The 144179-nt window shown below is 39.3% G+C and overlaps 5 protein-coding genes across 5 annotated transcripts; 1 reads left to right on the forward strand and 4 right to left on the reverse strand.

Annotated features, from left to right (window-relative positions):
- Window positions 1–3817: 3817 nt before the first annotated feature.
- tex36 (testis expressed 36) lies at window positions 3818–4797 on the reverse strand. Its single transcript, XM_053332601.1, has 4 exons — window positions 4743–4797; window positions 4524–4675; window positions 4249–4323; window positions 3818–4153 (listed from the first exon to the last, which is right to left on the reverse strand). Exons 1-4 carry the CDS (start codon window positions 4795–4797, stop codon window positions 3818–3820), a joined length of 618 nt encoding a protein of 205 aa, XP_053188576.1.
- A 1216-nt stretch (window positions 4798–6013) lies between these two features.
- si:ch1073-143l10.2 (uncharacterized protein LOC565165 homolog) lies at window positions 6014–8366 on the reverse strand. The gene is made up of 7 exons (XM_053333340.1): window positions 8107–8366; window positions 7961–8024; window positions 7785–7869; window positions 7513–7586; window positions 6979–7230; window positions 6757–6878; window positions 6014–6094 (listed from the first exon to the last, which is right to left on the reverse strand). The coding sequence occupies exons 1-7, from the start codon at window positions 8192–8194 to the stop codon at window positions 6021–6023; spliced, it is 759 nt and encodes a 252-aa protein (XP_053189315.1). The 5' UTR covers window positions 8195–8366; the 3' UTR covers window positions 6014–6020.
- Window positions 8367–9731: 1365 nt separating this feature from the next.
- edrf1 (erythroid differentiation regulatory factor 1) lies at window positions 9732–21606 on the forward strand. Its single transcript, XM_053333286.1, has 26 exons — window positions 9732–9908; window positions 10031–10189; window positions 11956–12164; window positions 13198–13264; window positions 13348–13473; window positions 13589–13713; window positions 13817–13964; window positions 14138–14239; window positions 14347–14468; window positions 14845–14956; window positions 15077–15224; window positions 15337–15448; window positions 15920–16031; window positions 16456–16743; window positions 16866–16937; window positions 17044–17191; window positions 17340–17531; window positions 17890–18090; window positions 18316–18534; window positions 18783–19009; window positions 19137–19295; window positions 19572–19721; window positions 19955–20108; window positions 20225–20340; window positions 20473–20645; window positions 20732–21606. Exons 2-26 carry the CDS (start codon window positions 10091–10093, stop codon window positions 20892–20894), a joined length of 3744 nt encoding a protein of 1247 aa, XP_053189261.1. The 5' UTR covers window positions 9732–9908; window positions 10031–10090; the 3' UTR covers window positions 20895–21606.
- A 1565-nt stretch (window positions 21607–23171) lies between these two features.
- Window positions 23172–31352, reverse strand: dhx32b (DEAH (Asp-Glu-Ala-His) box polypeptide 32b). The gene is given in 12 exon segments (XM_053333072.1): window positions 23172–23343; window positions 23872–24062; window positions 25156–25346; window positions 26396–26536; window positions 26819–27010; window positions 27859–28008; window positions 28116–28209; window positions 29393–29629; window positions 29744–30119; window positions 30679–30872; window positions 31033–31317; window positions 31320–31352. Coding segments are annotated over 12 exon segments (2256 nt in total).
- Window positions 31353–37559: 6207 nt separating this feature from the next.
- adam12b (ADAM metallopeptidase domain 12b) lies at window positions 37560–121074 on the reverse strand. Its single transcript, XM_053332847.1, has 23 exons — window positions 120963–121074; window positions 105298–105419; window positions 103547–103620; window positions 82102–82180; window positions 79655–79731; window positions 78673–78862; window positions 77536–77601; window positions 76613–76684; window positions 75983–76152; window positions 75333–75417; window positions 73018–73166; window positions 58632–58809; window positions 56409–56498; window positions 54725–54920; window positions 54511–54619; window positions 53812–54010; window positions 50852–50929; window positions 48906–49014; window positions 48348–48534; window positions 47639–47747; window positions 44397–44648; window positions 37732–37895; window positions 37560–37611 (listed from the first exon to the last, which is right to left on the reverse strand). Exons 1-23 carry the CDS (start codon window positions 121072–121074, stop codon window positions 37560–37562), a joined length of 2919 nt encoding a protein of 972 aa, XP_053188822.1.
- Between the last annotated feature and the right edge of the window lie 23105 nt (window positions 121075–144179).

A 144179-nucleotide genomic window follows, 5' to 3' on the forward strand; every position in this document is an offset into this window, starting at 1 on the left:
GCACAGTTTGTTACTTGACAGCTTCAACTGCTTCTGTTACAAACTGGCGGTCTGGGATTTTCTTTCCACAAACTATGCATGATAAATTCATCCATCCTTGTATAAACTCTCGGGTGGGATACTTGAACAGACTGCAGCTTGTAGGTCTTTGTTTACAACAAGCCTAATGTAATTATACTCACCACCTACACACAAATTAGCATGCAAACTGTGTCGGAGGTTTGAAAAATACATGGAGCGATGTAATTTAGTGCAAGGATAGGTCTGATCTTCTGAGGCAGTGTTTCTGCAGCGCCGCTCAATGCCACAACGCCAGGCGGACCTCACAGCTGTAACATGGGAAGCAGGCCTGGGCAGGACTGCAGCTAACAAGCCCCCAATTACTCCATACGTACAGTGCAATGACACACAAATACACACCCACAGAGCTTGGAAGCTGAGGTTTAGCAGGGGAGCTCTTATCTCCACTGAACAAACTCCTCGAGTGATGGGAATGTTCTCAGGATGTTATCTTGTCCTCTGTGGAAACGAGATAGCCAGCCACCTTTATCACCACCCTCAGACTCTGGAGGGCCCCAGACCATTACTGGAACAAGGACCACTAGCCTGCCGCAGGGGACACTAACCAACTGGCTGCCCGAATAAAGAGACTGTCAGGGAATTGGAAGTATTGCAACTGGACTGTGAGTAGATGGGAAGTAGCCTCGCAGTCAGGTAGTTCAGCCAAGCCTAAAGGGAGTCAACTCTTCCCCTTAAAGGCTGTTATGGACTTTGTAGTGACGTTGTTATTTGGACAGGAGGCTGAATATTTGAACAAGATGAAATGCTAGACATAAGGAGAAGTCCTACTGTGAGCCTTGAGAAGAGAAGGGGGGAAAAATCAAAAGAAATCGGGGCAGCTAGACATTAGTTATGCTATAATTGGCAAAAGAATAAACAGAAATAAAAATCTTTGAGATATGTGACTTAACTGCAGCATCGCCATGGCAACTCTCTTTTCAAGTCACATCTTTAATGAATAGGTAATGGACAAAATGCAAAATGCACAACTTCATAACATCAGAACAGATGCCAAAACTGACACGAAAAGAAAAAAAAAAGGTAGATTTTGTTTGACAAAAAGTGATTTTGCTGTACAGTCAATAGAAAATGTCAAAACAGCACAGCAGCCTTTTTTGAAAAGAAGACTCACACACACACACACACACACACACACACACACACACACACAATGTACCATAGCAACACAAATCTTCCTTCTTGCTGTTATTTTGACTGTCTGGCAAATCCACCTCTTGTTTTCAAAGCTTTTTTTCCCTCTAACAGGTGCAAAACCTCTCAGCTTGACACATCAAAGAGACACATGCACCTGCGAATAAATCACAGCAAATGGTAAGAATCCAGACTAGGGCCTCCTAACACCAAAGAGGTAGGATTCAAAGTGTCTGATTTAATATTCATGAAGTGCACAGCTTTGGCGGTTGAATGCTTGTTTACTGAGATGTGTCTTTTGTCCTTGGGAGAAGGTTTGATATTCCAGCAAGCAACTGTATTATATACTTTGACATGATATAAATAACACACATATACAGTATACACACACATACTCATACCACTGTAATGATTGACACTCTGTTTCAGTGCACTCTCCTAAGAGTGCTCACTCCCATGTGAAGTATTAAAAGCCTCACCAGCAATCTGACACAGCTAATGAGTGTTTCTGATTATGAAGTTTTAGTGGCTTCTGTGCGGAGGAGTTGTTCAAGTTGTGGCAAGTCCAACGGAAAGTGCAGTCTGTAAACTGCACCCACAGGGACAGAAGTGGCAGACAACCAGTCGAGACCAGACAGAACCAACTGTCACACACAAGCACAGGTGTTTTTCCATTAATAAACTACAACACCACTGCACCTCTTTGAAAAAAAAGTGTTTTAGATTAATTAAGACATCTGGACATTTTTGTCTCAGAGAAAAGGCAAAGATAGGGTTAAAATGGACCTAATGTTTTCATCTGTGCACCAGTTATCTTTCTATTTTATCAAAGGCATGGGGATAACAAATCCCTTGCCCTGCAGCTTGGTGTCAGTTGTGCACCTGCATCCAGGGATCCGTTTTTTTTTTGGCAGCAATGTGTGAGATAATCTCAAAGTGAAATCACAAAGGGTTGTACGTCCAGATGGATGTCTTGCAGCTTTCCTTCTTGCTATATAAAAACTGTGAGATATCTACTTCACCTTTTAAAAGTGAAACAAACTCCTGCAAGGTTGGCGCTGTACAGGGACCAGCTAATTACTACAGCTGAAAGAAAGCTTGTGAAAAAACCCCATCTCCCCAGTGGGTACTTAAAAGAAAGAAAGCAGCTGGTCACTCTGGAGAAAACATCAGCTATTGGAGAGAGTGGTTGGGGATACTCTTCACTTAAGTGCTTTTCTCTGAGCAGTGTTCCTCGTCATTCGCTCCCACGCTTCCCCCTCTGTTGTATGGGCGGCACACACATATCCATCCCTTTCATCCCCAGGGGTGAAACAAACCCATGCATTATGACTCAAATCAAGCTTAATTTATTTCACATGCTCTAATTTAATGACTTCCTGTTGATATGCACAGAATAAAAATAGCTGGATTCTTTTTCTAATTATTGCCATCCAGATTGTCTCTCACAGAGGATGCACATTACACAGGGGTTTTGGTTATTACATTTCTCATACAACTTTGCTGATGGAGCTTCAGGCCAACTGACAACTCATGTAGAGCTGCTGCCCTCTGCTGTCACACCTGTGAACTACCCGCAGGCTCCACAGTGATTGTACAGTGGCTCCTTGTGTAAATAAAAAGTATTTTTCATGACTATCCATAATGGTGTTAAGATGCTTCAATTACCATCTAGATGTATTATACCATATCTGACCTTTGAAACGTTTTATGCAAATGAACCTTTGCAAAAGATATGAAAGTATACTTAATTATACTTTATGTTACTTCCATATGTACACATGATTAGCTACAGAGGCTAAGAATGGCCATGCTTACATTTTTTCAAATGCCATTTTCCTGAGGTCGCAAGTTAATTATTTTGTTATTTTGAGAAAAACAGCTTTGTTATCTCAAGATATTGAGATAATCAATCCGTTATCAAGAGAAAACTAAAGGTCTAATCTTTCTGCTGTTTGATTCAAAAGAGAATGGCCATGCTTGCAACTGTGATCACAAATTTATTTATCTCAGGTGGAGCTCATTCCAATTTTTTCCTTCTCCTCTCCATAGCTCCATTACATGGAGTGCTCAACTGTTTAGATAGCTTTTAAGGATATTGGTTCAAATCTGTCAAATGTTGGATTTGTTCCCTCTCTCCATCCCCTCTCTAGCTTTCCACTTTTTTTGTCAGTCTAATAAAATGAAATGGTAGAAAGATATAATTTGGTACTTCTCTTACATGAAACATCCCATCATGTTATGACCAGGAGTTAATGGAGATAATGAAATAATTAATTCATGATCTTGAAATATAACAGCATTTTAAAAAATGCAATCATGACTTTTAGACTTCTGTAGTTTGGACTAACAGGCTGAGAACTCATATTTTCTTGGAGCCTAAATGTAGTCAAGTGTATGGCCCATCACATTAAGTGGACTGTTAACAGTTGTAAGGTTCCCTGATTTCCATGTCTGTAATACAGCACTTAAAATACTTCACAGAGTTCCCAAAACAAGAGAAAATACTAGGGATATTTCTAATAAAGTTCTTTATTTGACAGCTGGACCCTCAAAAAAGTTAATCTGACCCTTTCTCTAAAATATGTTCTCTCAATGATGCCCCCTAGTGCTTTAACGTAGGAGTCCTGGAAGATGCTGGGCAGTTGGTAGCTGCCAACACTTGCAGGGTCTCAGTGAAGTCAGAGTCGTGTCGTCCAAACCACATGAACTGCTCCCCTGCCTGTGCCAAAGCTGCCTCTTCAGACTTTTTCTTGTGGTTGCGTGGGAACCGTCTGTTGATGGTTGGAACGTTAACAGCTTGTTCCACCATTAAGTCAGTCCGATAGGCCATGAGGTCCGTACTGGTGTCTTCAGTTCTGCTGTAAGCACCATCATGGCAGAGGCAGAAGTGGGAGTTGTGCTGTCTGTTGTCATCAAGAACCTTTCTACGTCCCACATCCTAAGATGTACCAACATAAGGAGATACTGTTTCAAGGAGTAATGCGGAACATATAAACTTTTTTATTGTGCTCTCAGACTTCTCTTCATACTCACTTCAGCGAACACAATGACATTGTCTTTAAAGGCACGCTTGTTGTCATGGTCTGAAAATGGATACTCTCTGGATTTCTGCAAAGAAACCCATGAAGAAAATGGCAGTGGCAGTTATTGAATACAATGTAACTGTATGAAATGAGAAGGTAGTTTCATGCTTTGCTGTGCTTTGATAGGAAGCGCAATGAAATATTTTAAAGGGTTTCAAAGCCCTTGGCAACAACTACGTGAAAAACACGGACATCCAAAGCATTACAATATCTACACACACACACCTGCTGAGTTTTCCATTTCGGATATCGCTCAAAGTTCAAAGCCTGAGGCAGTGATGATTTAACCTGAGTCAGCATGAGCCCAGTGCTTGTATAAGTCTCTCGATTCCTTGTCTCATTTTTTGGCACATCTGGATGGGCAAACTGAAAAGAGAAATCAAAGATAGCTAAGTCAGGTTTAAATAAGGATTTTTATTTGTATTTGATTAAATGAAGATTCTCTTACCCATTTGCCATCGTTGCTCTTTGAAAAATAACGCTTACCACCTTTTATCATTTTGAGACAGTTGAAAATTTTGGTCCAGTGAGTTCACTGAATGGTTTCACCACACACACACACAGGCCAACTTAACAACTAATGCAAACACTGGTGACTATGGAAACGTGCTGCAAACAAACAACCTGAAATGTGATCTCAATTTGCCATGGAGATGTGGAACTGGAATTCTGACACTAAAAGAAGAAAATCTTTAAAATGTGTGTCACTTACACTGCTAATAAAACTAACAATAAATCACTAAAAACCCCATAATTGTTTAATATTAAATTGTAATCAATAAATTACTTAAATGTACAATTGTCCTTTTTTGGTTGTTCATGTGGAGACTTGTTCACCAAAAATACATAAGACAGTTTGTTCAAATCTGAAGCCAAAGTGGTGTTAAATTGATGAGGTTCCCCAGTGTTGTCACGCATTTCAAAATTACAATGTTCACAGATTTGTTTTCAGTCAGGAAAGGTGAACTCTGATGGATGACACAGTGACAAAAAGGCTATTTACATAAAAATAAACCACAACAGAATAAATTCCACAGGGAGCACAAAATTAGCATATTAGTGACTTTATTTTAAACAAAACTTGATATAGAAAAATAACACAATAACATATAATCTTCATCTGGAACAAAGTACATGCAGGTTTTTCAATTTTCATAAGAAATGTTGACAATTCAAAAGGTTATTTTAAAAACATGTTTAAAAGTAATCTTTAAAGGTTCCAGATTAGTATGTTTTCAATTTCCTTCACAATACACTATAGTTTAGGAATGAAAATACTTCATGATTTTTTCTGTGCAAAGCAACATAGTTAAAAGTTAGAATTAACACATACATTTCATTAATATTGAGCCCTGACTGTTTATATGAAATGTACTTTAAATTCTTTAGTGAGGGGTGTCAACAACAATGTCCAGATGTGGTAAATGAACTGAAGTGTAATTTGACATTTCTTGGGAAAAGGATGACTTTAGTTAAAGCAGTAGATATAAAATTAGGCACTGTAGCAACATCTAAAAAACAATATATTTGAAGAATATGGTGAATCTTATTGACAGTTTTTAGGTAAATTTAAAAAAAACAAAGACACAAGAGACCATTTGTTCTAAGATTCACTCCTTGATCATTGTTTTGGTGTCACATGTGGGCAGTTACCATGAGTGAGGGGAAATGGACAGAGAGGGTTTCATAGTAAGAACTGTCATCTCCGAGCCCGTGGGATTACTAGATTTCTGCCACTGCTGGTACATGATTGTATTCTGCATGTCCCTGGTGGATATCTGTTGTATTATTGATCTCTGTGCAGAAGAAAAACAAGACAACAATGTTAAACTAAATGTTCTAAGTTACATCTAACATATCTACATCTTAAGTACCATCTGTTCCATTTATGAAATATTACTTTGAGGTACCCAACAATCAGGTTGGAGCAGGAATAAATGGCTGCCTCCTTACTTGATGAAGTGTGTCCAGTCAGTGTATATGGTTTTAGCTCACTGACTGGTGAGCACTTTAAAATTTTGTTGTACTTACTGTATGACAATGACAATAACAATAAAGATCTATTCTATTCTGATATTAAGTTATAATGACTGGACTGAGGGGTTGAACCTGAGGGCTGAACCTACCTATGTGGTGCACTTGATTGTCACTTTGGCAATTGGATTTGAGGTGTCTTCTTGTATTATTCTCTACATGCTGAGGCTAAAATGGGCCTCGTTGATCATGTTATCTCACCATTACCTCAAGAAGACAAAAATGTCTTCTTGAGGTAATCATCTCATCAATTACAGCAACTTAATTAAAAGGCCACGAGGATAGTCTTGATGAAGACCCTCGGTGTCTTGTTTGACCTTACTGTTGAGCCTATGAGGATCAGTGTGTGCAGCACTGAGGTTCATTAATGGTATCAAAATATTCTACTCCATTATGCTTTAATATTTAGAAGATTGATTCTTACTCTGAATGACTGATGGGGACAATTCTGTTGCTCCACTCCAAGCACTGGTCTCTATGGGATCATAACCTTTTACCATCTCTCTGTGGAGGTGCTTCTTCAGCTGTTTAGCCAAACGCTGCCACCTGGAAAAAAAGCGGTTATAAATGACAGGGAGGGTGGGGTGATTAAAGCAAGTACATTTTTATATAGGTTGTCCAAAGATCACATGTTCACTGCTGTTACCTTTCCTGTATGTCATTATACTTGTTCAACCTGTCTGCCTCCACCCTCTTCTCCTCCATCCATCGCTGCAAGAGTTCTTCTTTCGCTTTCTGAGCCTCTGCCAATGCTTCTTTTAGTCCTCTCTGCTCCACATGCAGTGCTGCCAGCTCTTTGGATTGACACTCTATGGTGAACTCATATTCGTAAAGGCTCACCTTCAGGGTTTTACTCCTTTTAGCCAGAGTAAGTGCCTCTTGGCGGTGATGGCTCACGCTGAAATAGATGAAAAATGAAATGATTTATTGTCATTTTGATCATCTTGTGCTGTTACTTGACACTAGAGTAGGCCAACATTCATCCACTGAACTAGTTGGAAGAGTTTAGATTTTAGGTCATGAGCCTTTCCTCCATGATACGCTCAAAGTAACTGTATTAACAATCTTTCAATCACACACACCCTACCACATAATGTTTATTTGTGATTAAGGATTATACTCTGTTTTGAAGAAAGCAGGGAGTATACTTTGATGGTTAGAGCTCAAAACTTGAAATTACCGTGAATGCCAGTGCTGCAGTTCAGCCTCTTTCAAATACAGGACAGTGGTCAAGTCGGAGACAGTCTGAGACAGCTGGAGAGATAAACAGTGAAAGATGGATTGATTGAGGATTGCACAAGATCAAAGGTCACTCTTGCACATATACACACCACTATGTCATAATTTCCACAGCAAGAGTAATTAAACAAGAGATGGTGTTGTTTAAAGTTGAACAGTTGCCTAGTGGGAGGCTGATTTCAGTTATTTTGTGTCAATCAATTAATTTCTCACCTTTTCTGCCAGGTGTTCACTTTCTCTTAGCTGCAAATGAAGGAGGCTTGTGTTTTTCCCAGCTTCAATTCCACCTCGTTCTACACTGTGAATAAAAGTCAGTGCGCAGTTTTATGATGAGAAAGTCAAGCTTTGAACATAACTTTAAATATGAAGTGAAATTCTGCATTTCTAACCTCTTAGACTGGGTCTCCTCTAAAATTTGTTTGCGAATTTCAAACCGTTCCTCCAACTGAGACACTGAAAGAACACAAACAGATTCAACAGATGTCCTCAGGAAAGAGATGCATTATCGCTGCAAAACAGAAAACATGAATCTTACAGCTGTTAAAGACTCCAGCGAACGGGACTTTCTCAGTTTGGTCTCTGTGTTGCAGTTGAGCGCGCACGTGATTCTTCCAGCTTCCCATTTTGATGCGCACAAATTGGTCCCAGGTCTACGATTCCCAAAAGACTAATCCTACGTTTTCCACTAACTGTCTAGATTATTTATTTTAGTACTTTTGACCTGGTTGAAGATGAGGGTTGAGTGTTAGAAGATAGCAGGAATTGACTGACCGCAGCCAAGTTTCACAGCTCCTCCCTGTTAAGTCAGTCAGCTGCCTGCAGAAACCCTCCCCTCATATACATAATATAATATAATTTAACACAATAAAATACACTATACTTGATAGAGAGTACAAATATACTTGAAATTAGTCAATTAATGCACAGTTGGATACTTTTAGTACACTTTTTAGAATTCACTTTTCCACAAAATGGATTGGACTGATTACAATTTCACATACATCTCTTAAAGTAGCCTGTTATTAATTATTGTAGATTAAACTACTCAAACCATATCCCACATATAGCTGAAAATAAGTTTAACTTAATTAGCTTAACTAGCTGTTACAACATTAAAATGCTGCCCACATAGTAATGTATAAGTGATCCATTCCAATAATACATCCAGTATTAATATAAAACACACTGATGGTGAACATTTTACCATCTAATGAGTATTTTCATTTGGATTAGCCTGTTTAAGCACTTTTGCTGCTGATTATTGTACATCTGTACTTTAAAGATAAAATGATGAATTAAGTTACAACTTGGAAGTAGGCTATTGCTTAAAAAAAGAAGAAAATATCCAAATTCTTCTTTCATCAGTTAATAATATAATATGATATAATATAATATAATATAATATAATATAATGTATAAATGAAACAGCTAGGTTTAACAAAGCATAAACAAACATATATTCACTGGAATTAGTCACTCAAAGAAAATGTTTTACCAAGGCCCAGAGCATAAATGGCAAAAACATTAGTATTTTGATTCCATTATGTTTTAAAACACATTAATAGGTAACATATGCTGAACTTTTTAAACTCTAGTTGACACACAACAGCTGATGCAAACATTTCAGAATAAAATACACCAGAATAGCAGAATATGCTCAATTCTTCTAGAAAAATGGTGGATGGTAACCCTAAATTTGCGAAACTCTCGCGTGATTTGTACGCGTTGTTACCATACAGTCTATGGTTGTTCCTTCATTGTCGACATTGTTTGTGATTATACAAAATAATAAGGTTTATGGTGCGCTTACACTGTGGTTAAGGTCTGGTTAGGGTTAGGCACAAAAAGGGTTGAGTAAAAGATTGTGGTTTGTGTTGATGTATACTCTCGCGAGATCGTCCCCACATTTAGGGTTACCGTCTAGACACAAACAAGAAAGAGTTGTCAGCTGTAAAAGTACTTCCGGTTCATATTGAGGTTTCTTTTCGTAGTAAGTCGCTTTAATTGAAGTATTTTCTGTAACATTTGCTAATACTCTATAATATAAAATATATATTTTAAGGCCTATCGTATATGTTTTTTCTTCTTAAATGTTCGGTCATTTCGAGTGTCTAAAAAAAGAAAGAAAACGAGCTTTGGATGTTTTGTTTTAACGTGACAAGAGGAAGTTGTTGTAGGCTTACTGCTCGCACTAACGTGTGCTGTGACAACAACACACAGACTGGCAGCTGATGAGTCTTATTTAATCAAACATGTGAGGACAACACATTATTAAGGTCAACAGAGCAACGACAGCCGCTCATATGAGAGTCGTTCAACTTTAACCGATGACCGCTGGTATGTAAAAACACTTTTTGTGTGGAGGAGCTAGCCATGCTAAGCTAGCCAAAAAGAGACACATAACTTTATCGACACAAATTGACCTCTCTGGCTCGCTAACTGATTTTGTGTGTTGTCAGGTTGTCTAGTTGTTTAGATATCACCCATGTCTGCCGGACTATAACAGTCGTGTGTCCAGTATGAGCGCATCAGCTGCCGACAGAGAGCCTGGGACCCCCTTGGATAATGCAATGGAAGAAATCAGTGATCCCATCTGCACAGGCGAGAGCAGCAAACATGTAAGTAGACAGAGAATAGACTAATGAATGGATGGATGGACTTTGACCCCAAATTGGAAAATGTTTGTGTGTAGATATGCACATCAACACTAGAAGAGAGAAATATCTGTAGGAACAGAAACACAACAGATAACAAAACTGGTTATGATTACTCAATAGAAGAATACAAGAAACAACCTTAGCACAGACCATAATAAAATATATGAGGTAATAACACATGATAACATACTATATACTTGGGACAAGTAGGCAAAGTTCAAGTTTTAAAAGTGCAATGAGGTGGAGAAGGAGTATAAAAATGAGCAAATTCACTATAAGCAAAGTTATTGTAGGAGCAGAACAAAGTGGAGTTGAAACGAGACAGAAACTATAAAGCAGTGAGTTCTCTTTTAGACAGAGGTGAGGTGTTGTCTTGAATTATTGCTTTGGGCAGGAAAGACGTATCAGTCTGTCTGACATTGAAGCGGAACCAGTCTGTTAGACAAAGTGCTCTGCCGTCTGTCCAGCCAATGGTGGAGAGCATGGTCAAGATTATCTGTAATGGATAACAGTTTGTTCAGTGTCCTCCTCCCCACCACAACTTCATCGCTGTCTAGTTTGCGGACAATCATTCTTAATTAGTTTATTAAGTCTGTTGGTGTCACTGGCTCCAGTGCTGTTCCTACAAGAGACTACAGTAAGATACAGTGCACTGTCCACAATAGAATGGTTGAAGATTTCCAACATCTCACTGCACTAGGTGAAGGATCTCTGCATCCTCAGGAAATAGAGTCTGGTCAGCCCCTTCTCATATACAGCTCCTGTGTTAGTCTTCCAGTTCAGTCTGATGTAGATGTGGATGCCCATGCATGTCAACATCCTCTCCAAGAATACAGAGGGGTGTTGTAGCTATCATCTTCCTTCTGAAGTCGATCACTGTCTTCCTTCTTCTTGCCCATGTTCAGAGCTGGATGATTTCTTTCAGACCATTTGACTACCTGTCCTATAATAAGAGGACTTCTGCAACTGACAGGGCTTGGAGTTGTACTGAAAGTCTGAGGTGTACAGGGTGTAAAGGAAGGGAGACAGCAACTGGTCTAAAAATATGGTTATTTATGATATTTACTTAACTTATGTGCATTTGTTTCATTTGTGGTTGTGCTAGTTTTCGCTTTCACTAGCCGCTACCTGTGGTAGGCCTAGGTGTGCATCACTCAGAAAATGGTCAGCCAATCAGAAGAGAGTGGCATTGAGCAGACACAAAACAGCCCATTTCAGGCTGAGTAAGACAGATGGTCAGCAGCCATGGCTATACAACTGTAACTAGATGTTTTTTATATTTATTATAAATTTATTATAAGACGTATTATAAAAATATGCGTGTTTGGAGCGCATGCCACGTATGCATATACGCAGCCAACGGAGGTCCTTTGCTGCATGTCACCCCTCTCTCTCTCTCTCTCTCTCTCTCTCTCTCTCTCTCTCTCTCTCTCTCTCCTGCGTTTCTTGTCTGTCTATTGCTAAATAAAGGCTTCTATGCCAGAAAAAACGTTAAAAAAATATGTATGTTTGTAAATAGACCATGAAAATGAAAATGTTAACCTGGGAAAAGGGCATAATATGACCTCTTTAAATGTTCCTGTTTTCAGTGTTCCTTTTAATGGCATCTGGCTGTTGTTTTAAGACAAACTTGAAAAATTGGGAAGCCATCCTTTTTAAATTTGGCTTTCAATCAACACTTCCTGGTTCTACTCACTAATTAGGACACTTTGTTTTTTATTTTGCAGGACTCTACCTTATGTTCAGGGAACAGTGAAATAAAGAGCCGTGCTGTGGTCAAGTACTCGGCTGCCCCACCTCCGACCAGCTATGCCCTGCTGCAGGAGAAGACAGACCTGAAGCTGCCTCCTGCCAACTGGCTGAGAGAAAGCCCCCAGTTGGGCAGTGCTGGCACCACAGTGTTAGGGTCCAGCAGCAAAAGCAAGCCCTTTTCCAGGTACGGCAAAGTTTGTGAATTGATAGATATGGCTCATACATGAAACTGTCAGCAAACTATGTTGATCTCTGTTGGCAAGTTCAGGTTTTTGGATTCTTAAATGTATTTTCCTGACTCGTGGTGGTGGGCCCAAATTAAAAACCTTGGCAACTATTACAATATCTATTGCCACAATATAATTTGCAAAACCATATTTACCAGTGATACTAACCAGTGATTGCAATTGAAAGAAGCCTTGAGAATCGTCAAGATATGAAATTACATGAGCTTTGCAGTTGCCAATCTACAGACGTATTGACCCAAGTTTGATTTTTTTTAATTTTTTTTATGCAGTCATGTTCCAATGTATGTAGTTGGGTTGCCACCTCTTGTCTACACTCTAAAATGCTTTGATATTCAGGATGCTTCATCGTATATATACTCAAATTTGCCATTTCATTAGCTTAGGTACATGGTGAAACTGATATTAGAGCTGCAATTGTTAATACATTGATTAGTTGTCAACTATTAAATTAATCGGCAAGTATTTTGATAATTCGAGAGAGGTGTTGTACTGCTTTAGTTTGAAAGACTAATAATTAAAATATTTGCTCCACCTCATCTTTATCAGTGCAGGTTGACTAGGTATAACATAACTGTTGATGCAAACCTGCTGAGTCATTTTTAAAATTATTTGAAACTGAAGGCCTCATGGTCTGAGCTCTGCTTAATTGCTGGAAATCTGCCAGGTAGATGGCATCTGTTGTTGGTTTAAAGGGAAGTAATAGAAACTGATTAGTACCTAACTTGTTTTATTGATATTACTGAACTAAATGTGTTACAGTGCTACAGTACATAGCTGAAAGAGTATTTATATAGCATGTGCTCAATCAAATGCATTTACATTGGGGTTTTTAAGCAGGTAGACACAGATACTGATTCATCAGCAGAGGTCGTTTCTTTGCCAGTGAATATTGATAAACTAGTTTGGACCTAATCCATTTCACAAAATCAAATACTCTTAAGTGGCTAAGTGCCTTTTCTTGCTTTTTAGTTTTGGGATGGCCTATGACTTCATTGATTGCATCGGGGACGATGTTGACGTGGTATCAGACTCAGAGGTTTGTGCAGCTGTTACAAAGCGAAAATTTCTATCTGTTTCTGTAACATACACAATATTAACACTGTTTTCTGTCCCATTCAGAACATCAAGAAGCTTCTGAAAATCCCTTACAGCAAGTCCCATGTCAGTATGGCTGTTCACCGTGTAGGTCGGACCCTGCTTTTGGATGAATTGGACATTCAGGAGCTCTTCATGAGGTCCTCTCAGGTACAACAGGATTTATTCAAAACCTTTTTAAACCAAGGACAGTCCTAGATATCCCCTTATGATTCAAGTATGAGGTATAATTGGGTATATGCTTTCCACTTCATGTGTGTTGTAGACGGGAGATTGGACATGGCTAAAAGAGTTTTACCAGCGGCTCATAGATCAAAAATGGCAGAGGAAAAAGAAGAGTAAAGAGCACTGGTATCAAAAAGCAATTCTGTCCAAGTTCCTCTACTACAGGTGAGTTCATGGTAGCACTCAAATGATCAAAAACGTTGCACACTTCATTTTAAGGGGCATGTTTTTCAGTCTTATTTCATCACAACTTCTGTGTTTCCTGCAGTATAAATGGTGATGGGGCTGCAGAGCCTGTATCAGACAACCTAAACGAAGAAGAGAAGGAGAATGAAGCAGAGGAGTTCAGCTCTTCATGGCCCACTGCCTTCACCAGCTCACCCCCTGACACAGAAGAGTCAGATGCTCCTAAACAGGTAGCTTAGCTATTAGACAGGGCAGACACAACTGAGAAGGAATTAAGAGAGAATTGTCACTTTTGTCTTGGCTAGGAATGAATCATTTGTGTCAAATTCACAGCTTTCTGTATGAAGTGAAATGTACTATAGATAATGTACTAAGTAAAACACTGATGTTGTCAAATATGCAGGAAAGTGTTCCTGTGGACAGCCAGTTTGCTTTGGGCCAGGTGACATCTGTACCCAAAGAGCAAAACCTCCCAACTCTCTTCAATGAAGGGGAGAACAGTCAGGTAACATAAACCTTTTACCTGGCCTAAACAGACTGCAGATGGTAGCTTGTGTTAACGTTTATTTAAATACACTAGTTTGTATACTTTGATGTCACTTTTGTTGACAGGGTTTAAGAAACGACTTTGTGCGGAACATCATGTGGACATTTGAGGATATCCACATGTTGGTTGGGTCCAACATGCCTATATTTGGAGGTGGTCGCTACCCTGCCGTCAGTTTGAGACTCAGGTTTGAATTTTAAAGCATTTTCTCCCATCTATAGGCTCTAATATTAAGACCCTCTAAGTGGAAAACAATGCTGTTGCTTTCTGTTGGAATGAACCATTAGATATATGTGCCAGTAAGATAGTGCAGATTCATTTATACACACATAATGGCTTGGGCAGTGGTTGGGAGACATACAATATTTGTATAAAATGTATTAAATGAGTATTATAGGTGGTAAAAATGTTCTTTGCAGATGAGTTTTTTATTTAGTTTCTCTGACCTCAGGAGGTGAAAGTTAATTTAGAATTACAAAGCACACATTGATTCCACTACATTATTCTTGCTTGATCTAACAGAGAGTTCCCTGATTTTCTTTCTCTCTCTTTGTGTTTTTCAGGGACAACAATAAACCAATCAACATCCTGACAGGAATCGACTACTGGCTTGACAATCTGATGTGCAATGTTCCAGAACTTGTCATGTGCTTTCACGTCAATGGCATTGTTCAGGTAAATTACTGTTGGCGTTAGGCTAGTATTGCATTAATAATTATACTCTGTTTGCCCATAATTCATATTGATACATTTGGATCCTCATTGAATAGAACATGTGGTAATCCTTCATTGCAGAAATATGAGATGATAAAAACAGAAGACATCCCACATCTGGAGAATTCAACTTTCTCCACTAGGGTGGTGAAAGATATAGCACAAAATATCCTCTCCTTCCTCAAGTCCAACTGCACCAAAGAGGGTCACACCTACTGGCTTTTTAAAGGTGAGAGATGAGTGAGCATGAATTCTTAATGTCTCAGCCTTGTAAACTTCTACCAGCCCCATGCTCGCCTTCAAGTCTTCTCATATTTGTTCTTTTGTTCTTGAATCCTCAGCTAGTGGGAGTGACTTTGTGAAGCTTTATGATCTTACCACGCTGTGTGAAGAAGCAGAAGAAGAGAAATGTCAGAATCCTTTCACTCTTCCTGTGGCTGTGTTACTTTACAAGTAGGTATCTGGGTAAACTGTGGAAAAGCCATACATTTTATTCCAAGGCTGAAATAGATTTTGAAAAGTGTCCTCCTATCCACAAATCTTGGGTCATGTCATGGAAAGTTTATTTAATATTTAACCTATAACATGCTTTTTTATTTCCTTAAAATATTTGGTTAGAGTGGCCAGATCTATGAATGCAAAGCTGGACCACGACTTCAGTCTAAGACCCTTAAAAGATTAATAAAAGTTAGTAAATAATGGTAGAGGGTTATAAGAGTTAAATTAACTATTAAAACAAAATTATGTTTCTAATATTTTAAAATAAAATAATTAAATGGTAAAGGATTCAGTTGACCATTTTCAACTCTACCTTTTTGTGTAAAATTGATTTTGTAAGTGAGTAATGCTCAAATCAGACATAATTAGCAAGGAAAGGGTGCAAAGTGTACTAACTTCCTTTCCATTTTGTGTTTTGTGGTGCAGAGTGGCCAGCAACTTGATGCTGAAGGCCAGGCAGAACAGAAAGCACTACGGCACAATCAGAACTCTGCTGTTAAACTGTGTCAAACTTCTGGATCAGGAGCGGCATCCTCAGGTAAGCAGAAACTGCAAATTTCACCTCATTTCAAAAGTCACACATTTAGGTGGAGGTGGGAAAGACTTGGGATGAGAGGTGATGTGCAACCAATGTTCTTAACTGGATTCAAACCCAAATGCACCCTGAAATTTAAAGGATGACCTGCCAGAATTCCTCATTGTAGTCACTGCATGATTCAGCAAGGACCAAATTAGTCATCATGGGTCTTGATAATCTTATTCTTTAATGTTCACATCGTGCTCAGGCTAAATGGTTTCAGATATTTCTATAAATACGTTTCCCCTTTAAAAATAGCAGTAAACATTCAGAATTAATTAGAATCAATTAAGTTCTACATTCAGACAGCAGGGGAAAATGCCATAGTTTAGATTTGATTGAAGCCGACTCCAGTCCAGATCTCTTCCATCTCCTGTCTGTTCAGATCATCGCCTCAGCCGCATACATGCTGTCAGAGCTGTTCCAGCTCGATGAGCCTCCCGAAGAAGATGGAGGGGAGTCGCTCCGGGCCGGTGGCTCAGAGGACAGCTACAGCGACGAAGACAGGGAAGAAGAAGAAGAAGAGGAGGAGGAGCTGACGGAGGACAGCGATGAAAACAGCTCCTACAGTAACTGCTCCACCCCACAGGATGACAGTAAAGCTGTGGCTGTGATCCGCTCTGTAGGGGAGCTGTCTGTCCCAGAGAAGTACAAATCCACTCACCTGATCAGAGTGAGTGACTCTTAATGTTTTTCCTGCATTCTCATTTATACAGACCTAAAGGGAAAGAGTGGAATATACAGATAAATATTTTGTATGTAAAAAGAAAAACTTTCCTTTTTACAACCCTGCAGCCAAATGGTGCATTCCCCATTTCTCAAGACAAGGAGGAGAGATGCAGGCATGTACTGAACTACGTACTAAAGGCGAGTCTCTGCATGATATTTATGTTTAGTGTACATTTTATGTTAACAATGTCATGTCTTCCAAGTTATATAAAGTATTAATAAATGGCTGTAATAAACTGCACAGGGACTGAAGGCAGTGGATGGCAGCATCAAGAAGGAGAGTGATCTCCCAGCTGCAGACCCTAACACACCCATTCCTCTTAAATATGAGGACAGAAATGCAGTCAGAGGCTGCACTGCTGAGAAAGGCATCTCTCTTCTCCTTGAAAGAGGTCAGACCTTCTTTCATACTGGAGGATGTTTGATTGACTGTTATGTTGCACAGTAAAACACAGTGAAGTCATCCAGGTGCCAATTTTTTGTGTATTTGAAAAAACACTATCAGGTCATTCCTACTCACAAACTTTCTATCTTTCTCAGTTGGGCCCTTGCAGGTGGATCAGAAACACCCGACACGCTCAGGGATGATCCCCTGCTCGTGGCAGCACCGTATGAAGTTGCAGCTCTTCCTCAAAGCCTCCAAAGCTTACTTCGTCCTGTCTGATGCAGCCACCAACTTGCTGAAGTACGGCCGAGCCTTGCGCTACATCAAGTTATCTCTGCAGTGCTACGGTAAGGTTCTTTACCTCTGCAATGCACCAGAAATATTTGGAAATGTAGTTACAGTTGTATTCATGACATTTTGCTTTATTGTTGTGGGAATTTTTACTTGTACATTTCTACAAGCCTAAACGTTCATAGTGTTTTATCAGATTGTGTTTATTAGCCAAGTATACAATTATACAAAATGGTAAAAAAACATCAAATTAAACTGTTTCAAACATCCCTTAAATACCCACTTTTGGACACTTAAATATTATTTTGATATTAGTGCATAATCAAAAAAATCCTAATCACACTGCTACTAAACTGTTACATCAAAATCAGTAGAGCAATATAATAACTGAACATTTCTTTCTTTTTTTCTCAGATGCCTATTGTTCAGTGAGCTGCACACTACACCCGCAGGTGCTACAATTTCACAGCCAGTGCCTGTCTCTGTGTGGGGACATCCAGCTGATGTTGGCCCAGAATGCCAACAACAGAGCAGCTTACCTGGAAGAATACAGCTACCAGACCAAAGAGGACCAGGAGATCCTGCATAGTCTGCACAGAGAGAGCAGCTGCCAGGGTCAGTCAGTGAGGAGAGACAGTGCAGTCAGAGACAGTGCAGATAAATCTTTGACTGGCTGACTTGCTTGCCTAATGTACTGAAGTTGGGGGGTTGGTTAACACTTAAATGCCTCATTCATACTTGGTGTACAGTGCTGTTTTATCCATTTTAGTTTCTCCTATAATTTAAAGTTGTTATGTTAAATTGTTGAGCACCTCTCTTATTTTAATCTCCATCTACTAGCCTTCAGCATGGCAACAGACCTGTCCATGGACCCGGAGTACCAGCTCTTTATTAGCTCGAAGTGCTATGAGGCGGTGTATGAACTGCTAGTCACTGAGGCTTTGAAAGATGACTCTTCAGATCAGCTGGCTCAGGTGCTCAAAAGGCTCGGAAACATCCGCAATGAGATGGGAGTCTTTTATATGAACCAAGCTGCAGCTATGCAGACTGAGAAAGAAGGTATTTTGAATAAACTAAATTCTAAAATTCTTTAACATTTTTCTTCAACTAGATGCAGCCATCTGAATATGTGGAATCATTTTATGCACTTAATGCAGTTTTCTTCCTGTGCACCTGGATCAGAAAAAAATAGTGTTAAAATGAGTCGTAATAAAATTGTATTTCTCCATTTTGGCTATCGAATTGTTTCACCTACCTTTCTGTCTGTGTCACTGTATCCAACTGGCCTTATCCTTCTATCTCTCTAGTGAAGAAATCGGTGTCTGTAGCGGAGCAGGAGCTGTGGAAGAAGAGTTTTGCCTTCTTTGAGAAAGGCATGAAGGACTTTGAAGCCATCAGGGACCACACCAACACAGCATTGCTGCTGTGTAACACTGGCAGGCTGATGAGAATCTGTGCTCAGGCCCACTGTGCTGTCTCTGCCGACCAGAGCAGAGGGGAGTTCTCACCTGAAGAGGCACTCTACTATAACAAGGTGCCACTTCATACTGGATCAATGCCAAATTGTTTTTCTTTTGCAATCTTAATGGTCTCTTATCTTTTTTATCATAAACTCAGACCCCTTTCTACCATGCTCTTAATTAATACATTTTTTACTCCAGGCCATAGACTATTACCTGCGGGCTATGAAGTCACTTGCAAGCAGAGAAAACCACCCAGCAGTGTGGGACAGTGTAAACTGGGAGTTGTCCACTACCTATTTCACCCTGGCTACACTTCTGCAGGATTATGCTCCGCTGTCCAGGAAGGCCCAGGAGCAGGTGGGTTTTAACACTTTCATTGCATATAAAACTGAACAAGATTCTAAATGAATTTAGATAATCTTGAATTTATTTCTCACTGACTGGAATATTTTCATGTGGTGTCACAAACCTTTATATCCTGAAAGACTCCACATATTGAGAAAATCCCAGGATCACTGATGATGTATATTTTACCCAAAATGCAATCATGGTGAATGCGCATGGGTGCACTATTAGTAATGGCAGACATGTGATCAACTTTTAAATCATCCATCCACCTGTGTGCTTTCCCAGATTGAACGGGAGGTGACTGAGGCCATGATGAAATCCCTGAAGTACTGTGACCTGCAGACGGAGTCAGCTCGCCAGCCACTCTACCAGTACAGAGCCGCCACCATCCACCACCGCCTGGCCTCTATGTACCACAGCTGCTTTCGCAATCAGGTGGGAGACCATAAAACTATACAATGGTTAAAAACACAATATCTTTATTCTGAATATCTGTTTTTGTTAATATATCAGATATGTCTTAGCTCATCCTTTAGATATTGACTTCTTTATTTTCTGTGAAGAAAAAGAAAAGAAAGGACGATGAGATGAGATTTCAGTTTTTTCTGCTTCAGTGCTATAATATACACTGAAGGATGTCTGTGTTTCTGACTCTAATTGTGTGACAGGTCGGGGATGAACACTTGAGGAAGCAGCATCGGAGCCTGGCAGAGCTTCACTACAGCAAGGCTGTTTGTTTATTTCTCAGCCTCAAGGATGCACCCTGCGAGCTGCTCCGCACTCTGCTGGAGAGAGTGGCCTTTGCTGAATTCACAATGGCAGGTGAGGAGCTATTCAACGTGACGAATGATATCAGTAAATTTTGGCTTTGTTAGAGGAGAGGGATTGAACATTTCGTTCCATAGCCTCTAGAAATGTTTCATTCTGTGTTTCCACAGGTCAGAGCAGCAGCGCTGCTAAGCTGAAGAGCCTGACAGGAGCTCTAGAGGTCATGACAGAGACTCGCTATGCTTTCCAGCTCATTCATAAAGAGCTGCTGGAGGATCAGACAGAGGTATATCTCAGAGTAGCAGTCAGAACATGTTCTCCCATGCTTATTCAGCTTTGTAAAGCTTTATTTAGTTACCTTTTCTTGATCACACACTGTAACCTCCACATTCTTTTCCTGTTGCTTCATTTTCTCTAGCTGAGTGAAGCAGACCCCGCTCAATCTGCAGGGTCTTCTGATGTGGCCATTGGTCCCACCTCAGGACTGAACCTCCAGGAGGTGGTAAAGTTAATTGGCGTGTTTGAGCCAAGTTTCTCCTTCCTTTTACTGCAGCTGATCAAACTGATGACGACCATGAAACGTAAACCAAGGTGAACGCAACTTTCAAACTCTTTTATATGTATCTAAAATCCTTTTAAACTGTCACAACTCATCAGCTCATCTGTTTTATTTACAGCAATAAGGATGAGGAGCAGCTGAAAACCTATAAGAATGTGTACTCCAAGCTGCTGCGTGCTGAGAAAAACGCCCTTCTCCTCAGCCGTGTCGAACTCTACATGGAGCTTTTGCAGCAGCTGACACCGCAAGCTGGAGGTGACAACACGGTTGCACCATCATGACATTGACATAAACCGTACCCTCCAGACTTTGACTCTGCTCTCTCCACCTCCAAAACCATTCTGAGGAAGACTTGGAACACTGTCTTCTCACAAATACTCCAACAGGAAACAAATATTTATAGACGCCATCATTAACAAACACATGCTCAGGCAACACAGGTCCAACTCTGAATGACAGTTACAAAGCTAATTTCACCTACTGCGCCTTTAACAATGAATTCATCTTTTTCTAACATTTGCATCACATGTTTTGAATTGTACATTTTTGTGAAAAGACTTGTAAATTCAGAAGATATTCTTTAATTTTCTTATTGCTTGAGCAGTGCTTGGTCATGTATAGAGCTCCTACATGTAGGATTTGTTGATGGCTGTATGAAACATTACCTGGACTTTCTCATTCCTTACAAACAAAAAACCTATGCCATGAGAAAACATTCAGATGCTATAATCACATATAACTTCTACAAATAGGACTTCAAAAAGAGAGAAATCATTTAGCACATGTCTAGATGATCTAATTTTAATATAATTGGTGTTTTTGAGTAATACCAATAATGCTGTGAATAAAATGGATTGAAGTGTGATGGAAGGCTGGCAAGTTAAAATAAGCTCACACATTTTCTGCTTTTCAACAACTGTGTGCAATAGTTTGGCAACATTCAATGCAAACTCGGAGGCTAATTTGTGCACATTTCTGTGTGTAACTGTGGGTTTGTATCAGCATGGTTTGCTGTGACATGAAAATAAAGGTTTTTTTTAATTTTACGTACTGTATGCATTTCTATAGCTGTTCTAGCTGTTTGTTTTAATGTGCTGTGACTGTCTTTTCTTTTATAAAGGTGATTTTGGCTCAGATAGCTACTTGGCAAAAAGCAGCAGGTGAGTACAATTCGAGACCACTAACCGGACATTTTTATCGTCAGGTCAGGCATTTTACTGCCGTTAAAGCGGACATTTTTACTGTTATTTTGGGACATTTTAATGTCGTTAAACCAGATATTTTTACCATGACATCACATTTTCCGATAATATTTATGTACTTTTACTTTAGGAAACTCTTGGATACACAGCTGTTTACTTGTGATTGAGCATTTTTACATCTGATTGGTATTTTCTCCACCACAGGTTTCTCTTTAAGCTTCACAAAATAAAGGAAAAAGACAGATTTAATTAACAATGCTGTTAGTTCCACACAACAACAAATGATCATTTAAAAGTGATGTTTTCTGATCTCTTTTATTTGAAGTTGATGTATTTAAATAAGAGCTTTGTATTAGTATCAAATCAGTTTATTTATCCTGGCATTCAAACATCTACTGAATATATTGTGAACTGTTGCTTTTTCTAATATACCTATGCATTTGGGCAGCTGTGGCTCACGAGGTAGAGCAGGTTGTCCACCAATCAGAAGGTTGGTGGTTCAATATCCCACTGCTCCAGTCCACCGGTGTCCTTGGGCAAGATACTGAACCGCAAATTGCTCTTGATGGTTGCATCATTACCCAGCATGATTGCTTGCTACCATTGGTGTGTGAATGAGTGGATGAGCAGCAGAAACATTGTAAGGCACTTTGGACAAATTTACTACATAAGCAGCCATTTACCATTTTAAAAGACTATTCAAGGCGAAGGGAAAATATTTTAAGTGGATTTGGCAACACAGTAACCTGTGGGTTCTGGCAGTGGTCCTCCAATCAGCCAGGTTCACTGAAAAGGGGACACAGTGTTTGGTAATGCAGTGTCAGTGAACTGGGTCACCCCACTGTTCCTGAACTATACACACACCAGATGGAGCTGCAGGTGGGCCTAAACTGTCCCTGCACCTCATTAATCAGGCTGGACCCTCAGTGCTGCGGGTGACTGACTGCTGGACAGTGACTGAAGGTAACGCGTGAAAAATGAAGAGGAGAATGTGGAGCCAGAAAAGAATTAAAAACTTTATCAGAGGAAGAGGAATATCTGATTGCAAACCTCACAGGGATGGAAAACTAAATGATTTTCGGCTATTTCAAATGTGTTGAATAGGATGACTCGGTACAAATATAATAAGACACAGAAACTGTAGTGTTTCATCCATATATTAGTGTACTTTGTATATATCTATTCAAAGACATATAAAACATGATATAGTGACAAAAAACAAGATGAGAGGCACAGATGAAAGGAAATAACTACTGAAAAAAAATCAGTTAAGTGATAAATTATACAGCTATCCAGATGTGTTTCTGTACAATGTAGTGCAGTAACTCCTAATTTCATCACCACCATTTGGAGCAGTCACTGTATGACACAACGATCATAAGTCTGATCTTGGGGTTCCTCTCCGGAAGTCGGAGGTTTCTTCTCTTGACAGTGCTGTGCTGCACCGTTCAAAATGTTCTGGAGGATGTCTTTGCTCTCACTAGATGGTAGATTGTAGAAGAAATACTGTGGTGCCATCTGAATGAACCTAATAAGGGAAGGGGAGAATGTGGTTGTTAAAAAACTTCTATTAAGCACGCTCAACATATTCCAAGTTTAGGCTCTTTTGTTGGAGAGAAGACTTACAGTTCATCTGCTCCTCATGTTATTTGAAGTGCAATCACTCAGATTCATACATTTCAGCATGTGGAACGACAAAGGCTGCAGAGCTTTCTTTTCCTCCTTTAAAGTGGCAGCTCCACATTCCCAGGCATCTGTGCAATCCATAATCCCCCCTCTAACCAGCTGATACTAGAGAAAAGGATTATGATACCTCCCTGCAATACCAACATGACTAGTCTCTGCTGAACTGGGGCTTTACATCTGGTCCAAGAGGGAAAGGGAATGTGTCTGATTACTTTTAAGCCTCTTCAAATATAAAGATACAAGGGTGGTGCTTTAAAAGTCATAAGAGACTGCAGTCTGGTTAACAAGACTGTATATGGTCAGTTATGTGAATGCAAAACAGTCAAACCACTGAAAGGTATACAAAGAACAAAATGTTAACAAGACTCACTCTTCTGGTGTTATGTGGGTGACAGTGCGGAGGCAGTTATCCTCAGAGAAGGAGTGCTCATGGAACAGCACCCACTCTGGCAGTCGCAGTTTGGGGCTCTTGGCGCCGTAACCAGACAGAGGATGGATCTGTGCCACATGCTTGTGGGTCAAAATGAAGTAGTTCCCTGATCCGTCCACATCCCGTGCCACCTAAGGGAAACAGCAGCCAGACACAGTCAGATGGATTTTCTCAAAGGAATTTGAGTCACTACCTAAGAATACTTTTAAAATAAGACCAAATAGGAAAAGCATCTGTAAAATTGTGCTTTTGATTTTGGCTTGAATGATGTACAAATTGAATTTTAAAATGGGAGTTGAAAAACAAATACTGAAAGAAATTGAAGCAGCTGAAAGGAAAGATGTGAAGGTGATAAATTGACCTAGACGTTTCAGGTTTCAGTTCAAGTCCTTAGTGCCAGTTTACATGTATAAACCAAAAGATGTCTAGTGAGGTTTACAGCACTGAAATGGGTTGGTTTAAATTGTATAAGAACAGAGCTCATAGATTATACCTGTACATATACAGTATACGTTTATATATGTTGCTTTTTCATTTGGGAAGAATAAGAGAGAAAAGCTGCTGAAATGCCAGTTGGAGAGTAAGAGATGAAAGCAGTTGGAATGTCAAGTTTGATATGAGAGTAGTTGAAGTTTCAGTCGAAAGTGGAGAGCTGAAAACAGTTCAAGTGTGTGTACTGCAATCAGTTTAAATGTGAGTTAATTATCGAAGCACTGATAATTGTAAAAAGGTAGATGAAAATGAAGTGTACGATCTGACCATAGTTCAACTGTCAGTTCATGAGTAAAAACCAGTTCATTTCATTGTAGTGCATTGCTAATAATCATTATAATCAAGACAAAGCAGCAGGGCTGAACAATTATGGCTAAATAATAATTCTGGTTATTTTGCTGAGAGTGGTTGTGTTGGGTTTTTAGTCATAAAAAAGCAACATTATTGTTTCTACATATGTCTAATCACCTTCTTTCTAAATGAGCAGAAATATATTAATATTTCATTAAGCCCATATTCTTTGATCATTAATTGTGGAAACTAAAATCACACTATAATTAAAAAAGATTAGAGTGCACTCAACCTAGCTGCATTAGTTCCAGCTGGGCTTTTTTTTCTTTAGGATTCTTTTTTAGAGTAGTGTTGGTGTTTCAAGCTGATTTTTTGCATGTGGTTGATGTTGTGAATTATATTGTCTTTGATGAGTTGTATAATAAAGTTTTGTTTTCTGACCTGCATGAAGAAACCTGCCAGCAGGGCTCTCTTAATGTTGACGGTGTTGGTTCGGGAACCAAAGGCAGGCACTGACACGGGCAGCTCGATTCTCTTCAGAGTGTCGATGAATTCAGTATGAAGAGCGTCGGCCATCAGCAGAGCAGTGTGGTTCAGACAGAAGTCCTGACACCACTTCTCCACATCACAGTCTAAAGAGACCATTACAGATCAGGATCAGTGATGAAGACATGGGGTTATAATTTTATGTGTACAAAAATACAAATGCTACATTATTGCTTTAGCTTTTTTACTGTCATTATTCAGTGTGCAACACTAACTATTAAATAGTTAGAGGAATGAATTCCTCCCTTTGATTGCTCTGCTGATGAAGAGCGGCTCGAAATATTTCAACACTTTTCTACTGTGATTAATTACAACATTTTAAGGGAGTAGTTAATCAGTTCTTGAGAGGCATAAATCATGATTACTGTCGTTATTGAAATAACTAACAAGATCCCAACACCATGTCATCCTGTCCCTCTATTATCTGCTATCTTCGAAAGACATAGCTCTTACAAACAATAAAAAAACATGCCTTTATGCCCTTAGATCAGGGGTGTCAAACATGTGGCCCGTGGGCCAGAACCGGCCCGCCAAGAGGTCCAATCCGGCCTAGTTTCCTTCTTTCTCTTTTCCTTCCTTCCGTCTGTCCTTCCTACCTTTCTTCCTTCCTTCCTTCCTTCCTCTCTGTCTTCTTTCCCTTCCTTCCTTCCTTCCTTCCTTCCTTCCTTCCTTCCTTCCTTCCTTCCTTCCTTCCTTCCTTCCGTCTTTCCTTCCTTCCTTCCTTCCTTCTGGTCTTCTTTTCCGTCCTTCCTTCCTTCCTTCCTTCCTTCCTCCCTTCCTTCCTTCCTTCTGGTCTTCTTTTCCTTCCTTTCTTTCCTTTCTCAGATGATGTTATTTTGAGTGTGGATAATAATAACATGACATGGCCCCTTTAAAACTTAAAAACACATTTTGAGGAATAGTTTTGAGGTTTTCATTAAAGTGATTATTAAGTATATTTCTCTCTTTCTTTCTTTTTTTTTAAATATATCATATTATTATTATTATTATACATAGTATAATACTATTCTGATGATGGTGTTTTGTGGCATTGTTTAGAATAAAATCATTTTGCCAATGGTTTGGATGATTTCCTCTATTCAATGATCTCCATAGCATCTGTGTATATGTATGTGTGTGTGCTCTTTAAACTCACATGGATCCTGCTGGCACTGTTTAAACGCCTTGTAGATATTAATAAGAGTGAAGTGGTCTCCCTCTGGGTGCTGGAACTTCATCTGGAATGGGACAGCCTCTGGCTTCAAGTCCACTGAGGGAAGCATGAAGCAAGTTCGAGCTATGGGGGAAAAAATCCACAAAATAAATGTTTAGAACTTCGTCTCTATCTTAAATGGTATATTACATTTTCAGTGATCGTCAAGCTTGTGTAAGGCAGACTTTAATTGTTCATCATATAATACAGAGTAACAGTCATTACAATAAACGAGGCTGATGTTGACCTGCTTCAAAGGACCAGGTCTCTGCATTCATTATAATTAGATGTGCAACATTATGTTTTAGTGACAGTATGGGTGAGTGATTCAATAAATAACTTTAAACATGAATCTGCCTACTTTACCTGTTAGCATGGCAGCAATGATGACCACCTCGCTGACACAGTCAAACTCGCACGATGCCAGCAGTGTTTTGGCCATTTGGGGCTCCAGGGGGAATTCAGACATGATGATGCCCATCTCAGACAGGTTGCCGTCATTATCCAGAGCTGCCAGGTAGTCCAGTTCCTCCAGAGCCTGCATCAGGCCTTCAGGATCTAGGTTGGAAAGGTTTTTATTTTGTATGCTTTGTTTTTTCTAAAATTAAACCTTGGTAGAAAAAAAAACTGTGAAAACTGGAAATCAAATCAGCAGTGAAACGTGGATCTAGTGGCTGATTTTTAACTGTCTGGTACTTAATCTGCCAATGTGATTCATTTCATATAAATACACTTTGACTAAAACTGTTAAGGATTACTTTTCTGTTTTGTATGGTGTCTAAACTGTAATTCAACTGACCCACAGAGACAATCCCCCTATAGTATACTGGCACCCTGCTGGGCTCCCTTGGAGTAAAAAGGCATCAACAGATTAGGATTTTATAATCCTCACCAACATCTGCCATCCATCACTATGCAAGATGAAAAATCTTTCATGGTACAAATGAGATTTCCTATTCTGGTTTTGCCACAAACATGTTTTTGATGAACATCACAGTGAAACAAAGAGACATGGACACAAAACCTTAGAGGCTCTATTATCATCCACACTCCCACACACTAACACTAGTATGCTCTAATCAACTAATGGGAGGCTCTGTATGTGTGTTGTGTGTGTTTGTGTTAGTGGGGGTGAATAAATCCGGGGGGAACAAAAGCACACGGAAGCAGGTCAGCTCTAAAAAGGATGCTTGCAGAACAGGAGCTGTCAGTTCAGCTGAAGCACGGTTGAGTACCCTCCAATAAAACAAGTTCCTGTCTGTTGGAACAAAACAGGAACAGACTGACTGAACCCAAAATTCATGTAATTATCACTACGGATATGAGGGGCGCAGTAGGCTCCCTCTCAACCAACACACATACTGCCATGAAAATATTCTCTTTATGTCACTTTATGTAAATCTCACCTGGTCTGTCGATGAAGTCACAATGGCCCAGTCCTGCAATCTCCATCCTCTTCAAAAAGAGTACAGTGGAAGTGATGTCAGACTCTGCAATGTGCGGGCATATCTCCTCAGGAAGCTGTCTGTCCTCGGGGTACAGACAAAAACACTTGCCTGCAGGAAAGAAAGACCTTTTTAGATAGGACAGCAGTGAGGAATAAACAGCAGGAGATTTCTATCAAAGGCTTTATTTATTTTTGTTAGCTCATTTAATTTCTAACCTGTTGGACATGCCAGCTGTTTGCGACTCTTGGCTTGACCTGCGCTGATTGGCTGAATCGTGACTGAATTTGTCCTGATCCTGGGGTTGTAAACCTGCAACATCACAATGTATTGATCTGGATTATTTATAATGACATTTAATAAAACATTCACTCAAATTTAAACATTGGTGACCAGATTCAAGACATTTTCAAAACCACAAAAATGTTTTAATTATAGCCTACTGTTACATAAAACTTTTATAAAAGTATATGGGATTGCACAATTAAACATTGCAGATTCTGCCGGTTTTAAGTGTTTCTTGACAGATTATATTGTATAATCCCAAGTAACCAGTGCTTTTCATTATAACAAAATCAACCGGATGCAACATAAAACATAAATATAATCTCAGCTCAACAGCAGATTTTCAGTTCTGCCTCTACTGTATAATACAACTTGATCCTTGAACAATACAATGCATTACAAAATAATATGACCTTTTAATTAGCACCAGGATCACCTTTAGTTCCCTTGTTAGCAACCACTTGATTTATAAATCTGTGGTATGGTACAATATGTGGAAAGTCTTCATGTAATTATTTTAATTCTTTCTTTTAAAAAAAGGTATGGTCCTGATTTCCCAAGTCTAAAACAACAGTCAGGTTCCCAAATGATACATGTTTTTCTTGCTGTAATCATACATCCTGTTACTGACCATTAGAAGATTCCCTCATAATGCACTAACACTAACTAATGAAGCGTAGCCAAAGTTCAGTCAGGAAGACTCTCTTTTCATAACAGGTCTAGTTGGTGCTAACTCCTCCATGTATTAATCTCTCTCATGCATGCTCACTTATTTCCTGGTTGTCAATGTTCAGGAGGCGTAGTTTGAGTTTCAGTTGTCACCTGTCTGTCACACTATCCAATAGCACAATCCCAAACTTTCGTCGTTAGCCTATCATCTAGTAGTCTGACATACAGCTGTTATGTGCGCCCCACCACCTCCCTATCTCCACCCAGTCTCTGCAGGATCAACAGTCCCATCTTTTCATAGGCCATTATCTCATCCAACTCATCATCAGCATCACCACCAACAGTGTCTGGATTTCATGGGGGGGCTATCTCGTGGCTGTTCTGGGATGACATCCTAATGGTCTTTGTCTATCTCATTGTACTTATATAATAAACATCATTCTTTTCTCATTCACTTGTCTCCTGATTGAACTGTCTATTTGAAATATTGAGAAATTGCCCTTTAAACCCATTTTTATACAAGTATGAAAGATGAACTTACATATCTTTTCTCCAGCCCTGCATCGACGACAAAGCTTATTGAGTTAACGGCCCAGAAGAAGTCTTCGTTTGGGCTGGATGTGAGGAATACTCTCCGGGTCCGGCATGTCTCCATCTCCCCGAGGACTGGTAGAGTCCCAGGCTGGCTGGGGTGTACGGCGATGGGCAGGAGCTCTCCCAGATCAGGGGGTAAGCTGTGGCCCTCATTACACAGAATGTCAAGGGCCAGATCTATCTCCTGGTAGGAAGTAAACAGAGAGTCAAAGGAAGACATATTGTCTCATTATGATAAAAAAAAGACAACAAATGACATATTGACTGCTGAATCCATCCTGTTCTGGTTTTTGTTTACCTGTGTAGTCACTAGAAACACCACCACATCCCCTCTCTCTTCAGATCGGTGTATCTCCAGCACCAGACGGAGTGAGGCACAGAAGTAGCTGTCACCTCTGCTGCTGTATACCACCTCCCCTGCGCCCGAACTCTCCAGGCGAATGAGAGGCACTGTGGACCCAGTGAAGTGGGCCATCTGTTTGGGGCTAGGATCAACTGCAGTGAGGAGGACCACACGAAGCTCTGGCCTCTGAAGGGTGATGTCCTTCAGCAGACCCTGGAGTACGTCAGTGGCCACGGTCCTCTGGTGGGCCTGGTCCACCACCACCACACTGTAGCGCTCGAGCAAAGGGTCTGCCATCATCTCTCTCAGGAGCATGTCATCTGTACAATACCTGTGGTGGGTGATAAAATTACATTAAGAGAGAGCACACTTTGTCTTACTAAACTCATAATAAGCTGAAATAAATCAGGTGTCTTTGATTGTAAGCCTCTAGGCTCAAAGAGTGAGACAGGAAATCCATTTAGTGTACTTCAGAATGGCGCCTTAATGAAAGGCACTTTGTCTACACTTCTGTTTTGCCCCTATTAGTGTAATTTACTCTGATAATTAGTCTAGGGAGTGGATCCTTTCCTACTTGCCAGCTGCCTGTTTATCTTATCTCCCTCTCCTCAATGTGCCGAGTTCCTTTGTTACCCAGCTGACTTATGAGGGACCCACATGAGGGAGTGTGACATATGGGCAGACAGGGAGCCGGGCAGCTGTGGGGGAGACCTTGAAAAGGGGCCCCTCAAGCCTTTTGTTCACCTCTCTCTTGAGTATAAAAGAAGGCGGGCTGATTTAGCTGTGCGTTGTGAACATGTTTTATCATTTCTCAGCAAGGAGAGAGAAATAATCAGAGATACACTGGATATGTTTGTTTTTGTTGGTATAAAAGTACATTTTTTCCAGACCTGAGGACTGTGTCGTGAGCGCAGCACGTTTCCAGAGGGATGCTGTACCCAACTTCATGGCCAATATTGACATCCATCTCATCAGCCACTCTCAAAGCGAGATCTACAGCCTGCTGCGCATGAATCTGGGTACAAACCACTGTGCCATGCTGGAACTGGACTGACAGGCAGAATTCAGCGCACCACTCAGGAATCTGTTTCAAAAGAAGTGTGAGAGAAGTTGTTTAAATCATACGTGTCCCTCGGATTATTATTTTTAAGATGGTTTGTCTCCCTGTGACAAAGATGAATCTGCTGTTGCAATATTTTCCATGGCAGTGCAATCACAAGTGTCAAATACCCGCCAGTACTCACTTGAGAACTCCTTCCAGTTTTGGCAGAGCCACTGACAATAACAAACTGTCCTTTGGCCAAAGTGTCCATGAATTCACTCTTTGCTGTCCACACTGGCAGCTCTTTCCTTTCTTTCAGGAGTTTGTAAAATCTGGAGGAATAAGGCAGCCCGTCAAACTGATTAAGCTCCAAAATGTCATCATATTCTTTGTCTCCTTGACTCAACGCGTCTGTGTCTGAACAACAGGGTGATTTCCCCTCAAAGAAGTCCTCTCCATATAAACTGGTATTATCCTGCGCCATCACAAGTGAACTTCCAGTCTGTCTGGTATAAACTTCATTTACAGATCCACAGGAATGAAGTCCGGAAATCTCCGGCTCCCAGTAAACTGCTGGACAGCACACGAGACCGCCTGAGCAAGTGAAACCAAATGAAAGGCTCACCAGGCGGTCAGCCCAGTGCTGTCATGTGGCCACTAATCCCATAGAAGTGCAGTCATCAACAGATGACACACACACACACACACACACACACACACACACACACACACACACACACTGGTGTGAGAACAGAGATAGATGGGCAGAGACACAGAGGGGTCTGGTGCTTATGATGAGAACTGGCTCGCATGCAAAGGCCACAAGCTGTAAATGTATTTATTTATTAACTTTTGTTTAATCTTGTTATTTATAAACTAATTACCTCAGTGGCTGACAAAATGAGATACTTTTTTTTCTACATGTAAGAACCAAGCATTCCAGGAAACAGACCTGTTTTTCCTCACATTTCAGCCTCACAGTATTACTCCAGGTACAACAGTCAAAACAACAAAAAAAGAAAACATGTAGCTTTCTTTTTGATATTTAAAAGCAGAGCCCTGTGAATAATGGAACATGTAACTTATAGTTTTATTCTTCTTCCTCCATTTTCACACCTGAAAACCTGTTTGCAAATAAAGTGGGACCTTTGTGTTTCATAAATGGCGGTTACAGAAACTGTAAATGTCATAAAATGATACGAGTGTGTCTGTGTCTGTGTCTGTGTCTGTGTCTGTGTGTGTGTGTGTGTGTGTGTGTGTGTGTGTGTGTGTGTGTAGGGCTTTTGTGTGATGTCTGAAAGCAAAGTTTGGTTTAGACCTAAGTTTGTTTTTGACATGGAAGTTTGAAGTTTGTGAAGATGAGTGTGCAGTTGTACATTTGTGTTTAGACTTTTGGAGAAATTGAGCATAATTCCAAGAAATGTGTCTTAGCAATAAAAAAAACCCCTAATATTTGTAACTTGCTCATTTGGGCCATCTGTTGACAACACGCTCCTCAGCAGTTGCTCAGTTCACTTCCATGCCACTGACTGATCTGTTAACATGCTAAGTTAGCCTAATGTCACCCACTACCAGAGGCTCACTGTGACACTGAGCCAACTCATTTTACATGTTCTGTTTCATTTATTTATTTTTACATTAAGTGCATTTATTCACTAAGTATAACAATTGTTAATAGGATGGCATACTTAACTGCTTCACCTTCCACTATTATAAAAGAAATAGCTGACTCCAGTTTTGTTTATGGTTGCTTTAAACCACCTACAGCATCTAAACTACCTGTGTCACTACAGTATTGAGCTGACTTTGGAGATGAAAGCATGGCTAGAGTTCATTCATGTCAAACTGTTGCAGGTTTTAGATTATTATTCACATTATTAGGGACTGTATTATTTTCTTTTGGGTTGTGCTCTTTATGTTTTACTTTTAAAAAAAAAGTGTTTGTAAGGAAGGGAGGTTGATCCTTGATCAGGACTCAAGGGCAACTTTACCATGATGTCTGAGCGAGCACATTAAGGTAAAATAAGATTAAACTGGAGAGTGGGGAGCACCTCTGTGTTTGTAATAACCAGTATTATCCAGCAGGTGGCAGTGCTGAACAAGTCTGATAATCTGAGCAGCTGTGCACACTTACCAGTGAGACTGAAATAATAAGATTGATGTGCCAATCTCATACTTGAAAAAACAAAGAGACATATTTCTACTGAGCTGGTTGTTTGTTTTCTTGTAGACTGAATCAATTAAAATGGTTAACACACATCTGGAGAAGGGCTGGAGCTGCTGTTTTCACACTGAATCAATGTTCACTACTCATCACTTGAAAGGTGATATTGCTGTTTTTAACTCATTTTTTCATCATGAGTGTCACATGTTCTGAACATTTGATATTTATTACATGTTTCTGAATTAACATATACCAACCAGATTTGATATAATTCCTATGGAGACTGACTTGAAAGTTGTCCTTACTGGACTATCATACAGGTTTGCAGTTTTAAATAATATTTGCAGTGTTATAAGTCCTTGTTTGTCATGGGGACATTTTGGCTGCTCTGTTATGGGGTGGGGTGTGTCTTTTAGGTTCAGGCTGGAAGCTTCCATCATAACTAACAAAGTTTTTGGTGGAGTTTGATTTTAACATTCATTTGTGGTTTTAGATGTTATTTTTTAAGTCATTGGGTGGAGGTTTCTGGCACAACTTCACCTACTTCCAAGGTGCATGGAGTTCTTCAGATTTTTTAATTCATTCAAAATGAGAATGAAATCAAAACCACTTGTAAACAGTCATCAAGGAACTTTTATTTGGCTGTGTGATTTCATCAATAAAATCTCTTCTCAAAAAAACCTCAAACATTTGTCTCTGGCTTACGAGTTATAGGTGAAATGATTCTGTCACCCCGCAGTGTAAATGGGGCCTCAAAGCAGTTCTTATGTTACTGTGCTCGTAAAAAAAGAACAAAAAAAAAGAAGAAATGTGATTACTGACATACAATATTTACACTTTACAATGGCTTTTGAACATGTTACATTTATGCAAATAAACACAGTACATTTAGGATTTACAAATGGCAGAAACATTTAACGACTAATCGACACAGCACTAACAAATATTTTCCAGCGGAGAGCAGTTACTCTGACTGTCGAACACATCTGGACACTTTCAAAACAAGAAAAAACATTACTTTCACACTTATGTGCACAAATGCAACACAGAAATGCTGATCAATACTGATTCCAATCATTCTGCAGATGTGAGAAGACATGCATTGCATTTGGATGTGCTGCAAAAACAAAATGCATTATCCAAATCTTGATTATGAACACTGACACAGTCCATGAAAGGAACAAAAATAAACACTGTAAAATTTGAACAGTTGAATCCCTCCTTGTATAAAAAGTCAACAACATATAACATCAAGGAAAGTGCCTAACTCAAAGTGCAACAGCAAGCTCTGAATCTCATGAATGATTCTGTGAATGCATGAATAATCTCAGAGTTCAAGAATAACTAACCCATACAAAATCCAAATGGAATGTTGTGAAGGCAAAAAAAAAAAGACTGGACGGATCCGGTAAAACATCTCATTGGACATGGTTGAGGAGGAGCTTGGAAAGCTGACAGCACTGAAATCATCTTGCTTGGCTCACACACTCGAGGACTAAGCGAGCGTTAATGTAAAACATACAAACACCACAGTTAATGTTGAATTATTTGGTGTTGGTGTAATTCTCTGGAACACACTCAGTCTGTCAGATCTGGTCAGTTTCTGCAGCGTCTGTCAAAATCAGGAGAACATGTTGAGCGTCCAAATGCCCCCGAGCAGTGTTCAACGTGTGAAAAGTATTAATAGTGTTTGCACTTTACTGCAAAGGTGAACTTATAAGGGAATGAAGTGTGAGTGTGGCTGTAAGACTGCACAATGAGCTGATAGGATTGATCTGGCAATAAAAAATGTAGTCCATAGTTCAGTTGTATATCCACAACATGTTTTCAGAAAATATTTAATTTATATCTACTCTGTAGCACTGTGAAGGCCTGGATAGAGAGACATATCTGTACATACAAAGGTGATGGGATTAGGGGCAGAGGATGATGAATGTTGGAGTATTTCATCACTTTGGTCATTTTATGTGTATGTGTGAGTGTGTGTGAGTGGGGGTGGGGGGTATGTGTGCATATTTTATTATGTTTTTTTTGTCTTCTTTTCTTTCCCTTACTTCCTCTTATACTACATGATGCTATTAAAACGATATAATGCACAGGCCCGAAATACTTAAAAATCTCTCTATGGAAAATTAGATAGTGAACGTGGTTATGTGGATCATAAGTGTTTGTCACGGAGATGTCTGGCATATTTAAAAGGAAAAATGTGGATATATAGTCTTTGTACAAGAAACCCATTTGACAGAATTAGAAATAATGAAGTGGAAAAGAGACTGGGTAGGAAACATGGTGCATGGTTCTTATTCAAGCAAAAGAAATGGTTATCTTCATACATTGAATTATATTATTTCTAACATGGTAGAAGGTTATATTATCTTGGCAGGTGATTTTAATCAAGTGCTGGATAGTTGCATGGGTAAGACAACATTTACAAGAGTTATACCAAAATATAGACTAGCTATCTCTAAGTTAATGATCTGGGGTTAATTGATATATGGAGTTTACTTAATCCCAGAGTATTTATTTTCTTTCTCGTCACCATGTCACTCAGTCTAGAACTGATTACTACTTAATTTCAAATCAATTTAGTGAAAGCGTAATGAATAGCAACACTAAGGCTATTTCATTAACAGACCATGCAATGGTGGATTTGTAATTGGAGATTCAAAAAGAGAAAGTTTTTGTTGTCTTAATTGGCTTATCTTAATTTATTATTATTATAGAATGAACAAGTTGAAAATGTAATTGCAGAGGACCTCTGTTTTTTTGTTTGTTTAAAATAAATCTAAAAAAATGAAGGTTTTACAGAATAAATTGCAACGATATGGGAGACCTCTGAAGACTTTAAAAGAAATTGGGGGAGGCGGGCTAGGACTCCTAAATATGGAGCTGTATAAAATGGCATTTGAACTGTCAAAATTGTCAGTAAGGAGATAAGCAAAATAGGTGCAACTAGAAATTAATATGACAGCACCATTTAAATCATTGCAGGCCATATCTCAAAAAATAGACAGAAATTTAGGTGTGCAGGACAATCAATCTTATTTTTACCACTCCAGGGAGGTATGGCATATGGCACACATAATGATGAAGGAATCTCCCTATATGTATGCATCTGTATGGAATAATCCTGAGATTTTTGTGGAAAATGGGCAAAAGAGAGAATGCAGCACTTTGGGAGATCTTCACAAGGATGAATTATATCTTTCATTTAATGAGAGTATGCCCAGTATAATCTGAATTGCAAGGATGTTTGGATATACAAACACAGTGAAAGTGTACGCCGTTGAGATGCTTAAAGGAACAAAAGCATATGAGAAGCTTTATAACATACTGTAGCAAGCAGTTACAGTATGTTATAAAGTACTATGTGAAGTGAATAGTGTTATTTGTGATGAGTTAGAGAATTGTGAGGCAAAATTATTTAAAATGTCAAATTAACATAAGGAAACATGGTTGTATATTGTATCAAATAATGGGAGGAATATTGAACAGAGTTGACTACACATCCATTAAATAACATGGATGGAGCTGAGCCAGCATAAGAAGGGCTGGAGGTAAGGAGGAGCACAAAGATATGAAGATATAATCAATAGGTGGGACAGTTTCATTTAACAACTAAATGTATACATCTTTTTCTTATATTGGCCATTATGTGCATTTCTTACAATGTGCATTGTACATATAAAGTATACAAGTATATTTCATTGTATGTATGAGTGCATGTACAGTATGTTTGTTTGTTTGTTTAAGTGTATGTAAATGTCAATATATGGGTATGCATATGATATGTACATATAAGTTGTCTTCTTTTTTCCTGTGCTATTTTTTCTGATATTTATATATTTTCTGGATATTGTATCATCCAAGCATATATTGATTGTTATTGTCATGGTTATTAAGTTTAATTGTTGATGTGTGCATTTTTACTCATTTTCTTCACTTTCAGTTTGTGTAATCCCCGCCCCCCCTTGTGTGTGTTATTATGTTTTGTTTGCCACTGTGTATTATGTTGTTGGTTGTTTGAAAAAAATATTTTAAGAAATGTAAAATGAATGTCAGTGCTCTGCGGGCCACAAACTGACTCTGTCGACTTGCTGAGTTGTGCTCCATTTCCCTTTATCATTGAAACAAACTTTTTTGCGCGTCAATTATTCAAGCAACTTCACAGGTTATAAAAAACATCATATATTTCAGCATTTCATTTGAGAAAAAAGTATAAAAGTCACCAAAGAAAATATGCAAAAGAAATATCCTAAACAACACCTTGATCCTTTTATTTCCTCTTCATCAGGGAAAATCACTCATTCTCAGAGTGCTCTGTGCACAATACCGAAGTTAAATACTGTAGTTAAATAGATAAATAGTTCATTGGTACCTGAGAAAGGACAACAAAGCACCTTTTTAGAGGCGTAGCACTGAGATGTGATGTTAGTCCCCTTTTGCTAGAAATTCTGCGACACTTCCAACTGTCCAAAAGGTCATACAGGGTCTCAGTAATTAGTGCAAATCAAGAAAGTCTCCGCCTGTTGGTAGCAGATCTACTCGTCCATGACGATGAGAGCTCAGCAGTCCTTATGAGTTTTTGGTGGTCTGTAGGGCAACACCGGCGCAGGTCTGAAATGTAAAAAGAGGCACACATACATAATGCTATTAAGACAGCAAAGATGGAATATTGATCTACTATATGTCTGAATGACTTTAGGTAGATGAAGCATGCTATTCCTGTCACTTTACCTGCTGGGTAGAGGGATGGTGGGTGGAGTGGGGATAGGTATGGGCAGGGGTCCATTTCCGGGCATGTGGATCCCTGATAGTGTTGTACTGTGACCCAGTCGAGAGCTCCTCCCTAGGGGGTCGGCAGGAAGAGGTTTCTGTGGTGGACTGGGCTTCTCAAAATCCTGAAGAAGAGAAGAGATGCATGAAAATAGCTTTAGTTCATCAGGTCTTTACGTATAAGTGCTAATAAAACACATTTAATCCAAGGTTTAGTATCTTGAAGAATTACAGCATTTTTTTCAAATTAATCTATTTACAAATGCAGATTTGCTCCACCGAAAGCTTTAAAATTGTTATTGGTCTTGAAGGGACGGTGAAATATTTCATTTGTTTGGGATTAATTTGAAAAACACCAGAAAGCACATTATCTTGAAATCTATGAAACCTGAATAATATGTTGCATGCGACCTTCTAACTCCCTTTAAATATGGATTATCTGTAGAGCGACTATCTGCAGACAAAAGCAGACACGTTTCACTAGAGGGCACTGTGTTATCAGCAGCTCCTCTGAATTCCCACAGCTAACATGACATGAATCCCAAATCTCCTCCTCGTCCACCACCACCACCTCTGTGGCAGTGCTGTTTGAGTGTGGAAGGTTATCGGAATGAGGTGCCATCATGTGTTACTAATCTACAGCGAGGAGGTGAGGCAGTGATAAACATCTGCTACCAGCAGCCCGACTACCGTCACACACACACACACACACACACACACACACACACACACACACACACAAACAGCACCTCCCCCTATCCACCCACACCACAACACACACACTCAGAGGAATACACAGTGACGGGACAAACGTAAAGTAATATGCACACAGGAGAAAAAGGAAATCTACATCATGCATGGGAAGGTTTAGAAAATTCATGAATGCAGCCAAGATGTGACTGAGTTTGTCTCATCAGCATACAGAGTTATAAACCAGTGAGTGTTCATTGCTGTGTGACCCAGAGGACTCCAATGCAGCCGTTTTAATGTCACACAGACTCTGCGTGTGCATGATTTTGACCTAACTAAGAGTGATTATTACTATATTACAGTATGTTCCCTGTCCACATACTTTGGTGTAGTTTTGGTCTGGTGGTGTTTTTCATGGTTTGGACTTTAGGCCCATTAGTTTGAATTCCCAAGTGGAAACTACCACAGCTTGAGGCTGAAGCCTGTTCTTCTAAGTAGTGTTTGTTTCAGTCCGAGGTAGTGTGGCGTGTTTTTCACAGCGTGAAATAAAACACCCTGCAGTTCTTATTTGGAAGGTCCTGGCTACAAACGAGAAAAATGCAGTAAGTCTGGGCTTCAAACCAGCTTTAATGCAAACCGATAAGTGACATCATCTGTTGTGCATCTTTAGACACAGTCTATGCTTCAATGAAATCTTAATGTTGCGGCAAAGAGGATATTTTAGATGAGCCTTCAACTTTGTGGCAACAGTTTGGGGAATGCCGCTGCGCACAAAGCCAGGTCCACAGAGAAATGACTTTCCCAGTTTGATGTGGAAGAACTTGACTGTCCTGCACAGAGGCTCTAACCTTAACTCCATCTAACATCTTTGAGATAACTTGGAGCCTGGCCTTATCTAACCTCACTGGTGCTCTTGTGGTGCAATGGCAGCAAATCCCTGCAACTAGATAGAAGAAGTACCTGCACACTGAATCAGAGCTCCCTTTCACCCACAAAGCACAAGAAAGACATTTTACCAGTTAATTTAACCACTTAACACACTCTGTACCAAAATGCCGAGTGCGTAATGATATATGGTTCAACTCTTTTATGCACCGGGCGCACGCCGGTTACGCTTGGAGTTTGTTTATGGACAGCCAAACTAATAGCTTAGTGTCATACACCTTGGAAACCTCTGACTATTGGCTAAAAGGTTATCAACGTCATTTCACCGAATATTTCCATAGGCTAGAACAGCAGTCAATCAAAGTCATGTCGTCATTGTTGTCGGTCACATGTCCTCATTGGCTAAACATCTAGTCACGTGTACTCTGAGATGGACGTGCAGGTCAGGAAATGACGTAAACGGACCGTTTTGTTATTTGTGTTATTACGTTACGTGTTGGACTAAATACATGGACATATTGAGGAATGTATTTCGGTTTTATGGAAACGGATTTCATATTTCACAAGAATGGATACTTGGCGAGCTGTACAGAAAGTCCTGAGTCATAAGATGATCGTTGTGGATAAAGGGAAGACTTTGAAGGTATGTAGGCATTATAGCTTTTCTTACTTAGCTCAGGGGCTAGCCGAGCTAATCGCTAATACTATTACGGCTGTGAGCAACCATATAAGTCGTGAGTGGTCTTGAATGAATCAGGACAATCTAAGCTTTCCAACGATGTACGGCATGAATATATATATGTTTAAGGGTTGGTGTTTAAAACATTCAGAAGAACTTGTGGCTACCTCCTAACATCCGTCCTGTCCCGTGAACGGAACAGCGTGCGTTAAGTGGTTAATGTTCCAATCAAACAATCCAAAAAGACTAATGCCCATATTTCAGCTCTGAAACAAAGAAAGCAGAGGTGATTATCTAAGTTCAACTTGTTAATTACTTATGAACATATAAATACTGTTTCGATAAATATCTTTCTTCTAATGTTTCTTCTAATAACTAATCTAACTGTCTGCTTATAAAAAACTCAACTTCTAGATGACTTAGAAGTGGATCAGGATCAGAGTTGATTTATTTTACTTTCTTTATAAAGAAGATCTCTCATTAAGACTTTGCTTTTTAAAATCTGAACCAACTAAAGCAGCATAATACAGGTGTTTCAGATTCAGAGGCTTGAGGCTGAGATGCAGGGTTGAGTGGAGGTGTGTGGGGAAGTTTATTTGTGCTGTTGAACGTAACTGCTGTGAAACAACCAGAAAATAATGCTTTATTGATCTGATTCACCAGCTTCCTTACTGTCACTGCTCTCTCACTTTATTCACTCTCTACCTCGCTCGACCACATCTGCTAATAACAGCATCCTGTAGCTGCTTACTGACTGAGCAACTCTGTCCCCCATTCAGTGTCCGGAGTGTTTTATACAGAAGAGCGAGGCGGAATAAAATAGTAGTATTCCCGCATTGAACAGACTCTCAGAGAGCAGAGGAGAGCAACGTGACGAGAAGTGACAGCAAACAGCAGGAGAGGCTAACGTTAGCTGCTCAGGGCTCCTGTTACAGCGGGGCAGAGCTGAGCCTCCATGCAGCTGAGTCCGAGACAGTGGGAAACTTCATTCAGTAATTCAACAATATAATCTGCACCAAAGAGATAAAGTTTCATGCTATATCTTGTTTGAAGTCTTAAAAACTCAATATGCTGCTCAGTAACGTTTTAGAGAGTCTACAGACGTGTTCAGCTCACTGTGAGACTGTGGCGGCACAAATTAGACTATGGTGGGCCGCCACAGTCTATATAATTAATGGGAAACAGTGCCTTTACTTTTATTTGGAAGGATTTCACCAACTACTCTCTGTAGCCAGGCTCCAAACTTTTGTGGAAAAAGAGAAAATAAAATGTTCATATGGGAATCACATATGAAGACAATGTTTGGATGTCCAGATACTTTTGGCCATGTGGTGTATAGAGACAAGATACAGCTTGAAAAGGAAAAAAAGCAGTATCAGTGATGTCAAAAATGAAGCAATAACTTGGGATATGATGATATATTGACCATATTTGAAGAGAACATGATTTCCAAAGTATCACAAGTCACACTTGTATAGTGTGCTACCTATACCACACACTGAATTGCGACTAATAAATAAAAAATGAACTGAAACAACATTAGCAACAACTCATGCAAACAAAAGATGCCATATAATATTCATTAGCTGAGGTGCACAGTAGTAGCCTCTTAACTGAGAACAAAATGTTTTGAAAAACTTAAAATTTGCTAAAATATCTGCATGTAACAGCCCAGAGCTCCTCAGATGGAGTTAAAAACAAGAGATGCCCCACCGAGGTTGAAATGTTATGATGCTTTAATCAGACTGAACACTGTTAGAAGCACAGCAGGTCGGATTCTACTTCAAAGTCCCATGTGGATATTGTTCTTACTTGTGGAGAATATGGGGGTAATAAAACATATACAGTGGGACATTCTTGTGATCCCATTAGAGGAATCTGTGTGTATATTAACTCAAACTAAATATATTTCACTGACTTCCACACGCAGTGCACCACCCACTGTGATCTTAAAGTATGGGAAGTTTAGTTTAAGAATAACTCTTTCCCCAGAAATACAGAAAATCAGGCTCATTTCTAAGTGTGTACAGGACAAAACAAAGATGTAAACGAGTAGATGCATGCACTCAAATGCAAGAATAATCCAGGACCCATGTGCATTCTAATGCCGCTCTTGGCAGAAAACCTCACACTGTAACTAGAGTCTTGCTGGTGTTCACGTCTTAATTCAAAATGAAGGATTGCACTGTCCTCTGTGGCTTGAGAAAGATCTATGAGCCTTGGGCTTGCAAGCACCTTTCAAAACCCACCAGAGGAACTGAAAAATGCTTGGTCGTCTGGCCAAAAACAAAGCTATTTTTCTAAGTTCCTGAAAAGATGACATTTTGGGAGAGGCATGGTTTTCCCTCAACAGTGTGATGATACTGCAGTATGCTTTTGCAGTGAACCTGCCACAGGGTTAGAGCTTATTTGCTTCACATTTATTCCACTCTACAGGTATCTGATATATATTTTTCCCTTCAGCCGGCCAAGATAATAACAAGCAGGTTTGTTTGTGAAAATTCTCAGCTTGTTTTCTTTTCACATATTCCTTCATCGCAATAAATGCAGAATTGGCTTTATTCCCCTGGTAACACCTCGACATTAATAGTGTGTGCAGTCCACACAAAGGCACAGATAGCCTGTGAAAAAGTCATAAAAGAAGACAAATTGGCATAGACAGCAGGGGAGGTTGTGCAAAGTATTACAATACGCTTGTAATACACTTTCTATTTAAGGATGGATTGATGCCCTGTATGTCCTTGCTGGCCTGTTATTAAATCTCAACAGAACCCTCTATCCTGTCTCTGACCTACATGTGCCATCTTTACTTGCTCCATCTGTTTCATTACAGCGAAATGAGCTAGTAGATATTAGCAGGTAGCAGGGTTTCATTGTTTTGGCTGGCCTGTGAGCAGCCTATTCATAAAGCAAACACTGGCCTTTCAGCTAAAGTGCTTCTTTTGTTGGCACACATTCATAGCTGTAGTGGTGATATGCTACCATGCTTGATATGGACACAACAAAACCATCCATGGCTGCTTGTGTTGCTAGTTGTTGATGCTGCTCACCTCAATGATTAACCTTGGGAGGCAGAAGAATTGGATCTCCACACGCTTTTCTCTAAATCCTTCACTCTCTGGCTTCACATCTGGGATTATGTTATGCTCTTTATCCAGCAGAGAGAAAGTGTCATATCACAAACCTAATGTCTTCCTCTTTTTTTAAAGCAGCATACATCTGCCAATTTCTCCATTGCACCCTGCTGTGGCTCACAGAGACAACACTCCTCACTGCGCTGGTACACAAACGAATCAGGATTTGGATCAAATGCGAGAGCAGACAGATGGATTTACTATCTCAACTGCATCCAATAGTGCTGGCGCAGCAGAATTCAGTGCCTTAATCAGGAGTTGGGTCACAGGGAAGAAGACGGATTGAAATCTGCAGTCAATATATGAGAAAGGAGGCTGACCGCAGTGCAGAAACACAACAAGTTCCTGAATCAACACTTTGGTACAACCTTTAAATAGACTATACAGATAGCTGTATAAGTTTTAGACCATTAGGTACAGTTTGCATAAATTGTACACTTACATAGTCCATTTTAAACACTGCCTACATTTTTGATTGATATGCTACCTTTCACCCCATGCTATTGGTTTTGGTTAAATTAATTACAGTATGGAATTCATAAGACTAGACATAGGTTATATATCACAGTGAGCATTTCCCCTGCTTTTTTATCATTTAAGTTACATTACTACCAAGAGGTAATGCAGGGTGAGCAGTAAATTACTTGAAAACTCTTTCATTGGTGTGTTCAACAATAGTGGGATGAAATGGATAAAAGCAAATTATTTTCAAATGTTTGTGTTTGTTCTCTGTCTCAGACTTTGAGTTTGAATTCTTGACAACATTTGAATTCTTGACACAGTTCATGAATGCAATGTGTTTAGCAGCTCACTCATATTGCAGGTGTCCTTAGATGCACTATCAAGAAAGAGTTTTCCAAATAGTTACTCCCAGCTTCATAAATATGCAATGAGAAACCAACCAAAGAAACAAAATGGTAACTTTAGTTTGCAAGTTTCAAGTCTTGGCAGGTTTATTTTCACACTTTTTTCAAATGAAATGAAATTGATGGTTGCACTGAATATAGAAGATCAATGTAGAAACCTAAGGTATGGTGTAAAAAATGGTCAGGAGTAATGTACTGTACGGTGAAGTGTGCATAACTTGAATTTAATGGCCTACGCTACAACACGCGACAACTGCAAGAATGGTCCATTAAAGCTGCGATCTACAATATATGACACAGTAAAAGCTACAAACTTGAGTCAAAACAAGTCATATTACAACAGAATGTGTAGTAAAAAAAAAGCAAACAAACCTGGTCTATTCTGTACGACGACTGCTGGCGTGGCAGACTGAGAAAATGTGGCACTCTTGGTGGTGAGAGGGAGGTGTGGGCAGGCAGGAGCCTTTGATGGGCTGGAAGAGGGGGCAGGGTGGGCTGGCCAACACTCAGGGACACTGGCATGGGCTGACTGATGTGCAGGGGCTGGTAGAGGGGCAGTCTGCGCAGGCTGTGAGAGTGGAAGTTGTGGGGGGGTAGAAGAGGCTCGGCGCTCAGGAGAGACGGCTGAAAAAAGGAGAGAAAGTTGTTTTCAGTCATTTCAGTTATGTGTTATGCCACTATTACTCAGGCCTTTTTAAAAACAGGTGCTATTATTAACATTAACGATGGCTCTGTTCGAAGCAGCTGTCCCAGTAAGTCAAGAAAGTGTGACAGTGAGCCAGCATGAACAATATCAGGTCCCCGAAACAAAACACCTAAATGGAATTTAGCCGTCATTAATTTTAATCATTTACATTTTTTCCTACTTACTTTTCCTTCTGTGACATGTAAAAATGTGTTACATGATGGGAAACTATTTTAATGATGTGATGATGATTTGTTTGAGATATTTATTAAGCAAAAATGCCAAATACTCTGGTTCCAGCTTGTCAAGCGTAAAGAATTTCCGACTTTTCTTTGTTTTGTATGATCGTTAATAGAGTCGTTTTTGGTTCTAGACTTCACATAGTCAGATGAAGCAAGTTGAAGTGGAGGTTTTCATAAGTCCAGTAGCGACCAGAGCGAGGACTCCATCAGAGTGAACATTATTGCACTGTTGTGGATTTCGGCTTTGTGTTTCAATAGTTATAATGCCTGAGTGAACTGTCTGTTAGTTCTGATCATGCACTGCTTCATAATCATCACAGGCAGGAAAACATTTAGCTTGTTGTAGGTGAACTGTAAAGTGCAGAAAAAGTATGGCTGCTCTTTTCTATTGACAACTGCCGCTCAGTAATTCAGTGTTGGTCTTCTTTGTTTGGGTCTCTTTGGACTGATCGCATTTTTTGAAGCATCTTCTTCTTACTTACAAAGTGGGTTCAGGTAGATTGTACACTGGACCATTTTGGACCTGTGAAGACCTCTAATTTAAAGGGGTGAAACAACCACATTATGACATCTTATGATGTGGTTGTGGACCGCCAAGCTTCTGTAGGTTTCTATTATTACTCTTGTTGTTATGCTTCTCTGTGTGTCTCTCCTTTCTCCCCCTCCTTCTTTCTCTCTCAACCTGACTAGTCAAGGCACATGGCTGCACACCTGGAGCCTGGTACTGTTCAAGGTTTTTTCCTCTTAAAGGGGAGTGTTTCCTGGCCACTTTCATCAATTGCTGCTCATGGGGGAAATGGTAGGTCTCTGTAAATTAAAGAGGACAATCTAGACCTGGGGGGTATTCCAGGTAGGAGGTTCAACAAACCCTGAATCTAACCCTGACCTCTGAGTTGACTTACTCTGAGATGGGAAACTCTGAGTATCCGGTTCCAGCTGATCTGAATTAGTTCAATCAACTCTGAGTATGTTCACCTTGAGTTTGGCGCGTGCACAACCACTATAAAAAGCCATCATCAATGGAGCCCCGATACCTTGATTCACCATGGCAACTACTGAGAAATCAAGCTTGAGTTACGTCACCTCACTGTAACTGGAGCTCCCCCTGCAGGCCTGTGTCGAATATGATCATATATTTCACAAAAAGTAACACAGCTGCAGACGCTAAGGTACGGAGACCGTAAAGGGACATGGGGAAATAAAAATAATTAAATGTTTCTGGTGCACACAACATACTTTCTCGTGAGCACAAGGAACTTTTCTCGTGAGCACGAGAAAGTATCTGGTTAGCACATAAAAAACCTAATTCAGAAAAGTAAGGCACATTTTGCTGGGCTATGATTGTACCTCGCTTTGATTTTATTCATAGTTGACGTAGGCTATTAAACAAAGTAAATATTAATTCAGTGGTTATTTCAACATGCAGTAATTTAAACCCCCAACAGAAGGCTGTTTAACACATATGTCCTCTCATCTAATATCCTGCTTAGTAGATTAACAGTCATTGATTTTAAGACTAAAATGTGACAATGTGTACCACAAAATACTTCCTAAAAATAAGATCAACAAGAAGGCAGATATGGCCAGAGAATGTTAAGAAATGATTGAGTGTAATGAAAAGTGATACCGTTCTAACAGATATTCATCTCGAAATGAAAGCACCTCCAATTGAGCCCTGAATACATCTCCCGACATAAGGCACTGCAAATTAATTCTGCCTCGATATCTATCAGATTGCGAAGAAACGGACCATCCATGTCTGGCGGCTTACTTCAGGTCGGAGGAGACAGGTAGAAACTCAGAGTTTCTTAAATAAAACCTGCCAGTGAGCAGGTTATGTTCACAGAGTCAGTTACCATGGTGACTGACTCAGAGTTTCAGTTACCTCTCTTTCTGGAACGGATAACACAGAGTTTCCCTCATCTCAGGGTTAACTTACTCTGAGTATTCCATATAACCTGCTTTCTGGAATACCCCCCTGCTCTATGTGGAAAGTGCCCTGATGCAACTTCTGTTGTGATTTGGTGCTATATAAATAAAACAGACTAGACTGAACAATGACTAGATTAATTGGAAAACAATCACCAGATTGATTAATAATGAAAATAATCATAAGTTGCAATTGTAGAGATCATTTTTGGACATTTGGAGTTGTGTAGGCATAAAAAAACCAAAAACCTCTACTTCAGCCATGAAGCTCTCATTAGTGTAAAATAGTTGATGTCAGAGTCAGTTGTAACACTGGAAAACAACATTATTAGATATGATAATCTAATCCCCAGCCTGAATCAATCTACTCAAAAATCTTTTTTTAACAGGGCTCAAATAACAACATCCTGAGTCTCATTTAAATGGTGCAATCTCTCAATTAAAGTTTCTCTCTCTCAACAATAGCAACTTAATTAATATTTCTCTGAGGGAGATATAGTGAGGCTGAATCAATTACCCGGCTTGCCGTCATCTTGTTTTGTTAACAAGCCTGCAGGCATGACAAATCTAAAGTGAGGCTCAGTTGCAGGTTAGCGAATGGATCTAATAGAGTATGATTACAAAAGAAATCTAATCTGATTGGCCGTGACCGAGAGAAGAACACAAACACGTGTGCAGCTAACATATGGTTCTATATGAACTAATGGGAACAGTATACACACGCTGTTTAATAGATGTAGTAACAGCAAGTGACTCACCTTATAAAGGTTGGCTCCAGAGGGTTTGGGTGGAGGCTTGCGCTGTGGTGTGGGTCTGTACATGGACTGAATCCTGATGGGGCTGATTGGCCTGCTGGCCTCCACAGATCTATACACACAACAGAATTGTTTGAAAAAAAAACAACAAAAAAAACATTTCAGTTGTATTTAGACTAATTTTTAAACTTATTTTTGTTTATTACTGGAAACTTAATTTTCCACGTTGAATTGTATGCTTGCCTGTATTTGTATTTTTTATATGTAGAGCACTGAACATGGATTGACTGACTGACTGACTGACTGACTGACTGATTGGTCCTTAGGTAACTTTTTTATTTACGTGTGGATCATGAATTTTACATAAGCATTACATTTGGCTGTTAAGAAATCATTGCAGTCTGGTTATTTCTGAATCTATCAACTCATTAACAGTGGAACAAAAACATTTTTCTACACAACAGGGATTATTTTAGCTGCCAAATGTTATTTAGACTCATTTATACCCACGAGCACCCAAGCTAAACATTGATTAAATTAAACATCGAACAAAGATAGTAGAGCCAAACTATGAGGTATTACTTGAAAACGTTTCACATGAAAGGTTTATACAAGAATTAAAATAATATAACAATGTTATTTTCACAAAATTCCCCAGGGTGTTTTTCTGAAGACTAAGCAGCCTGTCTTGTTTTATGGTAAAACACGTCACCTGAGTTTCTCCAGGGTGCTCTTCTTATTGGTGAAGAGGAGGCGCAGCAGAGTCTTCCTCTTCAGAAAGATGATTGCAGTGGCTACCAGAAGGCTGACCAGGGTAACCAGGATCGCCACAGTAATGACCACACTGTCAGCTGATGCCATATATGACAACACGCACATTAATACACACACACGCACATCTACAGCACAAAACAATGACAGGACATATACGCAAAGACCGTTACAGCTAGGCCACGGTCAGCAACACTGTTTGACATTCACATTGCACTGCTAATTTCTGCTCTTCACACTGAGGACTAAAAATCATTTTCTTCCCCTTTCACAACCAGAGACAGTGCAGTATAATGTATTGCCATGTGGTAGGGGAGTTGTGCTGTTTGAGGAAAGTTTTACTTGAGTCCAAACTACACATCAATCCAATACTGGCTCTGCAAGAAAGAGATGTACAAGGTGCAGCTGGTGCAGCTTCGTGTTGCTGGTTATTTGTGATTTAGTGCTGTTGTCTGTCTGTCTAGATGAGTGAGGAGGGAAATTAAATCGTCCACACTACCTGCCAGTCTCATTGGCCCGCTGTCAATACTTCCTCCAAAGCCTGCTTTCTCACATAATGGAGGCGCCCAGTGTGCTTCACAATGGCAGTTCTTCTTGTTGTTGCACACCTGCAAACAAGCAAGCAAGTTTTGCTGTAAATTACATCGAATATCATTGATTCTACACTTGCTCTTTTCTTTTCTCCTTCATCTAATAGTATCAAAAAAATAAAAATAAACCACTCTCATTGAATTCTCTTAATGCTCACTCTCAAGTGTTTTCAATATGAAAGGCTGTGTATGTGTGTATATGTGTGCTCTAACAGTCATAATAGATTAAACATGTGTATGGGAGAGTCCATCCCGCAAAGCGTCGGGTTTCCAGTGCAGGAGTTTGATCCAGGAGGATTCCCTGGCGAGGTAACGCAGTCCAGCTGTCAGTTGGAGGGAGGAGAGAGGTTCAGGGGGAGTCTTGCAGCTGTGGGGGATTTACATTTAGCACAGACGTACAGTCAAGTGCCTTCCCTGCCTCCAGGCTGTGGACAATCCTTTGTGTCGAGTGATGGGGTTAAGAGGCACTTGGGGGTCTCAGTGGGAGGTATGATATGGGGTAGCTTTATGTGTTTGTGAAGGGAAATGTTACTCTAACACAATATGGGCAATACAATCATAATGCATCTATCTCTCATGTCAAATTAACACAAAATAGAATAAACATCATAATAATGTGAAATGTGAGTATTCACCTATTTCTTTAAAATCCTGTTGAGCTGAAGATGCAAATTAAAAAAACAAGTATGCAGAGATAGGTTACACTCAGTGTATGCTCATTTGTAAATGCAACAAATAATATCAATATGTCTGATAATACGTAATATCAAGCACACCCTGATCAGGCTGCATCATCAATTTGTCATATTCCTAAATTTGTCAAAAACACGTCACCACACATTTTTTGATACATTAAGTATAGAAAAGCTAAAATGTGCTTTTCACCTGTTTAATAAGCAACACATATAGATGCAAATGTTACATGCCTTGTATGATAAAGTGAGTTGACTTGTAGGCAAACAATATTCTTGACTCTCACAGTAAGTGTGTTTCTACTTTTCTAGTACTGTGCAGCGTTTGAGAAAACAGCAGACAAATTGATTGGCTGGATATTTCTGCAGGATGCAAGATGCAGTACAAATCCACACTTTACAGGAAGTCAATTTTCTATATTTCCAATTCTGTAGCAAACAATTTTAAAGGGGATTTATTGCTGTTTTATTGTATTTAGGCATGTTTTTATTTGCTGTTGAGCATAACATTGTTTTATTGATATCTTAAATTTGGTTCAGGTTTGTTTAAATGGTCACAAGATATAAGAAAAAGCTGAAGGAATATACAATTTTAGGACCAAAGCTTTTTTTTGTCATTCATTGTATATAATCTCCATACAATGAAGATCAGAGTAAGCTAATCTATCCCCTGGTGGAGTGTTTGATTCACGGAAAAGAACAATGAAGTAAATAAAACATAAAACCTTCCTTTTCACCCACCACCCACATTTCTTGGCAGGAAGTATTGCTTTTATACTATAATGGGACAACAGCTGGGGTCTCCCCCTGTAGTGCTGCACTGTATCTTCACTCCCTGTACAGTCAAAAGATGATGGACAACATATTAAGTGGACCATAAATGATGCTTTTAAATGGGATTGATTTAACCTCAGTGGGATGATGAAGATTGATTGTACAGAAAAGGAGCAGCTGTCATTACTCACAGGCTGCACTGTAAATACGCTGTTGCTCTGCTATTGTGTCCAATTATAGGGCAGTGAGACCGTATTCATACTGTTCAGCTGGTCAAAAAGTCACTAAATAGATGAATACGGAGTCCTCACAGGGTGGTTATGCTGCTACACAGGTTATAGTCCATAATTTAACACAAAATATTGAGCTAATAGGCACTTTGCACTCACCCCACGTCCATTGCACTTTCCAGAGCACTCATGCACACCAAACACACTGACGTTCTGGCACTGTCGATTCAGGCAAACCTATAAAGAGAAAAGCATTACTGAGCATTTTTAAGAGGCAATTGGAGAGCCAATGAGGATGAACATAAGAATTACTACTAAAAGAAAAAGCTGTGAACAGATTGCAGCTCTACAGCACATTTGGGTCGCATCTTGTCTTTCCTCCCATAAAGTAACAGGTGCATGACTGATGCCTGCTGTATATTGCCATACTATTTTAGCAGAGTGCAGTTCTGTTTACATCTGTTACCACTAATTTTAATAATGAATTTAATAAAAATACCAATAGTAATTCTTAAGAAGTTGAAAAGTTTTATTAAGAACCAAAGTGGTGTTTGGTGGATATATACACAAAGTTTAACAGTTTCTGCACTCCAGTAGCACCACAGATATTATACTGTATATTTAGGGACACACCCATTATTGCATTTCAGGGGGGGGGGACACACAGGCCATGATTTTCTGTGTGTCCTCCAGGGCAAACAAAATCCTCTGCCTGGAAAAAGCCAGCTGCTGCTTTCATGTAAAATCATGCCTGCTTTAGACAAAAGCAGTTTTGAGCTCTTATCCTCAGATGAGAGCGAAGTGAGTCATATGCTGCCAGCTTAATTACCTGATTGGCATATACAATAAAAACCCCTTTTTTCTTGTGACAAAGAATCACCTTGAGGCCAACCAAATTTTCAGATACGGTATAGAGCTTGCATATGTTTGAGACTAAAATCATGATGTCCAAAGAGTTCAAATGGGTACAAAGGCCTTTTAGCACCAAGGTCAAGTCAGGTCCTTGAATCCAAAAGGACTCATGAGGACTTTTACTACTGTGAGACCCTGTAGCTTGGTTCCCCATTCTGACACAGTGAGCCAAGTTTTTAAGTTAAATCCTCAGCTGCAGTTTCTTTTTCAAAGATGAGATGAGATGAGATGAGAAAACACTGTATCTTGAACAATGTCAAATAGCATCACTATTACAGGAACTGGTGTGAACTGGTGTGAAAGCATATATGAGACTGGATGCATTGTCTAATGCATCCAGCTCAAGAGTAGTTATTTTATTCCAACAAGGGTTAGTGTGTGAAAACATCTTGCTTGATAGTAAAAAGAGAGAATACAGAGGCCTGAGGACACGGCAAATAAGAGCAATGCTACTGAGGTTTATTGCAGACAAATTGACACCCAAGGTTTGTACAGATGCTGCAGAGCTGCTTTAAAAATAACCTTACCTATTTATTTATTGATATGAAGCAGCAGAGAAAGTTAGTGACACTTCCCATATGAGATCCATATCATATTCATTTGGATTCCATTAATGTAGGACTGAGGACAGGCTTTAAAATCTCATCTGAAGTGACTTGTAAGGAGGCTGCAGCTCATACTATGTTAAGTGGCGTCTTGCTTGGCATGAAAAAGGCCCTGACATCACTAGTATGGTTGAAACTTGGTGTGGTGCATAGTGGTAGAAAAATTGAGACGCACACCTAATAAAATGACTGGTTGCCACAGGGCTCTTGTCCAATAGCAAGCATGATGTGCACATATGGATCGCTGGAGCTCCTGAACCCTTGAACCATGCATAATATTATGGGAGTTGGTCCAGGAAGTGGGAATGGGAGTCAACCATTACTGCCTCTCCTTTTGAGCCTTCCTCACAGACTAGCTGCTCTCATTGGTTAGAGTATCCTTGTTTGAGCAATGACAGTCGGTGCTGTTTCTCCTACAGGCTAAAGATCAAATCTGAAATCTGACAAAACACAGAGGCAACAATATCCTCTCAGGCACTCAAGAGTTAACCTTTTCTTTAGGAAGTGCAACCTCCATCTCAGCCTCAGCTTCGTACTGCTATAAATATTTCATACTGAACTACAGTATTTGCTCAAAGCCCACCAGCTCTACGATTACAGTCCCAGAACAACACACTGTCACGGCTGTCAGCCTTTTGGGGCGTATGGGGGACAAATAATACAGCATCCTGTGGTTCAAAAATGGTATATGAAGAAAATGTTGATGACTATTGACCTCGGGCTTGTATGGCAGCATATGAGGAAAAAAAATTGTTCAGCTTCTTGTTATAATGAGAAATTTTTCTCATTTGTCTGGTAGACAACACAGCACAAACAGGTACTGAGCCCTGTAACTGAGAAACACAGATTGATCAACTCATAATTATGTATAGGTGCATGGAACAACAGGAGAGCAGCCACATTAAAACATCCTGCCACATAGATCACCCACGTTATATGATTTATCAATCATGATATATGATTGCTGTAGGTCAAAGGTTCTGAAAGCGGTGTCCGTGGAGGTCACCAGCAAAAAGGAGATTATTTTACTTTCACTATGATTTCATCAATAAGTAACACAATGACAGAATGTATGGCTATTTTCATCATGGGTTTCTTACACTTTCTATGATAAAACCTAAAAGCAAAAATCTTATTAGATGGGGGACCTTGGGACAAAATATTATCAAATGGGGGTCCATGGTCTAGTTTTTGTCAGTTTAGGGGTGAACATGTTTAAGAATCGATGCTCTAAGCTACAGTGTGAAATAAGCATGAAATGAAAGTTATTAAAAACATAAAAAACAACAGTTCTCTAGCCAATGTAGGCTAAAATATTGTCTGTTGTGACTGGATCTTTTTCTTGTTATAACAACTTATGAACTTATCATGAGAAAAGTTTGTTTTAATGAGATAATTGTATCATATAATGTAATAATCTAAAGTGATATGTTGTTACAAGCAAAGTATTGTTAAAACAGAATTATTTAGCATCTTAAAACACCAAAAAAGGATAATCTTAAAATCAGAAAAGTTGACTGTTGTACTTATCACATGTGATTTGTTTATGAACACCAGACCTACAGTGCATTCAGTGTTTTTACAATTAAATAATATACTCACCATGCTGTCTCCACACTTTGTACCAGCCAGAACCAGTCCAGGGTCAGGCATGTCATCACCCAGGTAAACATGTGTTCCCCGACACAGAATACGCCCTCCTTCTTGAAGTGGGATGTTGGTCTCAATGGAAACAGCATTTGTTCCGATCACTGGTCGGTTAGCTCCTCCCTGGCACTGAATTTTACCACACTTTGCATCCCTGCACACAACATACACACACAAACAGAAACAAAGATATAGACATGCATAAGAAAACACAAAGTAAGACACTTAATTAACAAAGTCTTAAACATAAAGGCCTGTCAATCTCAAGTAAGACAAAAAAAAGATAAGTAACCATAGAGACAGATGAAAGACTGCGAAGTGAGAGCTGCAGTGCTTCAGTCCTCCGGTCATTAAAGCAATTACATCAATTAACAAAGAGCTTGATTACCGAATTCACCCAAAGGGAGAAGATCTTTAGAACAATTAGCTGACAAGAATAGCATGAAATGATCCATGAATACTTTCGTAGACCGTAATTAGCTGCTATCTATTCAAATTACATTCATCACACATGTAAACTTTTGTTTGAAGATCACATGTCAGATTCCATGACGTAATGATGATTGCTAATGACACCACTTAAGCTAATCAGTTCTGTTTTGCACAGTAATTTCTCTGTACCTCTAACGCACCAGTACAGCTGCAGAGTCTTACCTCGAATCACATTTGGCAAAGGAGCCTTTGGAATCCTTCCCACAATTCCCGTACGGATCCCCTGCAGAGTTGACTCGCTGAAAGCAGATCCCAGGGGCAGGCTTGGCTCCTACACACAAAGACAAACAAGAAAAATACAAAAATCAAACATTACCGAAATGAAGAGTGGGATTCCCTTATTGATTCATAGTCTAAATAGCAGCCACTGAAATACCTGGCCCCCACAGGGTGATGCATTGCTGCTCATGAGTCTGACAGATGCCGTTGTAGCAGTAGCCGTCCACGTTGTGGCATGCGTGTCCATCATGCAGATAAACGTTGGCCGGGCAGTGAGGGTTGGCACCAGTACAGAACTCAGGCAGGTCGCAGGAGTTACCGGACTCTCGACACAGGGTGCCAGCTGGTTTGAGCTGTTAAAGAAAGCACATGAGCCCTTTTCAGACATGGAATCTACAACATTTCTTTATGGCTTTTGGGGGTTTATAAATGCTCCGTTATGACTCTATTCAAACATGATAGGGCTGTTACAAACAGAGCTGCAAAGCTTAAACCATGTTTGCCAACTGGTGTAAAGTTGATTTTTCAGGTGAAATCTCAATTAATGACCCCTGCTTCACACTAATTGGTCCCATACTAATATTTTTCATCCTTCTGCTGTATTAATATAGTCCAGCAGAGCCCATACAGTGATTTTTGAGACTTGAGGTACGTTTTTAGGTTGATTCTACTATAATTGTAATATAATAAATAAAATAATATTAATATAATAATAATAATTATCTCATGATATGTGCAATGAAAGGCTTTTACTGAGTATTCATATCAGAAGCACTGGGAATGGATGAAAGTTAATTATAAATCAATTCAAATGTGGTTTTCTGTTATTTTTACTCTTTTGCTCTCCTCTGTGATGGTAAAACAAGAAGAAAAACAATCTGTGAGAACAGATTTTTATAGACTGATGTGACGTGAGAAGAATCTTTCATATAATTTTGTGGTAATTTTTTCTCCTTGTGAAAAAATTAAATGACAAAGTGAATCATCATCTCTTAAGATAATGATTCAAAACTACTACAGTATTTCTTGCATATTTAACCTCACTGTGCTGTGGCCTTTGAATTAATGTGACAGCAATCATTTTAGATGTCCACTGTGTTAAGGTAACACCACAAGGTGGTTACAATGTGAACGGGGGGCTTATTCAAATATGAGACCGACATGTAGAATTACCAGCTCATTTGCGTGTCCGAAAGGGGCAACACACACACACACACACACACACACACACACACACACACACACACACACACACACACACACACACACACACAAAGGAAAGGACTCATTTGCCTTAAACCTGGGGTCTGTGCAGATACATGTTTAAAGGACACAATGAGTGAACTCAGAGCTTTTAATCATCTTCAACAAATGTTCCTTTTCAAAGAAAAGGGCACACATCTGAGATAGGAAAAACATTCCCCTGTCAAAGCAAAAACCATTAATAACTCAGTGGAAGCACATTTTATACAATTCGACTTATCTAAGAACTTACCCTCAATCCAAACCGACATGTCTATTCTTTAAACATACAAAGTCTGAATGAACTGACCTGAGATATTAAATGATATACAAGGACAAACTATTATGAGTCACTCTATAACTACCATAAATAATTAATTATAGGTGTCAGAAAGTTTTTGGGCTTTACACTTGAGTTTGGAAATGAAAAGCTTCAATTTCAGCAGGGTAAAGTTTTGTAATGTTCCTCCGAGGAGCAGAGAAAAATACAATTTCCAACCTTTTTCAGCTATGACAATGACAGAAGGTTGTTTAAATTGAGGAAGGATGTCTAAGAGTGTGTGAAGAGAGAAGATGTCAGCCTACATCTTAAGTCTTACCCTGCAGTCTTCACAGCACTGTCCGTGGGCGCACACAGCATCTCCCTTGAGAGTACATGTGGTGGCGTTACAGCATGGATTCATACATTCCTAGGAGAAGTGAAAAGAAAACAAGATAGTTAACAACATGTGGACCTGATCTCCGCTCTGGAGACCCTCTCTCAGCTGGCCCTGTCAGATCAAGACCTCCAGTTCAGGAGAGCACACTTCCTGTCCGGGGATTCCCGCCCCGGCTCAACCTGACCTAGAGATCCTTGGAACCACATTCACACAGGCTCATATGTTCTGGATTTGGGGAAATCTTGTGTATAGAGCAGTGTGTTTAGGTCAACAAAGTGAGGCAAGAGAGCAAAAAACATGACTCGGGTCCAACAGTTGGGAGGGTGTGTGTAAAGATCTTCAACGTGATTAGATGTGGACATGTGGCTCGTCCGACTATTAGGGTATTGTGGGCAGTGAGATTTGAAAGTCCTTGAGACTGCAAAGATTGCAGCATTTCACCATGATTATACGATCAGTTGGCTGCTGGCAGCTGCGAATAAGTTGATATGGGAGTTATGCTAAAAGACTTTAGGGAGGTGTTGAGATGATCTTTTATTGGATGCTAAACCCCATCAGTTTTGTTTTCCAAGTAGAGTCACACATTGCACTATTGCACAGAAAACAACTCCATATATTATTCATCTTCTCTCTATGTGGCTATTTCGCTGGTGGTGCTGCAAGGTAATGACAAGATGTGTTGAAGGTTGAGAACTGAAGGCAGCTGGATTGTTGGACGTCTAATTTCCAGTTGATGTGTGGTTTTATGAGTCTGGCTGTTTACCTCTTGGACCTGACAGGCCTATTGTTTAGAGGGGAGAGAAAAAGTTGCTTTAATCTTTCTGTCTAAGTGGGCTCACAGATCAAACAAGCAGGCACTCTGTGGTGACATCATGGAGGTTATGGGAGGGCAAGCTGGCAGAAATGGAGCTGGCAAATGTAAAATACACAGATGGTTTGTTGGTGGTCATACACAATGGCTCCACAAAAATACTATGTACAGTTGCCTCTAAATGATTGACTACATCGTTATAACATGAGTTCAGTAAATAATCAAACCCATTAGTAAGTCAATCAGGTTTAAATAGTTAGTTATAAAAGCTCTAGAAGAACTACAGAAGGGACCTCATTGTAGAGGTTAACTCGGATCCAACCAAAACTAATTCTCCGGGTCCGTTAGGGTTCGGGTCTCTCATTTTGTACCCGAGTTAACCTCTACCTCATTGTGTGGGGTTATCTCAAATGGATATATTTGTTGTTTTTTTAACTTTGCATTTAAAAAAACATAATAAAAACATTGAAAGATTCTTTAGATATGATTAAACTTCATGAAGATAAAAACTAACTTCACTTCCTAAGGTGCCCTGCAGTGTGCGTGAGTGATAAACACAGTGTATAGTATGGGGGTGGATACATGCATCAGAGTGTGGCCAGTTGTTTGGGTGGCAGAGCCAAAGAAAGTATGTTTTTGCCTCAGCCACATCACCCTCTTGTTTGTTTCCTTTGTCACACCACTGGACAGTGCTTTGATTAATGGGCCTTCAACAAGGAAATGACATCACTGTGGCAGACTGTCAGAGCACTGTTCAGCACACATGGGAGACTGAGGGGAGGTGTGATGTAAATAAAACACTTATACCAGAGGTCTCAGGTGGTTTTCTGTGCTTTTAGGCTCTTTTTTCACAGTGCTTTTAAGTTACAATAACAACATCAATGTCATGAGAAAGTTTAACTTGAAGTTTGTTGTGGTTTGTTAGGGGAGTCTGTTGCGAGCTGCTGAGTCTCTCAGTGGTTTTGGATGATTGCTTACAGGACAGTTACCATTGTTTTCTTTCGGCATTGGGCTTTGTGAAGGGAGTATCAAAATACAAAAGTACATGATACATGAAAATATTTTGGCTGTTTGACCTTTTTTCATGATTCATGGTCCAGTCACATAGCCTGGGAGAGGGAAGTTTACTCTAAGTGAAAATGAGATAAGCTTCTTAATCATTCTGGCTAAAGGGCCACCCACTGAGTTTGCCTGAATTTGCCAGTTTTAGATTGTGTTTATTCAGCATCCAACATCTTTTTTTACTTTTTGTTTCACATCCACATAATTATGCCGAACTGTCCAGTATAACCACAGAGTTGGATCTACTCCACTGGAGCAGATGACGACGAAGCACCGTTCTCTTGACTTACCTCTGGCTCCCCGCAGTCACATTCCTCTCCCTCCTCCACGTAGCCATTCCCACACTTCTGGCCACCGTACAGCACCTTGACCTCTGGCATGTTGTAGAGACACATGCCCACGCCTTTCTCCAGACTAGCTGCAAGGTCCTTTTTACTGCATGTACTGAACACTGTTGGGAATGGATACCTACAAGAAGAATGAAAGTTGATTGTAATAAAGAAATGAAGAGACATTAGAAATTCCATAAATTTGCATGAGACAGAAAAAAAAATCCTGCTTCATGTATACTTTTACTGTTCAGAAACCCAAATGAATTCAAGAGAAGTGGAATCATTCTGCGGAGCCGCCTAAGCTCTGAGACAGGACACAGACAGAGCTCTGACTGGCCGCCTTTGTTAAATCTGCTCATTCAAGGGGCCTTTTCACACAAATTTAATGGTCTACTGATATTGTATGAGCTCCAGTTCAATACTGAAGATTTTCAATCCAACTCAATATATAAGCGGGTCATCACATGTCCAGAGAACCATTTTCTCAGGCAGCTACATTTTCATGGGGCATATCCTAGCTAGTGTGGGCCAATTGAAGTAACTTACTGAAGGTGGTAGAGTGAGGAGGGGTATGTTGAATGTGGGCAATGTGTGTGTGAGCATGTGTGTGTATGTGAAACTAGATAAAAATAGCAAGCCTGAAACCACATCATTTCTACCGCATTAATTTCACTCCCTCGTATTGCTTACCTGAAGTGCTGACTAATGTCTAATTTAGTGAGGAAAGAAATTGGATTTCGTATTGAAAATGAGGAAATGTTATGACTTTAAAGATGAAACTGCGCGATATGCCAATAACAGCTGTGAAGCCCGGGGTAATAGTCCTCCTGCTAGAGTGAGCTTGTGCGAGTCGACAAACCAAAAGGACCAGAAATAAATAGGGAAAGAGAGAAAAACTAAAATATTATATGAACAAGTATGAGGGAGAATACAGTGCTATTATTCTGATGGGGGCACAAATGACCCAAAAGAAGAAGATAAGGAAAATCCTCTTAGGACGGAGATGAAATGCTGGAACAGACATAAAAATGGCAGAAATATTGCTGCTCAACCTCTCAGGCTTGTGTCCTGCTCTGACTTTGACTATGCCACAGGACATACAATACAACAACACTGTGTAGCAGCCTGGTTCTCATGGTGGGTCCCAGCAAGCAAACAAGAACAGCATCACAAAATGACAAAAAAAGCAGGCTTTTGCGTATTAAATAAGCATCTAACAACTCACACAATCACAGGGGACAATGAAAAAGGGGATGTGGACAATGTGGGGTAGCAGTGAGCAATGGCTGGCAGAGAGGACTGGCACAGATAGAAATTGCTGGCAGTGGATACTTGAAAAGCTTGACTTTCGACAGAAACATGTCATACATGCACTTATGACTGACTTGGGTCTTCAAAAGCAACAGGGCATGGAGGCTGTCTGCATAGCTTGCGGCTTGACAGGACAGATTTGTGAAAATTTAGCATTACACAGAATATGTTTGTGGAGGCTGGCGTCAGACAGATGCAGTAGGGGGGAAGGGGATGGGGATGTGTGATGCTTTACCTCTGCCTGAGGGGGATTTGGCTGCTACTGCATGGATATTTCACTGCTGTTAGTTGACTAAAGTGAAGCTCCTCCTGGGGGGAGTGGAGATAACGGTGGAATGGGAAATACATCTGTTTTTTTAGATTTCCCAAGAACACAGAAAACACAAAAACATCCTCTTCTAACGGCCACCCTCGGGTGCAATCGCTTTGTCCACATCAATCAGACTGTCCAGCTTTGAGTGTCGGCTGCTTTCATCTCTCACTGACCAAAAGCCAACCTACCTGTCTATGTCTGCCCTTGTCTGTTACTACAATCCCACTTGTTAGAGTCTTTTTACCACACACATAGTCAGGAAAAAGAGCCTGGCTGTCCTGAGCAAGTCCAAATCAAGCATAGAAAGACATGTTTCAGATCTGTATGAGGGGGTCTGGAATGTTTATGAGGGGGTACACACGTCTGTTTTTAATAAACTGGCATTAATAGTAAAAGTTGGGATGGTTGTCAGTTGTAGATTTCTTCACTGAGGAAAATCAGGTTTCTTCCTTTGACCAAATTAGACCCACATGGAAAGTATTAGCTGGGTCCAGTTATACATGTTTTTTTATAACATGAATTTAGGTCTGATCACCATCATTATGTATACAGCTATACTTTTCTTGAGGAGAGCAGTCAGAAGAGAGCATATATCTTGAAGGGTTACTCCCTTTTACAGACTATTGACTGATTAATGTTCTCTCTTAAATCTCTTAGCATTAACCAAAAACTCACTTCATCATCTACGTCCGGTTTACTTAGGTAGGATTATCTTGACCAAGCATTTGTCCACCAGTATATTATACAGCTCCCCCACTGGCTTCATGATTTAACATAAGAAAGATATATATAAAAAAATGTCAGCCAAAGTTGACTCTCAAAAAAGAAACTGGATAAATGAAATGGTATTTAAAACCCAATTAAACACAACTCTCTTCAAGTGAGAAATTAAGATGTGCTCTGTCATTTAAGCGTGACTATTTAAAGATGAGCACACTGAGCAGGAATAGCAGGAGCCAAGAAACCATTTCAAATGATGCAGGATTAACTGATGTCCAATGTGGCCACTGCATATGAACAGAGCTTTGATAATTGAGCTGACATCCTTCAAAGTAGCAGGTGCCCTCCCCCATCCCGGTAACAGATGTGGTGTCAACCTCACTGGGTATCCAAGGATGCTGCGAGAATATCTTATTTCTCTGTCACCCACTGCCTAGTGCACCTCTTAATGACAACAAGCAGATACAAAGGAGTGTATTGTCCAAACCTGAATGAGCACAAAAGCACAATCAGGGACAGAATCTGAGGAGGTTCTTTCCAAGTGTTGCTGTGACATTGGCTGATTGTCTGTGACTGTCAGGGGGAAGAAGAGAATGAATCTATATGAACAGGAAAAAGATTCAATTATTCAATAAGTGATGCAGATGCTGACTGTAGAAGCCGAACGTTTCAGTTCATTGAGCAGGGAACAGTGGCTTTTTTGCTGAAATCATTCTCTATATAATGTTAACATATTGTAAATCAAATGTAATGCTTAGTGTACCATTCTAACCATAGCTATATTTAAAGAAATGCAGTATTTAAAGGCAATACCTCAGTCTGAGGAAAGAAAAAAGTCGACACCATGAGGCAAAGAAGTCAAAGTTTTGAGTAAACCCACAGAAAGACACACCCTAAATGAGCATTAAATAATATAAGAGCAGCTGAAATGTGCAGATCTCAGTTTGGAAAAGACCCACTTCGACAGTGCGTATTATCACAGCTGAGACCACACGGCTGCTCTGCTGTCCAGGAAATTAGCCAAGCAGAAAGTGTAGGTTTCCCTGGATATTATTAGCTTAAAGCCCTGAACCCTCTCCAGGTGTAGTTTGCTGGGGTGGAACAAATTTGGCTGCATACACCAGTTCCAGAAAATCTAATTAGCCAACTGCTTTTCTGGCTATTCGTAATATTTGAAAGACAAATATGTCATTCACCTTGAGAATAACATACTGTTTAAGATTATAATCTCATTAATTTCAGACAGTCTCATATAGTGATACTGAAAATATGTGGTGGTATTACAAGTAGTAGACTCAGTTCCAGTACAGGTATTTACCCTCTCCCATATTGCCACATCTGTTGATTTTCAGAGGAGGGATTTGTATAAAATTCCAGCAATTCATACTTCGTTAGGTTCAACCATCTGTTGTCTATACTGCCTATACATTCAAGATGACTGTAGTGCCAGCGCCTCATACACAGATCAGGAGACATAGTTTGGCAGAAGGCAGAAACGTAGGCAAGTTTATGCACTGCCATGTATTTTGTGTTTGCAACCACTGCATTGTCTTCTCAGTTATGTTTAAGATAAATTCCCCTAAGGACATTAAAGTTTACCTAATCAATACTTAACAAAACAAACCCCAGGAATTTCAAGAAGCAATGTAAAATTGAGGGAGACATATAAATCAACACGTACAATACACAACCTCACAGCAAACTGCAGATACTACTTTACTATAGGCCATAAACTGGTCTTTTACCTTCTCTGTCTGAATATACCATCTGCTAACGTAAGTAGGTAGGTAGAGCTAGATAGATATGAAGCTTTCAAAGAATACACAATATGAAACAAATCAATGAATGAGGATTTTTCAGTAACTGCTGACAGTAACAGTTTATCTACAGGCACATTTGTACACATGTGAGTGCATACATGTCTACTGTAGAAGTGTTTTACCCTTCCTTTACCCTTCCTTCCTCCACTTGACTGTACTCAGAGGACTTTTTAGAGGACTTAATGATGCACACCTGTTTTCACTATCACTGATGGGACTGCACAGGCGCAAATAATCAAATCAATAATGTATGAATTAGCTGGTGCAGTTTACATGGTCTTGTTCTCATGCATAATCATTGTCACAAAGTCATGGGACAACTGAATATTAAGAAACATTATAAGTAATACCTGTACTAGTTCAGTTGTGCAGATGATCTCCACCGACATCAAAAACAGAACAGTAATAACAAAAAAAGGAAAATACATCTCCACAGTAGTACTGACCTGTTTTAACAAATCATAAACTACAACAAACAAACAAAACTACAACTACAACTGATGAATGATGTAAGGAAAAAAAAACTGGTGATGTGGGGAAACTGGGCCACCTGAAATAGAAAGGAAGCAACCTTTCCGCAATGATTCAAAATGATCTTGTAGCATTGAGATAAGCCCTTACAGTGATTTAGAGATACAGGCTTTAGTACATCAAGTATCTTTTCCTGAATATACAATCATACTGTATGAGCACTACAGATGATTCCTGTCAGTTTGATTAACTCAACACATGAGGCAAGGCCGGTGGGTTCAGAGGAGGAAACGTCAGTCTGGATGAAGAGTGAAATTGGTCCATAGACAGTAGAGGCATTGGTCACACGAGGGCTATTCTATTTGTAGGCTCTCTGACTGACATCAAGCTGCCTCTATCGCCCTCTCAGCTGCACCACAGACTGACAGGCATTTAGTCCGAGTTAAGCAGGAGAGACATGTCTGACCTTTTGGCAAATGTTAGGCTGCAACACTGGCAGGGGCCTGTGGTGATTAAATATCAGGAAAAAAGCAAAACACAAGCTAAATTTACCGCAAACATTTACTCGCACTAGCTTTCTCCCATCTCTCCACACCAGAATATCTTCATATAATGACATTTTTTACCTTCTCAACTCACTTTCACTCTGTCATTTTGACAAGAAAATAACACAAGTCACAAGCTCCCTCATATTGTTTTGACAAAGACTTCACCTCTTGGCCATAAAGTTCAGCCATAACTCCCTGCTGTCTTTCTCCTTCCTACCCAGTTATAGGTACAGACACAAGAAAGTGCTTTTGGAAGTCTTTTAAAAGTTGTGGGGATGTTGGGAGGTCCAAGTCTGTTCCTCTCCTCTGTCCTTTCCATTACTAACACAAATCTCTCCTGGCAAGTCGTTATGGCTCATATGCCTGTCAAAAACATCCATGTGTGTCCTCTTGGATTCAATGCAGCTTTTAATATCATTGACCACAACACTCTTATTGCAAAGCTCAAATTATATCAATAATAATAAACTTTTACAAAGTGCTTCACATGAAGATAAAATACAATAAAACAATAATAATTAGTTAGTCGTTCCAGAGTTCGGGGGTCCAAACTGCAAAATCCTGATAGCCCTTAGTCAATAATTAGGCTCTAGAAATGTACGGAAAGCCAATATCAGCCAATCTAATAGGGCGCCCAGGTATATAAGGGGGTTACTAGATATAAATTGGGGCCTGGTCATTTAAAGCCTAGAAGGTCAACAGTAAAATTTTAAAATGCGAAAATGAACAGGAAGTCAATGCAGGAAGGCGAGAATTGGGTTTATATGATCTTGAGAGGAGTAACATACCCGGAAAGCAATAGGAGTAGGAAGGCGTGGGAGCCCCACAGGTGAGCGGTCCACAGGTGAGCAGACCAGATCAGACAAAACTGACAAGCAGATCGTTTTGGTGGGGGAGCCAATGTATAAAACCAACAGAGCTGTGTCTGCCGAATCTACTGCAGAGTCCACATATCAATACAATTTACAAACAATTCACAAATAAAGGTCTAGCAAATAAGATGATTTCTGTTTTATCATTGTTTAGTTTGAAGTAATGCTGAAAAGGTACGAGTGTAATAAGTTGAGCAGATCCATTTTGACCAGCCCAAGTTTCAAGATGCTGTTGAAGAATGCAGCAGTCCACCATGTAAAAGGCTACACTCTAGTCTAAAGGGACCAGAATGGAGCATTCATTTTTATCTGCACTAAGGAACAAGTAATTTGTCACCTTAACTAAGGCAGTCTCAGTACTGTGTAGAACTCTAAAAACAGACTGATAGTTATCGAGAATGCTGGTAATGCTCATAACCAATCAGTTGAGAGGCAATAATTTTCTCATTTGATAAGAAAGATATTTATAGGCTATATATATACTAAAAAAATAGGTTGACATGAAACAATAGCATTGTTAAAATGAGAAGGAAAAATACCAGTGGCCAAGGAGCAATTCATAATTGATAAGATGCAGGGACTGACAGTGGGCAATACGTCTTTTAAAAGTTTAGAGGGAATAATATCTAGCCTGGCAGAGGATTTAATATGAGAGACTGTGGTTTCTAGGACTGAGAGGGAAATTGGCTGAAATTGAGTCAGCACTGTACAGTTCAAGGACATTAGGACATGTGTGTTTGAAACGATATTCTCCACCTTTTCAACAAAGTCAGTCTGAAATTCCTCTGCTTACTCAGGGCTACGTTCAGTGTTACAGGTGTAAGAACTACTGACAACAGAATCTTACGTAAGACTTTGGAGTTTTAGGAATTACTGGAAATCAAACTGAAGAAATAGGCTGATCTTGCCTCTTTAATAGCACGCTGATATTTGACCATGTGACTTATTAGTATGTCAAGGGAGAGTTGTAACCTATTAGCCTTTCATACACATTCAACTTTTCTGCATTGTCTAAAGGGCCCGAGTGTACTCACTGAGCCATGGAGAAAAATGATGCCTTTTCTTTCTCATTTTGAAAGGAACAATACGATCAAGGATAAAGAGGCAGATATTGTTGAAAGAATTAGCCAGGTCGTCCAGGCGCTGTTGCTGCATAAAAGAGCTTAAGTATTGGAGAAAGATGATGATCTTTGTAATATGCAAGTATTGTGAGAACAGGCAGGGGATTTGGACCATTAAACTGAAACTGTAGCACCTGGGAGGGAAAATGTCCTTGCCGACGTGAGTTTGATCCAACAGGAGGATTCAGGAGGCAGCCTGAGGAGCTCTGGTGGTGATGGAGCAGGACCACAGAATAATGGTGTTACTATCTAGTACCGGAGCTGAGCAATAGCTGGTCCTGTCTTGCCAAAGGAGCCCAATACAGCAAGAGTTTTTCTGACAGCAAAATAAATCTTGTGGTATTCCATGAGGAAGTTGCTTGGGTCCACTTTCATTTTCAATTTTCACACATGTTTAACCATGAGCTGTTAAAATTGCTGATGTAGTTTTGTATACTGATGACTCAACTTGTTGTTTTGTGTATCATCAACTTCAGTGGAGCTGAGAGAGAATCTATATGTTGAGTTGCACAGTATTACCAAATGGGTGAGAATGAATAAATTAGTACTTAACATTGCCAAAACTATATGTATTTTATTTGCTGCTGAGAAACGCATAAAAAACCTTCAAATTGTAAAGATAGAGAAGCCAGATTAAATATTCATTGTTTTTTCTGAGAGGCATAAACAATTATCGTGGCTAATTATTTTGCTCTTTCGGAACCTTTAATTGTTTTTAGGTTATATCCTTAATTGGTTATATTTGGCTTGGATTTCTTTTTTTGTTGTATTGATAACAGAATGATTTTAATTGTTTGTTTTTGTGTGGACCCCAGGAAGACAAATAAATAATAGAGAATGTGTGCCCAAATAGTTCCTTCAATGTCATTTTTCTTCTGTTTGTCTCCCACTCTCACTCTCTCTCTCTCTGTGTTTCTCTCCCTACTTTACAACTGAGGGAGATAAAAGACAAATAAAACCACTGCTTACTTGCTCTGCCTGTCTATCCAGGCATAAAGCACCTCTCTGCGGATCTCTCTCTTTGTGCCCTGGCCCTGATTGCAGCTGGCAGCGTCACTGATAATCACGTCATTTAGATGCAGCCTGTCCTCTCCTCCATTAGCATGTCTAAGCCAAGAGTATCCAAAACACACAGTCAAACAAGCTACACTGCTTTACAATGTAGTGTTTAACATTCTGGAGGCATTTGGGCTGAGAGTCAAAGCAGGCTGCTAATATATATTTAAAAAAAAAAAGGGAAGCAGATCTATGATGGGGGAAATGAGTTCTATATTGGTTGCTGAAATTGTTGGTTTTGTCAACAGGAAACTGAATTCATCCTGACAGTTCAGAAAATTCAATTTGGGAGATAACCAGCTAAGTCAGGCTTGAATTTAGTTCCATAATTTTAATCTTTCAAGCTGGCTGAGAAACTCTGGCAAAATGTTTTCCATGACAAACTTACTCCATGGCCTGACGCACCACAACAAATATTATATAGACAATACCATTGTTCAGACAGTACAGTTGATCTCTAATCCTAAACACTAAAACAAAAAGAAAAGTCCATTACTTTAGAACTGTATTAACTGTTTTTTATACTTACTGACTATTTTACACCAAGTGAACAGACTGTGAACACATGGTTGTTGTATGTTGGTGCTAAATGCCAGGCAGTTGTTTTAATGCCCTTGTAAAATAAAAGGTTAAACAAAGACTTAAAGCGTTTGGCTGTATATCACTATGTATTCTAAGCATGATGTGGAAATGGCTCGGACAGCTAGCCTCCATAATTGTACAACCCCTGCCCCCTCCTCCCACTGTAGCATTGCAAGTTTCATCCTGCCACCAAAAAAAAAAAAACAGTTTCCCTGCAAATTTACTGACAGGTTAATATTCACCTTTAGCTCGGTTTTTGGTTTCCACAAACTGCTGAAAGAAATATCTGCTGCTTTACCCTAGTTGCTAACTAGATGGGCAGGTAGTGTCTGGTTGCCAGAGGTGAAAACAGTTGCCTGTAGTGGTAAAAATAAGCCAAAAGAATGAAGTTGCCTAAACAAGCTTTTTAAAACTACAAAGTTGGTTGATGGTGACAGTTCTTTATGATGACTCTCAATTTTATTCTTCTATTTATTATGTGTTGTTCAACTTGTGTTTACTATCTTCAGTGGGTTTCTGCTCTTCTTATAATGCTTTGTCTTTCTTTAATGTCTTGTCTATATGGTTTTTTTATTGCAGTGTTGTTAAAGGTGCTATACCAAAAAAAAGCCTTCCTTTGCCTTTGTGGGTTTCACCATTGTGAGCTAGACTACTAGTTATTTAACCCACTATTTAAGGATTATTTTCCCATTCTAGATACTGTGTTTATTGGTTTTGTGCATGTGCTTCCATATCTGTATTCTAAATATAAAGATAGAACCAGCAAATGGTTAGTTCAGCTTAGCATAAAGACTGAAATATCAATCAATCTTTATTTATATAGCACCAAATCACAACAAAAGTCATCTCAAGGCACTTTTTACATAGAGCAGGTCCAGACCGTACTCTTTAATTTAGATGAATCTCACTCTCCAGTATGGATTAAAAATATGGTAAAAACTTATCACACAGTATGTCAGCTATTCCTTTGGTATGAAAATATTAGTAAATGCAGCTTTATGTACTGACAGAGTATATCAGGTGGATATAAACTGAATCTAATTGGTAGAGCATATTGCAGAGCTGTTACATTAGTGTGTATTAGATTGTACATTACAGCTGTATCTAATAAACTGGTAACTTGACAACTTATTATATAATCTTTCAGCCTTCCAGTTTTTTTATATTCAGCTCACCACAGCATCATAGAAATCAATGAACTCCAATGAATTTTGTATTAATTTTCACCTTCACATGAGCATCAGTAGCTACACTGCAGCACAGTAAACGATGGTCAATGCACAATTAAAAATATTAATCAATAAATAAAAAATACTGATACTTGGAATCAATGTATCAAACAAAAATTGTCAGGCAAAATGTCATCATATCAGGTTGTATAGATTTATCCTGCACCCTTTACAATACAAACAGAAGAGCAAGTTTCACATTTAAAGGTCACTGATCACCTCTCACAACTATTAATGTGTCTAAGCAGAGTGTGAGTGAAGAAAAGGAGCAACTGTGATTTATTAACCTATTGCTATAAAAAATTCAATAATGCCGTGACTCATTCTAACCCATTTAGATCAGAGAGTCATATTCCTAAACTCTCTGCATGACATCATTCGATATCTTTGGCTGATGACAAGCTAAAACAAAGTCGTCATATTAGTACACTGAGTGCATATTTCAAAAGTTAACTGCATAAAGCCGCCAGCGGTGCTCAATGTGCATTATGCATCTGTTCTCTGAAACAAATGTTATTGTATGAGAGCAGCAGGATGAGCTCACTGTTGCTAGTGTGCACAAACAAGCACAGTTTTTGACATGCCTTCCTCCCTTTTTTTACTGGTGTAGTAAAATGTAATTTAAGTTTTTTGTATAATATAAATATATATATTCTTGTATATTGTTAGTTACTAGTGCAGTGCCTATTTGGAAAAGGCCAATTGCCTGGCCTCCGATATTGCTGCTTTAATGAACAGAACAATGAATACTATTGATGTGTATATGGAACTTTCTACATTCTATTATGCACAAATGTGAAGTACTGTGAATCTTTTCTCATTTTCAAGTATGATGAGGGCTGGACTTAAAACTAAAATACATAACAGAAAGCTCTTGGAAAAAATCTGCATCCTAAAATAAAGTGGATCGATCATACTGGACCCTTAGATCATGTATTCTCTGTGGCTTCAGTTAGATTAATTTGAGTGGGGATTTTTGCTCAAAAGATCTGTGCTTCTATGAGACATAGTGGTTTTGAAGTGGCCATAGGGAGTAGCCTAAGAGTCTGCCCATTCTTGATTAAAAGCTGTTTTTACAGATCAGGAACTAAATGTTGAATATTTTTCTCACAACTCATGCAGGGACTTGAGGATTTAATGAACACTTACAGACAATATTTTGAGTAGTCATTTTGTTATTTAACTATATTACGAATCTCATTTACCCATTTCCAGTTAAGATGCAATTTCCAAATCATCAAATTTTATCTAAATAATATCCACTCACACAGATCTAAATTCATTTCCAGATTCAGAAGAGAAATGCTCCACTTCAGTAGTGGAGGACAGTCACCACTTTAACTCCATGCTCTTTTTACTCCTGGACAGCATACTCTGTGCTCAGCTTGTTTATTTAGAGTTTATAAATATTAAACATTTTATGTGTCCCAGTGTTCCATGTGAAAATACTCTCTGTAACACAGCTCCTGTCTCTGTTCATGACAAGCAGCAGAGCCATAAAGCACCACCCTGCTGCTGCAGAGGTGAGCGGCTTGATGTTTGCTTGTTTATTCAAAGTTTATTAATATTAAATATGCTGCTTGTCCAAATTGCACCCCATTTGACACAGGACTTCCTTGGGTTCTCAGCAATATACATACATACATATATACATACATACATATATACATACATACATACATACATACGTACAGAGATGTTTTAGCATCAGATTTTGTAGCATATTTGAAGTACGTACTCATGAGCCACCTGTGTTTTCCTTTCACTGTGTGTTTGTTGATTAAATGTTCGCATAACTGAAAGAAGCTTTAGAGGTGCAATCAATTTCAATCAATCAATTACAATATCGACTAAACAATGAACCGATTAATCAAGAAAAATTGAATCGATAATGAAAAAAATCTTTAGTAACAGCCCTTACCAGCTTTTTATCATATCACTGTTAAATGACAATAGCCCCTCAACTAAGGTCAGCAAAATCACACATCCACAGGGACTCTTCAAAGACTCTAATTTAGAACTGGTTCATACACAAGCTCAGTTTAGCTCATATCTTAGTTAAAGTCAGTGTAGAGTAAGAATAAATATGTGTTCTGAGTTTGACATACCACAGAAAAGTGTGTTGTTAACCACCCTGCAAAATTTAAATGATTAAAAAAAAATCGCCAAATATATGAAATTGGGCTTCAAAGTTGTGTAAAAGTCAGCCTCTTTCTCTGCTCCCAAACGCTGTGGGAGTGCTTGGTTGCTGAAACCCCGCCCCCTACCAAGTGTCACCTGTCAATCAAATTCACCATCTCTACCAGAAACATGGACGCTACGTCTGAGAGCTTTCTGCTGCTAACTCAGCGGCTAGCCCGGCGGCTAACTCAGCTAACTCAGCTAACTGTAGACTGTAGTAGTAGTAGTGTGTGCTGAATGTATTTATACCTCTACAGCTGCAGGGGCAGGTTTATGCTAATCACCGCTGTGATTTTTACCCGCCCACTAAATCCTGAACACAGAAATCTTGAAACACAGTTTGTGAAGCCTAGCTCCACAATTCAAATCTAAATGGTTGAAATGCTTTTTACACCTTTTTTAGAAATACATTTATGACCTATTTAATGTGTTTAGAAGAAAATGTCTGAATGCACTTTACACAGTCTTTAATGTAATTCTTGCTAGACCACAATACTGCAAACACCTATTTACATGTTTTTACATGAGTGCATTCCACTTTTCTGTCTGTCCTCCTAATTAAGTGTTTGCTCTCTTTGTGTCTTCGATCCATGCTGCTCCATTTCCTTCCTTAGAACAGACTAAGGTACAATGAAAGAAGAAATCTTGGAAATGTCTTGGTATTTAGTGTCTGGTCTGGTTTATTGTTAATCAATGTGCATCAGGCACAGACAACTATAGTTTAAAGTACTTCATAGGATCCATCTAACCAGTAGGAAATTGGCAGAACTCTTGACAGGAGGAGATGAAAATGTCTTGGGATGTGGACATGATCCATGCAACCACAGCCAAATGTTATGGTTTTGTCTGCAGCTGGAAGATTTCTGGGCAGGGTTTTAAATGTATATGGCACAGTTACTTTTGACAGACATATTTAGGGCAGCAACGGAGGACTTAAAGATCACAAAACCTTTAGTTGTAGCCTCCTGTACACTGCTTGTCCAGTGTCTACAACATCATCTCATCAGTGTTATCTGGAGGATGTAATGGCACCCTCAAACTCAGACAGCTTAAGCATGCTACTCAAGGCTTAACCAGAACTTTTTTTAATAAAATCTGGTAATCTTTCATTCTATAACTTCAAACCTGGACAAAGCCCCATTAATGTGTATGATCCAACCCCCCCTCCCCTTATAATACACGATATTATATGTATGTTGAGGTTGTTGTTGGTGTGTGTTGGTTGGTCTGTGTAGGCTTGTTTGTTTGTTAAAAGAACAATAAAAACATTTGAATAATAATAGTAACTGTGTCTTTCACCCTTTTGTCTCTCTCTTCTTCTCAGTGCTGTGGAATCTGTCCTGAGCACATTCACCCATGGCTTAGGAAACTCTCCATCAGACAAACCAGACGGGCATCAGACTGAGGGTGAAATCTGGTATTACACTCTGGGTTTCCCTTATCTGCTCACTGTTTACTAACAGTCACAGAGTCCATCACTTGCAGCTACACTGTTATCTCAGCGACCCAGGCAACACGAATAGAATGCTAGAGCAGCTGCTTTAGTCTCAGGCCAACGTGTGTGTGTGTGTGTGTGTGTGTGTGTGTCTTTGTGTGGATGTTTGGGACCCTCTCCTCATACAACAACAATTAACATTGGAGCATCATGTACAGATGAAAATTGTCCAACCTGTGCAACTAGTGAAGGTTAATTAATCTTTTTTGACTGTTCATGTGCAAAATAAGTTGCTAATTTATTCAGAAAAGTTAGGCTGATAAACATTTTAATCCCATAGCTGTGAGAAACAAGGATTTAAAGCGTAAAAACTCTGAAGCTCTAAATCAATGCAGCCAAAACGGAGAGGCACAGTCTGAAGTCCCCATTCTAAAACTTTTTTTCTGAGGTGAATATTCTAAATCTAAAGCCAGTTCAGCCAGTTCTGTCCATAGCAAAAAATGCTGTAAATAAATGATGAATAGAGCACACGTTGAAAGGTGAATGTGTGAAAAAAATAAGCATCAAACAAGTCTACAACCACAAAATATACAGCTAAAACTGTCACTACCAACAAGTGACTGTGGTGCAACAAGTACAGATTTTGTTTTGTGCTTTTTGTATGGAAAGATCATACAAGTCTCACCCTGTGGAGGGGGTCATGATGCAGCCTCCACGATCAACGGTCATCCTGCAGCCACAACCGCGCTCTGGGGTGTCGTGGTTCATGCCAAAATTGTGTCCCAGCTCATGGGCCAAAGTCACTGCTGCACCCAGTGGGTTCTCAGAATGATCCTATGATGGGAAAATGACATGATTACATTATAAAAACAGAACATCAAAGTGCATTCATTATGTTTAATCTGTCAACTTACAGGTACTTGAGCAAGCTTTAAGCAAAAACCATGCTAAAGAGGAGTGCACAATCACTTGAGAAAAAAGCAAAAGAAAGAAAAGAAGGAACATGGAAAGTTCAAAGAAGGCAATTTGTAAGCTGCAGATTCTAGAGACAGTTCATTGTCCGATCTGACCCCCTCATCATTCCTCTATTACTTATTCTCCTCATGCAGGCCTGAATTCATCTGTCATTCCATTACCCCAGCAGACCCATATCATAGCTCCACAAAGCTACTGTTGTATGACTCACTACTGCATTGATAAATGTTTGTTTTGCCGACGGACAAGAGAGAGGAGACTTCGAAGAAGAGACGTAGATATAAGGGAGAGTTTGGAGTGAGGCCATCAATGTAGTACATATTCCATATATACCAAAGTGAGACTGAGAAAAAGGGTTAAAATATGAGGAAGATTTCTGTGTTTTTTTTGGCTAACAGCAACTCTTCCTGCTGCAGACAGTCACAGAGGGAGAGTCTTCCTCCAGCTGGTCAGCGCTGCTTTTAGCTGCTGAAGTTAAAACTGTTTTGATCAGCATATATTTGAAAATGAATGAATGAAGCGGGCTACGTGGTTTCACACACTCTCACACTCAAAACTGGGGGCTGGGGGAGGTGGGCGTTAACATTCTACCATTTATATACATTTCATGACGTAGAAAACTCCCAAAAGAAAGCAACTTGGCTTCTGCATATGTGACTGTGGTCTTTGAATGTTCTCTGCCATATAGAAAATCACATACTTCCTTTGAAAGGCAGAATCATATGTCAAAGTTGAGTGAAAGCTGAGCTATTTTCTGCTCTGATTACAGAGCAGCATCACAGGGAGCTGCAACCCACATTTAACAAGAAGGATGGGAAAACTTTCCCTTGCTTCTGTTATGTTTATCAGTGTGTGTCATGTGTGTTTGTACATGTATTTGTGTGTGTGTGTGTGTGTGTGTGTGTGCGTGTGTGTAATTCATAGCCTTTCTCACAAAGTGTTATACAAGAGTCAGAAGAAATGGATGACCATCTTGGAAACCACAGTCATTACTCTGAAGCATCTACTGTATAATCTATTGTAGTGTTGCTGATAATTTGATAGTGTTGGTTAAAATCAACGAATGTTCTGATCATTTTTGTGATATCATTTCCAGCCATGTGAGAAAATAACCTTTCTCCCAGACAAGAGTAGCATATAAAAAGTGGATATTGTTAGCAAACACATAACACATAAGGACCCAGTGAAGTTATTAGAAAAATAACATTAAAATTTGCAAACTGAAAGAACATGGGGACCACATAAAGGATTAGAGGCTGATTAACACACGGCAGTGTATGGTTTAAGAAAATGGTAATCTCGTGCGGCTGCCCTCTAACTGGTTACAAGGACCTTTAATCATGATCCAAGCCATCTGCCATCTGTAAGTAACGGGGAAGACAAACATCTGGAGTAGCCTCATCGCAGCTATGGCCAGCAGAAAACATAATCTATTAATGGGGATACACATCTGGGCTTGGGCCTAATGGCAGTGGGCTGATAGCCACTTTGTGATTTGGCATGGGTGTCAAGTGCGAGTGCGGGCAGAGGAACCCAACAGGCAGCTAATTTATGATGAGTAATAATTTTGTGTACCAGGGCTGATGTGCAGTTGTGTGTAAAAAATGCATTCTGATTCAAATGTGTGCTCTGTAAGAGCTCGCATAAACTATTTATCACAAAGCCCCACCAGGCTTTTTAGAGATGTCACAAGAAAGCCAGATTGAATGAGTGGAAGACTTACAAGGTCCTTACAAAGGTGTATGCATGTGCAGTGCAAAGCCTTTGAGAGTATATTATTACAGATTCCTTTGTGTACATGGGTGTAGTAATAGTGTGGGCATGAAGGTTGTGGGAGCGACAGCACAAATATCATTATATTTATTTATCATAACTTTCCTGCCAGACCTGTGTGTGAAGGCCCTTCCAACAAACACTTCCAACAAACACCTTTTACTGTAAATCAAGCCTGGAACAATGCCCACACTGATACAATCAGGCTACACAGAGGAAGAGGAATGAGGAGGGTGAAGGTTTTATACTCACCATGACAATGCCTCCCGACTGCTCAACTGTACACATGCTCATAATGGGCGCCATGCCAATGGTTGTTCCCTGGAAGTAAACCCCACTGCAAAGGAGGACAGAAGCAGTATGAAGAGTACCTCCTCTTCAAATATTAAATGTGGACCGAAATGGTGCAAATTTATTATTACAGCTGGATTTTTTAAACACTCATAGGGTTTTGAATTAATTTCCTATCAGTTGACGGTGCATTCTGTTCAAGTTATTTAGAAATACAATACAAAAATTCACAACAACATATTCGACAATAGTATTTTCTGCAAGTACCTACAGTTATCAAACAAGGCAGATGAGGATAGGCCACATTATGTTATGTCACCCAAAGAGCAGTGCAATGAAAAATACAGTCATGTATAGAGACATTTCTGTACAACCCAATTAAACCAAATAAGTTTCTTTGCAGTGTGGATGTGCAAATTAATTGAAATGCATTATTATTTCATGTTGTACTATCAATGCCATATGTTTTAGTTTGATGTGACTGTATTGGGTTGGGTGTAATGGTGATAATGGCAACTGTTTTATTTACAATTGAAGTTTCAGTTTAATGTACCAATATGTACATTTGTTTATTCATTTCTGTGGTCAGTTTTTCCTGTTTAAGTTTCCACCTTATGAGCTGAGCATTGTCGTGAGGTTTCTGGGGTAGCAGTTTGACTTTCCTCCAGTCAAGGAACTCATGCAGGGTGGTGAAGGGATCCTGAGTGATGGGACATTTATCTGAGTCACTCCACACCTCCAGACCCACCAACGCCACCCGGATATTCAGGGCCCTGTAGAACTGAAGGAAAAGCCAGATGCATGTTGACAAGCTGAGAGAATCAGTGCGAATATAAAGCCCAAGAGGCTTATGTAGGTTAGATAACATGAATGATCAAAAGTTCTTCAAACAGATGTATGAGACAGCGCTACAGCCTTTTACCTTTGGTTGCTCAAATCACTGAATTATGTCATATTTTGTTATGGTTGCCCTGAATCCTCTCTTTTCGTGTTTTCCACTTGATCAGAGCACTTGTTTACCATGTCTCCATTCATGCTTCTTTAAGTTAATCCATCTGCCTACAGTATCTGCTAGCAATAGATCCACAGCTCTGGCAAAGGTTTTAGACAGACTAATAGCAGCTGTTTTAGTAGGACATTAATATATCAAACAGTCATCCCATTAATCTCTGCTGCCAGCAATATTTCTATTTTAAAAAAGTGATTTATCCCTCCTGTGCAGAGGGGAGAGGATGCTTTACCTTGTCTACGTAATTGGCTATCTCTGCCAGTCTCTGTTTCACCTTCTCCACGTCCTTCCCCTGTTTCTGAAACTGGATACAAAATTACACGTTATTAGTGGTAGAAATTGGAACATTTACATCCACAAGTAGTTATGCTGCAAGAAGACATGAATGATACTGCAGTTTCTGTCATTTTCAGAACTAAAAAGCATGAAGCAACACAGAGAACCCACAAAGGTATTATTTTGTGTGAATGAGATGGCTAAAATATTCACAGCCAATACGTTTTCCTGTGTGTTGGGCAGGTTGTCAAGCTGTGACCATCTGGATCTAGAGAAATCTCCTAGTGTTAGGGAGACAAACGGCAGGGCCACAGGGAGCAGGTATACTGGCAGATCTGACAACTTGCAAACCTTTGCATCCAAATTGCAGCTAAGTCAGGTCTTCCATTTCCATCCTACTGTGTATCCACCTGTGTTGGTGCTGGGCTTCTCTGACTGCACTTTGAAGCTAAGCATGACAACATGATCGTTTTTCTTTTCCGTTTCCCTTTCCCTTTTCCTTTCCCTCCTTTCCATTCAGTTTGCTGATACTAACAGAGGGCTGCCAGGAGAAAACCCCACTATAAGCACGTCAGTGCTCACAGAGACTCTTCTGTATCCATGTGGCTTTTTCCTGTTTCCTGTCTGCTCACTCTACCAGGGAGTCGTACATAACTTCCTGTCAAAACAGAGCCAGAGAGCCACTGCCACCAGACCACAGTGCTTGTTGCACACTGACCTAATTCTGCAGCTCCCAAAGGACCTGCTCTACTGTTACTACAGCTTAGCCTGCTTTTTTCCCTCGCTCTTTTATAACATGAAGGGTTGTTGTGTTTTCAGTGTGTTGTTTATCTTGTTCAGACACTGTGTTTGTGAATGGAAGCAAGGCAAGTGCATTACCTCTCTGTTGTCTGCAACAATGATCAGCTCCACGTATTTGGTTGTCTGCTGTGTGTGTCTTTTATGCTGAGGTAAAAAGAGAGGGGTTGCATGTTAGAAATACAAAAATACTAAAAAACTAAAATCAATAATTATCAACTTGTCCTTCTATATGTCTGGCTGCTTTGTCTTTGAAACACTGGCAAATATGATAGACACAAAATTGATGAACCGTTGCTTCCTGTGGGGCATTTGAAGACTTAAAATCAGCCTTTTCAAGCCTGTCCAACAACAGAAGTTATGTACAGGACAATTTCTTGGCTGGCCCCTGTGAGTCACATAATCCCCCTTAAAAACCGCAATTTGTTCTTTTTTTATACTTTAGCTTCTGTATGGATTAAGCAAGATAGATTACATGTATTAATTAGGGAGCTTCAGAAGTGCTGGTACACAGATTCTCCAGTCTTTACGCTAAAGTAAGCTAAGCTAACAGATGCTGGCTATAGCTTCATAATTACTGGACAGATATGAGATCAGTATTGGTCTTCTCATCTAGCATTTGGCAGGAAAACAAATGAGTGAATTTTCTAAAATATGAAAGCTGTAAAGTAAATAAGCCATTTACAATTTCATCTAATTTCACTTTGAGCACTGTAAAGCTTGGGAAAAGCCAGGATCTGTCAGTTATGGTAGAAGTGATGTTCTTGTGAAAACCTCAAAGTCCAAAATATTACCCAGGGGTCATTAAGTGCTGTATGTTGGTAAATTTCTCTTCCTGATTCAAATGGAGGGCTTTAATACTTGGGAATAGGGACAGATGGATGCCGCACCTGCTCCATGCAAATCATCAGCCAAACCTTCTGCAAGGGCCCTTGAATTTGGGCTCTGAGCACAGATAAAATGAGTGTCAAGCCCAAGGCAACACCCTCAGGGAACTTATCCAAACTGGCATACTGGCCCGTTTGCCGATCTTTGGTCAAATGCCAATTTATCTTCCATCAAGTGACAGAAGCCTTACCCTTCAGAAACTGTTTGACAATTAAATACTACAAAAAAAGGCTCATACAGATGATACAGATGACAGTGTAGCTTTGAACTGTGACGTCTAATGGCTCTAATACAAGCTTTGTGATAAAAACAACATAATATCAATCTCACCCTACTGTGGAAGGATTGGAAGGGGCTCTTTATGTGGTTTTCAGGGGCAACAGAAGACATGTTGAAACCATGGCCACAGGCTCCAGGGGTCATTTTGAGTTCTTCCACTCGGTAGATGAAGTGAGCCCCAGTGTCACGGCCAGACACAGGCTCGATGATGAATGTCTTGTTTTCAAGTGCGATGAAGCCTCTGCAGAGACAGCAGTGCAAGTCTGAAAACAAAGCTTCAAAGCATAGCCAATCTCTCAAATGCAGAATTTGATTGAATGTGTCTCTCTCTAATGAAATATGTGACAACTGAGGTAGCCATTTTTTCTCCAACAAACACACTTTTAGTAAAGCCAAATTGAGCAATAAAACATTGTTTTATCTTGGCAATGCAACAAAGCCATGCAGAGTTTCAACCCACAAGTTAAAACTCTTCATGACTTTATGTACAAAAGCCCTTTCCTGTTCACAAATGAGTTCAATATTATCTCACATCACCCCTTTTTGTGTACCTTCTTATTCAAATGGCCACATTGGAATATTTATCACAGATGATTAACAACTTTAATTATTTCTATCATTAGCCTTTATTGCCTTGCTAAAAGGTTGTCATAGCAAACTAAACATTTTCTGTTTCCTTAATGTTTAATTAAGCACGAGATAAGATTGTGTAACTACAGGCTTTTTGCTGATGCCCAAATCTCAAATCTTCCAATTGTAGTAGGTCATTAGTAACAGCTAGCTGCCAATTACTGTCAAAATGAGAGGATATATTTACTGGATGCCACTGTGGACAAAGACAATGAGGTGTGACATTTTCTCCTGTTCCTGTGAGTCACACACCATCTTACTGACAGAGTGCTTAAGGGGCTTAAGAGCGATGGGTTGCTGTGCAGAATGACTTTAGTAAATATAAACATTGCAGTGGCAAATAGCACTTAAAGGGCAGCTTCGAGATGCTGCTTGAATACAAAACGCTGGTTATGCTTCTTACCGAAGGCCTGAGCAGGCGCTGAGGGTGACATCAGAGTTTGGATGTGCCTGCACTTCCCCATGGTAGTAGCAGTTATTCTAAAAGAGATAAATTGTTCATATAAAAAGCCTTTACACACTGTAGATGAAAACGTTTTATGCAAACAAGCCTTGTCCCACTGGATAATGTCATTAAAAATGTATTACATTTTTAAAGAAGGAAAGCTGCTTGTCACATTTCCTGCAGCAGTAGCTTTTACCTGACATCAAAAGAGCAAAAGGGGACAACATGCCGTGGAACTGTGCAGATTTTGTTAAGTTATGTTCATTTAAATAAGCATGCTGGCTGTAAAACAGGCTTTCTTCCTCTACTTTTCCATACACACAGCCCATTTGAAAGAAATACAACCTACACAGTTATAGAGAGGAAGGAAAACTGACACAGATGGGAGGTGACAGTAATTTGGTAATTGTTTTTCCTTCATTATTCCACCAGAGTCTTCTAGTAGACGAGAAAGAAGACATTTAAGGCTCCACAGACATAGTGAAAACCCTGATGTCTGACCACAAGAACAGAGGAGGAAGTGACTCTTGTTAAGAGGGAATACAGACCTCCATTTACTGTCTAGCAGCCCTCAAGTCCTCTTAAATCAACTGTCATTAGTCACACTATGCTGACCATTTCTCATTTCCAATATTGAACAGCAGGAGGATATACATAGCGTGATACTTTTCCAACCACAGTTACTGAGCCAAGTGATAATGGAATTGAGATTCATTACATTAAGTATAAAAATAGAGCAGCAACAAAGGCTCTGTGCTTAGGCTATACTTGACCTAGATCACTTCACCTTTCTCAAAAGAAAAAAAAATGGCAGCAAAAGCGATTGTCTTCCTCAGTTATTCTCAATATGCCTGAATTTAATGGTACTTAAATGGTTTTACAGTGAAGTGTTTTGTCATAAGCTCATTTTTAGAAGATTTTGAAGCTACAAAAAGCAGAACAGACATGGAATACACTTATTATATCCTCAGAAGTAGTTTTTTAAGGTGACAATGCCCTATAATATACTGTATATACTCTATATTGGCTTCTTCCAATTTTGCTAAAGCTATGAGACACTGAGAGGAACTTTTATATTTTCCCATGAATTCAACCTGACAGTAGCATCTTTAGAAACTTCAGGGTTTCCAGCAGAATTTCAAAGAAACTTCTGTGGGTTAGACCAATGTCTGGCTGCACAGCGTGAGTTGTCTAATGACTGACCCACTGCAAAGCCGCTGCTTGTTAACAAGTTAATTTATCTCTTGATTCATCTCAGTTCCTGCTCAGACAACAAAGGTTTGTTTTATAGATTTGTGCAGTAGAGGAGCAGCAGCAGCAAAATCTTAATTTTGTTTTATCAGGTAATTAACAGAAACAGGCAAAGTTTATTTACATAACACGTCTTTCCACAGATTACAGTTTAATGCATGGTTCAGTATATCAGTCAGCTGAGTGAGGCTTATCGAAGACAATACAGTCTGTGTATTTGACAACCTGACGCAATGCTTGTAACATCCTCCCACTCAAAATTAAAGGTGAGTGAGAAAGTGGAAAACACTGTTGGCATAAACTTGTGGGAAATAGACTTGTCAATCACTGCCAAACTACCAAACATTTCTTCTCAAAATGGTAAGCGACCTGTCAAACTGTCCTCACTGTCAATTAAATAGTGATTTCAATCCAATTTAGCTGCAAAAGTGCAAGAGACTGTTCACTGTGTTATAAAGAGAGTGAAAGTGTTTCTAAGTCGTAGATGACAGGTTTCTGCAACACCATAGAAATGTGTTGACCTGTTGTCATGCCATGAAACCTTCTTTCCACCTAACCTGAAGTAAAAAATACCTTCAACACAGAATAAAGATTGAATTCTGCTGGAAGTTTCTACTTGATTAAAACCATTCAAATGCCACAGCGAGTGGCCTTGATGAGCACTCGAAAAGTAAAATGAACATTCAATTTTTCTTCTTTTTCTAAAGTGTGCTTTAGCAGGCACTTTACCAAGCTAGTGCATACATTGAATAAAACAAGTAGTTAAGAATAGATCAGCTGCTAAAAGGGGATTCTATAATAAAATCCTGATGGCAATTTTGGCTGAAAATCAGCCTGCATAAAACACAGCTTATCAACAAGTAGGCCAAAGGATAAATGTCCTGATCAGCAACAACCAGATGCTTTCAAATACACTCTGGGTCACATTGGTTGTAGTGTTGAAATAAGTAATACAAAACAACAATTATACCATCATTTTTTGTTTTTTAACTAATGCATACAATAGTGTATTTTATCATCGATTATACTGAAGACTGAAAAAGAAAGCATCTGTCTTTGTGACAAAAAAGGTCAGGTTTTTATGGTGTGACTGCAGAGCAGCGTTGCAAGTCAACTCAACCATAAATGTCAAAAGCACTCAAGTGCCACCATACCGTAAAGTTGTGAGCACCGGTGACTGCACTCCCATCCTCCTGGTAATGTGTCTCAGTGTAATGGCTTGCAAAAAGTCCCCTAAAAAGGAACAGAAAAGGAAATAGACACATCAAACACCCAGGTGTTTTTCCCCCAACACTGTCAATCAAAATGGATAAAAAAAAGTACCCACAAAATGTTGACCCTTTGTTGAGCCTTTATGTAGATTTGATGTTGCTTGTAAAGAATTGGTTGAATAATGCTGTTGAAATGTGCTTAGCATTCTGGAGCTACATTTTCTGTGAATTTATTACGTGATTCGTAAGTGTCCTTGAATCCCCTGGCATTCAGCACGACTGAGTAGAATCCCTGCTGAGGTAATTATTTTGTGCATGTGTGTTTCTCTGCTTGGTGTGTGTATGTGTGTGTGTCAGTGGACATATTTTAAACTGCGTGCCTATGTGTTTTCATCTTAAGGCCATGAACAGATGGACACAGTGAGCCCCACCCCAAGCATTGGCAAAGGAGCAGTAGGAACACCCATCTTTTGCAGCTGCATAATCACACTGACATCAGGCAGGATGATCTCAGGATGTGTGTCAGTGGGTTTGTGTGTGTGTATGTGTGTGTGTGCGTGTGTGTGTGAGAGAGAGAAAGACAATGAAGATAGGGTACTAACAGGGTACTAGCAAGTGAGAAGGTTATGGTTAGAGTTTAAAAATGTAGAAAAGTGTCTCTATAGCTCTGTATGCAACATGGTTTAAGATTCGTGACCAAAAATCTCAATGCACTGTGGACGTGGCATTCATGTTTCCAGAGGTAAATATAAAGCAACACTCTGTATGCTGAGTACATAACTGCCATGTCAAAACAAATAGTTTCAGAAAACTATCAAAAAATTGGTTGACTTGTTTCTCCACATAAGACAGGATTCTTAAAGACAGAAGAGATGAGGAGGATTTAGGAACTGGAACGCCACATTTGTCCAAATCACAGTGGGAGTCATTTATATTATATGTTGTTGTGCCATCTCACACAGCTTGCATGTTCTGTACCCAAAAAAACAGAATAAGATAGGAGCAGATTAAGCCAATAATGTTTCATTTTTTCATACTTCAAGGGGTGCTCAGTGTCTTATCTGTTTTACACCTTTTTCTACTTTTAGTTTTTATTGATGATTTCAACATTTATGAACATATAAAACCAACAGAGAACATGCAAACAATCAAAACTGAAACAATACAATACAATACAATCATTTTGCTTGAGAGTTTCATTTTTTGTAGTCCAACCATTCTCACAGTTTCATCAACTACATCAGTTGGCCTTTCTGTTATCATCATTCCTGTTTTGAGTCCTGAATAATTCTCCCACTTTTCTTCCAGCTGTGCTTCTTGTAATTTCAAAGGACTTGTCAGTCTTCCAATTATGTAAATTTCCTCCACTATCTCTATCCACTTTTCCTGGGAAGGGAAATCCACTTTCCCCATTTCTTTGTGATAGCTCTTTTTTCAATCTACCAACAATATTTTAACCAGGCAGCTATCCATTTGTACATTTTCTTCGTTAAAATTACACAGATATAGTAGCATGTAGCTCCTAGGGATATCATATCTGAGTAAAAAAAAAGGATAGCATTTTCCAAAACACTGATATGTTATAGCATTTCTAAAATACATGTGATCTGCATCTAATGCTAAACAAAAAATGGATCATGTTCTTCCAAGAAAAGTCCCTCCATATCTGTTAATTGGTGGATGTTTGATGTATTTTCCACGTTTTGCCAATCATCATTTGAAATGTTCATGTTGAACTCTGATTTACATTCTTTTACATTATTAGTTGAATACTTAATTGTGATATCAATCAATCTTTATTTATGTAGCGCCAAATCACAACAAAAGCCATCTCACAGCACTTTAAACATAACATTTGTATTGAACCTTGAATATTGTTATCACTGATTAAAGCTGGGATATTATTATATTATAAGACTTTCCAGCAGCTAGTGGCCACAGACAACAGTAACAGACTTAGTAGCAGCAGCAGCAGAAGTAAATCTATCAGAAATCTTCATCATTTTCATCCAAATTTCATTATTTTGTTGAGAAGTGTCCTCTTACATCACACAAGAGTGGATTTTTGACTCCAAAGTGAAATTTGAGAATCTAAGTGAACTGAGCCCAAGCTACAGCAGCAGCCAGCGACTACCAGGCCAGGCCCAGGATCCAGCAGCAGCAGCCAGCCACAATATATATATAGGGAAAACATAACTCTAAATGTTGTTTCTTTGTATGAACTGATTATAATTTAGATCCCACCATTCACATTCAGACACTCAGTCACTCAGTTGTACCTATAAAACCGATGCTTACTAAAATCATGCATATCTTTCATATTCTTGAAACGCTCCAGACCCCAATTGTTCTCTAAAATGCACCCTGCTGTGATTTCCTTGGTTACCCACTGTTTGAATCCTTTATCAGACCCAGCCAGTTTAAAATTACTACCAATTTTAGCAATTTAGTATTTTTTTATTATTATTCTGAACCATAATTCCACAGTAAACAATGTAATTGCCAGGAGTAGTGGTGCCTGCTCATCCTTGAACATCTTATACCAGTCTGCAGGGTATCCATCACTACCTGGAGATTCATTATCTTTTAGTGTATTTATTGCATCTTTCACCTCCTCCTTAATCTCTGTAATATCTTCGTTAGTATATCATTTTGTAGATGGCAAATTAATAGCTAATCCAATGAATTTAGAAATGCTGTCATTTGTTTGTTCCTTTCTTCAATTTCATCTACTAATGTGAGACTGTGTTATGTGTTGTTTTCAAGATCTTGATTTGTTGATATTCTTTTGGATCATTTGTATTCTGATAATCCTGCGTCAGTTCCCTTAATCTTTCAGTATAATTAGTGTATGTATCTAATTTAACACATTTTACACGTACAGTTTCATCTATCAATTTTCTTCCAATGACCAACTTCATTGCCCACGTATTTTCCTCTTGTATGTATTTTATTTTTTCCTTAACTTTCTTCTTTCCTTGTTCATTATTCAATGCTCTGACATTGAGTCTCAGTGTTATTGCCTCATTTTCTAATCTTCCTGTTACTATACTGTAATATACCTTCCTTCTTTATCTTCAAATTCCTTTCATGATCAAATTAGGTTGTTTGATATTAATGTTATAACTCTTCTTCTGCATCCCTCTTCATATGAACTGTAATATAAATTCCACTAGCCATACCTTTTTAGTTTTCCATATTCAATTTGATTTGCCTTTCTGTTTTCACTGGTGTGTTTAGAACATTCATATTCAGTGACATTATCTTGATATTTTTAATCATGTTTTGCTACTCCTTGAAAATGTGATCCAGAACAGTTCTGAACTTAATAATAAAAAATAAAGAGTACTTCAAAATATGGAGAAAATTGTTAATTCCTCCCCAAGTCCTGTATTCTACAGAGCGCCCCTCCCTAGATCTAGAACTATAACCATCTGGCAGAGTTATACAATATCTTTATGTCCAACTTAAATAACTTTAGCCAGTTCTTAATGTATTATATAAACTAAAGAACAATGTTCCATTCAATTCAATAGGAGAGTTCAAAAAACAGATGGCCTGCCTTGTTCTAGCAGAGTGAAGTAAGTAAATGTGTACGTTGGCATGTGTTTACTGTTTTCTATTATTGTCCATGATGATTAATTGCTGCACAATCACAATTTCATGTAGTCAATAACCTTGCATCCCCATGATAATACTTATAATAAACACATGACAAATGGCTATATTTTGTTTAGGTGAATACAGAGTTCTTAAGGATCACCACCAAGCCACTGCAATCAAAATTCATGTCACTGTTGGACTTTTGAGACAAGCTGATATTGATTTTCAAGAGAAAAGGAGTGAAGGGGAAAAGGATCAAGGACATTCTAGTGATCAAAGATTTGTTTAGAAGAAATGCATAGCACAACTTTTTCACTGTACTGGGATGGTTACAGTAAGATTTACTTATCCATGGCTGCTCATTTAAACACATAAATGGCCTGCTTATATATAGAACTTTTGTCCAAAGTGCTTTACAGTGTTTCATTCACCCAGTCACACCAACAGCTGTGTACACCATGCATTTAAGAGTTGGATGTCCTGCTGCTTAATTAACTATGCTCCTACTCTCTCTGCCATCTTCCCAAACATCCCCCTTATTTGATCATTTAAAGTTCATTTTTGTATGACCTGTTTAAAAAAGGATCTACCCTCTGTGGCCTAAGCCTGGCCACATTTAACTTCATTAAATGCTTATTATCGCTTTAATGTGCCTTATCATGCCATTAGCAAGCTATAAACCAAATCTGATAAGCCAGCAGCCAGTAATCACTTTAAAGAGCCCAGTATGTCTCATAGAGGATGGATGACACATCACAGGGTGATTTAATGAAAAAATATGCATCTTTATACGTACCTTGCAAAAACAGCATTTAGGCAGTGACATTGATAAACAACCACTTCCCAATAAACCAACTCAACGTTATGATGTTCTTACTGTCGGGGGGGGGAAATTGACACTGCTGCAATAGAGGATGCAGCTGAGACAGGATTTGTGTCATGTCTGCTGTAATTCCTAGCAAATGCTCCTGTGCTGTATTTTGGAGGCATGTTTGGGAAAGCCAGCTTAGGGCAGAGTGGCCCTTGGTACTGCCACACATACTGTATTAAAGCTGCAGGTTTTACATGATGGAATCTGCCTGTAATCAACTCCTTGGCAAGAGTACAAGAGTTTATGAGGCCATGAATGTTTACTGTGTGTTTGAAGAGTGTTTCCTCTGCCCTCGCTGGTTACCCTTTAGCTCTGTGGTATGGGACTCAGTATCTTATTCATCCTCTTTTCCATTTTTCTATTTCTTTAATGTTCCCCTCTGTGCTTTTTTTACTGTCCTGGCATCGAGAAATACATCTGGGCTGTTGGATTGACCATGCCTAATTAAAAACAAGACTTTATTTCTCCTGTTCAAGTTATGTATTTAAAAAGACAGAGAATGAATGTCACTGCACCTATGATGTCACAGTGGTATGAGGGCTCAGTTTCTTTCTGAAAACCAGAATACTTATGCGTTTATACCTCCTTTCTTAGCAACAGCAACCTACCCCAATCCCTATTTTTGTACAAAGGGGAACATGCAGCCAATCAAATGCTATCTATATGGAGAATAGCAGGTAATAATTGGTCTGCAAATCACCACAGCTTTCACCAGAAGCCCAGTGGGAATTCCTCGAGTGCTGCTTTGATTTGAATTCCAGTATATTGGCCTAAAAGACAGGTGGTGGAGTCTATGAATGGAGCGGAAATGCAACATCTGCCACCACAGGATGATGAGGATGATGATGATGGTTTCAGCCTAAAACTGTCAATTCATTCTACAACTTATATTACAGTTAAATTGTAGAATGCTTTATGAGGTGTTCTGTGAACTGATTATTGACAATTTATATATTTCTGACTGTAAAATGTAAAATTGTTCCCTTTCAGAGATGTTATGTATGGCTCCTGCAATTGGTTGAGTCAATCACCATTGATTCAAAGCTCCTAAGTGTATGCTGCGATTCATTAGACACAGTCTAACATCTAATTAACGATGCACTAACAGTCACCCAGGTTAATTGTGATGAATGAGGGGCTCTTAAATAGCACTTTGGGGAAGCAGAAAAAACTGTTGTTTGTCTTTAAAAAATAATCTCCCATCTCTTTTATTAAGCATCTTACAAACTGCTCTTTAAAATTAATCAAAATTTTCATAAATTTAATTTAATGCATGAATTACTGATGAAAGCCAGACAAATAGCTTTTAAGACTTTACTTTTTAGGCTAGTACACTGTCTACACTTCGCATTGTTTTATTAGAATAATTAGTACTTGGAGTACTCGGGAAAGGCGTGTAAGTAGCTGTAGATCAAAAGACACCCACACAAAGATCATCTATTGCAAGAACAGAATGAGCGTTTTTGCAGTACATGGTGCTTTGTGATTTGTCCTCTGTCTTTCAACCTTTGATCCCAAATGTCTCATACTATATGTTCCTGTTCCTTTCCCATCTCCTACGCTATACAGTAAATGGACTGCGGACATATATCCAACACAACAATCTATGAATGAAAGGCTAACAGAGATATGGCGACCACAGTGCAGGGTCCATACAGACAAGGACACAGCTGAAAAACTCATTACAGAGGACCATACAAAATCTGTCTTCCTTTTTTCTGCCGCATAAAGGAACTGACAGATATGACTTTCTGTGATATCTGAAATTATGGCAGATAGAGCTGCTGTTGTTGCTGCTGCACCAAACATGTGTTTTGATGAGTTTTATTTGAAAAGAACAAATCACCTCTAGCAGACACCGACTCGCGACTACCGCATAATTGATGAAACTGAAACTGGATGTGTCACAAGTTGTTTACATGAATGAGTTTTAAAAAAAAGAAGATCCTTTTCTTGGGCACGCAGAGAGTACGATGTTCTGTGCAAATTTAAAGCGCTGAGTCTCATTTACACATGTGACTCCATGCCTCATGTAATAATTCACCATTACACAAAGCCCCTTGAGCATGAAACCATTGGAGAGAAATGTGGCTGCTCTTGCAGTCTCTGTGCTTCCTTTGAAGACTGCTAACTTCAGTGATTTCTTTTAATCCCCTTTCCCCCACGAGCCTAACCCTAAGCCTTCCTATAGCTGCTACTTATGGTACTGTATGCCTAACTTAAAAAAGAGCAGACTACTACAGAAGGAGAGAGATGAAGTAGAGAGGACGAACTAAAGAGGTGTGGTTGACAACTCTAATTCTATTTCCACATACGGCTGCGTTCCAAATTGATTTACATACAGCTCAGTGTCCCTTCAGCTTAGGCTTGGCTGTGGCGGGTGCACTGGAGTGTACAAAGGCAGAAAAGCCAGAAAAAAACAGGGAAAGACAGAGATGAGGGTGGGAGGAATGGAGGGAGCAAAACAGTAAAATCCCCTGAAATTCAGAATTAAAAGAGTGGCTTCCTTCACTCTGCTTCTCTTGGTTTGCAAAAGATGACTCGTCTACATTCATGCCTCTCTTGGCAACAGCTACACATGACTGTATGTTGTACATACAATTCATTTGTTCTTTCATACCTTTGCAGGTTAGAAAGTCAAGTTTATGTTTTTTATTATCATTTGGGCCATAGCATCTCCCATAGGTTTTTGTCCTTTAAAGTCTCTTCAACCACATCTCATTAAAATCTAAACTCAAAAATAATTTAGAGGAAATTTGTCATTTAAAGAAGCATCATGATTAAATATGTAACTTTCACAAAAAGCATGCAGTACACAAAAGTGAAACAGACTCTGAGGCTGTTCTTGGAAAAAGCAGTGCTTTGAGCTAGTCTTAGCATGCTAACATTTACTCATTAGGATTACAAAGAACAGACTGGTGCACTATTGTACACCAAATTTTAACCTGATGATAGTTATATAGAAAAAGTTAAGGGATCAATTATTAAAATTAAAATGAATTCATTCTGTGGGAAACATGAATGTCAGTACCAAATTCCATGACAATGGTTGTGGACATATTTGGCTCTGAATCAAAAATCAACCTCATGGTGGCCCTAGATGAAAGATCAGGAGACAACCGAAGTTCATATGAAGCATGAATGCTTCCAAGACAAACGTTTACTTATCCATTAAGTGAATGTGGATATATTTCACCTGACAAATAAATATTTTGACTTGCTGGTCGTACTACAGGAAAAGTCAGGAGATCGCCAAAGTCATTATGATGATGAATGGCTGTGCAAAATTTCATGGCAATCCATCCAGTATTTGTCATCATATTTCAGTCTGAACTGAAGGGGCAGACAGACTGACCGTCTGACCAACTGACTGACTGATTGACCGGCTTCAGCATTGCTGGAGCCATGCTGCTAGTGAGGCTGAAAAGACACATTAATGAGAGAGCAGACTAAAATCTTACAATCTGAACATTCTAGCAGGCAGCAGACCAATATCAAACAAGCAGGCTGATGGGCCAAGCCTATTTAAATATTGACTGACCAAAGCAAAGATAGCTCCTTAATGAGTCTGGATCTCTCTTTGCTTAGTAAGAAATCCCAAAGAGCATTGGCAGTTCACTTTTAAATCTTTCTGCAGTGAGTTCACTAAGGTCCAGATAACGCCAGTTTCCATGAAATAATGTTCTGATCATGAGGTAAAGAAAAAAGAAAACCAAATCCTGAGACAATAAATAGCCATTCCTACCAAGTTGTTTTTAGAGGTTAAAGACCAAAAATGGCCCCGAAGATATAAATGTACCAATGACTCAGATAGAGTGTTTGGGCCCTCAACATACCATCTTCAGTGATGAGGGAGAGTTTTGTAACTTGCTTCCACTTTATTATTGACATTCATTTCAGATCCAAATGAAAACCTGTGTTTATGCCGTTCAATCACCAAGAGGGTAAACTCATTTCAAACCACATTCGCTGTCTGTCTCCCTCACCTCAGGCTTCACGGCTCTGTGTGTGATGTGGAGCCCAAGGCTAGTGAAGTCATCACATCAGTAAAGCAAACCACACAGGGAGAAACAAGGCTCTCTGCACCAGAAAGCAGAGGTGAACGATGAATCATTGTATAGTGATACAACTAGTGGAAACTGGCTGTATTTCTCTCGACCTCACACTGTCTAAAAATAACTAAATCATAGGCATTCATGAGAAAACACAAATGCCTGTATTAACCTTGTAGATAATGTATTCAAATGGCATCTTCCTGTTTGAGCTACATCACTGACCATATGATCTCCCTTGTAACTGCTTGGCTTGTTACCAATGAATATAGGCCTCTTGAAAATAATATATGGAGGTTTCCAGAAAGCAATAGTAGGAAATGATAGTATGTGACAGTGAGGTCATGTGATTTTTCTCCTTGGAGGACAAAAGGATGGTCAGTGACCATGAAGATACAAAGCATCTCTCTAAAACAAGACATTTTGATAACGTTGATGTACTGCAGGTACCCATATTGGATTGTATCACTCTCCTGATCATTTTACAGCACTTCAAAAAGCAGACAGTGAAAGACGGATGTATTAATGTACAGTATAAAAAAATGTCTGGTGTGTGGTATGGTGCATCCATTTTTGGACATTTTTCTAGCATGTAGAAGAATACACAGATAACTGCAGTCAATTTTTTCTGTTGGATAAACCTTCTCCCTCTGGCATATCTTCTTAAAATCTCCAAAATGTTTTTTTTTTATTACACACCAATGGTAACCTTATCTTTTATGCTTCCAGATTTTTCTTTTTTATCACCCATTGCTTTTTACTGCTCCTGCTTTTTACTAGCATAGAGTCCTAAAAAGTCTTGAAGAACTGATAACAAAATTTGAGTAAAAACGTAAGGCTGCAGGTGCAAAACAAGGATTAAAAGTAATATAATGTCAAGCCCCAAATGGCCTTTTATACTTTTAATAAAAGCACACGTCAGTTTGGGTTCGAAACATTGCAATTTTTACTGAAGCTCTACTACAACATGGCAAACAGCTGTGAGGGTGAGCAGAGCTGTTAAACAATGAACTGTTTCATAACGGCTGGCCTTCACGTCAGAAATATTAAACACAATAAAATGATTCCCACATTAAACATATTTTTCCTCGTAACTGTATACAGAGCATGATGTCATTTTCCCCCTGCAACCTTTAAAGGGAATAGTTTGTCGAATCACTGAAAGGGAAAATGCGCTCATCTACTGTAAGAGCTAATGCTCTACATGAATCCAGGCCAATTGTCTAAATTCTCTCTGTGTCAGCTGTTGTAACACAGGCCCCAAAATGTCCATCTTATTCAAAAATGGCCGCTGGCATTTGTATCATCTGCACATATTGCACCACTGATGCTGTTTGTTGTAATTAATGCTCCGAGCTTTCACAGCTAAACATTAGCCTGTTGTGAATGTGAAATGTGAGGCTAAAGGGGTACATGAATTCTTTATTGCCCTAACAAAGGAGCATTGAGTATTTCTAGGTGCTGGATGATGATTGTACTAACTCAAAATGCCTGGCGGCAACATCACCACCCCTGACGAGTGAACCATAAACCCTTTATATGGTGAGCTCTTGAAGTTAGCCTACAAGTTGAAGACAAAATATCTCTTCACTGTATGGAGTAATTAAACTCCCATGAAAAAGACACAAAAAGCTGTTTACAGCTCTGGCAAAATCCTCTTGTACTGACAAATCGCTAATTGAATTTTTAAGTGATAATCATGTGAGCACAAGCTGCCTGCTCCATTATATTCCTTGAGGGAAAGAAGGTGTGTAGTTTAAGTCCTCAGTATTACATCATCTGCTTCTTTATTGCAGTAGCTTCTTTTGAAAAATCTGGGTCATTTTCTAAAAGAAGTGGTGGCAAGGCAGTGTTACTCTTTCTGAAAGAAATCAACGTTTACAGCATACTGACCTCAATCAATAGCCAGTTATCAAAGTTGTTGCCTCAATATAATAGCATTTATCTGCTAGCTGACAGTGCCAGTGAAACGTTCAAACTGAAATACACATCTCACATCTTCCTGTAAACACTACACTTCAAGTACTGGAGAGATATGTGAAAAAGCACCTGTAACATCAGTGTTTTCCTTGAACCAATAGAGGACCAGGCACATCATTCCTCAGTAGTCATCCAACTGAAAAATCTTCTAAGATGAATCACTACAAACCAATTAATGAAAAAAAAGTCAAACAGTAAATTGTATCTTTAGCACCTTTTGTCCAAAGGTTGACTTATTTGCATGCACACCAAAGGAAATACAAAAGACCAGTTAATCTCCTCAAAATCACAAACTAATGTTCTTCTACTGACATTGATAAATGGATAACAAGTGCGTGCAGTGGCATCAAATCTTCATTAAAAGTTTGAGAGAAAGAAATGTTCTAAACAACCTCTGGAAGTAGTTGTTGTATGCCTGCCCGGTAGTGAGATGAACTGTTTTTTCTTTTGCTTTCGCTGCTTCAATATTCCCATCCATAACAAGCTACACACTGGAACTAATGAGTGACTAGGGATCTTCAAGGGAGGTGGCCTATTATTATTCATTGAAAAAGAGTAAACAAATGCATAAATGTTAATGTCAGAGGGTTCCTATCTGTCCAATTAATCTATGGTGGCTCCCCTGGGCAGCCTCATTGTTCAGCCATACTTTTTTTGTCTTCAGGGGAAATATGCAATTAAGAGCTGAGCAGATGTTTTTGTCTTTCATTTTTCTAGCCTTATTTTTATCTTCTTCTGTCATTGCTTTTCTTCTGCAAAAAACATGAAATAACTGGTGCATATCATCAAAATCTCCTGTACTCCCACAGTCCATGTGCTCCACGTGTTTGTTAATTTTAGAAATCCTATGTTTTGACAACTTTAAACTTGCAGTGTGAGGAGCACTTGTAATATTTAATATAACACGTTGTTGATCCACTGACTGCACACATCTCAGTCCATCAACTATCCAGCTCCAGAGTCTGTGAAGCATTCTTCCCCTCCTCTTAAAAAATGTCTCCTGTCATTAAGCCCGCTCTTTACACTTTCATGGATGCTGCACTGATTCTCCAATAAGATAATAGCATACAATCTGTCATTCTCCACCCCATTACGCTGCGAACATAGTGGGGATGGAAACTTTCACTTGCCGCTGATGTATCATTTTAACATAAGGATCAGGGTGAGCAATCTGTCACTGATACTGATGCAGTGTAACATGAGTCCTCATGGCTGCTGGGTATTGAGCGGGAGATGTCAATTATTAGACGAGTTACGGGTGGTAAAACAACAAAGTGCTTTTAAGTTAATCAGTGCCCTGAGTTTGGGCTCCAGCTGTAAGACACTTGACTTTTCTCTGACAGCAAGGGCAGTGTGAGCAGTGTGTAAGTGCATACAATACATTTCTTCACCCACTGACCAAAGGGTAAAGCAGCTGTAAAGCCAGCACTCTATTGACCAATTGTATTTGTCATAGTTTCCCTGTGTAATGAGAAATGATTACATAATTTTGGATTTTGGGCTTAAAATGAAGTAGTTTAGATAATCTGGCTGGAAACCGTTGGCTTGTTCACAACCTGTCTGATTGTCTGACTGCTCATATTTTTTCCATCCCAGATCTCAGCATTTACTTGGCTAAAACTGTAAAAAAAAAAAAAAAAAAAGACCCCAGTTATAATCACCCTGAATTATCCAGTAAATGCTACATTTACCTAGCCCTGCTCTCATTCCAGCGAGATTCTACTTCACTCAAAAATTTTGTCTTGGCCACCAAGACAAAATGTTCGCCTGAGATAGAGAACGAATCACCAAACGGGGAGGTGGGCTCAAGGCGATGATGACCGTAGAGCTCTGTTTACATCCAGCATGGAGGCCACAGAGGTGCAGCAACCGTTCGAAGCAGCAATAGATTGTGTGCTAAATAAACTGGAAGGCAAGTTCACTTTGAAAATAGATTTTTCCTTCATAAAAAGGATGTGTTCGTGCTGCTCCCTATAGGCTCTGACTACGTCATATGGTCTATTATTGATATGATTGGCTGTAAGTATGTCCAGTAGTGTACAGAAGCATTTGATCAACATTCATTGATCCCGACTCAAATACGAGGAAATAAACGGCTCCTCGCCAGACCCTACCTCAATCTCACATGAGATTGAGACGCAGTCTGGTGTTAGCTAGGCTAACATTTACCAGTTTAACCATATGACACACATCCCATAATTCTAAATATAACCCATACATGTTTACAATTGCCTTGTAGATTTCCTGTTTCTGTTAGAAAAGAACATATTTATCACTTACAGTATACATCTAACTGCCTCTCACCAGATTTATTTCTACAACAAATCTGCCCACAACAGCATGTTTCTGCATTATTTTCCATTGACAAAAGTTCCCACAGACTCCTGTGTTTATACACACTGGCTGTGGAGTCATCATGCTGCTGTCCCTGTGGCAAGTTCAACATTAAAGCTGCACCGCAAAAACTTCCCCTCTATGAGTGATGTCATGTGATGCACTTCCTTTTTACCTTGTTTTCCAAGGCACATCTGGATTTATTGTGAACACACGCTTCCTCTTGTGCGCCTGTGTGTGTTGAGAACTATATTATGTGTGTGTATGCAAACACTCCTGACCTTTTGAACTGTTAACTGATAAAGCTATTTGTCATATTTTGCTGAAGCCAGCAGAACAGTACGTGACCTACCGCAGCCATGATAGACTGCAATGTGTTTACTATGTTAGTTGGAACATATATGTGATGTTAGAGTCACAGACTGTCATCTGAATGGATCTAGAACATACATGATAACACCAATCTAAAGTATTGCAGGAGCAGCGGCATCAGCAGCTTAATAATGCCTATAATCTGTATTTTATATAATCGTTTTTTTATACCATAGCAGCCCACTTCTGCAAAGTCAAACAAATGGTCAAGTTGAGGATGTGCAATTGGAACAGCGCGACTATAGCATTTTCTCTTTAGGCAGAGTGACAAACAGGGTAGAGGTCTGGAAAAAGAAAAAAATGTAACTGGCTAACATTAAGTTAGATAGATTTTAGTTTACATAAACATTTGAAATGCATGCTCTTTGGATGTTCATAGCCAGCTGATCATTATTATTATTATCATTAATAGGTAGGAGTAGTGGGGGCAAGTGGAGCAAAAGAACAGAGTGGAGCAGGAGAACAGAGTGGAGCAGATTGGAGCAGGAGAGCAGAGAGGAGCAGGAGAGCAGAGTGGGACAGGAGAACAGAGTGGAGCAGATTGGAGCAGAAAAGCAGAATGGAGCAGGAGAACAGAGAGGAGCAGAAAAGCAGAATGGAGCAGGAGAGCAGAGTGGAGCAGGAGAACAGAGAGGAGCAGGAGAACAGAGTGGAGCAGGAGAAAGGACAGAAAAAGATGAGAGTGGAGAAGAGAGTAGAGGGAGACAGGAGAGAAAATGAAGACCCAGGTACAATAAAACCCTAACCACCTGCTGCTGCAAAAAATGAACAATATACTGCAAAGTGAGCAATATACGCCTCAACCATATCAGATAAACACCAGTGGTAGTGTGAAACAGATGCTGAGCTGTGCTGTCTGAGGCAGAATAGTCCTTATTTCTCATGGGTCCACTACAAAGGACCCATTCTCTGTGCCTCGCTGAAATATAAAGGAGGATGTGAATCACATGCAAAGCAATTTCTACTTTGAAAAGGATTTCTCATTAAAGCTTTTATATTAAGCTTTTATGGCAACAGGGTTCTGGGAGGGTTTGTGTGAAACACCATTATGAGACAGTCTACTGCGGGCTGATTCCTTGGGTAGGAAATGTAATCTGATGACAAATTGTACACTAATGGCTGCATCCTGTTATAGACAAATGCATGTAAGTGCATTATAATGTACAGTTCACACATGCATTTTATTATCTTGAGAAATCAATCTGTGTGCGGCAAGGTAATGTAATCATTCATGTACCATGCTCTCCACGATGTGTTTCATGCTGATGCAGATAAATGTTGCCTGTGATAAATACAGACATTATGCACCATCAACATCTGCAGCCCCACTCCAACATATCAAAAACTCCAGATCATAGATTGTTTTGCTCACCAACACCAATGGAAAAGTTCATTCCACTGACACTACATAGAGTACATGTCTAATTTAAAATATAAAGAGCAGCTTCCACTGTGCTCTAATTTGGATGCTCTCATTGTCTGTAAGTGCTCAAAAATAAAACAGAAAAACACTTTGCTCACAGAATCCTAATTGGTCTGCTAGCTGCTACCATTGACAGGTGACCCACACTCTGTGAAGCATATGTAAGGTTAAAAGCAGTCAAAATTGGGGCTATGTTCCCCTCAATGTTCCCTCTATGAATGAGAAATGAGCATATACACTCACAGAGAGACAGAGAAACACTGTACACAATTGCCAAGTGCTCATCCTCTCTACTGCTGCAGGCCCCTAAAATAGGTCTCTCGCAGTGAGCAAATAGATGATGCCACATGCTGACACACTGCATTAGCATAAGAAACAAAAGAGTCTTATTTGACTGTTTCATCGAGAGCACAACTCGAGTAATGACTGGAACACATACAACTCTTGAAGTTATCTGCTGTACCCCAACTACAGTCTAAGGGAGTGGTATGTAATAAATCTGTCAGTTTAAGCAACATAATCACATGCATATGTGAATAATGTCATCAAAGCATTTTACTACAGATCAGAAGAATCTGATTTTCTTCATGGCTAAAGTAACTTACTCTGTCACTTGGTCAAAAAAATAAAAACAGGCAAAACACAGTTCTTCCCCTGAGATCTCTCGGTCTGAAAAATCAATCACACTTTTAGGGGTGAGAGAGGCAAAAAGAAAAAGTGAACTTAAGATAGGGAGAGACTTACAGTGAAAAAAACAAAAAAAAAAACCCAAAAAAACAGAGACGATGAGAGAGACTTTAAGCTAGCTTGGCTCCAATGCTTGGCTTTGATCCCACCGGTCAAAAGACTACCACTCTAATCTTTTCCCCGAGCAACACCTAAGTCTTTTCTCTCTCTCTCTTTCTTTTTTCTCTCTCTTATTGTCCTTCAAGACTGGGCAACTTTCCCCAAGGGTGCTCTGCTTTATCCACAAACTCTTTAGCCAACTAATTAAAGATGGCAGGAGGCAAAATGCGATTACTATGTGCTCTAAGCTTATCAAAAAATACAACTGCAATGTCATCAGGGGGAAATAGAGGCGAAAGTCGCAATCAGATCAATACTAAAATGGACAAGCTGTGTGTTTTGGGATAATTGTCATTTCATACATGTGCACAGTGTGAAAGAGGAACTGACTGCCAAAGTATTTTGAATCTCAGCTTGACACTGACAACATGCCAACAGCAGGTACAGTAAAGGACTCTCACCCACACTTCTGCTACTGTATAACACTCTTGAATTGTTAGTGGTGTGTTGTTAAAGGTGCCACCAAGGTAATGAAACATTATTTGGAAAGGATGATTTTCTGATCTGTGAGTTTGAAGGATTGTGAAACACTACAGCACTGCACCATAGTTTAAGAGGGAGGATTTTATAGCCTTGGAAAGTAACAACAGCAGCATTTTATCCTCTGTTGCAACAATAGTTGTGTAAACAGAAGAAATTAGCTGTTCTCCAGGAATGGGCATATCCACACATTTGATTGGCCATTGCAGTGTCTCTATTGCAGTGCAGCAAATAATAAGCTTAAGTTCAGACGATCTAGTTTTGTTTTTTTTTTCATTTCATAGTAGAAGCCAGAGGGAGTTTTTTGTTAGTTTGGCATTGAATTTGTTAGAATTGCATTGAATTCAGTTCAGAAAAAAGTGATATGCAGTAGAAACCAATTTTCTTTGATTTCACAATGTGAAATTAGAACAGTGGCATACACAATGAAGCAAAGTGCAACAAAATCGCTAATAGGAACCCCTTGGTTGTAGGTGACGATGTTTAACCTTGTAATAATGCATGAATTGATTGGGACAGACAGAACAAAATGCCTTGGCATCCAAAGTAAAGTCACACAGAGACTTGGCAACTAAGTCCAAGTACACATGTGTTGGCACCAAACAACAGCCTGAGGTCCAAACGTTCCCCACTGTTGGCTTTGACAGGGTGTCAGGTTGCATGGTGACACAAGAGCTGCTCAGTGACAACAAGAGCACGCATGCAGAGAGCGTGGGAGGAAGGGATAGAACAGACAGCAAAAAGATACAGACGGGGTTAGAAAACCTGGGTGTAGACAGAGAAACAGGAAAACATGCGACAGGAAGAAAGCATCACTAAAACCTGACACAGACATGCAGGAACACAGTGAGTGGGAGTGATGGAGGAGTTGGTTGGTTAGATAGTGGGAAGAAGAGGAAGTAAACTGCCAAAGTGTACTAAGAGAAGTTTGCTGCTGCTGAACATCTACCATCCAACGAGTTCCTTTACCTTAATCAGGTCATCAGGTCAGCACAGGTTTATTTAGACTGCAGGGAAACCAATCATTACTGAATAGTTACACTTATAAAAAATTCCTTTTACAACCCTGATTAGGCATCAAAGTTGACAGCCAACCAAGCCAGCAGCCAATTCCTTTTCACATAAATAGCACAGCTGAAAGAAAGAGCCATATACAGTTCAACTTATCTCATACTCTTGACAGATCCAATTAAAGTGCAAAGGAAACCTGGGATCTGTCTTTATCTGGCCCAAGCCTCTCATTTAACAGACTGTGTAATAATATACCTCCTCTGTGGTACCACACATTGAGAGAGAACTTGGCATTGTCAGCTGTGTTATTGAAATGGAGTGCATCTTTTTTCCCATAGAAAACGCACAGAGGATGTTGCTATGGGGATTTTTTGTCAAAAACATAATGATGTTGTTTAGATGTGGCCATGTGTTTCAAAAGGGTTCTTTCCTCTTTTCTTTCCTGCCATAGAAGAATGAAAGGAAATGTTCTCATTGGGAAACGTGGTCTTCTGCAGAGAGCTGAACAAATGGAGGACATTGTGTTTAAAGGCGAAAAGGAGAAAGACAGGTATTTCAATAAAAACAGGAGAGTTGATTGAGACTGAAGTAGTGACTCACAATGACAGTAAATCTTGTGTGCTCGAAAGTAAACTACATTCAACACAGATGTCAAATGTATAATATTGAAAATCAAAAAATCATATCATCAAAAGTGCTTTTTAAACAGTTCAGTTATTCACATTATGTAGCACTTGAATGTATTGTATGCATTATCAATTAATGCTGGGTATCAATCCCCATTATATTTTGATACTGACCAAATTATGTTCACTGACTTATAATTATCATTGTTTATTGGTTCCTGATTAAATCAAATGTCAGCAATTTCATAATATTGGAGTGCTTTACCTCTTTTACTGAAGCAGGACTACAGACCTTGTCAAGAAGAAAGAACACATTTTACCTTTTATAAATAAAAATTAAACTAATAATATACTCGTTATACTTGTTTTGCTGCTACAGCTGTACTCTTGTGGTGGCTAATGTCAGTTACTGTTGACAAACGGTAAGTAAATATTGCTGTTTAAGTAAGGTACCAAAAATTTGAATCAATACTGATACCAGAGTGTCTCATGGGCACGGATATTGAAAAATCCCAAACAATGGCACGCCTTAGAAACCACAAATTATAAAGAAAACTTTACTAAACGGGCCCTGCTGTATTTCTCTCTCTGTCTGTCTATCTGTCTCTCTCTCTCTCTCTCTCTCTCTCTCACACACACACACACACACACACACACACACACACACACATACACACACACACCTTTGTCCTCCAGACAGAGATATTGAAGTCTTTAATCAAGACTAATGTGGAATGTCCCATACCACCACCATTAATCATTTGGAGCTGGTCAACTGTGCCATAGATCAATGCTATACATCAAAGCAGCCGCTCTTGGCACAAGTCTGCTTGTCTGTCCAGCGCTGTTTGCTCTGTAGAACACGTCAAGCCTTAAATATTGTATATGACACTGTCGTTCCCATTGCTCTGAGGAAAGAAAACATGACAGAGTAACAGGAAAACATTTGCTCCTTCTTAACCATGCTAAGCTGTCTACTTTAAGAAATAATGAAAAAGGACTAAAATATACTGTGAACTGACTTTTTGGCACAGATGGTACAAACATTTTGAACTGAGCCTTGCATGCTCTTCTTTTCACAACTTTGATAAGTGACACCAAGTCTGTGAAAAACATGAACAGCTCACTCATCTGCAATATGTTTTTAAATTCAGACAGTTTGATACCAGGACACGAAATAGGTCCTCTACCACCCAGGGAAATCAAATTCAGTCCAAGCTAAAGTATGTTTTGCAATCTACACTACATTTAAAAGGTGAACTGTACAAAATAAAGAGACTCTGAATCTCTGGAAACTCATTTAGTTTTGCTTTATGCCACCAGTGAAGAAAGTCTCCTCACTCTTTCACACATACACACACAAACACACAGGCCACCTCTGATTTCTCCCCTCAGTAGATCTGTACTTGTCTTGCTCTAGCCAAGTTTTCCTGGTACGGGGCCAAGTGGCTAACAAACAGCGGCTTATTAATTGGATCCGGTAGCGTGTTTATACTGGTGAGGACCAAGATCATTTCACACCGGCCTTGGAACAGGTGTGCTCTGCAGTGGTGCCAAATGAGTAAACTGCACAGGCTCAGCAGATTCAAGCAAAAAACGGATGAGCCTTCACAGAAAACTTGCCATAACTCAGCACAAAGAGGCACTTCCGTGTTCTATGAGTTCTCCACATTCAGATCTATTCATTTCCAGTGTACCAACTTTAATGGTTGTTTTTCCTGTTATTTTTTTTTACTTTTTCCCTTCAAGCCTTCAGTGTTCTTCTTCCACATACTATATGGCCCCTGTATGTTTCTCACCTGCTTGTTTCCAGGATTATTAAAAGCAATATCACGCTTATTTAGATGTTATTTTGGACCATTACACAAGACAATGTAATACACGTAATTTCATACATGTTCCCTTTAAATTTAAGTTCATATTTAAAGGTCTGAACATTCCTAGGCAGCTCAAAATACATGTGTAATAATAATTACCCAGTAGGATGGGTGCAGTGTAAAATGTTCTAACCCCATAAGATTTTGCTATTGCTAAAAAGGAGGTATACATTATCGCAAGAACATCCTATAGCTAAGTTCAACCCGATAAAACTAATTCCTAACATGCAGCCCTGCAGCATTAAACATAAATGACAGAATGGCAAAAAATGTATAAACAGCAGCAGTGAAGAATATCCAGTGAGGATTTCCATCGAGTAAAAAAAAGGACATTGGCACACCACACCTCTCAAGTGCTACTACTTCCCTTAAATTCCCATATTTTGTTCTTGCAGCTAGATTGGATTGAAGTGACTTTAAAGTGTGCAATGTGCAGATATTTTATGTAAGAAAATATATGTGCATACCAGAACAAGACAAATGTCAGGTATAAAAAACATTACTTAAACTATTCAGAAACACTTCCAGTCATCCACGGTCCCTAACATTCTCCTTCACTGATCTTTCTGTCCACCCCAGACAAAACAGACACATGTAGAGGTCAGAGACAACCTGTTCTGGGTTGGCTGCACTGATGAAACAATATCAGAGGACACATCTGGCCTGACTGGGAACAGGCCGGATGGGAATGGCAGCATGCTCCCAGGCTTCAGGCTGGTGACGGATGACTCACAGCTGATGCTGAGATCATTGGAGGTCACAAGAAGAACGGGGACTGGGTAGGGTCAGTCAGAAAAGTTTTTTTTTTTTTTTTAAAGGTGTGTGTAATTTCTGGACAGGGACAGTGTATATATACTGTACTGTATATAGGAACATTTTGAGTTTGTTTGGCAAGTAACTTGAATTGTGTTGGCAGAGTACCTTATTATGTTATGGGTGAGATGATATGAGGTGGGAGGAGGGGTGTTTAATAAGCTAAATGTTCATTGGCTCACATAATAGCCTGTTTAAATCTTTCTTAATGTGGTTTTCCAGGTGATGACTGTTTTACGACAGATGTAAAATAGAGGATGAATGTGTGCATCAATATTAGTAGTTACTGCTCTACTTTTCTACAACAGCAATGGTTGTACATTTTCCAAACTTCCACGTTTTCTGCAGTTTGAGAAACTCAGTGGTCCGATCTGAGTTTGTTCTAGAGTTACCAGTGATGGGGTCTGAGCTCTTGTAGACCAAGTCGATCAATCTAGTGTCAATGTCTGTATCCCAAAGGAGCCGTGTAAAATATTATGTCTCCACTCCCTCCGAATAAGAGCCATTGGCAGAAACAAGACCTGAGTCAGCGATGCCATCATTCTTGTGAGATTGTAAATTTTCCCAAACATGTAACCTGGCCTGTATGCACTCTTTCTTCCTGGCTATACAGCAATCTTTCCTCTCTATGTGGAACAATTTGTGCATGAGTATGTGTGTGTATCTACATATTTATGAACTCCACATGATCACCACCCCTTGTTTCACAGTGCAGTTATTTTCCGCAGTCTGGAAGGGAGTGGAGTGATGAGAGGAGTGTAGAGGGAAAGCAAAAGAAGGGGAGGACAAGCATATCCTCAGAGCTCTCTTCTGCCTTATTCTTTATCAGCTTTCATCTCTTGGCCCTTCAGAGAAACTGAACCATAAAAGGACCCAATCGCTAGGGGAAATATTATTTTCTCCCTCTTGAATACACTATTTCACCACCCAGACCCATACAATTTCTCCTTCTCTTGCATATACAGTAACTCTAGCATGCTATAGCTCGGAGCATGGGTTTATCTTTCGGTTCTCTGTGTGTGATTAACATAATAAATATCTAGTTTCCTCTGTCCTGGTGCCCACAGTATGAAATTGAAGTTAATCAGAGTAAAACTCACTCATTTTTCTCCAGCACCAGGGTCAGCTGTTCACCTTCAGCTTGTACCAGTAAATGGAGTGACGCAGGATAACTCTGAAACACAAAAAGATGATAGGAGTGTTGAGGTGCAGGATGTGGCAGGGCACAATAGTGTTAGGGGAAAAGGAAGAAAGCTTCCACATCCTACACTTCCCAAGTCTTTGTATGACACAAATGTAGGTAAACTTGTACTCTAGCTTACACTGATGTACAACTTAAAAGTTCTCTATCCATAACACTTCTCTTAACTGCTGTTAAAAATTAACAGGTATAGAAGATGATTAAGAGCAAAAACAATATTAAATATTAGATACTGGAATATTCATCACGTAACCTAGATTTGACTTGTGTGAATATATATATACATATATGTGTGTGTGTGTATTTGTGTGTATATATACATATATATCTGTGTGTGTGTGTGTGTGTGCCAGCCAGGGGTATTGTTAGTATAGTATGACTTGCCAGTGGTTTAAAGAGTGAAATGCACAGCATGTAATTTCTTATATTTTAGACTTACAGTGTGATCTTTGACTGTGACATCTCTTAGCGGTCTGCTGACCACTGCCTTCAGGCCAATACAACTTCTCTTCCAGGCAGTCCTCAGCTCTATCTGAGAGTCAATGTATCTGTATATGTGCGTGTGTGTGAGTATGTGTGTGTGCGCCTGCGTGCACAGTTGATGTCACCTCACTGGTCCAGCAAAGACTGTAAGTAATGACTCTGCAATACTGCTTGATAACCTTCCATTGGCATGAGGGACAGCTAAATAAATCTGTTATCCTTGGAGGTTTAAGTCTTCTATGATAAGACAATCACAAGCTGCCCTGGTGGTCAGTTTAATTTGGGGAAGGGTCAGTTTGTAGATGGCCTACTGTAAAACCTCTATATCTCCTGAATATAAAAGCTTCATGTCAGTTAAAAAGGGGGTGCATAATTAACTCCATAAAGCTTTAAGTTGCACTTTCCCCCCTGTCTGCCATGTGACTTGTTTGCTGATAGATAATTGAAGTAATTAACATCACTGCCCTACTTTATTGACTGACTTTGAAAGGAGAATATAACTGGCTGGAAAAAAACAACTCTCTTAGATTGTAACTTCCTTGCACCAGGAAAAATGTTTGATTGCTCAGGGAGTTTTCAACACCTACGCATTTCCCTTCTCTGGAAAAGTTTCCTGAAGTTGTGGTGGGGAATGCCGAATCTCAAACATTTTCTTTTCCAGATGTAGTAGGTGGGGCACACTGGTTTTCCCTGCCTGAACACAAGTGTGAGACCAGAGAGCGCTAATTGCATACAGTCTTGTATGTATATCTACTTTATGGTGCAGAAAAGACATGCTTGCTCACACTTGTGGTTCTTTCTCACAGCATCGAGTTTGTGCACAGTTACCAAAAGGCTGGAGAATTGCCGGAAAAATTTGACAGTATGTATCGCCTATGGGGCTAACTCATATACAACAAACAAAAGAGGACTTATTCAAAACAAAGGAGTGAAACCACAACAGGGAACTGACATAGGCTAAACAGAGCTAAGGAGGGGACTTTCTACTGAAGAAAATCAGGAGCAGGGAGGCAGGCAACACAGGAGTGAAGTCTATTCTGTGGTTATGTTAAACAAAAAGCCAGACATCTGCACTTGGCTAAAGCACATTGGCATCAGCTAGTCTGCAGTCTTTGCCAGATTATTAGCATTAAGTTAGTTCTGCTAAATGGCCTTGTGAGTATTTACCCCAGGCGTGAGCTGGCTGAGAGGCCCGTGCTCCATGCCTTTCAGCAGCCGAGGTACGGTGGTCTCATAGGGCTCTGGTTTAGCTGCATCCCCTTGCGGTTCAGCTTTGTCTGGACCAATTTCTGTAAGAAAGATCATCAGATTATCATTAACAAATTACCTTGACTCGAAAAACAGATTTGACATCACATTTCAAATATCACAGTTAAATAAAACTATTCAACAGGCAGAAAGATAGCACGGCCAGCAGCACAAATCAAAACTGCTCTGTAATATACTCAATAATTCACGCACAACAATAATGTTTCAACCCTGCAACAAAGGCAAGAGACCCTCAGACAACTGTGCTGCACTATTAAACATTGTGGACTGCACTGCTGAGACAGAGTAAAAGCTCATTCTTGTCCCTATGGGGAGATGCGCTGTCCCCTAAAGGGCCTCTGCAATAGGGCCACAGCCACAGACCGAACATCAATAATATATGCTCTCACTGTTTATGAGGAACTCAGCCTTTAGTATATCTCCAGACAGGAATTGAGTTTAAAAAAAACCCAACTGGCAGGATGAAACTGTCTTTCCCACTACTTATTTTCTTTTCCTCCTCAACTTTATACATTGCAGTAGGTCAAAAGGTTTGCATTCTGCTGGTTTTGCTGGTTTTGTTGTTTGTTTTGTTCCACTTTCTCTCTTAAACATAGCATTTTACTCCTTTTAACTCATACTGAAGTCAAATTTACAAAGTTAGAAGCCACTTGTACTAATTAGCTCTTAAAAGACTGCTCATTTGGGAGGCAAACAATGTGGGATGTATATATAGGCATACGTTGAAATATTATACACCACATCAGTGGCTTTAAAAAGATTGTGGGAATCATAGTCACTATTCCCTCTGCTCTCTGGCCATCTCTCCCAGCTCTACTCCTTCTGACCTGCCAAGGGACAACGGATGAAAACTAGCTATCTTAGCTTAATTCCGGTGCATTTACATTTTAATTTGAAATGTCCATGAATGTACACGGTCCCTTTTTAAATAAATAAACTAAACTAAACTAAATTAATTCTTCTCCTATATACAACTGAGGCTGTCCCCAACACTCCCACAGCCTTACTTGAGCATGCCTGTATTGTAGCAGGCCCAGCAGGATTCCTGTGAAGCCCAATAAATGTTACTAACCCACAGAGGAGATGTGGAGATGGAGTTGAGAGGGAGCGTTAAAGGGGAGGGGAGAGGTTATTTGAGGTTTCACACTCCTGCTATCTCCAAAGAAAGCACGCTGCGTCTCTATTTACTGTACATCTAAAGTCTAGGCCTGTTTCTAATCCCTTGAGATGAGCACATAAAGCATTCGTGTGACTGAATGCGCATGTGTAACGTCATGTGGGGTACAACAAGAGTTCAGTAGTACACTATGCAGAAATTCAGTCTGACATACTTTGTTTACTCTTCCTGGCGGGTGATGTCTCTCTTAAAAGTCTGATGTTGCTGCTCTTTGAAGACGAAATTCAGCGATGACTCCTGCGCCAACACAACTGCAATACTTTGAACTTCAAACTGTCTGCGACAGCCCTGCCCTGTGCTCTCAGTGTGACCCACGGTCCCATTTATCCACAGAGCATAATAAGCTAACAAGAACATAAAAAGGACCCCCTATATTTAATGGGTATTTAAACACGTGCCCAACAGTAGTTTGTTGGTTTTAGTGGTGCATGAAAACCACGTCAGACAGACGAAGCAGCATGAATGAGACCACAGGCTGCGGCTAGAGTGCCACTAAAAAGGAGCTATAAAAGGAAATCCAGGCAGACTTGTTAATTAAAGACTTAAACACTTCCACTGGTGTATGGCACAATTAATTCATATCTCAGACGCTGAATGAGTTTGTGATAACTAAACAATACCAAAGCAGGGAGGCAACTAAAGGTCCTCTGACCACACCTGAAGGCAAAAGTGTTTACAGCTGTTCTGAATGACTACACTTTTAAGCGAGGCCAAAAGCCTGCCATCAAAAGGAGGGGCAAGATACAAATACTGTCTAATAATCTGTCTTTGAATGCTTCATGGTTGCACTTATATTGTTTACACAGATAGTGACAGAAGTAGTTGCGTGAAGAATAAAGAAGGACAATCAAGTTCAAACCCTGCCTTCATTCTCACTTCCATACGTGAAGTGGGTGCACTTATTAGATTGTCAGTTACAAACAATTTTGAATGCAGCCTCCCCACTTCAAGAATCTCAGATACTGTTTGACGATCCGACAACAACCTCTTTGGAATCATACTGAGGCCCTTAATGTGAGTGCTGTGAGTGAGAGAGCTGCATGCTGTGCAGTATGAGTTTGTCTATAGGCTTTTGTGTACACCAGTCCCCAATGTTAGTGTGGATAAAGATTAAAGTGTGTATGCCACATTCGTCATTTCTCCCCCAAAAAAAGTCTACTCTTCAAACTGAAAAGAAATATGACATTCATGATGATCCTCATGGGCTTCATCCTCTTTGGGAACCTCTGAAATTCAAAACTAAAACTGGGTTAATCCCACATGTTTTCAACCTAAGTCAACCATAGTTGAATCCCTATATTGGACACAAGGGAGAATGAGCTGTGGGTCACACATCTAAAAAACAAAAAGACTGCTGGCAGCCAAAAACATTTCTCCCCCAGCCCCCCTCTCTTTAAATAGCCTTACAAGCCAGATTTCTTTTAAAGCAATTTTTCTGCCGTTTTATCATTCCACTTCAAGCATGAACTGTATTACTAATTAACTGATAGGTAATGTGAATTCAAATGAGGGCTGATGTCCACTTTACTCAGCAGGGAATTGACACAGCCAACAATATAAACAAAACTAAATGAGCCACCATTTCTTCTGTCAAACGGAGGGTGCTACTGGACTTGAGGCAAAATCCACCTCATTACATACAGTTAGTATGCTACCTGCTGCATCAGGGAGATTTCCTGATGACTTTCACATTTACTTGCATGCATACTTATCTTCTTGGAAGGGAAGGGTGTACTGTATATATGAGGGCAAGACAGCTATTCATGCATAAATAATGAATAGAAAATGCACATCTGCCCTCCATTTCAGCAGAAACGGAATACACTGCTTTTCATTCATACTGTATCAATCCAATCAACAGTGTTCCCATGGAGTCTCCCTCTTGAGATGAATAGGAGGATAAACAACGTAAGGAAGGTCAAAATAGGGGAATGAAGGACAAGTGCAAATCTATAGGCCAGGTGTTTATGGACTGCAAGAGGGAGTGAGCGCCACAGTGGGACTTTAGAAGCCTCCTGCGATCTCATAAGCCTAAAATAGCATTTGCATATAAACTATGTGCAACATACTGTGTATTTGATAAAAAGTAAAGATTAGTATTGCATGCATATGTTTATTTTTTTTATTATTATTTCAGCAAAATCTCACAATATCATGTAATAGAGAAAGCTCCACTACAGCTATTAAAGTTGTAGATGAGCTGTTTCCAAGGTCAGAAATGAACTTTTCAGCTAAACACGAAAGAGGGGTAGTTAAAGTTATCAGGGAAAACAATGGAAAGGTGAACATCTGCAATTCTATGACAAATGGGAAAACCCCAAGCCTCAAAACAGCTCCTGAAAGGGCCTTGAGGTCAGGTTATTTTGTAAACATTACAAATTATGTAATGTACAAACAGGAAAATGTGCAAACAGGGGAGTCAAGTGCAGAGAATCACGAGCCAAGAGGGGGAATAGTCAAGGCTGTTTAGTTGTGTTGATGCTCTCAAAGCTTGTTACTTGTAATTAATACTGTAAATATCAGATTGTTAATCTCCCAAACTACCAGATAACCTCATAGCTGCTCTTAACCACACAGGCCTGGTCTCAATGGCTTTTAAATGAGTTCCCATATAAAAGCAGGGAAACACAATGGGGCCCCAGAGATGTGACTTTTCAGTTATTATTTCTAAACAGAATTTAATAACAGTGGATCAGAAGATAAGAACTCTGATAATGAACAATGGCAAAAATTGAATGTTCAATATCTGCACAGTAGTCGCAAAGCCAGCCCTCCAAGCCCTCCAAGTGTGTGAAATAATTTAAAAGGTGACTTGGCCAACAGTGACTCGCCACTGAAGTCTCTTTAAGATAAGAAAGGGAAGATGAAGGTACCACGATTATACATAATGACAAATGTCATGAAAATAGACTGATTTACCAAAATAATTTGAGTCTAATTGTCACAACTGGATTTGATGTAAATCTGGATCTAACCCAGAACTATTTCTTGGAGTGTCTACTGTATAGATCTTACATATTGATTACAAAATGGCAACGTATTGAGCCAAGCTTAAACTACTGAATGAACATGAGATAGGTGTTTTAATCAATGTGGATATGTTTCCTATTTCTTTTGTGCTTTTGCCATACACTACAGCTCTGCAACGTATTCTACCTTTGTGAAGCTTATTATGACATTTCTGTTGAGACAATTGCCAGAAAGGTATAGATTTGACTATAACATTATAGGCTGTAAAGTGTAATCAGATTTTCATCCATCTTCGTATATTTACAGAGTTTTATAAAAAATATTACATATATACTTTTACATTTATGCACTTTCTTCAGTGAGTTAAATGAGAAGAGCAGTTGCCCCTGTCACATCTGTCCATTCAATACAGAGCAGGATCCAGCAGCCAGATAGCTCAACTTATATACAGAGAATAAAAACATGTGGAAACAGTAACATCATGGTGACAACAAGAGTACAGGAAGTCATCGCACCCTGCCAAGAAACAGTCCTGCACATAACCTCTCTGTAAGACACTAAGATAATCGTCTCCTGCTTGTGGCTTTATATCATCTATGTCTCTGCAAGAAAACAAAGAAGCATATTATCTATAACATCAAACTATTTCTTTGAGTAAATCCAATGTTATGACATTTAATCGTCTACGTGTGTAATAATAAAATAAATCATTTAACTAAATATTTAAGTATTGAAGTATGTTACACCAATACAAATCTACTATTCCACATGACCCACTTCATACAACTAATGAACATACTTGTGACGCAGTAGCCAGGCTTTTCTACACATGACACACAGTCACAAAGGCTGTGCGTGTAAAACTCTAAGGGCCTGATTTACTAAGATCCCAAATAAAGGGTACTAAATTGCGTGCACAGTGCAATAGATTGCGCGTTACGTTTGCGTGAGTTTTGTGGGTGATCTACTAAGAATAACTGCGTAAATGAAAACAGGTGCAACAGGGTGGATACAGCAGTTTTTAAATGAGGGTTTTGCTTTATGGAGAGTTTGGATGAGTAGAAAGCTGCAAGCACAAAATGAAATGTGATCAGGTTCTAGTGGAAACGGTTAACAAATATATTGAGTTATAACAAAAACAAATATTACCAGAAAAACCGACATATGGGAGAATATTTGTGACAAAGTTTCCGTAAAATTACCTTCAGGTTTGGAAAATCACAATGCACGTGCTAAATAACATATTTGCATAAACTCATCCCTGTATTTTTCACACTGGGGTTGAAACGCCCCATATTACATATTCATACTAAATGGACAGCGCGTACTATCTTCCACAGTTGCAAGACGCAAACCTCAGTGTGCTGCGTTAGTAGATCAGCTTGCATAGTTTTTGCAGGTGATGTCAAGTTTGCACACGTTTGTACACACGCAGACCTTTAGTAAATCAGGCCCTAAGTATCTGAGAGAAATAGCAATAAGAAGAAAGGAAGTGCTCTGATTCAGTAAAGATCTTAGTTCCCTTTGTGGTTTCTTACTTCTGCTTCAGATGCTCTAGGTTCTACAATCTTTTACACGAAAAACCCAAGAATTAAAGTTGCTAAAATGTTTTCATCTTCTAGGTCAAAGTGGAAGAAAGAACGCTCTACAAACGCCTTCCACCTTAGCGGGAGCTTTCTGTTTACATCCAATTACTGATTCCGTGTGAAAACACCACTGACCTAAATACAGCTATGGATGCTACACCTACATTGTGCCCTCGGAAATATAGGGCCCTTATAGAGAATGGCGTATGAGGCAGCTCTGAAAGTATAGCTCACAATTTTCTTAATATGACTGTTTCAAAAGAAGTAAGAAAAATGACATCAAACTATTCCTTCAATATCAATTAGACAGTGGCACCTGTGAGGTTGTCCTGACTTTTATTTAATTAATAACAAGTCTGAGCTACTGAAAGAAGTGAGATATCAATATAATGCTAAGAAGTGTCTGCAGTAATACAGGTTATTAAGTCTTGTCACAGTATGAAATAAGGGACTGAAATAAAGCCTAGGTTTCCTTTCATAACAAACACTCTTCCATCCAACACATCAAAGAGAACATATTACAATTCTTCCTGTTAAAATCCCTTTTATAAACAGTGGGAAACCCCCCCCCCCCCCCATGCTGACACAGTTCATCTTCAACATGATGTCGGTTGACTAATAAAAGACATGCAGAAGTAGACAGCATTGTTTAAAAAAGGAGTACAGCTATAGCTCTCTGAAGTGCTAGCTACTTTGCTGCATATTAATTGATGTGTTTTGCTTGAAGCGACTTAAAAGAAAAGACTTTCAACTAACAAAATAAGTCATACAGTGAAATACACGTACGGGCTCCTTTGCTCCATCGAGAATAAGTGTACAAATGTATTTTTCATCTGTGTGTTTCATCTTGAGCAGCATAATGAACTGTAGCTCACACTATGTTGCTTCATGTTCTCCAGCAATAAGATGGAAATTACAGTATATTCAACAAGGCATTGGCCAGAGCTGTAATTTCCAGGCACTACTGTAGCAATGTTCAAAGACAAACTCTCAGACTCCAATCAAAGTCTGTCTTTTATTGGTTTTGATGTGATTCTATTTGTAGATTTACTTATATTATGTTAGAAAGGCAACATTATGATGAGAATTAGGGTTTTGCCTGAACCCTTGCTGACCTTTTTCTTTTTGTGTGGAAGAAATAATTTGAAACTGCTTATGTTACTGTATTGACTCTGTGTAGTTATTAATGTATATTTTCTTCAGTGGATGGATACCTGTGGTGGGACTATGATGTCAGAATTTATTTGATTATTTATTTGAATTTCCTAAGAACTACTATAGTTACTACTATAATATACCAGTGCATTAGTTACTATTTCTGGAGTCCGTAGGAAAAAATAATGCCACAATATTTTCACGTAACCATGTAAATCAAAAGTAAATACAATTGTTTACTGGCACATCAGAAAGTGGTAACTGTGTAAATAAAACAAAACAAAAATAACAGTCTTTTTCTAAAGTTACACTGCTGACCCAAAACTGAAATTGGAGTAAGTTTATTATTTTTATAGGAGAGTACAACTCTTGCCTGTCCAAAGATTTTACCTTTAATTTTATTTCGAGCATAGCATTACAGAGAAATTTCCATGCTGTAAAAATCCTTAAAGGGGACCTATTAATCTCCTTTCCAGTTCTATATTTTTATTTTTGGACTCCATTAGAGTAGCTTTGTATGTTTACCAGTACAAAAAACTACATATTTACCAGGGGGGGCTCCTGTCTCTCTTAGACCACCATTGTAAAAGGTAAAAGAGACGTCTGTAAAACAGGACACCTCAAGCAGCAGACGAGGTCAATTATGGCTCCTTATATTATGAATTTTTGATACATTGAGGTTTTATATTTGCAAAATCTTCTTTTTGCCAAGAAATATTTAAAAATCTGTGACATCATCACAATGTTAAGTCTATAGGCTGAGCGGGAACTCGCAGGCAGGGCCAGCGGAGGAACTAACTGCACATATTCAATTGGCCTAATACCGCAGAAGTAAACCCAGAAGCTAGAATTTTTTTGCCATATGTGCCAGATCATTCATTCTTATTGGACTGAATGGGCACCATTTTTGGTCCAGTATCCTGCTCTTATAATACATACATGGTTGTGTTAAGTTACATGCCGATGCAATCCCAACATTTCCTGTTTTACTGATTCATATTATAAGCTTTTAAATGGATAAATATTGGGAAACTTAACCTGTTCCATTTCCTGTTCCTCAAATTATCAGAGCTTCAATAGCAACACTAAAAACAGGTTGGCACAACACCTGGAGATACTTGGATAATACATGGAAGAATAGTACAAGCAAAAACAGTGATGATGATGATGATGTTTGATGAAGAACTGCAGATGACCAGCATAGAAACTCCTTGACAAGACATCACCTACTTCACTGAAATGTCTATTCTCAGTGTTTGTGCACCAGTGTGGTGTGGTGTCACAAATCATGTTCATAGGTCCGTCACTTCAAATTAGATTTTCAATGAGCACAGAGAAACTTTCCACTTTCAACAGATGAATGTGAAAACAGCCTTCATGTGTCAAAATGTGTCTGCACACATATCATCTGCACAGTGAAGCTCAAACATCCAACTGAATGAATAAGAAACACATTTTGTGGAGAGGGACTTCAAAGTTACTCTGATCAATATTTTTATATTAACAAATTATCAAATGAGTGCGTAATGTGAGTGGTTTCACTCATAGTAACGAACCCATAGCTAATTATCTCCTGACTGCAACTCTGTGTAGCTTCATTACATCTTTCAGCTCGTTGTTTGGATTTTATGGCTAGCAATTGTACTGTATTGACTCACTCTCAACACTCTCATAAATGTTGTTTCCAACTACAGTAGGCAGCTGTTTTCAGCAAAAACAGCTTTGATAATCCCTCTGAACACTACCTGGCCAGTACCAAAGAGCTAACAGAAAAAGTTAGCAATTACAAGAAGAACACAATTAAGTCAGATATTTCCTTTAGGAGTTAGTGGATAGCAAAACGAAGCTAAAAGAGTGAATGCTGGGCCAAAAACATGACTCAAAATGAATGCATACTATTATATATGCGTACTAATGCATATTATTCTACATCTGCTCGTTATGTAAATAGTCATCTGTTCACTAACACGTTAGCCATATCAATAGATTTGGCAACACCTGTGCTTAGTTGTAGAAACAGCAAGAACATTTTAATTGTACTAGTGTTTAATAATTCAATACCACAGGTCCTAGAGTTATGTTAGAAATTAAACATGTACTGACCATTAGGGGCAGCAAACATACCTCATGCAGCTACTCCCTAGCTCTGTGAACAGAATAAGATCTTTTTACAATGCAGATAAACAATCTATGAGCTAACAAATGAATCACTTTGTTTTAATCAAGAAGAAAGTCAACAGACTGGCCTGACATTAAGTTACATGTCCACACTTCGGTCTTCTATGTCTTCACATATGTGCATTCACTGCAGAAAAGGCAGTGAGTAACATAGAAAACTACTGTGTAGAGAGGCAATTACATAATGTAAACACATGTATAATCACAAAAATATATTGTTTGATGAAGCATTATAACTTAAAGTAAGATGACCCCTACCCTCTGGTTCCTCTACCACTACCCTCTTACTTGGAATACAGAAAAGGGTTCTTTGGATACTACTAAATTGTTCAAAATAGAATAACATACGGTAGAAAAAAAAAGAAAAGATGAAGATGTAACTTTTGACTTCCACTGACAACCAACATTATATTCTTCTTATTCACAGTGTGAGAAACTGAGGAACCCAGTTAGGCTTAGAAAGAGAGAAAATAGGGCTAACAGGCACAAAGACAAACAAATATTCCCAATGCAGGATTTGAGAATTTGAGTATTTCCTCATTGCTCCGTTTCAAGAATCCCCCCTGCTATCAACTCTCTCATCGCTCACTTTCCCCAGTGGCTACACACTTAACAGTGAAATTAAGGAGGTGCTAATCCTGTATGCCCCCCCCCCCCAGATCCATTGCAAACAGAGCAGTCCATTACTGGCCTGATGAGTAAGCTATGAGGTCAGTGGATCACAGTGAAATAATGGTAATAGAAGACTCCTCGGGATTGGGTAGTGAGATTTGCCTTTTATGTCACAGTTCCATCCTGTGGGAGCAACAGTGGAAAAGCCAATTCCCATCTTGTCTTGCACAGATTTGGGCTTTATGTCTCAGAGCTATGGGGATTTCAGTTTGGAGGATTTGGGGATTAACAGGAACTTATCACACATGCTAGGTCACCTAATAGTCATTCAGGGGGTAAAACGAACTCCTACTAATGTGGTATTTTTATTCATGTCATCACATTCATACAAAAGATACTGTATGCATTTATTTTTACATAAGTATTAATTGAACATACAGTACATTCTTCCAAAAAACACATATAATATAACACACATACAGTACTTACACATAAGGATCAAGCTGTCTCAAATTGCTGCGGGCAAAGCACAACCAACCTCTGGCTTCAAGGTCTTTTTTTTAACAAAGGGTCTTAACTTTGTATAATGTTCTCTCATAACAGCTTCAATTCCCTCCATCAAAAGCTTCCACAATATAAAAGCGGATGGTTTAATGGCACGGCTGGACTCCAATCAACAACAGCTAACAGTAAATACTCTGACCCAGAGGTGTGATGACCTTTCTGCTGTGAAATTATTGATGTAGGTCGACCTGGTGGTTTAGCCTGCTGTGCAACTGTGTGTGAGTGTCAAACCCAAATGATGTTGTTGCATCAGTCCACACTCTTGTTGTGTACTCACTCTTGTCCAAATAAAACCTAATCTTTCTTCAGATGGACGCTCTGTCAAAGATGAAAAAACAAACAAACAAGCAACTTCTGTTGTAAAGAATTCATATTTTCCACAATTTCTCCCACTGCACCTCAGCATCTCATTCATTTTAAATGTGAGAATCAACATTCACATGCGTGCACCTCTCACAAAAATCCAATATCTGTCTTCACTCTGCATTCTAGTGTAAATATCAAAAACTTGCTGCTCACAGATAAGCTGTGACAGCAGTGACTCTGTGTTCCCTTCCTTTCTTTGCTTCACAAAATAATATATACATTAAAGAATACATTTTTCTTTATGTTAGAAAAAAAAGTGTCCCAACAAAAATACCTCAGCTTCACTAAGAATGATGGCATGTTCAATCACCTTAGTAAACTAATGAGAGAGGATGGTGACTGCCTTTGCACCTGCCTCACATGTCTCTTTTGGTTATTTGACAGCTGATGCAGATCTGGTTGAAATGCACCCAGCTTCGTCCATCACACCTATGACTGAGTGCTGTCTATGGGCAATGCAGGTAAGTGGTGGTCTGCAGGTCTCACAGTTTCACATTAACTCTCATATCATCTCTTTATTTTCTCTCTCCCTAATCTTCCCTGTCTCATTCATTTCACTCATGACATCTGGAACTGCTTAGAGCATTATTCCATGTGTGCATGTTAGTTTCGTCACACAGCAGTATCCATCCCGACCCCAAGTTGCGCATGCTGCTGGTTTATTTATCAGCTGATGTTGCTGTCTCATAACATCAGCTTATCTATTATATCTTGGATCCCGTCTTCCTTGGGCGAAGAGGCACGTGGTGAGCAGGAGGAAGCTAAATCACACTGATGGCTATAATGACCAATGATGCTTAACAGAGGGAGACGTCGCCTGTCATTCCCTCGTGGCCAACAAATCAATGCCAGCCTGTCCTCAAAATGTCAAGCGACAGCCACCCCAAGGCTTTGAAAGACCTACCAGGGTGAGGTTATTTCCTAAATGGCTTTAGCAGAAAGGGGTTGTTTTAACCGGAGGGCAGCCATACGTCAGCGTTCCACCACAGACTGGAGGATAGGTGTGAGTTACATCCCAGGAAACTGTGCTGAAAGGTGGGCTTTGCTTCTCAGAGAGCAGAGGGAGTGAATTTGGACGTTTCAGGGCGCTCAGGGCAAGTTTTACTCTCCTCTCTGCAAGTTTGTTTAGACAACACGGACATTCTAATCTTTCTAATTAATTCTGTCTGATGCCGCGGTCTGACCAGATGATATCCACAAATCTAATCCAGGTCATTTGGTTGTCTCTCTAATTATTTATTGAATTTCCTCTGCCCAGAAAGGAGATCCGACCCTCAGAAAAAGCAGTTGATATTCAGAGGAGACAAAGAGAGGCCGACAGAGACAGAGAGCCACAGACAGAGCGATTCATCAAAGATCTGTAAACACAGCCTGCTTGATTCTTGGCCTTATGAGACTTCTTTATTTTTGTTGCAAAAGTTCAGAAGGCAGTTGAGCTCTAATGGGCGATAACATGTGATTTAAGAAGTCAGGAATAACTTTTCAAACGGCTAATTCAACGATAATCAAATGCAGATTCTTTGATAGACTGTTTTTCCTTGAATATTTGTATTAATAATGCTCAGTAGCAAGGCCAGGATGAACTCAACAGGACACTTTAAAAATCCCTCCAGAGAAAGTCCTTATTATCTGATGCATCACTTAGTTGAGTAAATGCTACCACAACACAGTTTTTGAACTCTGTCCAGGTGGCCGATTGCAGCAGAGTGTTGGCACATAGAAAGGTGTTCTGGCAAGGGAGGAGCTAGTGTCAATCGGCTCCAATCCATGTATGGCTGTTGATTTGGCATTTTGAGTTTCCAGGGGATGGACTTGGGCTGATTTGGGCTGAGAATCTGTTTCAGTTAGCAGCCTTAGGGCTAGATTTGGGCAAGTGTTGGCCCATGGTATTGACCCAAGTTTGGCATTTATCACAAATCTGGTTCAAGTCTGGCAACCACCTGGGCTAGATTCAGGCCACTGCTGGGCCAAATCATTGTGGCCTGAATACCCACCAATCACTTTACTACATTCTGGGCTCTGTATACTCAAACACTTTAACTCTCTAATATTCAGTCCCATATTGCACTCCCAGCCACCTTGTTGTCTCTGCTGCTGAATACCTGATGTGTTGTTTTACTAATGTGCAAATTCTTCACCTCTTTCAGCTATACTTCTTTATTACTTGAAAATTAGAATCCCTTGTTGCAGCTTGATTCTCCACTCTGGAGCCAACATGAAAAATGGTCTCCCAAAATACTGTCAACATATTACTTTTCCCATCAGGGGAGAGTAGATCCTGCATCACTGTTACACCGCATTCAGAGAATACTTTTGGAATGACAGACCCCTGCTACATCTGAGGGGGTCTTACAGGACTGTTTTGTGACTGACAGATGTTTGAGGGTGCAGCTGATGGCAACAACAGTGAATATACAGACTCTGTCATAAGTTATATAAGTTGGTGCATTGATGATGATGTCCCTAACAACATGTTGGGCCTCATCACAGACAGCCTACAGAGAAGAGGTGAACATTACAGAGGACAGCAGGGTGGTGTTCACCACCCCATCCACATTGATGATACTGAGGTCGAAAGGGTCCAAAGCTTCAATTTCCTCAGTGTGCACATCACCGAGGACTTCTCCTGGTCACTACACACAGACACCAAAAAAAGCTTGACGGCAGCTTTATTTCCTGAGGAGACTGAGGAAGTTTATAGTGCTTTCATCCTGCCTTTATTCAATAGCATGGTCTTTCAATTTGACTGCATGATTTATTAATTTCACGTTCAGATTTTGTAATTCTTTCCCTCAAACCCTGCCCTTGCACTTAAATAGTCCCTGCTTGCACTTACATTTGCTCTGCTTCTGCTCAAACTGCATGTATTACACTCAAATACTGTTGCTTGCACAGATTTCCTGCTCCAGCTTCAGCTCTTCTCCTCACACTCAGGCTACTTCTGTGCACTCGTGAAACATCTGCTCTTAGATTTGTACTCTGCCCTCGGATGATTTGTGCAAGAACCCTGTCAAAATCCTACAACCAATAGACTGACAGGTGTAGTGCTGACCAATTAAATTATCCCTGTTCACTTCTTAGACTGTCCTGTATGGGGCTGCTACAGTAATTCAGCCCTTTTAATTATATATTTTATAATTGCATTTTAGGGTCCTTTTATTTAGTTTTTAATTTTATTGTTGTATACATTTGTTTAGTTTAGTTTTTTCTATATCACTATTTTTTCAGCTGCTGTAGCAATGAATTTTCCCCATTGTGAGATCAATAAATTTATCTTATCTTATATATACTGAACTCTTTTTCTCAACGCCAAGCCCTGTCATCTCCTGCTAGGATTGGTCTTGGATGGGCGAGGGCTAGGCCAACCCGATTTTCTCTGTTCCCACCCACATCCCCTCTCCATATCAGGTTCTATGGGTGATTCATAATGGCCCTAAATAAACTGCATTACACAGGGGGCACTACATGACGCTCATCTGTCACCACCTGCTCGCTTTTCTCTGTTGGCACAAACTTAAGTGCACATAGTCAATTAGTTTTTACTTTAGTTGAAATGGGTTTCTCCTTGATTAAATCAATTTATGTGTTTAACATCAGCAATATCCCCTAGTATCTTTTATTAAGTATAGAAATTCAGATTAAAATACCAGCCGATACACATGCCAACATGTGAATAAGGGGAGAACTGGCATTTATTTCTTTCCACTTCAAGGACTGGGTCATATATCAATTCTCACACTATCTATAAACTTAAAATGATTTTAATCCCTGCATTCATATATCAGCTAACCCTGTGAGACTTTTAATAACCCTGACACATTGAGATGATGCATGGAGTAAACATCTCATGAACAGCATCTTTCTACTCGTCTGCAATTGTGGATAATTTTAAAGGGAGCTTTGCAATAAACTGTATAGTAGCTACTACTAATGAAGCATTTTCGGTTCTTCAGGCTTTGTGTGATTGTTTGCACTGAATCAGTAACAATGCACATTACTGTGTGCATATTTTTTTTGAAAGTGTGGCCATCCTTTCAAGTTAAGATTTGCTTGGTGAATGCATTTAAATTATTAACACATGATCCAAACCTCTACTTTTACCATGGTGTGCATTTGGTGACTAATGCACTAACACGACACTGTGACGATGACATCTTCATTGCACACTTTACAAAGGTAATGTACTGTGAGTCACCTGAGATTAAGTATCTTTCTTAGTATTGACCCCCCCACCCCCCACCCCTTTTAAATAATTGAGGCTTGATGGTTCCTGACTTGCTGACGTGTCAATTCCATACAAACAAGTTTGACAGTTTTGGCCCTGTGTTTTAATAGGGTGAATCTGTAAAGATGTATTTTTTCTGTCTTTATTTTGCTACTACAGACTCAGCCACATGCACACATCAAAAAACAAACAAGCATTTGAATCTTGGCATGTACAGTGTCCCACATACACAATACTCTGTTATCAATGGCTTATTCATTCAAGCGATTATATTTAGCATCTGAATGATAACATCCTGTTTAGTTTACAACCTAAAGATGAGGTTGTATCCTGCTGGATGTTAAACTCATCTGTCCATCCCACAGCAGTCTGACTTCCCTTTATTGTTCCAACAGCAAGACTGATTTAAAATAACTCTGTCTGCTCATCTGTTTGCAACAATATTTAAAATGCACAGCATGACAATGAAAAGAGATTTAAGTAAAGAGAAATGTCAAAAATGGTATGGAACATGGGCATTTTTAAGTTTCCTATCAAGTAGATCTATGGGGGAAAAACGGTTGATTGTTCCTTTAACATATTGAACCACACTAAGCACCAAGCTGATTACTGTGTGTGTTTCCTAAGGGGACTAAAAAGAAATCCAACCCAGTCATGTTCAGATGACCAAACTATGGCTCAACATCAGCACAAATACAGAGGACTAATATCAGTTGTGTACTTTACTTACCCTCTGTGTTGTGAACCGTGTTGTCAGCATTTTCTGTTGCCGTGGACAGGCACCAGATGGGGAGAGCAAAGATGAGAAAAGCAAAGTTCATCCGCCGCCGCCAGCTTCTCATGATGCCCGGGCTCGGTGGGGTGAAGCCGGGGAAAGCGCTCAGGTCAGGCGGCGTTGTGAGTGAAGCAGGACCAAAAACTCCACACACGTGTCAGGGTGGAGAAACGGGTCAGAGCAGTCAATAGTAGTAAAGAGGGGAGAGAAAAAAAAAAAAAAAAAAAAGATCTTCACCTCCCAGACTCCAACGAGATGCGGCAAGCTGTCACTCCAAGACTGAAGCTGTCAAAAAGTTTTCCACGTTTGGCTAGCAAAGGTCTGGGGAAAGACGTACAGATGCATGTGTTAGCTAAGTGTTTTTGTGTGGAGGTGTTGCTCTTGTGAGAGAGACATGGCAGGGAGCGCTAGAAAAGACAGAATGAGAGGAGAGGATGTTAGAGAGAAGTGAAGCGGACTTTCCATCTCCTCGTACCAGAGCAGCCACACTCTGCCATGTGCGCTACACACTCTGCATGGTCCTAGTGCCGGAAATGTTGATCCAGACCAATCTGTTGTCACTGACAACATGTCAGAGGAGCTTATCTTTCTTACCTGTCCCATTCACACTTAATTAGGGATTCAAATTAATAGATGTGTCAAAAAATTCTAATCTCGAGATGTAATGGCATGATATTTACATTTTAACAATAAACTTGGTTGTATAAAACGACACAATTGAATTGACTAGACTTTAATTATATTAATTATAACTATATACTTAAAAAAACACAGAACAAAAAATATGTACATATTTGAACTTGAATTTAAAACAGGATCAACTATACATAAAACGCTGCCGACATAACTCATACATGCCAATATGGCCTATATCTGTTATAGGCCACTATCAGAGCTCTACACTTTGGCAGGCATGCATGCCAGAAAGATAGGTTAGCTATTTAATTTGGAAAAAGACCAAGTCTAAATACACATCAGTAATCATTAAGGATCTCTGATCATTCAAAAAGACAGGTAAAATATTCTGCCACAATGCAACTTGCCAAGGCTATTACAAATGACAGAGGAGATAGTCATGGTCAAATATTGTATTATATAATAAATATCATTCAAGAAGATATCTTTCGGATAACAAAAATACATTGGTCACATCTATACCCCTTCCAAACACAGATAGCTTACAATATTTTTCAAATTGGGTTGCTTTTGTAACTGGTTAGCTCTTGTCTAGCCAGCTGTTATGTAATAAACTGCACTTTTCCATATTTACTGACTTCACAGATGCCTGTGTTACCATCAAGACCATTTAAGAGAGTAATTCACATGGGAGAGTTGCTCTCCTGCCATGTAGGTTGGTTCCAGACAATTGAACACAGATTGACAGTTTGCATATGAGAAGAAGAGCTCCTGCCAGTCATGTGTCTGTCACATTTCTATCTCTGCATTGTTTGTACTGTGGTAGTGGCATATATATGAATATGAACTTTGATCTGTCTCTCGCTGTTTTGGTCCACCATTTCTCTCTGGCTCACTCTTTGGTGTTTTACTGTAACCTGTACTGTTTTTGATCTATGGTGAGCAACTCCTCCCCTAACTCCATCCCCTTTGGATATGATGGATGCAGCCTCAGAAACATAACGAATAGGCTACAAAAATAAAAAAAATAAAGATAAAACCATAAAAACTTTGAAAAGGGCAGAAACCTGATGTGGTTCCCTGGATGGACTGTGGTCCTGTTCTGTATGATGTTGATGTAATTTTCTAGGTTATGTGGCATGACATATTATGCATGCTGATGGGATTACATGCTAACATTTCAAAACATCATACGCTTTTAACCTGTTGAGGCATGAGTTTCCAAGATTTTTCTCCACTGTATGACTGTATCACATGTTTCTGTTTCTACTTGTTGAACTACTTTCTTGAAACAACAGTATACATTTAATTAAATGAAATTCAACCCATTTGCATTGATTTACCACATGGAAATAAAATTCTACTGTAGATGAACTGCGGATCATTAACTACACATTTAATCTTGACATTTGGGGAAACTTTATGATCTGGACTAGGATGTCATATAAATCTGTGTATGTTAACACTATGCTTGCCTTGTCTGTAAATGCAGAGATGAAATGAAATGTCCTCATTCAATTTAAATGTGAGTGAAGAAAAAATGTTGAGCCACCCCTCTTGTTGAAGTGCCCTGGGATGAGAATGTCTCCTCTTTCCATCTCTGTTTGCCACAGTAATGCACACACACACACACACACACACACTATCGAGACACAGACAAACTGTCATCACCATCTGGCCCCATCTGTGTTTTGCCGAGGCTACCTGGTCTGGTTTAGTCTAATCTTTTTTGGTGTGTGTACGTACGCTGCAGGCAAAAAAAGTCACAGATGTCTTTGTGCAGGCATCAGTTCAATCCACATCTCCACTGAGGCTGCAAACTGCAAATAAATTGAAAAGATGTACTGCTTTGCCTTAGGTGACTTTGAATGAGTTATGTCCTTAAAATCCCACTATTTCATAATGTCTTCATCATTATTTTGATTCTGAATAGTTTTATTAAAAAAACAAAAAACACACACATTTACAGCCTCTGCTGTTGAATTGGTTCTGTTTTGTCACTGTTTTTGAATGACCGCTTGTTTTTCTCTTGCCTGTTGCGCACCCTAAAGATTTGTCAGTGAGATCATTTTAAGGTCTATATATGATAAGTACTGTAGATTTCCAGTGGGGAGAGTATTTGTATTGATTTTCTAGTCAGTAATGCAGAACAGACAGCCACTGCTAGAAAGAGATGGCCGTGAGGCTAGAAGAAGAGATAATATGGGTGCCAGTGAAATGTCAAATGATTAAGCTCTTATTATCAGTGGCTCTGCTTGAATGTACACAATTAGCCATGTAAGCTCAGCCACTGTTTTCCTTTGTAAACCAGACATATCAGTTGTTCCCTCAGGGCATCTGAGTCAGTCAGGGCCAGTTGGAAGCCAGTGGAGGGGCCTCAGAGCACATAGTCCATATTATGTGGAGATAGCAATGTGACATACAGATACATGATGCCTCAGAGAGAGTAAGGCTGACTGGCAGGAGCCCTTCTCCTTGTATACAACTGCCTGTCAGTCTGTGCTCATCGTCTGGAACCAGCCTGGAGGCAGGCGAGTTCTCCCATATGGATTACTCTCAGTATCATCAGTAGATATGAATTTGTGTACTGTTTACTACATGATGTCACCTGCTATGGGCCATAATCAACCATACTGGATGACACAACCTTGAGATTACATGGCGACTAGTCAATCATTTTAATACTAGGTAAGAATGATACACAGTAGCAGAATAAAATTCAAGCATTATTCATGCTTAACTTAGCATATTGTTTGGGATTTAAACCACTGCCAGTATTTACTCCAGAGCAATCCACTCACAGGAAAGGGTGCCAGTACAATTGTACTGTGTGTTTGTCTGAGACCTGCAGCGTATGTCCTGGTACTGTTTTCTCGTCATTCCAGCAGGCTCTGTTTAAATGCCACAGAGATGTCAGTCACCTTTACAGGCTATATGTGGACTGCGGACCCAGGCTGTGCTCAGAAGTCTCCTCTCTTATTACAATGTCATCTCTGGTTTGGAGCTCTGTGACAAAGGCCCCTTTCACAGGCGCTGCATGTCTCCTGAGTTCGATTAGAATTCCACTGTTCCGGATGGGAGGTTCCTGAGGCCTCGAGGCAGACGTGAAGCCAATGACGACACTTGGTTCTCCCTTCTTTTATAAACGCCTACTGTAGCGATGACAGAGTGAAGGTACTTTGCTCAAAGCATTGAGACTCAATTTCCTGAAAAATGACACCGCTTCAACACAGAAATGACCTTGGAATACTTTTTATTTCATCATGAGGAGCAAAATGAAATGGTATACAAGGAATCAAATTATTTGTTCTTTACTGTGGAAAGAAAGAAGCAACGTTACATGATTAATCTGTATCACATTTTTAGCAGTGAGTGATGGGAGGAAAACAGATTTCAATGGTTTCATTTCTCAACTGCCATACCCCTCTCATTTTTTTAAATTATGAGTGTGTCAGTGGTGAAAGGGTTGGGCTTTGTCAATGTCTGCATACAACAACACTTATCTTAAAAGCATGCCCTCAGCATCACATACAATTTTATGTCATCTGTAGATACTTTGGTCAGCAAAATAGAAAATTAAGTGCCTTCCTGTCACTGATAGATTTGGTGTTTACAAAAGCTTGTCAGTCAGAAATCTAATCTCTTTTTTGTCCTATTGTTAATAATAATAATTTTATTTATATAGCACCTTTCATACAAAAAATGCAGCTCAAAGTGCTTTACATTTGTTGCATTATTTTGCACTGTAAGGCAAACAAGTTGTAAAAATACAACAACAGGATATTAACAGTAAGGTATCCTTAATAAAAGAACTACATACATTAAGCACAGGTATGTCAAAAATGTACATGGAAGATTACCTGAATTAAATACAAAGTCATTATTAATATACATATCGAAGAAAGAGGAAGAGTAGAGGGAAGTAATAAGTGAATGATCTACATTTGTCTTCCAGTGAATCTCATTTATCTTTGCAGAATCTGGTCCAGAAGTCTCTGCAAACAAGAAAAACAACAGCTAAAAAACACATCAAACACAATCTATCTGTGCTGAGACCGCCCTTCCCTCAATCTCTTAAGAGCAGCTCTGCATCACACAGGAGTGACTCCTGCTGCTAAATTGGCTTTCACTTCCATCAGCCTCACCAGGTGGCCAAGTCCAGGTACTGTAGGGGGAATAATTCTAGCTTGCTATCAGACCAAACACCCCGCTATGCAATCACCCTCCTCTTACAGTACTACCCAACAGTTGGAATTTCATTTCAGTGAGCGTTCAAAACCACCCACCCCTCTGTCTAGCACTATCAGACTACTGCGAGTCTCCTCTGGGCTCCACCTCTCTGTGTGTGTGCTGGAGACTTCTACACAGAAATAAAGCCTCAAAAGCACACAGTAACTCAGTGTTTATCAGGGTGCAAGGTGGCAAGGTTACCCTGGCATCTTAACAGTCGCGCCTACTCCATTTCCCCAAGACATAGAAATATTCTCTTATAGAGCCATTTGACGTCAATACTCTATAGTTTATGTATGTGTTACTGTCTAAACCATGACTCACTGTTTCCTTGCAGATTTTATTGTAAATTGTTCAAGGCCTGAAGCAAAACATTTTGCACAAGATGAATTTATCATGTCGCAGTTTACATAAACTTCAACAAACCATAGAGAAGCCAATCATCTGTGCATCTTTTGGTGAAAAACACCCCAAAAATACTCACACTGTCTCTCTCACACATACACATGCAATCTGAAGCTGTGATGATTGTGTAATTGTCTGTAAGAGACTGGAGACCTCTTTTCACATTTTTCACATCTCACCTGACTGACAGCAAATTCAATGTTGTGACTAGGTTATAGTGGGAGTCCAAGTCAAGGCTAACCTATAAGTGAAACTGAATGCATCTGTCTGGCACTGCATGTCCAAAATATATCATTCATTTGCCACCTGCCCCTCACTGCAGGATGTGAATACTGCCTGTTAAAGCAGCTCCTATGCATCATGTCATCAGGGCATAGAAGATATAAGATTAATCATGTGAGCTTTGATTTATCCAGCACTGAACACAAAATCACACAATAATAAAAAGACTTAAATGTTCTAAGAATAAGAAGAAAAGAGAAGCTGTGATAGAGTAAGGGCTTTGATTGTTACATGAATAAGATAGTTCTTCAGAGCTTAGAGATCTTGTTGTAAACTTAAGCATGAGTAACTGAAAACTGACATTACATAAAACAACTCCAAAAAATGAAATACCTCTAAATGCTAAATGCTCATTTATTTGGGCGATAGACATGGATGATAAATGAAGGAGAAGGTTCAGCTTAAGCAGTCAAACAGTGACCTCTGCTGGACAACGATCAAACCGTATATCAGTTTATCCTCATGGAAGCTGCTCATCGGGCACAGACTGCTCTTTAAATTGCACTTAACACTTAATTTTAATTAAAGGAAATATCATTGCAGGTTTGAATGTTTCACCCTTACAGTGAGGGGGGTCCATTGCCACTGTTATGCTGTAGGCTCACTGCAAATCAAAACAAAATCTCTCTGCGTGATCACCTTTATCCTATAATGAAACATGTATATCCTAATGGGAGTGGTCTCTTCCAGGAGGCACCCATCCATAGGGTATGAGGGGTCACTAAATGGTTTGATGAGTATGAAAATAATGTGAATTATATGCTTTGGCCTTCACAGTCATCAGATCTCAACCCAATTGAGCACTTATGGGAAATGTTGGAGTGAGGTCTCAGACAGCACTCTCCACCACCATCATCAAAACACCAAATAAGGGAATATCTTTTGGAAGAATAGTGTTCATCCCTCCAGTAGAGTTCAGAGACTTGTAGAATCAATACCTAGGCAAATTGGAGCTGTTCTAATGGCACATTGTGGCCAAGACATTTTATGTTGGTTTTTCCTTTAATTTGTCACCCATTGTTAACAAGGTGTTGCCATAAAATATACTGTGCAGACACACTTTCCTGATTAGTGTTCTATCTCCTGAGCTACAGCCACCCCTCCTGACTTTATAAAAAAACAAAAAAAAAAAAAACTTCTCATCAACACCACTTCTTGTTTAAGCATTCAGGTTTTAAAATGAGACCCTTGTGCACCATTAAACAGAAAGAAATTCTCCCAGAAAATTCATCAAGCACAGTATTATGAATTGAGTTTAAGTTTGGGAAGTTTTCCATTGACATAGAATGAATCCATTTGCCATATACCAAAATGTGATCTTGTCTAAATATGTGTTATATACAACCAATTCAAACCCAGTTGACAGTTTTCATGCACTCAATGTTTTGAACAGATTTGTGCACCAATAATGAAAGTCCCAACTCTACCTTTTTAAAGACCTCAGCTCGCAATCTGTTGGTTTGTGATACAGCCCTCTTTTTCTCCTCCTCCTTTTTCTTTGTCACCTCTGGCAGCTTGTTGTAAATCCTACAGACACAAAAAAGGCAAACTCATACAGGGCAGGGGAAAATGGTATCAGAAGTCTGAGGGTGGCTGAGCCATGCCAATGGATTGGCATAGTAGAGACAAGGAATTATCTAGTGAGACCACAGCCAGCAAAAACCTGGATCCACTGATAAACAGGTCTCAGGCAGACTCCCTTTTCACTCCCACAACTACAGCTAATTTGTTAAGAGATCCTCCAAGTCAGATAGTGTCGCTTTTGAAAAAAATTACAATGGGTAGCCATCATCTGATCAGGTGTGCCTTTCCAGATAAGGAAACAAAAGAGGAAGAGATAAGGTATACAGAGGGTAGCACATATCTTCTGTCAACACATTTGAGCATCAACCATCTAATGTATTGTATCCATACAGTACTGTATGTGGGTGTGTGAGTGTGTATCATGTTTGTGCACATTCCTGCATGCATGACAGATGTGACAAATAATCTTGATGGATTGTGCTGAAAAAAAACAAAAAAACAAAAGAGGGAGGAGAGATAGAGTGACATCTTCTGATGTGGGTTTGGTCTGTAGAACTCACCGTCTGGACCTCAGCTGCATCTCTCTGCCTGATATAGACCTCTCTCTAGGCTTGAAAAGGTTATCTAGGACATACACACACAAACACACACACACAGACACACACACAAAGATGCATACACACGCACACACACGCACACACACGCACACACACGCACACACACATAAAGATGCATACACACACACATACACACACACACACACACACACACACACACACACACACACACACACACACACACACACGCACACACACATAAAGATGCATACACACACACACACACACACACACACACACACACAGGAATTACAAATAAGAATTAATATGTAAATTAATTTTGAATATGTAAATCAACACTGAGGGCTGTGTGTGATCTCTCTTTTTCAGACACACTTGAGCATTTAACACAACCACACATGCACACACACACACACACATGCATACATATTTTAGGCATATTTCATGCATACACCATACAAAGCCACATTAGCTATAGTCTAGTCTAGTCCAATTAAGTCTGTCTATTGTGTATGTCTCACATTGGACTGAAATAAATTACTAGACTACTGCTGCTCAGGTCAACAGCACCAACACTCTTTGTTCATAATTAGACTTTTGACTTTACTCAAAGATTAGATATAGCCAATGAAGGCTAATTCCATGACTTCTCCATGACCTTCCAAAACTAAGCTGGAGTGCTTCCACTACCTGCAGTAGTATGCCTCCCTACTTTATAAATGTTTTACTAAAGGGTTGAGCAGTCAGTTGTCCAGTACAGTGTGACATGCTGCATAGAAAAATTGCTGTAGACAATCTGCTGTGATGAATGTGTGAAAGAAGAGTACATGCTGATATAATCAGATTGCATTTAAGAAAATCTGATATTACCCAATCTCTGTAGAGAATGAATCAAATTCCCTTGTGCAAAATATATTTTTCAAAATCCATTATTTCCCCCCAAAGCAAACAGAAACAACTCAAACAGTTTTATTTAAACTGTTGAGAAAAATGTAGGATGCAGTATGTGCTTACTTTAATTGAAGGGGTGTCTACCTAAGTTTACTTTGTTCCTTAAGTCTGACAGCTTTCGTAGAAAAGAAAGATAAACAAAACATTTTCTCTGACAGACTATATATTGAATATATAGCAGCATTTCTTTCATGGTGTAGATTATAATTTCTTTACAGCGAAATCACAACAATGAAGCATTGATGTGGATATATGATGTTTACTTCACGATTACTGTGTTTACTGTAATATGTTTCTGATTATTTGATTCTGATCTGAAATGCTGATTAAAAGTAAGCATTTTGTATAGAAATATATATTTTTCATAATCAGCATACATTCCATTTCATAGTGTCTGTGTTTTTCCATTTAGGTGTTTAAAAAAAAGAAGTTTTACTTATTCATGTGATTCATTCTTGTAAATAGCAAACCAGTTTCCTTTGACATAGTTTGCCAAGTTGAGTGAAGTAGAAAAGAAAACATCTAAGCGATTACTATATTCTACAAGCTTTTGGTCTCATCATTTGTGTATTCCCTGGACTGTATACAGGACTTAGAAAATGTTTTAACTGATCTGCAATACTAGATAATGACCAGCAGAGAGCAAAGTTGGATAAATGCCACTACACTATAAGGAGAATATGTAAAAAAAAAGAAAAAAATCTTGACTAGTTGTGGTTTTTAAGGTTAAAAAGAATTACTTATTAAAGTGTTTGTTCTCAGAAAAGTGAACACAATTCATTATGGTATAAATATAGGTTCCCTTTTTACTTATTTTCCAAAGCTCATAGACTCTGTAAGAATGTGTGAGGGCCTGCTTTAGACTGACGCCTGGAAGACTATCTGATCAGAAAGGGCTGAGCTGTTAATTTTTTGCCATTCTCACCAGAGCAGATGCCACACTTCCACCTCCACAACTCCTAGGATGTTGACAGCAGAACCCAGACAGCAGAACCGAAAACTTGTCATTGGTAGTGTATTGAGCACTGAAACTGATAAAATTACTGAATGTACTTCTGTTTTTTCAGGAATCATGCAGAGATATTCCTCTGTACTTACCACTAAGTGGATCTGGTGTGGTGCAGTTCCTCTTTTGTTTGCCTCTATCTTCCCTGAGGCCCTGCACCAGGTCTGGATTGGAGCCCTGCAGGGTTCGCCTTCTCCTTGCCCTCTGCTCCAGCCTCCTCACCCGACCCTGGGATCGGCTGATGAAGTCTGGCCTGAAGAGCTCCAAAGCCTCCTAGGGTGAAGAGGGGAATATATATATAGTAAGCTGCTTGTTGGTGGGAAAAATGCCATACAACTCATTGACACTAATCCTATTGAAAGAGAGAAAAAAATCTTCATTGGGTTAGAATCTATTCTGAAAATATCCTTAATCTATTCCTTAACCTTGGAGAATCCTCTTCACAGCCTTGTAATAGCTAGGAGGTATCGCCAACAAGGTAATATTATGCTCAGCTTTAGTGGGGATAAAGGTAAGAGAGCTTTACTCACAGGGGGAATCAGAATCCTTCAGAAAGCCTCACAAACCTCACCCGATCAAACTTGTTAAATTAACTGGGTATAGCAAGAAAACTTGAAAATAAAATAAAGAGGAAGACGGAAAGAAAAAAAAAGAATCATTCCCCCACTACTTGGCATGAGACTGTGTCAAACACCAACTAAAGCAGGAAATCTCTCCAAGTGTAAAAAATACCCCTCAGGAGATGCCGCTACTGCTGTGATAGTGTTTATTCCAACAGAAAACACATTAAGATTCACTGTGTGGGGAACCTTAATTGAAATAGTCTAATATATGATCCGTAAGGTTTCAAAGCTATATTGCATGGCATATAGCTGCATTTTCCCACATCTGATCATAAACATTGTGTGGTTGCATTACACATAACACTGATTTATTGTTCATGGTATTTTCCTGACTCCAGAATTAACATTTATGTCATCAATCTTGGTTTTGTACTTTGTGGCAGCTTTATTTGTTGGATTTGCATCTGTAGTAGCTCCACTGATTCCTCGCTAGTTAACTGACAGTTCAAAAGCAGCGCAAAAAGTAAAAATTTGGAACTGAATTTGCTTACTTTTTGTTTTTTTGTCCTGCTTGAAGCTGCATAAATTAATCTCAGTTGTATAGCAAAACTAATCTCCAAACATTCTCAGTAGGAATAATGAACAACTTAATTTGGTTATACTGTGTTGTAGCCTTATGTATATAATAAAAAGGTCAGGTTTTTGACTAAACGTAGTACAAGCTCAGCCCACTGGAAATAACTGAACTATCTCCATGGCAACCATTCAAAAACCAAACTACATTTGCTGAAGTAGGCCATAATACGTGACTAAAAACTACAGAAAATTTCCAGACAGTGGACATTGTGCTAAGATTTAGTTTTCAAACTGCTCTTCTCAAAGTCAATAATGAGCCATTAAGCTATTAAGTAATTATTTAAGAGTACAAATCGGTAACAAACATGTGGCACCTACTTTGAGACTGAAAGTATTGGGTGTGTTTATTCGAAAATCAGGCTTCAGTCGCGGATGATAATCGCAGTTATTTTCATCAAAAGCAGAGACTTTTTGAGGCTCTGTGGAAAAGACTTCTTGTCTTTCTTGCTCCTGTCGTTCCTCTGTCTTGTCACTTCCTGCTGGCTTACCCCATGCCCTGGAGTCCACTGGAGAGACACAGAGAGAAGAGAAATGAGTGTGAAATTTAATTTGGCAAGTCACTTCATTTTAATTTTTTTTTAAAGGAGAAAAAGTCAGATCGTTTTCACAGGGAGAAATAATTTGAAATAGATGTGTTTTATGCAATTTGTTATGCAGTTTGTTACTATTTGGTGTTGTATAAAAGACATACAGATGTAATCCAGTAGACTGTATTCCTCCCCCTTCACACTGAGTTATAGCACAATTTTCATGATGTTCTTGAGTTCCATCTAAGCTTTTATGATCTGCAGAAGCAGGAAAATGAACAAACCTCAAAATGACCCTAACACACTCCCACATACACGCACTATCCCCACAACTCATAGAAGGAAAAAACCCAGAGGGAACATGAGTGTGGCCTATGAATAATGTAAAAGATGACAGTGCATCCATCCTGCACCCGTAACCCCAATCCTCTACCTTAGGTGGAATAGTATATCTTCAGTGAATACCCATCCATGACCATGTGGCATGTAAGGAGAGCATCATCACATGCTCCGGGAAGCACACTCAAAAATATAATGTAGCTGGTCTTGCCCTTTAGATATGGGAGTAAATGAAGTGCCAAGTGAAAAGAACAAAAGTTTAAATAAAACACAGGGGATAAAACAGCTGTAGGATGGTGCAGAAAATAAATGTTTTAATGAGTGGAGAAAGTTGTTTAATAATTAACAAGTGTTGTGTTATGGTTGTTTTTCGTGAGAGAGCCAATAACAGATGACTGGAAACTGGAGTTTTCGGAGTCCCTTTGGCAGTTCCATCCACTGCTATTTGATATACTGTACATTCTGTATGTAGTCCTCTGGCCAGCTGCAATATCAATATCAAACCATTATGCCTGACAGAGCCGGCCCAGCTGTTTCTAGTGTTTATGTTAAGATAAGCTAAGATAACAGCTGCTGGTCGGAGCTCTGTATTTAGTGTAAATCTAACTCTTGGCAAGAAAGAAAATAAGCGTATCTCTGAGAATATCAAACTATTCCTTGAAAATGGCACATCTGAATAAATTAGATGGCCAATCATACAATTTAACATGCAAAGATCTCATTTGTGCTGATCAACATACTTATTCTGATGCCTCGCTGGGACTACTCACAAATAATTAAACAGTACATTCCTCAGTGGCATAAGCAAAATTATGTAATGTGACTCTCATTTAACCTTGATCTAATCCTAATTTATGTATCAGAATACTGGAGAAAGACTGTTTTAAATCACGCAAATGCAGCCTATCTTTAGGCTTTGCAACACCACTGTTAATATATACAGCAGCAGTTGCTTATTTTAGATTTCATAAAGAAGTGTTTGAAGTCAGAGGAGGATAAATGGAAGTGTTTGTTCTTTGTTTAAATTTGCAGTTGAACCGAGTATGTGCATGTAGCAGTTGGAATTTATTTTAAACTGTCACTAGGAGAACTGTGGTGGGTGTGGGTCTATTAACAATGCATGAGGTATAAATCAAAAGGTGAGAAGCAGAGTGAAAAAAATGAGACGTTCCACCCTCTAAGACCACCTTGGCGACACATTCAGCGTGCTGTTACACCTTGGAAATGTGATGTTATCCACAATAGCTTTAGAATGTATATGAGCTACTGAAAGGAATATATAGATCAATTGGTGTGGGTACTTTAGATTTTCACTTCTGAAGCAAGGTGATGGAATTCATACCTGGTCCAGTATTGAAAGTGTGCTGCCTGTGCCTGAAATTACTCTGTGTAAGGAAGGCTGCCTCATCTGCATTCCCCTTCTGCCTGCAAGCCTTTGTGTTTGAGGGGCTTGGCCCTCTGAATGACAATAATCCCAAAGTAGTGTTGCATCGCTGCATGTCTGAATCATCAGCCTTGCTGTTAACACCATGAGTAGGTGAAGTTGGCTCAACCTCTAGCTCCCACTGCTTTGATACAGGGCTTTTGCAGTGACCCAAACCACTCTCTCGGCCATTGCGCTTGTTATTGCTCAACACTGTCAGTCTGGGTCTCCCGTAACCCTCTGTTGTTTTGGCTGGTTTGCTATCTGTAGAGGATGAGGCACCTAGGCGAACAGACAAGGTGGACTTGTACAGAGTTGGTTGACCTGCTGCTCTTCCATCTAGTTCCACAAGGGAAATGGAAAGTGACTTGTCCAAAAACACAACAGAGCTAATAGATCTTAGAGGCACCTCATGATGGATGCAGGACCGGTAGGAGGGCTGTGGGGACATTTGCATTAATGAGCCACCTATCACGTTTTGCTTTCTCTCCTCCTCTGTGTAGGTCAGTCTGTCTTGTACAAGCTGTACCTTCCTCTTTCCTGGATCTCTCACTGCCAATACATCAGATGGTGAGTAGGCATGTCTGAACTCATTTGGCATCACAATAGTAGGATTCTGTCTGCACACGTCCGGTTGGGAGTTTGAGACTCTCATCCTGCACGTGGGAATAGATAAGGTTCTTCCTCCAAACATTTTGGTATTAATAACTCCACAGGCAGTGTTGGACAAGATGGATAAACAGAATCCTCAGAGATAGAAAGTGATGGTGGAACCATCCGGGCTGCAGTGCTGATTTAAATAAATGCTGTCTTTGGACTTCTTCCCACCACATCTGGGACACTTGCACTTGTCTTGAACAGGTTGAAAACTCCACTGTAAAATCCACTATCCTCAGTCTGAATGTAGGCAGGTTGTGTTATTGCTCCAAGAGATACATTCTCCTTCTCTTCTTGCCCCCGCCACACACCCCATGACAGGACATTCCTGTGCAGTGAAGCAGCGTTATCCTTACTTGAGGCCTATGAAAAGACAGAAAAAGACTAAGTGTCATATTTAAAATGTGCTCAAAGTGTGAAATTGATTCATCTGCAAATGCAAAGATTCTTTAAATCAAGTACAAAGACTGTAAATACAAAGATATTAGCTGCTGTGGTATGATTGGAAGGACTTATTATCTTCTATCCTGCTTGACTTGTTTCTTCATCTTCACAGAGCACATCGAACGTGAAGATGAGTGGTTCATTTTCGAAGGTGCTCTGTGCAGGATCTCGCACGACTACACAGGATTTCAGTGATCGCGCGAGATTTCGAAGATGTTTACAGCTTTAGCAGTATCAGTTATTTTAGTAAACTCCTGGTGTACTTACAAACTTTCAAATGCATCGATTTATGAGTAAAGACCCTATTTGTACTACTGTAATAGTTTGATAACAATCCAGACATTATTAGTGGGGTAATTTACGAGATACACTGTTGGTTCCATTAGCGCCTGCACTAAGCCATTCGGCTGATAGCTGTAACTCCACTTGTTTGCGACCAAATGAAAAAAAAGGACTGAGGCGGTGTTTAGATAGATGTGCATATGACACTAGGTCGAAATTACGCCGAACCATCGCTTTAAGTCATTAGCTAAATAGTGAGTAAACATCATCATACTGGAGAAATAGTATTTTTCTAGTTTGTCTAATGACACCATTGGCAATTAAATCGATAATATATATATAATATCGATATCTATAATAATATAATAATATGTTTAGCAAGAGTCTTGATCAAATCCATCCATCCATCTATCTATCCAGCCATCAATCTCTATACACCCTAATGCTTTACAGGGTCACAGGAAGCTGAAAGCTATTCCAGCTAAAACAGTCTGACACAGAGAATGGTCAGACAACAATGTATACTCACATCCATAATCATACATACAGTAGCTTCCAGTTAACATCTCTTTGGACTGTGGAAGGAAACCAGTGCAAAAAAAATAAAAAAATAAATTTATCTTTCACTATACATCTTCTTCCTTCAGGATAAACCATTTTCATAGGTTTAGTCAAGTAAAAATACTTCACAGTTACTGATTACAGAGTGCAGTGATATATACACCCAGTATTTGCAGAAACAGTGTTTAGTAACTTTCCAGGTCATAAAACCTTGAGTAAACAGATAAGTATGCCCAGAGCTGTTTACCTCATTGATGTTAGGTGTCGATAAGCTTGGGAATCTCCAACTGTGGAAACCCGCTGACATCGACCAGCAGTTTTCTACTTTTTCAGCTGTCAGTTTATAACAGAAAAAAAGAAATATGCTGATCATTATAGAACTGTAGCTTCTGATACTAACTAGGCGGCACACACCATACATGACATGAAAGGAAAGTCCACTTCAAAGGTCTACCACTCAAATTGAAACAATTATCAGACTTACCTACTCATCACAAAAGCACAGCTATCTTGTCACTGAAAATAGCCTTTCTGCTAACACTTCATTATCCCATTATTCACTTCACTTTATCATTTTATCATTTATTCCATGCTTAGAGCCATGTTCATTTTCACCTTCCAGCAGCCCAACTGATGAAAGAATAATCTCTCTCTCTCTCTCTCTCTCTCTCTCTGGCTCCCTGGCTCCTTGCTCCTTAGCTCAGCTGATGATGACTCTCCTAACATGGTTATCTGTCTTGCTTGCCTGGCACATTTTGGATAATTCTTTAACACCAAACAATAGCTTAATGTTCAGGCCTATTGTTTCAGGAAGCACAGGGAAGTGCTTATCTCCTCACTTTATTTACCACTCAGTATAATTCAGTTTTTTTCATCATGATAGACAAAGTACCCTGCTTTCAGTTCAGCTGGTACACAACTCAATGCAGTGATTAAACCCATTAAAACAAAGATTACAGCAAAAAGAGGCATGTTGTACTTTTTAAATAAGCTTGTCAAGCATGCTGAGAATTCATTCTATGTTATACAATGTCACAGTGAGACCTTGCAAATTGAAGCCACATTCTTGCCCTGTTAAGATGTTTGCATGAACAGTGCAGTGCATATAATACAAGCAAAAGTAATTGTATTTACCCCATGTGTTCTACTTTGAGGTGAGTCACATGGGACGAGAATGCAGGCTTGAACAGCACTGAGATAGAAATTTATACATTCTCAGTTTCACCCCATTTTTCCTTTGATTTATTTTTGCCTCACCAGCAAGTGTAATTGGAGGAACAACAACATTTTATAATGTTGCACTCTACAAAAGAGGGTTGGATGGAGGGTGTGTTTGTGTGTATGAGAGAGAGGGGGACTGTGAGCCTGAAGGACATACAGCTTAAAAAGTGTAATAAACAAAATAACAAGAATGAACATTAAAATAGCAGAAGAGGCTTTATGATGGTGTAACAAGTAAAGACAGATATTTTTACATATCTAATAGCTGTGTGCAGGAAAAATCAAATACATATTGGATAATGGTAAATATGCATCGTGGTAAAAGAACAACCAAAGTGAATAAGTGAAACATAATGAATTCAGATGAATCTACAATAACATGTTGTATCCTTTGTCTCCGGGGAGATTTTGGACACAACATGATACATATCACTCTACCATCATCAAAACATCAAATGAGGAAAATATCTTGGAATATTGGTGTTCATCCCCCTAGTAGAAATTAGATACTATTAAAATGAATGCCAAGGAGCAGTAATTGCCCAACACTGTACTTGTGAAATATACAGCAGTTTGTTGTTCATTGGTTTGTACTGTATGGGAATAGTATCACTCACTTCACCCTTCACTATCGCAACTATTCTCAAAAAAATGTGGATGAAGTGATGGTGACTTAACAAATCCAATGAAAAGACAAAAATCAGCAGTGAATTGATCAAACAAAGAAGTGTTTCAGTGTAGGCAATGCCTGGTATGGCTTTAGAGCTATAGACTATTGTTCAAAAACAATTAAAACCGCATAAATGAGAGTCTTCATTTGCACTAGCTGACATGTTATTTCATTATGATGAACGTGGACACTGTAGTTTATTGAGTCAATACCACTTACACGATGCTGCTGCTGCTGAAAAAACCTTCTAGCATACAATATCTGACTTTAGTACTCCTGTTTACATTACTCCTGTTTTAGAAAATTACAAAAAAACTTGAAATAAAAAAAGTTTGTTTGTGGTTTGTGGCTGTTTTTAAATTTGTAGGTCTTTGATAGTAACAAATAGGGAATGAGAACTATAGACAACACGTATTGGGAGATGGATGCAATGTTTGGTATTTTGTTTTTTTTTAATTCTTTGGCATAAAAATATAAAACATCACCAGTGTTATTCTTTAAAAGCAGACCCTCTGCACTTGCAACCAATGTGAGAGACACAGCAAAATATACAAGACATGTATTTGAAAAAATAAAAAAAAAGCAACAGAGAGTGTGTGTGTGAGAAAGATAGAGTGACAGCAGGCACAGAGTGAGCAGGGTTTGTACTTGGCTGATGTGACCGTATGCTTATTGTTGCATGCGTGGAAGCCAGTGATTGAGTAAACCTTTGTTCACCTGACAGTGCCAGGAACAGAGAGGGAGGCCATGGGACCCACAGCTGGTTAGGAAACAGACGGGCTGTGCAGAGCTCAGGGTGTATGAGAGATAAACCCATCAGCACAGCTAGTGTTTAAATGAGGCTCACTGACGGAGCTCTTAGACAAAATGCTGTTGTTCAGATGTGTTATACGTGCTGGTGTTACACTGGCTGGGGTTATTTTTTGTTATTTACTAGTTCTATCATCCTGGCCTTTTACTTAGTCTCTTATTTGTCTGCACGCACTGTCCATTGTACAACCCCCATCCACCCTATGTGGGTCACTGGAATGTAGTCACATGGGCCGTAATCTGGTTTAATTCACAGTGGGGAAACATACCAGCGGCCTCAAGAGTTGTTGTTTTTTTATTACCACCTGACATGGCAAGAACGAATAATGAGATGACAGGTGAGCAACAATGTCAATTATAAATAACCTACTGGTGCTGATGGGTCTGAGTGTTTGATTTAATTATATTAGGAGTAAACATATTAACTAAAATAACTGATATACAGGTAAATGCAGCATTTGTTGTCCCAACATTTGCCTTGTGGTAAGACCTTTAGTGAGTAAGAGGTTGCTGCTTCCCAAAGAATTTCAGAGTTGCCATCACATCATACCCGACCTTAAGCCACTGCAGGCGCCCATTTAAAACTGAAACTGACCACGCAACCCTTAATGTACACATTGAGGAGCCTTCTTACCTGTACAAAGCAGAGTGCCAATATCAACTGTTGCTCCTCTCTGGAACAGATATATCCTCTTCTTTCAACAGAGGCCACAGTGCAACTTACTCCTGCGCTCAGTCAAGAGTATAACAGATTATTTCAGTCACCAGGTAGCCCAGAGTACGCTGTGGTATTTTCTCAAGCCCATATGGAAACCCCTCTCAGCTGACAGGGGATCAAGGAGCAAAGCACAACTCATCGACTGAGTCAATATGTTTATACAAATGACCCTGTGAGCTTACGTTAGCTGACTGAGAGTTAATGTGCAAATGAAAGAGAAGGAGAGTCTGTGTCCTTGGAGGAATTTTCTAACAGTGACGGCTCTGGTGGACACGCTTCAGTGGATCTTGATATTTCTCAGTTAATTCATTCTCTACATGCACCTCTGGTTTAACTATGCTGGTTTAAAAATCACCCATAAGAGATCTCTGGAGCTTCAAGCAGTACCTCAGGTCTTATCCATATAAGTTGAATCCTCCGGGACGGCAGCTTAGAAGGGCTGTCTACCCTTCTTCTCTCCTCCTCTGTCCCCGCAGGACCTAGGCTCAGGTAGCAGAACAGGTGACTGGCTCTCAGGTTTCAGGACTTGCATAATAGGTCCCCACTGCACAAGTTATTAATGGATTCTGAGGCTCTCAACAGCTCCTGAAGTTGCATTACTGATGCAGCAAAGTAAAAAAAAAATGGATAAAATGAAAATAAGGCTGTTTGCTCCTGCTTTTACATTTTGTCCAGTAGCTTACTCAAACTAATACTATACTAATACTACAGAAATGTCTTCCCAAAGTTTCTTCAAAAATACATATATATCTTCTTGGAATAGGTAGACAAGAATGTGGACAAAAAGCACAGAGAGAGTAAAGGCAAAACTATAAATACATGTTGAGATAAGGTGCAGCACTGAATGTGCTGAATATTCAAGTTTTCTGTTTCTCCCCTTTATAAAAGCCAGCCAAAGTAGGCTAGCATTAAAAATAACAGTAAGGTACAGTAAGTTTACTTCCTCAATGATGAATTACCCAGTTACTCAACTAAAACAGTTGAAATATCGAGGAATAATTCACTTTTGTCACTTGTGGTTATGCTGAATGCTGAATAAAGTGAGGTGAGATTCAAATACTTCTGAGTCATATGTTGTAAATGTGAGTATAAAAACGAATCATTTATAGCCATGCAGAGTAGATGGGCTAATTTCTTTTCTCATGCTGGTGATGTGGCTGTATTGGTGGAATTGTTGTTGGTTGGTTCAGACATGTTCAACATCAATTGTAACATGTAAAGAATGGTGAACATAGTAAACATTTTATCATGTTTATCCAATAAATTATGAAACATTTTAGCATTTATGTGATATTACATTACACATAAACTACATTATATTATGAGGCAATTTATTTTGGTCATGCTCAGCTTTGACCTGTTTAGATTTTAAATGATCATATTATCAGTTGCTATAGCAAAGGGATATTTACGGTGGCCGAGACCTGCCATAGCTGCAAATAAAAGTAACGCTGCAAACAAAAACAAACGCTGCTGCAAATAAAAAGAAACGCTGCTGCATATAAAAGTAACGCTGGAAATAAAAAGACACACCGCAGCAAACAAAAAAACCGCTGCAAATAAAAACAAACGCCGCTGCAAATAAAAGAAACACCGCAGCAAAACAAAAAAAAAAACACCGCAGCATATAATAAAAAAAACGATGCAAATAAGAAAAGCCACAACGGGAGTGGATTACCGGGGACTGTTTTTGCCGAAACACCGGAAGAAGAAACAACAACAGGACTACGAATTGGAAAACGAACTAGAAAGTAAGTGAAAATGGTAGTGTTTAATGTCGCTACATGTACTTTTTAATGTGTTATTAAATTAGCCCCAGGTTTGAAGTTGAACTGGAGAATGCCGGTGTATTGTTAACTTCGGCTAACACGGGGAGACCACTAACGAGAGTGGAAACAACTGACGGCTACATAGTTCCGGCAGCTTATTACTGTCGTTGTTGTTGTTGCTTGTACGTGTAGGTCAGGAAAAGACGTAAAAGGGACCGTATATGGTTTGTTATTTGTGTTATTACGTTACGTGTTGGACTAAATACATGGACATATTGAGGAAAGTATTTCGATGTTATGGAAACGGATTTCATATTTCACAAGAATGGATACTTGGCGAGCTGTACAGAAAGTCCTGTGTCATAAGATGATCGTTGTGGATAAAGGGAAGACTTTGAAGGTATGTAGAGATTATAGCTGTTTTTACTTTAGCTGAGTGGCTGAATACTATTACGGCTGTGAGCAACCAATATAATTTGTGAGTGGTCTTGAATGAATCAGGACAATCTAAGCTTTCTAACAATGTACGGCATGAATATATATGTTTAAGGGTTGGTGTTTAAAACATTCAGAAGGACTTGTGGCTACCTCCCAACCTCCGACCTGTCCCGTAGGCGGAACAGTGTGTTTTAAGTGTCTGCAGTTCCGATGTCGCTACCTACATGTAGCAACATTAAACACTAACATTTTCACTTACTTTCTAGTTCGTTTTCCAATTCGTAGTGCTGTTGTTGTTGTTTCTTCTTCCGGTGTTTCGGCAAAAACAGTCTCCGGTAATCCACTTCCGTTGTGGCTTTTTTTATTTGCATCGTTTTTTTATTATATGCTGCGGTGTGTCTTTTTATTTGCAGCGTTTCTTTTATATGCAGCAGCGTTTCTTTTTATTTCATCAACTCTGTCACTTTGGTAATTGCTTGAAAGCTTTCCAAGATTCATAGATTTTCTTGATAATCCAGAAAGTATTTATTTAAGGACAACTACATTACCATTCTTGCTGTTATATTCTGCTTTTGCTTGTCGAGCTGAGCCAAGTATTTTTTTAAGTAATCCGTACCTCCTCCCACCTCAACCTTTTAAACCCTTTTATTCTCCTTTTTTGTGAGTGGGTGTACCTGACAAGATCTCTTGAAATATCCACAGAAGTTGCTGTTTCACTGAAATTTTCAAGCTTTGTGAAAGTACCTGAAAAAAATGGTGAAATAATGTTCTCACCATGCCTCAAGATCTGTGTAAGGGAACCGAGTCTGAGCTAATCCCTTTTTAAATTCTCATGTTGTACAGTATGTCCACCCAAAGTCTTCCAGCATTGTCACTTTTCATTTGATTGCTATTGTTTCAAGTTTCATGGGGTTTGTGTAATCAATAGTGTGCTCTAAAGCTACCCTGTGTTCATTACACAAAATCTAAGCTATTTTTCTTCCCTCTTATCCTAAAGAATCCTTTTGCCTACACCAGAAACACTGTACCATATACTGTAAACACTGTATTGCATACTGTACTAAAGCTCTCTTCAGTTATGTTAAGTTCTTCTGTTATGTAACATCCATGATGGAGGAAGTCATAAAGGAAATATTGGGACATTCACTAAAATTTAGTCACATTGTTGTTTTGGTCCAAACCAAATGAAAATAACATTCAACATTCAATACTAATACTAATACAAATACTAATACTAATACTAATAAAACAGTATAAAGAAACATAGTACATAAAATGAAAGGAAGATTTAGCATTTTCACTTGACCAATGGCAGGATTCTCCCATGTTTTAAAAAGAAAAATGAAACTGTGGGTAGATTATAATAACCAAGTGGCTAAAAGGCACTGGCAAGATATGTTTAATCAAAGTTTTCATTTTTATTTAATAAATTGGGGTTTGTATTTCTATATATCAAAAATATATTCTCTTCAGGCAGAGCACTGGAGGATGAGTTCATGTAGGTATCCTCCTAATTTCTGTATCATACTGAACTTACTATATAACTTGCTTCAAACCATATCTTAATATTATGAAGATGCACACTGTACCTGAAAAATATTGAAAAAAGCAGTCAAAATTGGGTGCCAGGATTCAAGAGGCCACTACTGTGTACTACGGTGTCCTTAAGTGCTTTGAAAGGCGTCTTTAAATAAAATGCATTATTATTATTATTACTACTGTCTTGATTCTTTGAAAGATAATTTCCAATTTAGTCCCAATTCAGATATTCAGTTTTTGGCTTTTGTTTGGTACACAGGTTATCGTTAATGATGTCTAAATTTAATTAGATATTGTAGGAGTAGTAGAGACTTTGTCTAACAAGAAATCTGTGTCAAGACACTAACCTTAAATATTACCTAAACTTGAAAAGACATATAAGTCCATTCTTCCAGACATCTCAATGACACTTTTGTGTAGATTTTCTGATTAAAAGTGAAGAAGAAGCAGATGCATTGCGATAAATATGATTTCACAATGGTTTTATTATGCTGACACAAATAGAGAGGCGGAAGAGTGGTGAAATATGTGGCATGACTGTGTGTCATGTGGAGTGTCTAAGATCAAGAGGATGTTTGTTATGGTTCTGTCCCAGCCTGGCTGTATGCCCATCTTCCAGTCCACCAGATGCCCTCAGGCTTATTTGTCTGTTAAAACTGGACTGAGTGGGAAGAAGGACAGATAAGGGGTTGCAGATTATTTTAAAGGACCATTTGAGATGCTGTTGGTTGCTATATTAGCTCTCATGGAAACTAAGTGTACAAGTGAACTGAAACTCTGGGCAACAATTGTCTTTCTTACTGTATGTTACTTGCAGCCTTAATATAGAGGCCACTCTGCTTAACAGATTTATTGGTTCATGTTTGTGTCAACAGTAATTTATGTTATGATAAAAGTTCCCTGGTTGGCAATGTGATACTGTTTATTTAGTGTTTCATCAGTATGACTTGTGCACTTTAAGTT

This window comes from Scomber japonicus, chromosome 14, assembly GCF_027409825.1.
Source record: "Scomber japonicus isolate fScoJap1 chromosome 14, fScoJap1.pri, whole genome shotgun sequence".
In the NCBI taxonomy this organism is placed as follows: Eukaryota; Metazoa; Chordata; class Actinopteri; order Scombriformes; family Scombridae; genus Scomber; species Scomber japonicus.

Coding starts and splice junctions, on each gene's coding strand:
- tex36 (XM_053332601.1), bottom strand. CDS start 4,797: ATGATAAAAGGTGGTAAGCGTTATTTTTCAAAGAGCAACGATGGCAAA. Junction 4,324..4,523: donor CGAAATGGAAAACTCAGCAG/GTGTGTGTGTGT, acceptor GTTTCTTTGCAG/AAATCCAGAGAGTATCCATT. Junction 4,154..4,248: donor ATGTCATTGTGTTCGCTGAA/GTGAGTATGAAG, acceptor GGTACATCTTAG/GATGTGGGACGTAGAAAGGT.
- si:ch1073-143l10.2 (XM_053333340.1), bottom strand. CDS start 8,194: ATGGGAAGCTGGAAGAATCACGTGCGCGCTCAACTGCAACACAGAGAC. Junction 8,025..8,106: donor CGCTGGAGTCTTTAACAGCT/GTAAGATTCATG, acceptor GTGTTCTTTCAG/TGTCTCAGTTGGAGGAACGG. Junction 7,231..7,512: donor CTGCAGCACTGGCATTCACG/GTAATTTCAAGT, acceptor CATCTATTTCAG/CGTGAGCCATCACCGCCAAG.
- edrf1 (XM_053333286.1), top strand. CDS start 10,091: ATGAGCGCATCAGCTGCCGACAGAGAGCCTGGGACCCCCTTGGATAAT. Junction 19,010..19,136: donor AGGCACTCTACTATAACAAG/GTGCCACTTCAT, acceptor TTTTTACTCCAG/GCCATAGACTATTACCTGCG. Junction 19,296..19,571: donor CCAGGAAGGCCCAGGAGCAG/GTGGGTTTTAAC, acceptor GTGCTTTCCCAG/ATTGAACGGGAGGTGACTGA.
- adam12b (XM_053332847.1), bottom strand. CDS start 121,074: ATGAGAAGCTGGCGGCGGCGGATGAACTTTGCTTTTCTCATCTTTGCT. Junction 76,685..77,535: donor TTGTTGCAGACAACAGAGAG/GTAATGCACTTG, acceptor TTTTGTATCCAG/TTTCAGAAACAGGGGAAGGA. Junction 47,748..48,347: donor AGCACCCTGGAGAAACTCAG/GTGACGTGTTTT, acceptor TTGTGTGTATAG/ATCTGTGGAGGCCAGCAGGC.